Source organism: Culex quinquefasciatus, chromosome 1 (genome assembly GCF_015732765.1).
Source record: "Culex quinquefasciatus strain JHB chromosome 1, VPISU_Cqui_1.0_pri_paternal, whole genome shotgun sequence".
Lineage (NCBI taxonomy): Eukaryota > Metazoa > Arthropoda > Insecta > Diptera > Culicidae > Culex > Culex quinquefasciatus.
Genome location: NC_051861.1, coordinates 29,712,975 through 29,852,122, shown reverse-complemented (window position 1 = coordinate 29,852,122; position 139,148 = coordinate 29,712,975). Strand labels below are relative to the sequence as shown.

General features: G+C 40.3%; 18 protein-coding genes and 2 long non-coding RNA genes across 28 annotated transcripts; 12 read left to right on the top strand and 8 right to left on the bottom strand.

The window, feature by feature from the left end:
- The first annotated feature begins 22,610 nt into the window (after nt 1-22,610).
- LOC119771258 lies at nt 22,611-25,129 on the top strand. Of its 2 annotated transcripts, none has more exons than XM_038267094.1 (4): nt 22,611-22,893; nt 23,396-23,506; nt 23,738-23,809; nt 24,819-25,129. In XM_038267094.1, exons 1-4 carry the CDS (start codon nt 22,698-22,700, stop codon nt 24,992-24,994), a joined length of 555 nt encoding a protein of 184 aa, XP_038123022.1. In that variant the 5' UTR covers nt 22,611-22,697; the 3' UTR covers nt 24,995-25,129. The 2 variants fall into 2 exon arrangements, with proteins under 2 accessions (XP_038123022.1, XP_038123017.1); XM_038267089.1 differs by having other exon boundaries at nt 23,735-23,809.
- Nucleotides 25,130-31,267: 6,138 nt separating this feature from the next.
- LOC6038033 (N(G),N(G)-dimethylarginine dimethylaminohydrolase 1) lies at nt 31,268-35,363 on the bottom strand. Of its 2 annotated transcripts, XM_038267076.1 has the most exons (7): nt 35,082-35,363; nt 33,796-33,870; nt 33,565-33,709; nt 33,307-33,507; nt 32,859-32,921; nt 31,788-32,012; nt 31,268-31,727 (listed from the first exon to the last, which is right to left on the bottom strand). In XM_038267076.1, the coding sequence occupies exons 1-7, from the start codon at nt 35,123-35,125 to the stop codon at nt 31,602-31,604; spliced, it is 879 nt and encodes a 292-aa protein (XP_038123004.1). In that variant the 5' UTR covers nt 35,126-35,363; the 3' UTR covers nt 31,268-31,601. The 2 variants fall into 2 exon arrangements, with proteins under 2 accessions (XP_038123004.1, XP_001847877.1); XM_001847825.2 differs by lacking the exon at nt 32,859-32,921 and having other exon boundaries at nt 35,082-35,359.
- Nucleotides 35,364-37,718: 2,355 nt separating this feature from the next.
- Nucleotides 37,719-47,897, top strand: LOC6038035 (RNA-binding protein cabeza). The gene is given in 9 exon segments (XM_038258566.1): nt 37,719-37,885; nt 38,034-38,225; nt 41,264-41,375; nt 42,077-42,114; nt 46,534-46,643; nt 46,714-46,935; nt 46,938-46,971; nt 47,042-47,396; nt 47,465-47,897. Coding segments are annotated over 9 exon segments (1,110 nt in total). The 5' UTR covers nt 37,719-37,875; the 3' UTR covers nt 47,502-47,897.
- A 3,656-nt stretch (nt 47,898-51,553) lies between these two features.
- LOC6038036 (broad-complex core protein) lies at nt 51,554-55,010 on the bottom strand. The gene is given in 6 exon segments (XM_038248299.1): nt 51,554-53,116; nt 53,118-53,652; nt 53,708-53,860; nt 53,920-54,175; nt 54,231-54,404; nt 54,470-55,010. Coding segments are annotated over 6 exon segments (1,530 nt in total). The 5' UTR covers nt 54,692-55,010; the 3' UTR covers nt 51,554-52,926.
- Nucleotides 55,011-61,353: 6,343 nt separating this feature from the next.
- LOC6038037 lies at nt 61,354-63,501 on the top strand. The gene is made up of 3 exons (XM_001847829.2): nt 61,354-61,488; nt 61,890-61,952; nt 62,008-63,501. Exons 2-3 carry the CDS (start codon nt 61,937-61,939, stop codon nt 63,417-63,419), a joined length of 1,428 nt encoding a protein of 475 aa, XP_001847881.1. The 5' UTR covers nt 61,354-61,488; nt 61,890-61,936; the 3' UTR covers nt 63,420-63,501.
- Nucleotides 63,502-71,109: 7,608 nt separating this feature from the next.
- LOC6038038 lies at nt 71,110-74,963 on the bottom strand. Its single transcript, XM_001847831.2, has 3 exons — nt 74,647-74,963; nt 71,643-72,197; nt 71,110-71,579 (listed from the first exon to the last, which is right to left on the bottom strand). Exons 1-3 carry the CDS (start codon nt 74,758-74,760, stop codon nt 71,346-71,348), a joined length of 903 nt encoding a protein of 300 aa, XP_001847883.1. The 5' UTR covers nt 74,761-74,963; the 3' UTR covers nt 71,110-71,345.
- On the top strand, nt 72,097-74,035 carry LOC6038040. The gene is made up of 2 exons (XM_001847830.2): nt 72,097-72,239; nt 72,297-74,035. Exons 1-2 carry the CDS (start codon nt 72,219-72,221, stop codon nt 74,031-74,033), a joined length of 1,758 nt encoding a protein of 585 aa, XP_001847882.2. The 5' UTR covers nt 72,097-72,218; the 3' UTR covers nt 74,034-74,035.
- Nucleotides 74,964-76,240: 1,277 nt separating the features above from the next.
- On the bottom strand, nt 76,241-77,272 carry LOC6038039 (ER membrane protein complex subunit 7 homolog). Its single transcript, XM_001847832.2, has 2 exons — nt 76,614-77,272; nt 76,241-76,548 (listed from the first exon to the last, which is right to left on the bottom strand). Exons 1-2 carry the CDS (start codon nt 77,190-77,192, stop codon nt 76,414-76,416), a joined length of 714 nt encoding a protein of 237 aa, XP_001847884.1. The 5' UTR covers nt 77,193-77,272; the 3' UTR covers nt 76,241-76,413.
- Nucleotides 77,273-77,334: 62 nt separating this feature from the next.
- LOC6038041 lies at nt 77,335-78,431 on the top strand. The gene is made up of 2 exons (XM_001847833.2): nt 77,335-77,605; nt 78,179-78,431. Exons 1-2 carry the CDS (start codon nt 77,380-77,382, stop codon nt 78,328-78,330), a joined length of 378 nt encoding a protein of 125 aa, XP_001847885.1. The 5' UTR covers nt 77,335-77,379; the 3' UTR covers nt 78,331-78,431.
- On the bottom strand, nt 78,421-91,723 carry LOC6038043 (src substrate cortactin). 5 transcript variants are annotated; one of them, XM_038249916.1, is made up of 6 exons: nt 90,808-91,722; nt 84,448-84,558; nt 84,032-84,289; nt 83,413-83,973; nt 83,268-83,353; nt 81,197-81,317 (listed from the first exon to the last, which is right to left on the bottom strand). In XM_038249916.1, exons 1-5 carry the CDS (start codon nt 91,378-91,380, stop codon nt 83,273-83,275), a joined length of 1,584 nt encoding a protein of 527 aa, XP_038105844.1. In that variant the 5' UTR covers nt 91,381-91,722; the 3' UTR covers nt 81,197-81,317; nt 83,268-83,272. The 5 variants fall into 5 exon arrangements, with proteins under 5 accessions (XP_038105842.1, XP_038105844.1, XP_038105845.1 ...); XM_038249917.1 differs by lacking the exon at nt 81,197-81,317 and adding an exon at nt 81,708-82,387 and having other exon boundaries at nt 90,808-91,723; XM_001847835.2 differs by lacking the exon at nt 81,197-81,317 and adding an exon at nt 82,707-83,012.
- A 42-nt stretch (nt 91,724-91,765) lies between these two features.
- Nucleotides 91,766-94,598, top strand: LOC6038045 (zinc finger protein 211). Its single transcript, XM_001847837.2, has 3 exons — nt 91,766-91,987; nt 93,337-94,077; nt 94,140-94,598. The coding sequence occupies exons 1-3, from the start codon at nt 91,778-91,780 to the stop codon at nt 94,545-94,547; spliced, it is 1,359 nt and encodes a 452-aa protein (XP_001847889.2). The 5' UTR covers nt 91,766-91,777; the 3' UTR covers nt 94,548-94,598.
- Nucleotides 94,599-97,659: 3,061 nt separating this feature from the next.
- Nucleotides 97,660-99,388, top strand: LOC6038046 (zinc finger protein 628). The gene is made up of 3 exons (XM_038249249.1): nt 97,660-97,880; nt 97,981-98,760; nt 98,825-99,388. Exons 1-3 carry the CDS (start codon nt 97,725-97,727, stop codon nt 99,113-99,115), a joined length of 1,227 nt encoding a protein of 408 aa, XP_038105177.1. The 5' UTR covers nt 97,660-97,724; the 3' UTR covers nt 99,116-99,388.
- Nucleotides 99,389-99,496: 108 nt separating this feature from the next.
- On the top strand, nt 99,497-104,851 carry LOC119765262 (uncharacterized zinc finger protein CG2678-like). Its single transcript, XM_038248782.1, has 3 exons — nt 99,497-99,779; nt 103,898-104,407; nt 104,466-104,851. Exons 1-3 carry the CDS (start codon nt 99,627-99,629, stop codon nt 104,784-104,786), a joined length of 984 nt encoding a protein of 327 aa, XP_038104710.1. The 5' UTR covers nt 99,497-99,626; the 3' UTR covers nt 104,787-104,851.
- Nucleotides 104,852-105,218: 367 nt separating this feature from the next.
- On the top strand, nt 105,219-109,060 carry LOC119765263 (zinc finger and BTB domain-containing protein 14-like). Of its 3 annotated transcripts, none has more exons than XM_038248784.1 (4): nt 105,219-105,438; nt 108,068-108,196; nt 108,242-108,576; nt 108,637-108,779. In XM_038248784.1, the coding sequence occupies exons 1-3, from the start codon at nt 105,283-105,285 to the stop codon at nt 108,407-108,409; spliced, it is 453 nt and encodes a 150-aa protein (XP_038104712.1). In that variant the 5' UTR covers nt 105,219-105,282; the 3' UTR covers nt 108,410-108,576; nt 108,637-108,779. The 3 variants fall into 3 exon arrangements, with proteins under 3 accessions (XP_038104712.1, XP_038104713.1, XP_038104711.1); XM_038248785.1 differs by having other exon boundaries at nt 105,220-105,438; nt 108,248-108,576; XM_038248783.1 differs by having other exon boundaries at nt 105,221-105,438; nt 108,068-108,576; nt 108,637-109,060.
- Nucleotides 109,061-110,230: 1,170 nt separating this feature from the next.
- On the bottom strand, nt 110,231-110,612 carry LOC119765264. Its single transcript, XR_005276605.1, has 3 exons — nt 110,567-110,612; nt 110,377-110,507; nt 110,231-110,310 (listed from the first exon to the last, which is right to left on the bottom strand). It is a non-coding gene; the product is annotated as an uncharacterized LOC119765264 (long non-coding RNA).
- A 3,088-nt stretch (nt 110,613-113,700) lies between these two features.
- Nucleotides 113,701-115,651, top strand: LOC6038048 (G patch domain-containing protein 4). Its single transcript, XM_038261126.1, has 2 exons — nt 113,701-113,935; nt 114,022-115,651. Exons 1-2 carry the CDS (start codon nt 113,890-113,892, stop codon nt 115,437-115,439), a joined length of 1,464 nt encoding a protein of 487 aa, XP_038117054.1. The 5' UTR covers nt 113,701-113,889; the 3' UTR covers nt 115,440-115,651.
- Nucleotides 115,652-115,895: 244 nt separating this feature from the next.
- On the bottom strand, nt 115,896-118,038 carry LOC6038049 (transmembrane and ubiquitin-like domain-containing protein 2). The gene is given in 5 exon segments (XM_038261135.1): nt 115,896-116,602; nt 116,605-116,630; nt 116,691-117,195; nt 117,258-117,595; nt 117,819-118,038. Coding segments are annotated over 4 exon segments (1,188 nt in total). The 5' UTR covers nt 117,469-117,595; nt 117,819-118,038; the 3' UTR covers nt 115,896-116,156.
- Nucleotides 118,039-120,951: 2,913 nt separating this feature from the next.
- LOC6038050 (zinc finger protein 79) lies at nt 120,952-122,904 on the top strand. The gene is made up of 2 exons (XM_038261714.1): nt 120,952-121,042; nt 121,104-122,904. The coding sequence occupies exons 1-2, from the start codon at nt 121,025-121,027 to the stop codon at nt 122,877-122,879; spliced, it is 1,794 nt and encodes a 597-aa protein (XP_038117642.1). The 5' UTR covers nt 120,952-121,024; the 3' UTR covers nt 122,880-122,904.
- Nucleotides 122,905-122,906: 2 nt separating this feature from the next.
- On the bottom strand, nt 122,907-130,845 carry LOC6038051. The gene is given in 4 exon segments (XM_038261699.1): nt 122,907-124,169; nt 129,417-129,616; nt 129,619-130,646; nt 130,714-130,845. Coding segments are annotated over 4 exon segments (2,454 nt in total). The 5' UTR covers nt 130,728-130,845; the 3' UTR covers nt 122,907-122,957.
- Nucleotides 124,957-125,595, top strand: LOC119769412. The gene is made up of 2 exons (XR_005278330.1): nt 124,957-125,292; nt 125,353-125,595. It is a non-coding gene; the product is annotated as an uncharacterized LOC119769412 (long non-coding RNA).
- Nucleotides 130,846-139,148: the final 8,303 nt, after the last annotated feature.

The following is a 139,148-nucleotide window of genomic DNA, read 5'->3' as shown; positions in this document are numbered from 1 at the left end:
TTGGTAACGATTATCCCATTCCTTGTTAAGTTATGGAAATCGTCATTAATCAATGATTGCCAACTAGGACGTCAATGACTGTGCCACAAAAGTATATAAATTTTGAAGCACAATTGATTTAGATCAAAAATTCCTTCAGTGGCTTCAAGAAGGCAACAACCGGCACATGCTGATTCCTTTTGGTGCTAAAATTCGTTAAATTGAATTTAATACACAATTTTTTATAGTGATGATTAATTTTCTTTGAAAATGATCAACGGCTTCACCTTAAGTGAGCAATGCAAAATGAATAATAACATTTGTTAGGTTCCATACCTACACAAGTGGTTTGCCTCATGATTCGCTAATATTCCAAGAAATATTGAAGTTATTAAGGACGGTCAGAAGGATATACTACTATAAGCGTTACAAATGTTGAATACATCGCTAGCAAAACATGTTTCCAATTGACCATTTGCTGTACAAAAATCCCATAATAATCGTCGTTCAAGTGAGAATGTTGGCCAAAACTTTTCAGCACTTGTGCTATTTCAATGAATTCATCCCTTTTCGGTGTATATGAGTTTCCTCTCACTCCGTCTTCCCGCCAACACGAAGCGCTCCGTATAGAGTCGTGGAAAATTTAATTTCGAGCATAAAACAAATTCAATAAACAAAACACCTGCGGGAGTCCTTTGGAGTCGACTCCCAGTGTGGTACGTACTTCTGGGGAACCACGTCGCACCGCTCCAACCTCCGACAATCCCTCCTGGCGTGCGGCGGCGCTTGACTTGACGTCTGTAAGTGACATGTTTTCCGCCCAGGCAGTGCGAAATTAACGGAACTGGGAGAAGGTGGAGGGTTTCGTGACGACAGCACAGGTTGATTTCCAACTTGTCGTTATTGGAGACATGCTGTGTGCTGCAAATATCACTCGGAGTTGTCTCTGTGCGGGAATGGTTGCAATGCAGTCATAATTTAATAACCTAGGAATTCAATATCTTGCTGCAAGACGCCCTCTGAGTTGAAATTTGATTTGATTTTGGCCAAACGATGTCCTAAGTCCTAAAAACGGTGACTTCTCCAACGGTCCTGCAACTTTTCGACCTGCCACGACCGTCCGTACATCACGTCAACCCCTAACAAGAGGTAAACCGAACGGCAACGATAAACGAGCCAGCTCTGGCCAAACGAACGAATGGACGACCGACCGTCCAACCGACCGGAAACCGGAAATATATTTGCTTGCATTCATAAGCGGAAATCAACAGTATAAATTTTACTTCATCCTTGTATTTATATTGCCTCCTCCCCAGCCAGTGTTCCCTTCGACCGAGCGAGTGTCCGTCGGTCATGGGGAACCGGCACTGATTCTTGCCTGTGGGACCATCGGACCAGAAAGGACACCGCACACATCCCTCTTCAACTCCCACCGGGAGTTACCTTTTCCGCCTTTCCCCGACTGTTAGAGAGGTGAAAATATGCTATTCTATCTTAAAGTTTGCACATTCCGGGGGGGGGAGGTAGCCATATTTGACCATTCTTCTTGTCCCACTGACACACCTCTCCGTTGCCGGGAAGAGAAATCCATTCCGGGAAAATGGACCAGCCGAACCGGACAGGCGGGGCACTCGTCGTCGTCGTCATTAGGCACCTCCATAAGCCGTGAATGGATGTGAGTATGTATAACAGAGAAAAAAAAATCTTTCTGAAAAGTGCTCTCTAGCCGATTGCGACAGGAAAAAAGATCCCCGGAAGAAAAAAAAACTCCCGGACCGGAAATTCTCCCCGTGGGAAAAGGGATGGTCTGCTGCATCATAAAAATAAATTGCATTCATAAATATCGCTTTTTGCAATAGTGCCGGACGGGCAGTGTGTATGTCTTGCCTCTTGAGCCGGCTGCACCGGATCAAGGGTGCTGCCGGATATCGTCTCGTCCAGTACAGGAGGAGGGGATGGAGCGCCTTTATTTCAGTTTGAATATGTTTTAAATGGCACTTTCCATTAGCACTGTTCACTGTGTCTTCGGCTGGTGATGGCCAGGATGGAGATGTCCCGCAGATTGTGATCATATTTCTTGAAAGCTTGAAAACTTTACCGCAAACTTACCAAACTGCTGCAGCGCGTTGTTGTTGTTTATGCCACTGCCGGTTGATAACTGTCAAACTCGCGCGTGCCCTTCAGAATTTTTCAACAGCACGCTTAATGATAACTGATTACAATCGCAGTGCAACCTTGTTTATTGGTGTTTAACCAAATTTTTTATCATACAAATTTGAACAGTATCTACTTGAAATAAGGTGCATCCTGCTCATCCCAAGTGTGACGAGGGTTCCCAATCGAACACCCGGATGCGCGTCCCCTCCCCTCCTTAGCGCCGTTTTAAGGGGTGCAAAACATATGCTCGATCCTCGCTCCCGGAAGAGGCGACCTAGCTCGAGAAAAAAAAGATGGCGGAACAATAGACAAAAGAAGGCAACGGTTAATCGCTTCGTGAGCACGGGGCGTGTGCGATTTATTGCCCATTTTTTTGCAGGGATTCCCAGCTGGAGGAGGGGCTCACGCTTTCGATGGGGGGCGCATTAAATCCAGGGACCAGATTTCGCTGGGCAAACTATAACGTGTCGAACGTATTATCTCCGTACCGGGAAAAAATAAGGACGCAGAGACACATGCAGGGCAATAAATGGGGATTTTGCCTGGGTGCGGGGACGGGTTGGTGAAAGTAAATTTCCTGCGAGATTTTTTTCCTTGCCGCGAAGCAATCCAGTTCCTTTAGCCGGCTGAGGGTGAGAGGGTAATAAAAAGAACCGCATTATTTTCAGCTTCGGATGGGGAAGAAATACGCGCCCCAAATGGAATGGACGGACCAAATGACCCTCTGCGATGCCTTTTTTTTTGGGTGCAATTTTAAAGCTCACATGCTGCGGTTATTGCGACCGCAAATGTCTTCACAGTTTGTTTCAAAACTTCCTTCTAATCAGAGGCCCGACCTCGTTAGGTCGTTAGGTCATTCCATATTTAGCAGTCGTCTCCCTGGTATAGTTACAAACAAGACTGTTTCGGTAAATTCACTGATCGGCGGTTGGACTAATAATCCGAAGGTCGCCAGTTTGAATTCCGAGGTGGAAGGTTACTAAGAGTAAAAAGAGTTTTGGGTGCTACCCCCATTTAAGCCTTTGGGCGCTTAACTTATTTCATAAAATTATGAAAATGCTTGAAAATACTCTCCAAACATTGTGTCGCGATGTCTGGTCCTCGATAATTGATTAAAAATCCAATTCCGTTGCCAAACCTCTCGTTAGTCTCAAATTACGGTTCTCCAATTTGCGTACAATTCCGCACACACAAAAAAATAACCGGAATAAATTTATCAGTGCTTTGGCCAATGTAAACACACCTTTCCGTTGTAAACAATTAACAATGTTAACATTATTCATCGCCGGGTTTCCGAACGCGCAGACAAAAATCGCCATTTGATTGCATCCACTCGAGGGGGTCATTACACCTCCTCCACGTGGAGAGGACGCGTCCTCCGTGGAGTAATCAAATGTACATAAATTTAAACTATTTAAATGAGATTGTAATCCCGGACATGCCTACGTGAGGGCGCCCCTGGGTGCCCGGCATCCCCCCACTGTTTTCGCTCCGCACCATCGACAACAATTTGTTCGGCTAAAATTTTAATTAAATAAATTACTCCTCTCGCCGGCGCGATACGATCTCTGGGTAATGCACAAAAAAGTGTGTGGTGCAACCGGTTGGAGGGTGCATTCAGAGGGGAGTTTGGACCCGCAAAGTTCAAAATCCCACCCCACGAAGGTGGAAAGCAATTTTCATTTATCCAACGATGCAATCGCGCTATCGGCTCGTTGAACCAATTTTTCTACCGATGACCGATTCGCAAATGGTAAGGTTAAAGGTCTACGAGTGGAACCTCCGGATTGATAAAATTATTGAATATATTTGACTATCTTTAAATTTCTGACAATATTTTTGAAAAGGTGCCTTACGAATAGTGACGGCGTTACGCCCGCTAGAAATGTCAAAATCGCGCAGAATACGTACGTACTGAATACGTACACACTACGAAAAAACCCGATTTAATCCCACCTGGGGTGAGATAGAGCCTTTCTTACTAAAGAATATAACAATGATAGAACTTTTTTCAATTCATAACATCGACTTTGTTTATTTATAACGTCAGCACAAAAGAATATGACGAAAGCAAAGTATTATAAATGATATGTTTTCCAAAAGAAATAAAAAACGCAATTTTCACCAAAAGAATATGTTTAACCGTACATATAAAGAATGTGACATTTTCAGAAAACGTTATTTGAGTTGTCTCCTACAAAACCCTTCAAACAGGATCAAGTTTCATTGAAAAGACTGAGAAATTGCAAAGTCCATGAAAAATCAATTTTGACCTAATTCCACCCCTACTGCAGGTTTATTTTTTGATGATTTGGCAATAAATAGACATTCCAGCCGCAATAAATTTAATTATCGCAGCGAACAAAAATTATTTACCTCTAACTCAGACCGGACCCTGATATACCATTACACCGGTCATTGTATGCTAGGGATGCATAAAACGAACAGCGACCCAGAAACGTAGCAACATCTAGAAAGAGGAAAGAATCATCAAAACGGAACAAGTTATAGAGCAATGCAATGTTTCTCTTGGGCCCTGCTGAGGGCGCCAAAATGCACCCTGTTCAATTAACTTAGGAAATCACGAAAAAATGGAATCTACTTTAAGGCGATTTTAGGAGCAAACGAGTCCCGCCCGTGTGGATCAATCGGACCGCGCACTGGACTCACAACCCAGAGGTCGCCGGTTCGAATCCCGCGGCGGGCGCTCTAAAATTCTTTGTGTAAATATGGGTATTCGGCGCCGTCGCTCCGTGCCATACTTTCATACACTTAGAAGCCCAGGGCGGCGAAGTCCTTGTAGATAAAAGGAAGACACTAGTGGTTGGTACTAGCAATGGTGGCCGACAGCTATAAAGTCAACTTCGTTTTAGGAGCAAACGGGAAACAACAAGGGGCTGGAAACTCTAATATTACTTAAAAATACTGAGTATACTAACGATATTCCAGTATACTTGTTAGTATACTTACCGAACAGCAATAAACTGTTAGTATATTAAGATACTCTCAGTATATTGGTAAGTATACTTGCGATTGGTAAAGGAAATAATAAGTATACTAACATATATTTTGATATACTGGTTAACATAATAATTATAGATCTAAGAGTTTCCAACCCCTTGGGAAACAAATTGATTGTAGCAGGATGAATGTCCTATGTCACAAAAGTTTTAGCATAAACATTGGACAGATATGCAAAACGGACAGGACAAAAAAACGAGAAGCTACGATATCTTTCATGTTGAAGGAAACATCGGTAGACAAGCTACTACAAACGAGTATAAGTCGAGCAAAACATATATGCGCCAGCATTCTCGCGCCAGTATTCGAAGCTCAACTTGACGACTTGGCGACGTAGCGTCGAAGCGTCGAAAATCTATGCAGTGTGATTTTTTGGCGATTTTTCCGATTAAAATTCATGCTGAATCGACATATTTACGAAGATGGAAATGACGTCCTGGCTTAAAGTAAAACCTATACCTTTCTTTAGTAAGAAAGGCAAAAACGTGTAATTTTGGGTCAAATTAGATGCACATAACTGGAGCATCAAATTAGACGTAAAGCTGGGTAAAATTAAACGTAATGTTACACGACTCAATCAATATCGATGGTCGTGTAAAATTACATTAATCGTAATTTTGGTGGCAAAATATTCTAATCGGAATCATACCATTCTTATTGGACGACATAAAACATGTTAATATTTTTTGTTAAATCAATACCTTTTTATTCCATCACTTCATAATTAATCACTAAATTTTCACTCATGGTCCAAAATTGTCTTCCTTGTATAGCTTTTCTACGATTTTCACCGAAATTGCTCCACTATCCTCACAGCCTTTGTTGTTCCACGAGCAATCTTTCGGCATTCAAATTGTTCCGTGTTTGCCATCCCGCTGAAAATGGCCGGTTCGGTTCATTCCGGGAACAACTCACCTCAACATTTTCACATTTTTACATCGAAGCGGCTTGAACCGCATTTTGCCTCACGTTCCATGATGTCCGCTATCTAAACAAAAACAAAACGGAATATGACAAACAATATTTGCGATCAGCTTCACATCACCTTAAGAAAGATTAAACTTACCTCTATCGGAAATGTGATTGCTTTTATCCAAAACTGTAGCAGATTTCGATAAGTAAGGAGGAAAAATAGAACAAAATCTGGACAGACATTATTTTCTCAGTGACCTTAAACCTGGCTGACGTTTTGACGTTTCCTCATTCTGACAAACGTGTAGCGGCTAAGGTGCGTGAAATCGGGTGTTATTTGATGTAACATTACATTAAATTTGACTTTCCAATTATGTGCATCAGATAAGGCGTAAAATTAGACTATATTTGATGTAATGTTGGGTTTCGCGCGATGAAATAGAATGCCAATGGGAATTTCATCGATTTACGTCAAAATAAACCCAATTTTACATTGAAAATACGTTTACATGATTTAATAATAGGTTTTATCAAAGATTACGTCAAATGTAATATTCCAAATTTTTTAGTGTGTACTGAAACAAAAAATATAGATCCAAATTCCTTTATTCTAGGAAAGGAGCCAAAATTTCTAGAATTTAGGAATTTGGTACTTACTTATATTTTATTTATTTTTTCAGTGTTATGCCGTTCCACCCTTAAAAATCTGGTTAGTTTTGTTTGCATGACCGTTCGGAACATTGTACCAAAATTGTGTTGTATGTTGTTAAAAGAATTGAATATCAATGAAAATGGAAACATCAAATGGGCAAATTAGCACGTGCGAAAAAAGGTTTAAAAGTGGCAACACGAATCTTTGCAGATTCAACTTTTCCGAACAAAATATCGTGTGACGTAAAACAACAATATCCTCATTTTTAAAGGTAAAAATTGTTTTTTTTAAACTAAGCAAAATTTACATATTACAGTTCTTACTCTGTTCAGTTTTGCCCATCAGCTGAGGAAGCCAAATGTCTACACGAAGGCAAACTTGCATTTTTTAAGGCTGGTTAAACGTCAATAACACAGCTCTATTCAATTGAAAAATTCCTAGTAATAGGATTATAATTTTGTTTCCACAGAAACATCAGAGCCATTGTGAAAAAGCAACAACTTCATTAGTACCTGATCCTTTTCGTTTCCCGGCGAACGCTTTTGTGTTCATATTTCTCGAAAGACTAAAAATAGAATGCACTTTTTAAACCGCTAATGGACAAGAATTTTGCTCTACAGACGCCTAGGGGGTGTACAGAGTCAAAGTTTTTACCGTTCGTTAACATATTGACGCCGATATCAATATATTGGTCAATACTTTAACGAAAATTTGAGTAGTCATTCCCACCGTTTACTTTTCAACCTTGAGTTGACAGATGGTAAACAATAACAGTATGATTTTGGCGGATAAAAGTAAATTGAAACCCCAAGGTGTAGGCGATCGGAACATAGATTTTATAACGGTTCCGGCATGTTCCGGCTTCAGTTCGACCATCCCTCAATCACGGATGAGCGAACTCTTTCTCTTGCAGCGCTGAAAATCAGGAATGCTCTGTTTTGACCGGTGTGTCCAGTACTGCCGAACGAGAGGTCGAGTTTAGGTTTAGATTTCTCCATCTTCGTAGATGACTGAGCGACCGGGAAGAAATGCTTTCCGGAGGACTTGACAGTCCGATGAGATGGTGGACTATGAGCCGACATGGCAACGGCGTCTGAAAGCACAAGAGGAAGAGATTTCTGAAAGAAACCGGTTCCGAAGCATCCCTCTTCAAATCCCACAGACCAGCTGACGGCGGATGCTAACGAAGATACTGCAAGCGGTCACCAGATAAAGAACCGCGATCATATCCGAAGTATGGTTCTTCTCTTTGCGTATCTTCCCGCAGGAGAGATGACATCAGAGACGGGGTGTGGAAAGAAACGGGGGCCAAAGTAGGCGAACAAGGTGGAGATCGGTCCTAGGATGAACGGAGCTTCCGCTAGCCATCGCTCGGCCAAGCTTTGCGATGTTGATGCAAGAAGTCATTTTTTCGGGACATAAGCGGGGTGGCGATCGGTTCAATAAGTATTCTGGATTAGTCACCAGATGGCAGACTAAAGATTGCAATCGCCTCCTCCGGGAAAATCGTTCCTCCGAGGGGATTGACTAATAGAAGAATATTGTTGATTAAGCCATAAGAATTTTCTTTAACAAACGGAAGAGGAAGATCTGATAAGTGCCGTCATGACGAGCCATCGCGTCATTACAACCGCCAGAACTATTTCCGTGCAGGTACCGAGGCCGGCTATCAAGGTGGCGATTGGTCTTACAGTGGTCCCCTTCCGGCCTAGATGACCGCGGTGGCTTGGAATACGGAGGTCTTCAGAACTTCCCGAAGAGTAGAGCAGTGGTTTCGACCAGGCAATGTACAATTGCCAAAGCCAACTGGATGCAGTTGAAACCTGGCAATGCGTTGTGAGCTCAGCAAGTGCATCGGAGTGCAATTAAAATGAGATCCGTGTGAGTGTGTGTGTGTGTGTGTGTGTGTGTGTGTGTAAATATCGCATTCAATTTATTTTTCAACACTCAACCATCATCATTAACATTATCGAGTCACTAGTCGGTTTATCTACCGATTTCTCTTCCGACACCGTAGATTAACTCTCGGAATTCTTCAGCGATTCAGGCCATCTCGAATAATTCAACCTAAAAATACAAGAAACTTTGAAAACTCATCCAAAAATTAATTTCAAACAACTCACCTCCGGATAGCACAATAACGTAGATGTCGTTTTTTCATCGCCTTTTTCTCGCTAGCGGAACTAACGATGATGGCGAGGATGATGGTGAAACTCAAAACGGTAGTTGCGGCCGCAGGACCGTTATCAGCCGTAATCGCTGCCAACACCCGGCTTGAAGGTTGCCGATTCCGAGGAGTTTTGGTACCCTTGCACGACGTCGCGAATTTCAGATTTTTTGTTTTGGTTTGATTTCATCTGACATTTCAACATATCAAGGTTCCTAGATTATGATGGGATTTCGTCAATATATTAACGAAACGTCGATGCGTTGACCAAGTATCATAATCTATTTTAATTTGTTTATAGTATACTAACCTATCTGACCAGCCCCTAGACAGACGCTCTCAAAACGAACCTGCTAAGGGATGAGTATGAGATGAGATGGTCCGATTTCGGATTTGAATGAATTATGAAACTCAGTTTCAGTTTCCATCGAAAATTACGAGATATTCACACAATTCAATTTTTCAACTTAGTTTCAGTTTTGACAAAACTGAGTGATTTGAAAATTAGGACGTAACTTTATCTTTTGAAATTTCAACAGCGCTGATTTTTAAACTTTACACCCTCGGGAAACATTAAATTAACGAAATGTGGCTTCAATATGATATCCATGAGTAATCAGTTACGTTTTTTCAGTTACCAAAATTTCAAGCATCACGCGGATAATCGCGCCACTATTTTTGGGCATGCTTCCAAAAGATGCCCCCGTTTGACACCCACTTGATGTCCCGATTCCCCCCGCCTGCGAACGATATACGCGCCTCGAGAATGTGGGTGACAGCCCCTCCAGACAGATCCCGGCGGCGGCAGCGCCGTACAGCTTTTTATTGTTCCTCCTTTATTCTTGTCTGTGCGAAATTTAGTACATCGGATGTGATTTAAAGCCTTTCTTCACAGTGCAATTTCTTGCCGGAGGACAATCCCGAGGAAAGTTTGGAGTGGGCACAATGAAATAAATTGCAATGTACGGTGGCCGCCCCCTCTGTCGGGAACCGACGACAACGGAACGTTTGCCAGCGTTGCTTCCTCCTGCAGGGTGAAATATTTTATGAAGAGATTTTACAATAACAATAAAGTGTTTACGATTTTCACGCTTCTGTTGGCTACAGATGGAAGAGTTGTTTCTGTGAGGGGAACATCCACGTACACAGGATAGTACAGCAGCTCCGGCAAGATTCTTGAGGCTCTGATTGATATGCCGTACGGTAGGGGAGATGGGGGTAAGACGGCCACCCTAAGGGAGAAGTCTAATAAAATTTACACAACAGATTATTTTGATCTCAAATTACGTACATATTGTTCTACTACTAGTCCATTATAGAAATGACATAAATTAGTTAGTCTAAAAACCAATTTTCAATACTTTTCAGGAATTTTAAAAATATAATTGAAATCGTATATATATGAAATACGCGGGTAAGACGGCCACCCATGTGGGGTAAGACGGCCAGTGCTATAAATTAACTTAATAACTTTGCTAAATCCACCCAAATTCCTACAAGGTTGGTTGAACAGACTTCTCTGAACATCATAACTATTTTGGTTGAAAAAATCAGGTTTCAAATGTGAAGAAAAATGCTGTTTAAAAATTTTCATATTTTGGCTCAGTGAATTTCATATTATTGCGACCACATTATATGAAAAACTGTGAATTTTACTACAAAACAAACACAATTTGATGCAAAATAATTAGTTTGTGTATTTTGATTAGAATAAGTAAATCAAAATTATGTAAACAATATTAAATTAGCGATTTTTATGAAAAGTTTGATAGGATTTCATACTATTCAATGAGTTTTGCTATATCACAGTAAAGAATGTTGTCGAAACGGTAGTTAACAGCATTTTGATTAAAAATGGATAGTTTTATTGAAAATGCGTTTCCTTATCTACAAATATGTCATAATAGTCAAAAACCGTCAAAAATATAACCTATATCAATTAAAATCTACAAATTACGGGTGGCCGTCTTACCCCCGGAGGAGGTGGCCGTCTTGCCCCCAAATAAATTTTTTTTTTAAACAATTTTTGTAAATAGCTCATCGCATTTTCTAAACTTTTTCGAGGGACATAATCTAGGGAAAACTTCAATTTAACATGAAAAAATATTTGAAGACAGGAAAACATATTGTTATCTAACAAAAATGCCTAAGTTGTTATTCATGAAAATTACATCCAGTTTCAAGTTCAAAAATTATTTGTTTATTTTGATCTATTTTTATACTATTTCAAACAATATTTTTGGCAAAGGTGACTCCATATGCATTATTTAGCATGAGGAACAGTATTGCTAAACATTTTAGTAATATTCATTAGTATACTTAGTAAAACAGTGGAGTGGCCGTCTTACCCCGCCTGGCCGTCTTACCCCCAGCTCCCCTATGACGTTTCCTGAGGGGGAGGGGCGCACCGAATGTCAACAAAGAATCAAAATTGACGCACGTTCGCTGCAGACAGCTAGGCACGCTTTGCCATAATGGCGAAGCCATAAAAATGGTGAACCTCTCCCCCTTCAGAATCCCATTCTTAGACCCCTCGGAAACGTTGTTCAACCAGTTTGTTTAGCTCAAAAACTGAACTTTCTTCGCCTGGAGGCACAACAACAACCCTGTGGCAGCGTTCTATTTGCATCACAATATCAAACTCGCGGAGCGAGAGTTTGGCGCAGCCCCACGTTTTGGAAATAAAAATATTACGATTTGCGACAGGTTAAGGGGCGCCCCTTCAGAAAAGCTCACATTCTCTGTCAAGTGGGTGGCAAGAATACGCGGGCGGAAATGCAATTTACAAATTCAAATAGAAGGCGCTGCACTTGAGCCCGGCCGGAAACGTTCCCAAAGGGATGCAAAGGGAAGCCTTGTTGGCATTTTCACAAAAAGGCATTTGCAAAATGCCGGAGGGAAAAAATCTTTCGGAATGTGTATACCAGACAAACCTTTACTGCATAACAATAGATAAACAGATACCGAGCCGGGGGGGAGTTTGTTACTTTGGGAGCTTGTCGCCAGAGGCAGTTTACGGAACTTCTTCCGGGAAATGGAGGAGGCGGGAGGCGGGGTTCTAACCATCAGACCAGGAAGCATGCGTCTTGTTGGTGAATAATTCAAATGTATTCAGCAAAGATAAATACAGAACATTTTCTGGCATACATACGTACAGAAATTCACGTCCGTACTCCCAACTGTGTGGTGCGGGTTGGAAATGTTCAGATGTTTGTGGTTTTTTCTGTGAACACAGCTAGAACACCGAGTAGCAATAGTAGCGTCAGTGAGAAGTTTTGAGGTTAGATCTGGCTGACTGCCATTGTTTTCCTTGGTGTTCAGTTGTCACGCGTTTCACATGAATAAATCTGTTTTGTCACGTTCAGTTTTCTTAAATTACAAGTTGGTTACCTTTATTGAATTATATCCATGAGATTTATAGGAAATTTTGAGAAAATCTCATGGAATTGGGGCATACGTTGGTCAAAACCAAACGATGTCTTCGGTTGAACGATCCATACAGTATGATGTACTCATGCCCGTACAACAAGTACCACATCGATGTCTCAATCCCCTTAAGCATATCCCACATCTCCAATATCCTTTTAGTTGCCATAAAATTTAAATAGCGACTTGAGCACACAGGGCTCAATCTGTCACTACGCCATCATTCATCAAATGACCCCCGGTAACCCTACAACACCCGGACCACATTTCTTCAGGGTAAGCTCAAGATCTGCACCGCTCTATACTCCGGACAACCTCATCAACACAATTGAAAATCTCGATAGCGTCTGTGGGTAGCCACTGCCGGTTTGGTTTGTGTTTGGTGCGAAATTTGGACAGTAAAGCTGAGTCGTAAATATAAATTAATTACACCGTCGTAAAAGACGGTGGGGTTTGTTGTCATTTCTCGGGGTTTGGGATGTACAAAGCGGGCAATCCGGGAAGTGGCCATAAAACTAAACGCTGTACAGACGTCAAGAGTCGGGAGTCGATTGCGGAACAATCGGAAGGTGGTTGCGGAAAGAGCGACAATACTCAGAACTGAACAGCATCCAGATCTTGCCCAGCTTTGTGGTGAACTAGGGTGGGAAGACAATTTGCACGGAGACGGAGACTTCGCACTTTTTTTTCGGTAAAGTGTAAGCTATTCCTCGAGGCTCAGACTATTTCAAAATGTTGAACAACCATGCGTCTCCATTGAAAAGCTCTGATCAACATAACTTCAATGGAGGTGCATGGCTGCTTGAAAATTAGTTTCACTCTGGATTTCTGTAACTTGAATACATGTTATTTTACCAATATTGTTGAAACATTCGAACCACCCTCAAAATAATTTTACTTCTTCACTCCAGTGAAAGCCCACTTTTTTGCTCGCTGTTATAGCTTTCGTCCATCCCATCATGGACGGTGTTTATTTTTATTGGTCGTACGCGTCGGAAAAGCTTAAAAAATACATCTCCCATCCCTACGCGTTGATTTTGGGGGAAAATCTGAACTGGGCTCTTTTTGGTGGTAGGAAGCGAAACGAAACAGGTCCTTATTTGTGTTTAATGATGGGCTCTCTCTCCGTCCAGTCATTGGCCGCACGGTGTACGTGTGAAAGTGTGACAGATAGTGTTACCCATTTTAAGCTTTTTTTATGAATTTCAAAAATATCTAGAAATCACTTTGATTTTTTTTTTTAATTTTATAAAAATAACTTAAAATAAAAATTAATACTAGGAGATAATAGGTTCTCGCTAGTCACCCTAAAGGACTCGTATTATAATAATGGAATGGACCGGGCTGATGATTTAAAATATACGCGCGTGAAAAAGAAAAAGCAGCGTGGCGAGAGGAGGTGCGCACAAAAAAAACAGTAAATTTTATTTAACGCTCCACTGATCGTCGTAATTGGGTTGATGATTTTATTGAATTTATCTCGTTTTATTTATCGTGGCGGTCGGTGCTCGCTGCATGAAAGTTTTTTTTCGGCTTTTTACACTGCATTACGGTTGTTTGGATTTTTTTTATACTTGGATAGAGTTCAATTTTATCTTGAACAAACAAACGAGTGCGGTAATTGATTAGTTCTGTAATGTATTTGCATGATGTTATTTCAATATTTGATAGGGGAAGTTTCACGGTTGCCTGTGATCCTAAATTTTGAACCAATAAAAATTGCAAAACACAAATCACGTTTGATTTCTACAAAGCATTTATAAAATAATTAGCCACAGTAATTACACATTTTCAAGGGAGCTTAAAGATCCTAAATAGTGAGACTGGTCGAAGTGAATTTGACGTACCCAAACAGACACGAGTTTGACGTATCCAAACAAGCATTTGCCTTTACGCCCAGCAAAACTTATCACTGTTGCCAAGCTCAAAACATACGTTGCCAGATCGATTTAGCAAACATAGATCAGTCTCCCTCTTTAGGGTCTCTTGTCCAGCTTTAAGGTTATTTCAAAGAATGCTAGATATCTGGTAAATTTGGTACGGAAACTTTTTATTTGAGGTCAAATATGTGAATTAGAGACTCTCAAGTAGAGCGTCAAATTTCCCGTCCCGGCAAAAAAATCCCGGGAATTCCCGGGATTCCCGGAAAAAAATATTTCCCGTTTCCCAGGAAATTTGTAAATTTCCCGGGAATTCCCGAAATACAAGCGGAAGTATGTACATTTTCCTACCTTTTTGGCATTAATGTTTTGAAATTATAAAAAAAAAATTATGAGAGAATTTAATTCATTTCAACCTTCATATTCATATTGAACTCATTAGCTTTACTGTAAATTTTTTGTCAAGGTTTAATTCAGATTTTTGTTTATTGGTTGAAAATTGAATTGATATAATAAAATCATTCAAAAAGATTTGTTCGATAAGAATTTGTTTTAAAGTATTCGAGAAATTACTGTTTGTTATAAATTTATAAAGCACGTGAGCTACCAAGGGCATTAGAGGGTTAAATATATATGAAATATCGTTTAATTTCAACCACTTTTACACAATGAAAATTATTTTAATCTAATTAATTAATTAGGCCATATTACCATATAACTTAAACTATACCATAATTGAAACCATGAAAAAAATTAAAAACAACTTCGTATCATATGAAATCCCCAAAGAATGCAACCATATTTTAAAAACATGCTCCAAATATTTTAAAACTTTGAATTGTGATTTCATGAAATAGTGTTTCAAGTTGAATAGCGTTAGAAATTACATTTTAAAGGCAAATTTTATGATAATCTATTGATTCACAAGTTGAAAATTCTTGTTCTGGAATATAAGTTATTTGCCATGAAAAACAATATTTTTGCATGATTATTTCACTTTCAACTTTATGGTCACTGAGGCAAATTTAAAAACAATTTTATTGGTGTTGAGCATAGATTTCCACTGTCCAAACACTTTGAATAAAAAAATGCTGCTCAGCAAAAAATACTAATTTTTTTTTTTTTGATTTGGTACGATTTGAAAGATAGCATTAAACATTAGAAAATCTATATATTTTCTCAAAGTTGCATGATTTTTCTACAAGCAGTCAAACCATTGAATGATCCTCAGACTCATTTTGACCATTGAAGTTGCTGTTCTATACAATTCTGTTGCAAAATATCAATCAGAAACAGGATCAGCATAAATTTCGTTAAATTTCAAATTTCCCGGGATTTCCAAGGAAATTTGTTGAAAATTTCCCGTTTCCCGGGAATTTTGTAACCCCGGAAAATTGGACGCTCTACTCTCAAGGCATATTGATAAGACATTTGATACACAATATCCTCTGTAATTACTCTTAGCTTTAAAAAAAATTAATTAGGGTAGAGTAGTCATCAATGAGACACGGGGAACAATGATAAAATGGCTCTCACAAGTCGTAGTTTCAACCAATCAGGCTCATATTTTGGGGAAAGGTGTGTCTACTGGATACACGTCTGCCATATTAGTGGCTTTGGTTATGGACGCTCCCTTGAAAAGTAATTCATCAATGTTTGATTATGGGGTGTAATAGTAAATTATGGACAAACAATACTTTTTCGCTCGTAGGCTGCCATTTACACCAAAACTAATATTTCTTCAAATTTCTTTCGACGTTTCATAGGGATTAAGTTGGGCTACAATGTCCTTTCATTAGATTAGGCCAAAATTTAGAATATACCCAGAATCCAGGGCTGTCTCATTGTTCCCCACTCATTTTAGCCCATGGGTAACAATGAGACTCTTTGATTTTTCTTCAATAAACTTTTCAAAATCGATGGAAATCTTCCAAAACATGAATTAAAAGTGATTTTTGGCATATTTATAGAGTTTAAACTTCATTGACCCAAAAATACTAAGTTATTTGGTATTAATATATGGATTTTACAAAATTTCAATACTTTTTAGTGTAACTTTTGTTATTAAAAGTTTCATGTTGGCAAAATTGCTCTAAAATGTTCAAGGCAAGTCACCTGCAGTGGAACAATACAAAAACATGATGTTTTGCTAGAAAAATTTTGATTTTCGTAAAGTGTCTCATTGTTCCCCAGTTATCTCATTGTTCCTGTCAAGTGCGTCTACAATGAGACAGTTTAATAACTCTGGCTGTAGATGTCGGATCGATCTCATATTTTGGTCAATGTTAGAACACATTAAAAGAAAGATAATGCAACTAAAAGCTCATAAAAACATGCTAATGAAAAAATTAGAAAAATCGTTGAAAGTTGAAAACCAAAAGTGTCTCATTGATGACTACCCTACCCTATAATATTATAATATTCCAAAGCCGACTCGGTCCTTACTTGGTCCCAGCACCGATAAGGACCTAATAAAAATAATTTTACTGAAAAAATAATTCTGGATATGTACTAGGGTGGTCCAAATCCGGACTTCCTCGGGGCTACCCCCTGAAATCAAAGATTGACCCATCACTAGGTTGAATTCAAATTTTGAACTCATTCTGACCACGGAAAACCCTCCCTCTAATCGCTTGAATTTTTTATGGGAAAAATCGTAAAAAAATATGGAGATAAGCAACTTTTTTTACGTTCATTAAGTTTAGAACAACTTTCCCAAGGACACCGTATTTTCAGGATTTTTTCCTGCGAAATTATTGGTGCCCAAAACTAACCGTGGAATTTCAGGGGAAGACAGACTTGGACCACCCTAATATGTAATGAATCCATCGATATTCAACGACCTTTCTAAAGAAAGAAGGGCCTCGTGGCGCGGTGGTTAGCGGCTTCGGCTGCCTATCCCTAAGATGCTATGGGGCGCGGGTTCGATTCCCACCTTATCCTCCTAGCCTTCTATCGGATGGGGAAGTAAAACGTCGGTTCATTTACGTAAAAGAGGTTTTGGGTGTCTCACCACACATAACCTTCGGACACCAAGAAATGAGCAGAAACTTGCAACAGAGACCACAAAAGACTCGGGGGTCGTTAAAGTGCTTTGCTTTTTTTCTAAAGAATAATCCTATCCAGGTTTTTAAGCGAAGATGGCGCTCGAATGGTGAACGCCCGAAATGTCAATATCGCGCAGTAGCACCAACATTAGAAAAAAAAAATATGGCTATCATGCCATGGCATACTTGTTCCGTAATGTTGGTACCACTGCGTGATTTTGACATTTCGGGCGTTCACCATTCGAACGCCATCTTCGCTTAAAAACCTCGATAGAATCTTCAAAAAAAAGTTGTCGTCAAAACATTTCAATTGCCTCGCAAAATGTCGGGAAAAAGTCTTTATGGTGCCAAATATCAGACCTGCCGAAACACACCGTGTTTGTAGTCATAAAAAGGGTACACTCAACCGGTGGTTGGTCACTTTTTCGTACTTTTTTAGTTTGTACCCCGTTGGTTGGTAAAAGTCAAACTAAAAAGTGAGGAACTGCCACCACTGCCATTTTTTACACGGGACTCACACTTACTATCAAACCAAACGTTTGGTAGTGAGTGTGAGCTCTGTGTAAAGAGGGTATGAAACTAAAAAGTTCGTTTGACAACAATTGTTATCAAATCATCGTGGTTTCAGTGTACTTAGAAAAGTAAGCATAATCGTTGCATGTAATTGAATTAGCAATCTAAACTCAATTGTAGGACCCAGTTAGCGAATTCTGATTCGTTCAATCCAATGCAGTTCCACTCTGTAGTCACTGAAATACGGTATTTAAATATGCAAAAGTCGTTGTCGAAACTGTTTTTAACACGCCCTATTGTCACGACTGACAGCTGTCAAAAACGTGAAACCACGTTTTCGGAAATCATCGAACAGTGAGTTGAAATGTCAACATCAGTTTGACAACTGGGTTTGTCGTTTGAATGCTTTTTAATTCTTATTCTTTCAAAGTAGCGGACATGCGAAGTAGCGAATTCGAATTAACAAATCCTCTGTTTACACATATTTTTGTAATAAATTTGCAACTTTTTTAACCGGACATTTTATTTTTGGTGTTTTCCTTTGATGAGTTTTGCTTGAAAATAAAATCACAAGTCGATTCTAGCCCACCGAAAATTGGAAGAACACTTCTGACGGTAAGCAAGAAAAAAACGACAAAGTTTAACCGAGAAACGTATTTGGAAAGGAAAAGTTAGAACCGATTCTGTACGCTGGTGACCTTGGGGATATTCCTTTTGATGGCCACATCATCCTAGTATACTCTCGGTTTTCTCTCTGCACTGATTAAAAATTCTACTCGTGCAACACGACACGTCTGCCAGTGCTGCTCTGGCTGGCTGTGGGGAATCCACTTCAACCAGAGGACATCCAGATTTGGGCCAGTTTTTCAATGAAGGAAGGGGGGGGGGGATTGTGTGAGAAGTTTGACACCGGAGTGCTGCTTCCGAAGGAGCTTAGGTCGGAATTGATTAAATCCTAACCATGTCGTACCGATTGGGGCTTTTTGTCGGTTTCGCTTTTAAGCTCCAGGGGAGTTGAGGTTATGTTTTGCTAAGCGCAAATATGTCGGGTGCGTTTTCCGTGCGAAGACGACCCGTGTTGGGTTCTTTGTCTCAGCCTGACATCCTGACATTCCAAAAGATCCATCATCAGACTACAATGACAGCTGATCCCTCATGAATTGGAAGCCTAATTTTGTCCATTTAGAGCGACTGGAATGCGGAATGGTTTTGGAAGATTTGGGGAAAGATTTATTTTTCCATTGCATCTAAATATACAATTTGAAGTGCCGGAATCTCGAAAAAAACTGTATTAAATTAAAATTAGAGACGTTTGGTAAAAAGTGTGTCAATTTGAAAAAGTATAATTTTCAAACATAGTAAAATGTTCCAACCGGAATCACTGCCTCCATATTTTTCTTGACACTAGCATTTTGGAAATGTTGAAGCGCGAGCATTAATTCTATCAATTTATCCATGCTTCAATAACCAATCAAAACGAACGAACCATCCGTCATCGCGAAGTTCTAAATAAAACAAGTCACAGTCCAAACAACACCACACGAAAAAAAAAGAGAAAAGCTCATCACTCGCCGTCCGACGTCACTCTATATAGCAAGAAAAACAAAGCTCTTTAAATGAAAGCATCGTTAAGCACAGCTGCTGCAGCGGGAGCTGGTGATGTTCTTCATATTTTATGTTATGGACTCTCCACAACACTCGCGCTTCAGCTTTATGCTCTTCCATGATTTCCCCCACTCCCAACGAACCCTTATAAGATATCGAGATCATCGACTTTCCCAGGGTGCGATTGGTTATCCACGAATACGGCTCACTCAACCGTTTAGAAAGCGCTTTTTTGTGAGAATATCTCTGCAAGCAACCATTATGGAGATCGTTACCATAAAGGCCATAATCGTTTGACAGTTGAACGATTGATTTTATGGTAACACACCCTGGAACCGCTTTAACTGTAACTGAAATTGAGTTGTGCTTTGACTGCTTTCTGATTTTGTTTGGTTCAGTCTTTGTTCTTCAGTAATCAGTCTTTAGTCTTCCATATTTTGGGTTTTATGATAGTTTTACATAGAAACCGTTTTTTCGTTTTTTTTTTTTCTGACACTTTGGTTAATTTCTGAGGGCAGATTCCGATTCAGCGGGCAAAATTACATGGAAAAACATATAGTCGGGCAATTTTCGAATTTCGTTATTTAGTAAAAGTAAAAGTAAATCTTTCCCAGTTCCTGAGGGGAACACCCTTGAAGAGTATCGGGGCCGGCATTTACAATCCGGATTCAGTGATAGTTTATCAATCAACTTAATGTTAACATGTTAAGATTAATGTTAACATTCCATAGGTTGTCTTCCTAAGGTGTCTTGTTAAGGTCCAGTTTGTGACGATACACTACCTTCCCTTTACTAAGCAATCCGCTTGGGAGTCGGAAGCGTTACCACTGGGCTCGGTCATTTGTTAGGGTGGTCCCATACACTTTTCCTTAAAAATTAGACATTGTCAAATGCAAAATCTCGTGTTTAAAGAAAAATACATCTGGGATTTTTTCAGCGTTTAAAGTGCTAGATCTCCTCTTTCGAATGCAACCTGGCACTTAAAATTTGTCCTGCGCCTTTTCGAGATATTTGAGTTTTAAATTTGCATCTTTTTTACCTTAAAATGGCTGTAGCTTTTGACCCGTAAGTCCAAAAAGACTTGTCAGAAAATAAAAATGTTCGTTTTTCAGAGCTCTGAAAGTGCTCCCAACAACCCATTCCTCTAAAACTTAACCCTGAATTGCTATGTCCAAAAAACGGATTTTTGAAGGTTTGCTCGGATGCTTTCTCTAAATTTGGTCGTAGAAGGCGTAGATTACGAGATAAAATTTTGGTGCCTTGGACACAGTTGCTTGGGTTGGCAAGCCCAACAACTTTCTAGAAGACGAAAAAAATCCGGAAAAGATAGATTTTCAAAACCACCCTAATCGTGAAGCACCCCAATATTGAACCAAACCAAAAGCTGCCATTTTCCATTTGCAGAAACTCTTTTGAATACACCAAAGCTCCAAAACGCAAGGGGTTGGAAACTCTTAGAGCTATAATTATTATGTTACCCAGTATATTAAAATATATGTTAGTATACTTATTATTTCCTTTACATATTTCCAGTATACTTACCAATATACTGAAAGTACCTTAATATACTAACCGTTTATTGCTTTTCGGTTAGTATCCCGCATAAAAATGTATGATGATTTGCACTGTTAAAACCATCCAATTACAATACATATTACAATATTTATGGTAAGTTTATTGTTGACTTTTTCGAACTTTACTGGAATGGCGATGAAGCTACTATACAATTCATGGTTACAGCTAATTGTAAGGTTTTGTTATTGGAAATGTTATAAATGGAAACAATAAAACTATCGTAAAATGCATGAATATAGCAAATCTTATGGTTTTTGTATTGGAAATCTCATAATGCATTTTTTCCAATTTTTTTGTTACATTACGTTCATTGTTATGTTATAGTTGCGTAGTGTGAACTTTTTTGAACGATTTTTTTAAAATAATTTGAATCATGTAATAAAAGTATTAAAAACGAGTTATATTTTAAAAACAAAACATCACAAACGATTTTGTGAAAAGCTCAAATCAAATCAAACAATTTTAAAAACTTAAGCATTAAAACATTAATTATTTTACTGTTCCTCACAAAAAAATATTAAAATATTAATTTATTAATATATTGATATATTAATATATTAAAATATTCAAATAATAAAATATTGAATTATTAAAATATTAATTTATTAATATATTGATATATTAATCTATAATTTATTAATATATTAAAATATTAAAATATTAATACATTTAAACATTTAAACATTTAAACATTTAAACATTTCAACATTTAAACATTTAAACATTTAAACATTTTAACATTTTAACATTTTAACATTTTAACATTTTAACATTTTAACATTTTAACATTTTAACATTTTAACATTTTAATATTTTAACATTTTAACATTTTAACATTTTAACATTTTAACATTTTAACATTTTAACATTTTAACATTTTAACATTTTAACATTTTAACATTTGAACATTTTAACATTTCAACATTTTAACATTTTAACATTTTAACATTTTAACATTTTAACATTTTAACATTTTAACATTTTAACATTTTAACATTTTAACATTTTAACATTTTAACATTTTAACATTTTAACATTTTAACATTTTAACATTTTAACATTTTAACATTTTAACATTTTAACATTTTAACATTTTAACATTTTAACATTTTAACATTTTAACATTTTAACATTTCAACATTTTAACATTTTAACATTTTAACATTTTAACATTTTAACATTTTAACATTTTAACATTTTAACATTTTAACATTTTAACATTTTAACATTTTAACATTTTAACATTTTAACATTTTAACATTTTAACATTTTAACATTTTAACATTTTAACATTTTAACATTTTAACATTTTAACATTTTAACATTTTAACATTTTAACATTTTAAAATTTTTAACAATTTAACATTTTAACATTTTAACATTTTAACATTTTAACATTTTAACATTTTAACATTTTAACATTTTAACATTTTCACATTTTAACATTTTAACATTTTAACATTTTAACATTTTAACATTTTAAAATTTTAAAATTTTAACATTTTAACATTTTAACATTTTAACATTTTAACATTTTAACATTTTAACATTTTAACATTTTAACATTTGAACATTTTAACATTTGAACATTTTAACATTTTAACATTTTAACATTTTAATATTTTAACATTTTAACATTTTAATATTTTAACATTTTTACTCAAAAAAAGAAAAGGCATAAAATAATAAGGATCCCAAAACGAACACACCATGACACCTGACGTCGTCGCCTGAACCGTACGACGCTCCCAAACGAACGCACCATGGTTGAGCGGGTTGAGCAAGCTGTCAAATTTTTTCACTCGCGATGCGTGTTCGATCCTGTTTTGTTTGGCCGCAGTTTCAAAAGTTTTAATCGAAATGAAATCGCGTGTGCTTGTGAAAAACCAAACTCCCGGCGTCAAATCTGCCGGGTGACTGATCCGGGAGGGAGAAGAAGATTAGTGTCAGCAACTTTTGGTGAGTATTTGGACCGGTGAAGAACATTAATGCGTCCGCAATTTGGGGCAGATTCCGTCGCCATCGTCGTCGTTTGAAGTAGGTACGTGTGTTTTGGTACTTCTTCCGGACCGGTTTGGAAGAAGTTACCAGATGCGTCCGGGATTTGTGCCAGATTCTGTTGTCGTCGTCCTTCCGGACCGGTTTGGATAAAAGTTGCCAGATACGTCCAGGATGTGTGCCAGATTCCGTCGTCGGTCATGTGTGGGTGCGTGTGTTTTGAACTTCTTCCGGTTCCAAAGAAGTTGGCAATCGCGTCCAAGATTTGTGCATCGTCATCGCCGACGTTTGTAGTGTTTGTGTGTGGTTATGTTTTGGAATTTCTTCCGAAACGGTTTGAAAGAAGTTGCCAGTCGCGTCCGATTGTTTATGCCGCTCACACGTTCCGTCGTCGTCGTTTGAAGTGTATCCAGCCCCATTTTTATAGCCCTCTTAGGAAATACCTTTTTTTTCTATTTTACAGGATCCTCAATCGTCAACGAATCAGAAGAGCTCCGGGATGTAAATATCAGGCGTTTCATGAAATTTGGAGATGGCGGAACCCCTCCTGCAGCAGCAGCAGATGTTTGTCATGGTCTGATGCATTAAGTGATTTGTTTAAATTTTCAAGATTCTTTCCGCAAACGTCAAACCATAAAAATTATTGCCGGATCTTTTCTGGAAGAGATTCGGCACCAGTTTGTACTGATTTGACGTTTGCTGAGGGTGTCGAAAAGTTTGACTAAGTCAACTGCTTGCAAAAAACAATGGTCTGCTTGGGTAACTTTCTTAAGTTTATTTTGTTATTTTTTTTCTTTTACAGGAGGCATTTGCAACGGTGCGGAGCTATTTGATTACGGGACACGGAAGCTTGATCAACGAAATGAAGAATTCAAAAGTTAAGATATCTTAGATTTTGAAATTTAGCAATTTAAACATTTGAAAATTATACATTTAAATATTTTTTTTCAAAACTTGAAAAAAGAAAATTTAAAAATTTAAAGCAAATTGAAATTCTACAATTTCAAAACTCCCAAATCCTGAAAATACAAAATTAAAAAACGACGGTATAAAAATTAAATTAGAAACTGTGGGTTCAAAATTCAAATACAGTCTGCATTTGATTTGATAATTTGAGAAATTTAAAATAAAGGGCTTAAATAAATTTTAAATTTAATAACCAAAGTTTTTGTTTAAATATCTTGAATAAAAGCATTTAAGAATCTCAGAATAAAATCTGAGAATTTTGATCTGGGGGGGTGAATAGAGCGGTTCAAAAGCGGAACCGTTTTGAACTGCAAAGCGGAGCCATTTTACTGTTCGCCAGAAGCAGCAAGTATTGTAATCATTCATTAGGGAAATTATTGTAAAACCAAATATGGTTTGTTGATTTTCTTTTTCTTTTGATATAGCGAACCTTTTGTAATTATTCTCCGAATCACCATAACCATTACCAGTAAAGTCGTCGTAGAGCCATTCTTTCTCCAATGAACCCACTTCCTACTGGCTATTTCTCCTTTTCAGTGCTCATCCGGAGGTCGTCTCCAACAATTGATTCCGCCCGAATTGTGGGCACGATTCGCTTTTTCTAGTACAAAACGTTATTTATTAAGACTTGTACTTTGTCTCAAAATGGGCACTGTACTTCTTAGAGCTCTTGCTTACATTTTGTTCCAAACCGACTTCGCAAAACTTCACCCACTTCTGACGCAGTTATTTGTCTTCCGAAAACTTGGAAAAAAATGCGCACAGAAGATTTCAAAACAAATTATTCAAGTGCAAAGAAAAGTCACGCTTGTGCTCATTCGAAAATCACGTTACGCATTCTCTCGTCTCATCCCCCAGATTTTGATTATTTAAATTAAGATTTTTCTTAACTTAATTGTCTTCTCATTTATTAATACCAGCAAATCAATCCGGAGTCTCCAGTCGACAAAAGGTACCGGCGGACAGACTGAACACACCACGGCATCACCCACCCGAGGGGGAACAGGAACCGGTCTCGATCGAGGGTTTCAAACGGAATCGAAAGCGAAAGAAAACGTCGTGGAAGGATTCCTTTTGGCGATTTGCAAAAAGCTGAAGAAGGCGTTAACAATTCATGAACAAATAAACAAAGTGGTTCAATGTTGAATATAAATAACATACTATGAATAACAATAAAACTACTGTAAAATTTACTTTATTTACTATTTATTTTAATGTCCGAAAATAGTTTTCACAGTAGTATTTAGTGGGAATAAACCATAAAGAATTATAATTTTACTGTGTAATTCATTGTAATGCTTATTAGTTTTATTGTCCGCATATAGTTTTACCGCATCATTTACTAGATAAAAAACCATGAAGAACTGTAAATTGACTGTGCAATGCATTGTAATGCTTGCTGTTTTTATTATTAATGTATGATGATTTCTATAGTCAGGACGAGTTTTTGGATGAAAAATGCAACATTAGATTAACAGTAAAATGCGTCGTATTTGGTAAAAAAATGTATGGAAAAATTTCGAAATTTTTATGGTACCGGTGCATAACAAACGAAACTATTGGCACTACGCCCCCCGGGGCATGGCCTTCCTCTAACGTGGGATTTCTGCTCCAGCGCCTCTGACGAGACAGGAGAAACCGGGACCGACGTTTTACTTCACCATCCGATAGAAGCTCAGTGGATAAGGCGGGAATCGAACCCGCGTCTCATAGCATCATCGGGATCGGCAGCCGAAGCCGCTACCCCTGCGCCACGAGACCCAGCGGTGCATAACAACCCCCCTTTTTTATGGTAAAATCCCAAAATACGACGCAAATTATCTTAAAAAACGATGCTGTCTACTGTTAAAACACTGTCAAAATGACAATATATTTTATCGTTTTGTAACGTTAAAATTTACTGTAAGTTCATCAGAAATCTTTATGCGGGATACTAACAAGAATACTGGAATATCGTTAGTATACTCAGTATTCCTAAGTAATATTAGAGTTTCCAGCCCCTTGCCAAAACGTCACCATTTTACGGAAAATCAATTTTTCACTTAATTTTGCGTTCTGGACCACTGTGGATTGTTAGGGAGCATTCTTTCATGATGTAACGCAGGGCGTAATGGGAAGGGGGGGGGGAGAAGGCAGTGTTACGCTCCATACCATTTTTTTTCAAATTTATATTATTTTTTTACGAGGGGGATCAAAAATTCATTTTTTCGTTACGTAATCAAAAACGATATCCTGTTTTTGGTAATTCAATGACAGTTTTCAAACAAAAGGATTAATTTATTCCGTGGTTATTTGTGTCACTTTAATTTAAAAAAAATGAGATTTAAAATTCAAAAGGTAGCGTGAATTTTAGAAATCTGACTTTTGATACTTTTGATTAAGAAAGGGCAAGGGTCCTGATTGCTCCAAAACGACTCATTCACTCGCTACCACCAATCGAAAGCGACAAAAGCCTGCTCTGACCGTTTCTTACTGTTTGTCGCTTCCGAACCAATCACTACAGAATACTCTCTTTTTGCTCTCCCTCTCACTTCAATCGAGTAGTACAGCGAATGGTTCAGAGAGACCGATTGCGTTATGTCGCTCAGTCACTGAGTCGAAATCTTTTGCGATCGGCTTTGTTTTACTCATTTATAAAACTGGTTAAAATCTATGTTATCAAAAGTGTTTTGTAAATTTGTTGATAACACGACATCAAAGACACATTTACAAGCAATTTCCATCATGCCAAATACAAATTTACGGCAAACTGTAGTAGTGCAGGCCAAAAGAGCGCCGAGCTGGTGTGTTGTTAGATTCTCTCCTCTCTGAATGTATTCGGATGAACAGACGGAGTGGGCAAAGAAATTCACGAAGTATTTGTGTCGCTGGGAGAAGCGATTGAGCAAATCGCAGGCAGCTTGAGCGTAGTGTTCACTTGCGAATGGTTGCGAGCTCCAGTCGGCAAAGATTCGCTCGGCGATGAGTGAGTGATTTCTGATCTTTGAACCGAAAATCAGGACCCTTGAATGTAGGAGAAAAGCATTGATCATAACTTCTACTGGCAGAAAAGAAGATAAAGAACTATCAGATAGAAAATGTTGCATGATATCTTTTAAATATACATTTTTACAGCATTTTTGTATTAACAACTGCCAAATTGACGTGTAGTTAACAAACGATACGAATTAAAATAAGAAAGGATCCCAGTCCCAACACAAACTAATGATGCAAAATCAAATGAAACAAAATTTCTCCATTTAAAAAACACAAAATCAAATAAATTGCTAATTCATGGACGAATTGCTCTTCTTGAATTTAAACGAGATTTTTTGCCATCCTAACCTCAATGAGGAAAGGCTATAAAATCACACGAAAAGTGAACTTCTTTATTCGACCTCGTAGACCCACCTTCACGTATACCTATCGACTCAGAATCAAATTCTGAACAAATGTCTGTGCGTGTGTATGGCTGTAAGTCCGTCCACTGAAAAATATGCACACGATTACCTCTGAACTGGCTGAGCCGATTTGGACCGTTTTGGTCTCATTTGATCCGTCTTGGGGCCCCACAAGACCATAGTTAACTCTCTAACGCCCAGAGCTGTTTGCTTATCGCAAAAATAGTAAATGGCTAAATTTTGGTACAATACTGCAGGAAATACTTTACTTTGACCCACAAACAACGAATTGGTGCAAAAAAGATGAATTTGAAGTGGTGCACCAGAGCACCATCAGGAAGATGAGCAACTTTTTTGTAAATCACAAAATCTTGTTTTCTTCAAATCTATTGGTTCAGTTGTTTGAAAATGCTTTGAAATGTGTTAAAATTTACTTATTCTTTGCTGTAAGACCATATTTCTGAAGTATGAATTACAAATTAAAAAAATCTCTGCAATTTCAGATTTCTTTGATTGGCTCATTTAAAACTCACAAACAACCATTTTCATGAAAAATAAGGAAAATAATAAAATCATCGGTCTAATAACAATGTTTTGTCTTGTTTATGAATAGTCAAAACGTTTATAAACTTTTGTTTTGATAAAAATAAGCTTTTTCTGTAATTTAGAAAAAAGTGCTCCTAAATATTTAGTTGCTCATATGCCTAGGTGGTGCTCTGGTGCACCAAATGAAAAAGGTTGAAAAACACTCAAAATCGGTCCAAACTCACAATGTTATTCACAGGGGTTCTTGTCCAAGGTTTAAATGATAGCAAAACATTTTTTATTTCATAAAATTTTGTGTTCGGTAATTTTTATGGGCTTTCGAAAACAGGTCTTATTTATTTCCCTAAAATTTGCCCATTTTTGTTTACATTTCGTACTGTAATTTTGCTTGTGCTTGACCAAATTTGATAAAATTTAGGGAGATGTTAGTATACATTCTACATGAACACCTGCAACTTAAAGCACAATGAAAAGTTGTGTCTGTTCCGAGATATTTGAGTTCAAAGTTTTGGTGCTCTGGAGTAACCATGGGCGGGAGAGGATTAATATTATGCAGTTTAGAAAAGTACTTCATAAGTTATGTTAAAAAACGATTTTAGACAAACTTCCGAAGATTTAAAAAGGGTGGTTTTTGTGCTATATATTGTTGAAAGGTATTTGAAAGATCTTTCCAACGCGATCAAAAGATTGAAGATTTGACAACCCAATCAAAAGTTATTAGAACTTAAGTGATGTTCATATATTTTTTTTTAGGCCGGATCTCAGATATTTTGATAAAAATTCATTTATTCACTTTATGAATGCGAGGAAGGCACCAACCACCTAAATAAAGGTGGAGTAACGTTTCTTATTTTTTCAAAGAAATTGGCACAAACTTAAGGAGTATTTGCATTACTGTTTTAAAGTATGTATTTTTAAAATCTTCTCAATCCATATTTGAAATTTAAACTAAAATGATTTAAAAAAAACGTGGTGAAATCCATTTTCTGCTTTCCTGTAAAGATTTATGTAATTCTCTAAAACAATACGAAGTTTTATTGATGGTGAGTTTATATACATTTAAGGGCATGGAGATGAAAAATTCCATGCTTTAGGGCAGGGGTGACCAAAGTATGGCCCGCGGGCCAAACGTGGCCCTCGAGGTGATTTTTTGTGGCCCGCGGACCCTTTTTGAATAATCATGTATAGTGGCCCGATGATCACTTGTAAAGTGATTTTTTACTTTTTCAAAAGTAAGGTTTATTCTAAACATTTTTATGCTAATTTTTTTTTTGCTGGTAAAAATACTAATGATTTATTAATGTCCCTATTTTAGGACACAGTTTTACAAGTTTCAATGTGAGTGAAACTAGTAAATATTCATCGAACATTTTTTGAAAATTCAGGCTTTCAGGATTAAGGCAGATTAAATGTTGAAATCGGAGGAGTAAGGCTGTTGCAAGTATTTTACATAGTTTTTTCGAGAACCCTCCCCTCCTCCCATTATTACAAATTGGCTCATGGGCAAATTTAATTCAATAAAAAACTTCAAAATATCGATAGAAATTTAAGTGCAATTAGCTGAAATCAATTAAAAATGCAATTCTTTGAAATTAAAATCATTTTGAGCATGTTCTGGATCATAAAAAAATTAGATGAATAATTTTTTTTTGCTAAAATGTTTACATTTACAATGCATCTTTACGGGTGCTTAAAACATTTTCTAAAAATTGTTTCATGGAATTGTTAAATTTCTTGCTCTCAAAGATTTCTTATTAGTCACTCGTAATTCAACGATAAAATTACGATATTTAATTAGTCACACTTGATTTTAAGATAAAATTACGCCGATACTAAATTAGGCAGATTACATGTCACCGTTTTCAAAATATAAAAAAAAAAACTGTAAAATTTCACGGAGAGCACAAGTACATTCAGCTAAAAGTTTTTGTGTCTTTCATTATTTTTAATTAAAAAAATGTTGAAAAATGATAGAAATTAAAAAAAAACTTCTGCTGATAGATTTTTTTTGTAGTCTTATAAATTAAAATAAAGTATTTTTTATAAATATCTTATTTGGCCCGCAAGCTCATTTGAGCTTCAAATTTGGCCCGGCCTCCAGAAACTTTGAGCACCCCTGCTTTAGGGAGATAGACTTTTTAAAACTATCTTAGAAAAAAATCTACTAGGCAAAATATTTGTACCAGATGTGCATTTTAAAAGATCTTTGATGATCTGGTCAGATTAACAGTCTGGGTGCCTTAACAGTCTGAGTGCCTACAATTTCCTTTACAGTTAAAATGGAATCTCAATAATAATTTTACATTAAAATCAGGCATGGAGTCAACACTGTTAAAAACCATTATCAAATAGATTTAAGAACTTTCAGGAGAAAATCATGTTGGTCTCGGGAGAAAACCGGAAAAACATAAATTTGGAAAACGATATATGAGGGTCACACTGATCGATGCTTCTAGAATGATGCTTTAAAGAATTTCAGCCAGAATTTCAGTTTAAAAAGAGGAATGCATTAACAAGGGATAACATAATGAATAAAGTAATGTCAAAGAAAAACAAGCCAAAAAATCTAGAGTTTTTTTTAATAGGTCCTATAAACTTATGAAAGACAACAGCTTATAGGTCCTTTAAAAAAAACTCTAGAAATGAAAGAACGATGGACCCAGGCAAGAAGTGATAGGAGAAGCAAATATAAGATATGGACTTATTAGTGCTTATGATGGGAAATAATTATTATCTTCTTTTTTCTTTCAGTTCCATTCAAAGCAAGCACGTGACACATATTTTAATGACTTCTCTTTATTTTCGCCTCCATCATTGTTTGGTTCTGATCTATTACTTTACAGTTGGGTTGTCCTACTAGTGGAATTGCTTTGTTTTGTTCTTCCCTACAGTAAAATTCGAATGCATAAATCTGTTGTAAATAAGACTATTTCGTCGTTTGAGAGACTTACTGCTTGTTGCGATGCTTATATTTTGTTGATGCCATTCTTTCTTACGGTTTATTTCTTATATTAGCTACAGCTTTTTGTTTTTCTTAACGCCACTATTAGACAGTGAAACAAAACGGTTAAACTAGAAGAGTCGGTTTTGGTCGACTTTGTTATATTTTATTTATTCAAAGAAACTTTACACTAGAGTTAGATTAAAAAGTATAGCATTACACGAAGCTTGGCGTTAGATTCGACAGCGAAAGATAAAACAATGGAAGTTTTCGAATGTTTATTTCGTAGTTTACGTAACTCTTTGTGTGGAAGAGATAGAGAATGTTTGTTGTGCGCTTCCCGCTGAAGCACTGAGATTCGATTTGTATTTTATATTATATTCTAAACTATCCTCACAACCTACTGTTGGTGTGTAACATTTATTAAACTTGGATAGCTAAGTAGTTTACACGACAAATGTAGCTAAATGATTGCGCTAGCGATTTTTAGATAACCAAAACAAACTAGGTGGAAAGCAATTTCAAAGTTGGAGTTTATAGTTTCAGTCGTCAATTGGTGTTGAAGCTCTAACAGCAAATAACGAGTGGGGTAAGATTGTTTCAAATAAAAACAATAGAAAAAAGAAAAGTTTAACAATTTTTCACTAACCGCTTCAACCAAAGTATCCTACAATCAAAGTTTGACTACACTCTTAATAAAGCACAGAATTTAGCACAAGACTGACGAAAAAAGGCAATAAATAGTTAAATAAGACGTTACAACTTAGTGGTAAACAGACACAATTAGCGTAATACGATGGTGATGGTGGTGACTAACTAACAAAGCACGGGCCCTTCTACAGACTTTTGATGTGCCGGGATCGTTTGACCAAGATGCAACAGGCCGTAAGGCCGTTGGAGAACTTTCCCAGCTCGGTCATCGGAACGATCTGCCGGGGAATGTCAAGTTTCTGGGAAAGAATCTGAAAAGAAATAAATGTCGTGAATTCGTTTAGTTCTAACACCTAAGAGATGTAACATACCGCTGCCGACTCGGGAATCTCCTCGACGGACCGGTGGATGAGCGTCCCGTTCGCGTACAGCACGTTCGCGGCCTGTTCCTCCTGCAGCGTGAGCGTGCTGTACGTGTAGGTGGCCTCGCGCTCGATACGCTTCAGAATCTCCTGCGATTCCTTGCCCCGGCTGACACACAGCACGTCCGCCCCCGCCATCGAGACGTAGTACTTGAGGTGGTGATGTTCGACCACCTGCGGATGCCACGAGACGGATGATTTGGTTTAAATTTTATCGACAAAAGGCTACAAAATTAGGCTTAGAACGACAACAACTAGAACTACATGCGACAAACAAGAAAAATTATAAATTTTCAAAATTCGTCCCAGATGCTATTGATAATACGATATAATGAAAACAATTAAACAATCATCGTGTGACAGACAAAGTGATAAAAATAAATAGCTTTCGAAATAAGAATATAGAGAAAATTCATATAACACAAAAAAGCATAACTATTTGCATTACAGAAGACCATCTTACACAAATAGAATTCAATTCCAGGTTTGTTTTTTTATGATTTTCAGTTGGTTATAAGCTAGGGTTCTGATTTTCGGTTCGCGAATGAAAGTATCGGTTCTGAGCAAACATGACCTTTGGTTTCAAGTTTTCTTTCCTGCACGATTCGATGCACTGATAGTGGATACGTTGATCAGGATTACGGTTATTTGCACGAGCTCTTATAACCGTATTCCTACACCAATAATTGAAAATGTTTTGGTCATAGGGAAAGTATTAAAAAAGTTTAAACCAACCTTGCTCAAGACAATGCATTAAACATACAACTTTAACAATTAGCATAAGGGCACTACAAAATATTCGTTTAAATCAGCTAACTAACCTATTGGCAAGCACAAATCAAACATCACACCAAAAAAAAAAAAAGAAAACACGATGCACAGCACACACTCAAACGCCATTCCAATCGTTCAGCCAACAACCGCAATGCATGTTCATGCACCGCGTGTGCAAGCTTTGGTCAACTGTTTAAAATGCGCGCAAAAACAGTTCTCGCTTAGTTAGCCAGAGAGAGCCTCAACCTGAATCACTCCATTGACTAATTCCAAAGTGATCGGACTTGCAGTGATATTTACGTCTTCTACCTAGGGAAGTTTTTGGGGAAGTTACGAGGAAGTCGAGTGTTTTTTCAAAATAAAGAAAAAATGCAAAGGTGGATTGAGAGGAAAGAAATGTGGATTTTTTGTGGGATACAAAGTGGGACAAAGAAAAAGAATAAAAATTGCATTACGACACACCGCTACTATTTCATTAGTTTTTGGTAGTTAGTTGGAAAGAAAGGACACGAAAAGTGTTAGACATGTGATCAGTCGGTTTCTAGATATTCTTTGACAAAATAATCTAACGACAAAGTCTAAGTACAGATTAATCTAGTCTAGAGCGAATGAAGATTGATATACATCCGAACCATTCAACATATTTACACGGAGAGCAAACAAAAAAACAACCAAACAAAGCTAGCGGGCCTACCTTAATCGGAACGCACGGATATTCGGGAAAGGCGGACGCCACAGCTCGCGCTCCCGCCTCGTTGGTCCACTTGCTGAGTCCAACAAAAAATTCCCGCCCGGTAAAAAGCACATCGCCACCGTCTAACCGCGCATTCGGATCGGCGATTTCCGCCAGCGGCAAATCGAGCTCCTTCCGCAGCACGGACCGGATGGCATCAACCTAAAACAAATTGTTCCGCTTTTAAGAAATAAACAAATTCCGATTGATTTCCCAAACCTCCTTCACCCTGTTGGGATCGCCCGGTCGGCAAATCAGCGCGATTCCGTTGCACACGACGGCACAGTCCTCGACGAAGGGACACTCGGGCAGATTCTCATCTGGTGGCAGCTCGAGCACGTCCAATCCCAAATCGCGCAACAATCTGAAAGAAGTTCTCGTTTATTGTACGCGTGATGCATTAAAACACGCACGTCGCAATCGTAAAAAAAAATGCCTGGCGTTCCTTACCGTACGTAGGCCTCATGTTGCAGTTTGGCCTCCTCCAGATCGATTTCGCCCCGGGTGCGCAATGAGAGCGGAATTCTGTAAAATTGAGATATGAAACTCAGTGGTCAGTGAGGAATGCGTAATGTGACAAAGTGAGTCACGTGGCAATGCACAGTACTGATAGGAAGTTTGGATACTAAGGTCGACTTATATTGATTGATTTTATGTTGGAAAAAATATTTTCCCAACACGGACGTAACAGTCAAGTACCTCGTGGACACTTCAGAAAATTATTCTTCTAGAACATGAGACTTGACATCACCAACATCATGATTATTCTTCTTGCATAAGTTTTTGTTTAAGCAAAATCTCCTCTCTGAATCCTCTTCTTTTGACATGGTTTTAAAGCAGCTTGAGCTTTTTCACGAAACATTTCATTTTATCAAATTTTCCAGGATTTTTTTGTTAAGGATATCAAGACGCCTTTTCATTAAGGATTTCGATCGCTGTTTCTGAGTTACACAGTTCCCCAGGTTTATGTTGACAGTCCATTGGTATCAAAGTTGCTTCGTAGGAAAACCTAAATGTTAAAAGAAGGTTACTTCCAAAGACTTTTTTATAATAATTCCAGCTTACATGATAAACCTGACGAGTCCTTCTGTGTCCCTTTGCCCGTGGTAGGGGATTGATGCCGAAATCTGCGAATAAAAATAAGAATTCTTCAAAACCAGATGGCACATGAAAATTGAACTTATGTACTTATTTAACATCAAGCCCCTCTACAAAATATTACTTTTGGAACATTCGATCACAAGTTATTCACAACCAGATGTGCAACGGTCGAATCCAGTTAATAACGGTAAAGTTACGCGTTACGACAACCAGCCACACAGTATGTAGTTACTGCTTGCAAATGCTAATTTCAGTCTAACAACCCATGCTTGCGCCTTCCCATTTATAATGACCGCAATTGCTCGCGCCATAAACGCAAATAGGGCGTTAACTTTGGCCAGTCGATTATTAGACCAAGGCCAATTTACTCTGCTCCAGAGAGCATGTGTGTGATGTGTCGGCATTGATTTTCTTCTAGGTCAGGCTCCTGCATTCTAGCCAGGGCACAGCAGGGCAGGGCGTAGTCCAAAAATGGGTTCAACCAGGCCGTGTGACATCATTCGCTCAGATGGCCCCACCGATCGAACTATCGCCAAAAAATTAGCATAATCGGTCAATAGGAAAATGCCAACATCGCGACAAACGGTCGTAAATAAATGAAAATCTAGATTTTTTGTAGTGAATGAAACACCAACCTGCAGGTGATTGCGTGCGTGTAGCGGAAAGGTGACGACGACATTCTACAGCCTGAAGTTTCCTTACGTCGATTACTCAAGCCGGAAACCCGTTACGAAACAATTCACACTACGGAAGGAAGCACTTGACGCGGCACATAAAATGGGTGCAGTTTGCAAAATTAATTCAAAATAAATACACACACGGGACCCGACCACTCGAAAGAACTGCTTCTGTTTTCGCGACTTGCATCAGCGCTGGGCAGCGGGATGCTGGGGGTGTATTTCGAGAGTGATGCGGTGTATAGCTGTCACAACAACGAATCGGTGGAACTTACGCATAAGGTCAACGCTGACATTGCACCGAAAACGGTGCGGGTATCGAAGCTGAAGTACTAGATTGCAAATTATTGCACAAAACTCTAAAGCACGCAATGTTATTTTTTAAAAATTATTTCTTCTTCATTTTGATCCTTTAGTGGTCGTTACAATCTGTGCACTTTTGTAAAAAGCTTTTCACAAGTTGCACGATTGTCTAAAAATCGCTGCAATCTGAAATATTCTGCTGATAAACATACCCAGACACGAGAATTTCTTACAGAATTGGTTCTGCAAGAATCCTGCTAAAATGATTCTTGCAGGCTTGTCAGAATTGTGCTAGAATTTTGCCAGTATGTTCTAGCAGAACAAAATCTGTCGAAAATTTGCCATTTTGACAGAATCGCATTGTGGCGAATGTGTTTGCCACCAAAACCATCTCATCGGCGAACTTGTTCGATCAAGTTTGTAGAAGAATTATACCCGAGACACGTGCGTACTCTCACAAGATCTTTATGACGTTTCGCGTACACACACAAAAATATTTCTGTAATGGCAAAAGTAACTTACTGTTGAAATTTGCTACATTAAAAGTTTTTTTCTTGTTTTTAATATGAAAACTTTTACTGCTACAGTTTTTGAAAAACTCATTGCTAACTGATTTAAAAGTTTTAACTTTTAATTCGACTGTACAATTTCTTTCATTTTGTCGGTCTCGTGTAACCATGTACGCCAAAGTCCAAAATGTAAACAAACATTTTGGTAGTGCCGCTGGTGAGTGAGTTGTCCACGTCCAGCGGAAGGTGGGTGGTGCCGGTGCCGGACGAAGTCGGGGGGTTGGTTTTCGAAAAGGACAAGGTCAGCTTCCTGCAGAACCTGCAGCTGTTTCACGACCGAAATGGGTAAGAATGAAGCTTGGTTGTTTGGTGGCATTTGTGATTGATTTTGTTTGTTTTTTTGTAGGACGCCGTTTATGCGGTTGCCGAAGATCGTAGGTCGGGATGTGTATTTGCACCGGTTGTATTCGGTGGTGGTGGCCCGGGGTGGGTAAACCAGATTGAAGTTGAAGCAGATTTGCATCCGCTTTTTGAACAAGTACGATAAAGTTTATTTTAACGTTGAGGAGAGGAATCCGACGGAAGAGGAAAACGACGAGAAGCGGCATAATCGGAGGTGGTCAGCGCGGTGCCGGAGGTTTACGAGCATCAGCAGTATTATGTGCCGGAAGTGATGACGGGACAGTGTGGGATGTCTCGAGGGTCCGCAGTCCATTTCTCATTGTGGGACATCCCAGTCACGACGTTCTAGCAGGATTCTAGCTGAGTTCTTCAGAGCTGGATATTCTTACAGCATTCTAGCAGAAATGTTCCACCGTTCTAGCAGGATTCTGACAGAACCAGATCTGCTAGAATATTTCGTGACTGGGATGTTTGACGAGTATTACCTAAACATCCGGAAGAACAGTTTGCACCAGTTCTGGAAGGACCGTCTGTACGAAAGCCGCAGGTCGTACTTAGATTACTTCAAGAAGTTGGAGCGAGATCCGACGAACCTAATCAAGAACGTCTACCTGGAATACAGAAGAACTCGCCGGTAAGTATTGAGAATGTGTTCAGTGTCTAGCCAATTTCGTTTACTTTCAAACTCTTATAGCAATTCCCGCCCGCAAACGCTCATCTCGCGACGGCGCAGCTTCAGACGGATAAACGTTGGCGACGAGTTGACAACACCTGTGTCACTCTCGAAGGAGGACGAAGTGATCGGAAACTTCAAGTTCAGGCGCTTCACTTCCCAGCCGGAAAACGTCGACTTCCCTTCCCGAATCAACAACCCATGGCCAACTCCTCCAAGCTTGTCCTAATGATGGCCGGCAACTAGACAACCCTGTTCTCTACATCGCGGTCGCGCTCCAACATGAAGGCCGCGATGTTGCTGCCCAACGAAACGTCCATCCGTAACCTGCTCAGTCTGGGGTCTTCAGACGGGACCGGTGGCGTACCGTAAAAATCGGTACAGCTTGGACGCGCAAGTTGGCCAATGATAAGCAGATGCGTTAAATACAAAAAAAAAGATTGACATACTGTTTTATTATCAAAATATTGAAATGAAATCAATCAAATTTTTCGGGAATCATCACTGTAATGTTAAATGTTATTTAAACCTTTTTAAATTTACAGTATTTTTTCTTTGTGTGCATGTTTCTGTAATTTTTTGGGCCCTTTTTCCCACTGTGCAATAGTTGCAACCCGCGGGGTTGAGTGTAATCTAGTACCTCACATATTCTGTCAGTTGACCTAACGGGCAGTTGATGTCCCGTCAAATGCCTTTTTCATTTCTCTTCATGCTTTGTCGGCATCATTCGTCTTTTTTCTTCTCCGCTGCCAGGACGCGTTGCTGGTAGAGAAAAAGTGAAAAATCTGTGAAACTAAACCTTTCCGGACCCGGAAATCCAGTTCAACTTGTGCATTTAATCCTTCGCAGCAGTTTGAACTCGAAGATGGCCGATCGTAAGTGTTATTTCGTGTTGAAATTATAATTTTCGCCATCAGCCATCTCCCGCGGTGCGTGATCGGCGAGATCAGCCATCTTGGAAAGTGGCGCTTGCTTGGATGAAAATTGATTTTCTTCCCGTTTTTTTTTTTTCACTCCGCGCAGAATACTCCGGCTACGGGGGGCAGGATTACGGTGGCAACGGTGCCGGCATGCACTTTTCGGTTCCCCCGCCACCGATCTCGAGTGCCAACTTTAGTCAGCCTCCGCCGTTAGGAGGGGGAGGCGGCGGCGGCGGAGCAGGAGGTGGCTATGGCGCCCAAAGTGCGACTGGAGGAGGCTACGGGGCGCAAAATGGTGGGCTTCTTAGTTTTTTTTTTTTAAATAATTTTGCGTCTTCTTTTTTGTTGTTCATCATTGTCGCATGCAGTGCCATAAACATAACCAAACTTTTTGGCCCTCTCGACAAACGTCAAATCAGTACAAACTTGCAGAACTAATCGACCATAACCTAACCGAGCAATTTGTTAAAACAGTTTACATAGGCTTAGACGGAATCCAAGCAACCCAACGTGACCCAGAGAAAGAACTGCTTGCATTCGGGACGTGGAGCCAGGAACTGTCACCTCTAATAAGTGCATTTTTAATGCTACAACGATAACCATCATGACGAAATACTTTAGATACTTGAATAGCACGTCTCGAGATTGGAAATAGCCTCGTATAGCGGCATAATACAAAGTTCTTTGTAAAAACAGGTGAAACAACGAGGAAACGCAGCTGTTTGAAACGCGCCAAGTTCATTCGGTCTTGCTCCTCCAACGATAAGAGCTAGTCATTCGACCTGGAAAAAAGGACAACTGGAAGGTCTAACCATTTTATCTAATATAAAAGCAGACTACACTCAACCCCCGGTGGTTGGTCACTTTTTCGTTTGACACTTTTTTAGTTTGTACCCCGTTGGTTGGTCAAAGTCAAACCAAAAAGTGACGAACAGTCACTTTTTACACGGCACTCACGCACACTATCAAAACAAATATTAGGTAATGTGTGTGAACTCCGTGTAAAAAGGATGTCAAACTAAAAAGTGACCCCGTTCGTTTGACAACAGTTGGTGTCAAACCATCGGGGTTTGAGTGTACCCGATGATCGTGAACGGAGCCGGCTATACATGCGCTTTTATAAAGAAAGGAGAAAAAGTTCCTTAAAGTTTTGCTGCTTAGTTTCTGTTTGAAATAAAGATAAACCTTTCTTAACATGCGAAGTTTGTTGGTCAGTTGATTTGCTGATGCATACTAATCCTCGTCGGGTATTTGGATTACGAATAAGTCTATGTAAACAGTTCTAGCAAGCAGTCATAGAGGTACGGAATGATTAGTCCAGGGTGGCCACCTCGGGAAAAAACCGGGAAAAACCCGGGAATTTATTCCATCGGGAGAAAACCGGGAAAAACTCGGGAATTTGACTGACAAACCGGGAAAATATTTTAAGTTTAGTTAAAATTCGACAAATTCCTCTTAAATGAATTCAATGTATACTTTTCTCTATTAGAATATTATACTATTTTGTGTAATAGACTCAAGCTACTAGGCTTTGGTTTTATTTTCTTCTGTTGAGTATTCCATGATATTTTTCTTCGGTGAACTTGCTTTTTTAAATAAAATAAATTGTTCAAGGTCATGCTGTAGACTTGGCGCTATGGCTATGGCAAAACAAGATGTCTGAAGGCTTAAAACAGTGAGGTAATCCAAACCTCTTTTTCCACCTAAGCTCCCATCCTCCCCGGGATTCGAACTGACGACCTTTGGCAGTGAGTTGGTTAAGCCTGGGCCATTTACTTCCTCATTCCGACAAATCTCGTCTCGTAAAATGCCATCGGGGCCAACTGGGGAAATGCAACCACGATTTAAAAACCACCGGACCCGATTTAAAAACAAATGTTTGATAAGCTGCAATATTCCGATCAATTTCGCGTGTCAATAGAAAATTTACTCAGCCGTATGATTTTGAAATCTTATTTCAATAAGTATTGAATTCCATAAGCACAATAAACAATTGACTAAATTCATCCGTTTAATTTTATTATATATTTCAATATCAACTTAAGGTTGCACAGCAGCCAAGGAAGTTGTTGCCTTCTTATTTCAAAATTGTCAAACTTACGGATTTAACCCTTCAACAATATGATTGTAAAAATTGTAAAAATCTGCTTTATTTGTTTTGTAGACAGTACTTCAGGGATGAATAAAAATCATATCGATAGTTCCCATAATTTTTAAGATACTTAAATCCGAAAAGCGTGGTGCAAAAAGCTCTACTTGATGTGCGCCGTAAAATAATAATATAGTCCAGACTCGATAATATTTCGGATAATCGAAACTTCGGATAATCGAGTCTGGACTGTACACAATTTTACTGTAAAACATTTGGTGGAATTTCAAAAATCTGTTTTTAGTAGTATTTTATAAGATGATTTTTGGCTTTGTCAGTCTAACAAATTATTAAGGACAAATTGCTATGAAACTTTGTCTTTGTGTTATTAAAACAGATTTGAGTACTTTTGTATAATTTTAAAATGTCGGAAATATTTGGTATTTAAGATATTTTTATATAGTTATTTGGGAATCTTTTAACAGATAAATGCCTATCAATTTGTGTTCAAATTCAAAACACTTGAAATATCTTTCTTGCAAAATTTGTTTTAAAACTGTAATTTAAATTTTAAATAAAATTTTCAGATATTTTAAAATTACAATATTTTCAGAGTTCTACTGCAAAATAGTCATTTCAATACAAACAGTCACTTTTATGTGGATAGGTACTACATCAACATAAAAGTTGAGTTTTTGTTGGGTTTTATTTAATTCTCATCTGAAAATTTATTAAAAAAATATTAACTCAATTTTGACTGTTTCGGTTGTGTAGTTCAGAAAATCGCAGCACAGTCAATTGATTTCTTACCATTTTGTGTTGCTCAAACTTTTTAAAACATCAAAACATGTTTATTTTTTTCTTTTTTCTATGTCCGTGCATAACTTATTTGCAATAAATGTGGCAAATCTTTTTACCTATTTGATACATTGTAAATCCTATTTCCTGCTTTCCAGTAATAATTTATGTAATTCTCAAAACGAAAGGTATACGTTGTGTATACGTTCAAAAGTATTTTGATACTAACGTCAGTCTATAAAAACATAGTAATTTGATTTAAAACTATATGGAAAAATTCCTTCTGGCCTCGGGAGAAAACCGGGAAAAAACCGGGAAATTGAAAATCCAAATCTGGTGGCCACCCTGGATTAGTCCGTGATCTGTTCTGTTCAGATTTGAAACCAATAAATAAACTTAAAGAGGGATGATTTCTTCAAAATACCTATTTTCTTTCCTCTACTCAGATTACAAAACCGGGGGTCGCGATGGCGGCGGCTATGGCCAGCAGCGCGGAGGCTACGGCAACGGTGCCGGCGCTGGAGGCGCACGAGGTGGTAACCCAAGCGGTGGCTACAGGTGAGAGACCAATTCCTCGCAGCGAAAGTCCTACCCGAAAAGAAAAAAACAGTTCAGAACCGCCAGAATCGTAATTCTAGCCTTCAGATTTAATTTTGCAAACACACGGTTTTTTGAACACACATTCCCTTTGAAATGTTTCTCCCATCCTGTCCTTGTATTGTTCCTTATTTCACTATCATACGTTTAGAGTTCTAAACACTGACACATAAAAAAAAGGTTGATCTCGAAACTGCAACTGGTTAATCGTCAAAAGTGTCTTTAAATTGAGGTCATGTTAACGTTCAACGGTGGTTTCGTAACCGGAAGCGATGGTAAACTTGCAACCTTTAATACACTTTGTTTGCTAGGAACAGGTAAATCACTCTTCATATAACCGTTTCCTGCAAGTTTATCATATCTTTAGGTTTTTAAACCCAGCTTTTCCTTAACTTTTTCCTTCCCCCTTATCTCCCTAACTAATTTGGCAACAGAGCAATCAAACTGTTTCTGTTGCATTCTCTCAAACGTTTTAAATTACTCGTTTATTCCAAAAATATTTACCAAAAAAAGCAATTCTCCCTCTATATAATAATATTTTTAATCTCTGAACGGTTTTCCATCATCCAACAAAAAACACCTAAATATTTTATCTCTTACAAAATCAATGAACAAAACAAATGCAAATGTGTAACGAAATGGTTTGGTTTCATGTGTTATAGCAGTGGCGCCGGCAACAAGGGTGGTTTTAATAGCAAAGGTAAACACCGATCGACTGTTCGGTGAAAGAACACTTTTTTCACTGTACTATTTTTTATTATTATTATTATTACTATTCCTATATCTTTACGAACATTGCGCAACTATCGTTAGAGAGTATTTTCACTTGTCGCGAATAAGAGAGGTTAACAGTTTGCGTAAAATAGAGAGTGTAATTGACGACACTAAACGAGAGTCGGAACGGATAAACGGAAAGGTTTTCCACGTGTGCTCGGTTTCGTCGGGTTGGAACCCCTCTGGTTTTATATCGGTTGAAAGCCGTTTGAAGCTTCTGTTGCCACAGCAAATTTTGAACTAGTTTAGATTTGTTGTTTTTAGTCGTAGCTTCCGCCTGCAAAGGCGCATCAAAATTTTAAGCAGGTAATGGAAGTTTCAAACTGCTTGTAAGAATCATTCTTTTATCACGTAAATGAAGTTAAAGTATCATTATTCTTTACAACTTAGATACCCACGTGTTTGTTCTGCATTGCGTTATAAAAGAATGGTTCTCCGCTGAATTTCCTAGTGGTAGTGTGTTGCAATAATCATGGAAATATGTGTCGATGAGTAAAAAGGTTATGTTACAGGTGGTTTTCGTTACATCAAGACAGGTGGTTAAGTGTAATTTTGTACAAATACAATATAGAATTCCCAAAAAAGTTTCATTGTTTGAGGTTTGTTCTTGAAATCAACGCTGATCCAAATTTAATATTTGGGATCTAAATTTACCTAATCCAGAACATCTGAGTAATGCGAAATTGGGTACAACAACGCTAGTTTTCCTCTAAAATGTTAGGCATTTTAATTACACAAGCCTCACATCCGTGTTAGAAAGGCGCTTTTTCAATGACCAATTTTATGCATCCTAGGCACTTGAAGCATACGTCGGCGTTTGGGAAGCGCACACATTGTTCGAAAGTTCTAAGCGCCTTCTCTTTATAAATACGGGCAATGCTGAAGGCTTGCTTCAGTCGGTGGCCTACCGCCGAATCGGAAGGAGCTATTGTCAAAAATAAATAAAATGTTTACCTCACCTCACATTTCGACGTCGTTGTGCTACCATGTCGCACCCGCCATTTCGACGTTCCGAGACGCGTTTCAATGTTTGACCTTGGATAAACAAAAACGAAAGCACGCAATGTAAACAATAACAAACACGTTTTGTTCGGCTGACCATTATGTTCATTGTCCCGAAGTTTGGTTGAAGTTGGTTGCTGGAGTCCCGAGTTATAATAACAAATGTTTACAGAAGTTTAACTTGTACGTGCGTCAAACGCGTTCTGAAATCCCTTTGGCCAGTTGTCGCACTTACATCAATTTTCAGGGAGTGACAAGATAGCACGACAAGATATACACTTCTTTCATATGTAAAGTGACAAAAATGCACGGAGTTTTTCGGATTTAGTTGAATGTCTCAGGATTGAAAGGATTTAAAATGAAATTTTAATTCAATTTTTGAAAAGCTTAGCGGCCCTTCTTGGCAGCTCGTTCCAAGAGGATCATAGTTGATCAATCGAGAAAATGTTGTCTTGTCAATACTTTTTGCATTAAATAAAAAAAATAGTGGTCAGAAACGGTTTTTACTTGTGTTTTTTACCGCTGTACTTAAATTTTGATATAGGGCTTAGGGACCATCCATAAACCACGTGGACACTTTAGGGGGTATGGCGATTGTCCACGGTCCATACAAATAAGTTTTTTTGTATGGGCAATTGTCCACGAAGGGGGGGGGGGGGTTGAGATTTCCAAAAAAGTGTCCACGTGGTTTATGGATAGTCCCTTAAGGGGTTACATACATGTAAATCGACAAAAACAATCTGAAGATGGTGCGAGCACACACTTAATTTTAATTAAAATCTACATTTTCATCTATTATCAAAACAAATTTCAAGACATTTGGTTGTATCATTGCCGTGATATAGTAATTTGAAGTTAGCAGTTTCAAAAAATGGGTGCCACGATATCTCAACACTGCTTTGATCAAATCGGCTCAACATTTTGGTGAATACTCGTTAAACCGGTCCTGTTTGCGTGACGAAGGCCGATTTTCAAAAAACTTATTTATAAAAAGGTAAAAATATTTTTGTGCTTTTCATATAAAAAAACGTTTCTTAATCCACCATCAGGTGGGTAGTGCATTCCTCACATTTACAAAGTAATAATGAAAATAAGTTTATGAAAAAAATATATACCTGATACAGACTTTTCCAGAAAACATGCAGACTCTCATTTGAAGCAATGTGGCAACCGGGCGTTTCGCATCTGGCGCGACTCTCGCACGTAAACAAAAATACCCTTTTGAGGTTAGGCAAAAAATCACCCTTTTTGTATCTACAAAAATCTTTTTCTTGGCATAACTTTTTAAATACTTAACTAAACAGAATAAAATTTAATAGGGCCTTAGGGGACCCCAAAACGAACAGAATAAGGTGGATCCGGCCAAAATCGGTTCAGCCAGTTCTGAGATAATCGTGTGGAAAAAAAATCATGTCTACACACATCCCCACAGACTGTTCAGAATTTGATTCTGAGTCGATAGGTATACGTAAAGGTATTTCTAGGAGTCGTATTCAAGAAGTTCATTTTTCGAGTGATTTTATAGCCTTGCCTCAGTGAGGTGAGGAAGGCAAAAACAGTTTTTGATTTTTGTATTTTTTAAATAACTTTAAAATCGGACTTTGTCATGTACACGGGATATGTCTTGAGAGTCTTTACCCCGAATTTCATCCAATTTGGTTCATCCCATCCAATGCTTGAAAAGGGATCTATCACTGAACGTGACTACTCGATATTCGATAGAACTTTCTGTCAGCGATCATTTCCCAAAACGATATTTGATCGCTGACACACAACGCCTATCATGACCGCCATTGCTTGGCGGCGGTCGATGAACGTAAACACGAAGACGAAACGAACGAAAAATGAGCACCACTCAAGCAGCCGCCCGAACGAGACAACGTGCTCTTTCTCTTTCTCTCGTTTTTGTCTCTCTCTTCCTAGTGTATGCTGCGTGGTGACAAAAATCATATGATTGCTATCATTGGAGAGATGATCGGAATCTCGGTAGAATGTCAAACGACCGCTCTCTAGGCGATTTTTCTCCTGGAGGGAAGTCAATGATTGTATGAGTGACTTTGCATAGCACTCATTTCTTTGTGTGTGAAACGAACGAAAGCAGAATGTAAAAATCAGGTTGTCGTGGTGAAGACGATTGGAGTGCTCTGTCAGCTATCACAAACAAAGTCGAAATTTCGCAAGCCCTGATCCCATCTCAAGATTTCGTGGCACCCAATAATCAACTTGGTGTTACAAAGTTTGACAGTTCGCTTTACGAATGGCAAAATTTTGGGCTTAAACCGTCTCTCACTCAGTTCAGTGACGAAATATCTTCATGAAACATTCAGGAATGATTGAAAATCATCTTTCTAGTGAATTTAGTGAAGTATAAAATTTTGTGATTTTGTACATGTATGTAGCTCCTTAAAGACCCAATTTAAAGGAAAATATGGGACTCGGTAAATCTAGGTACTTGAAGTTCACACCCGTGTTAGGGGAGCGCATTTTCGGATTGCTCTGAATTTTGGAGCATTTTGACATTATTTCAAAACGTTGTATTTTTTTAAATTGTTAACTTGTTGACAAAAGTTTGATTGGAAATTAAAAATTAAGAACTTAATGGTTTTATGTTATGTCTGGACGGTTATTCAACGTTTTAAAAAGCCAAACATGATTATCAATAGAACAATTCCCTAAGGTCACTGGTGTGAAGTGAAGAACAAAGTAAACAGTATAATTCGTGAGTTACCGAAGGTGGAATTTTATTTTATTTTGGTCGGTTGGTTAAGATGAATAGATTGTCGTGTTTGGTATCATTACTGACCAACCTGATTCTGAAAGGAGTAAACAAAGGTTATTACGTGTAGAATGAGTGTGTAAAACATGTTTAATTTAATGGTTCAACTGGTTTGATGGTTACAACCGTAAAGGGTGTTGATTAAAGAGTGGTTTATGAAAATAACATGGTTAAAAAGTAAACAAATGGGTTTTATTTCCAAAATTAATCAGTATTGCAACACACTACAATCACAACAGAACTAAAGCGTACGGTATTCGTGAGTCGAAAGAGTTTAAATGAGTAATGCAAAAACAAGGTCAAATGAGTGTAAAGCGTCAAGTTGAGTAGTTGAGTGTTTTGCTTTTAAAATTAAAGAGTATCAACGTTGAAAAGAGTTCAAATTCGGTCAAAATAGAGTAACTACAGAGTTTAGATTAAGTGAAATCAACCCCATCTTTGTAGTTCCAGCTTCGTAAGTCGTACTAACGCTTTGTTTTATCTTTTCTCTGTTCGATTTTCTCTCGTTCTTAACAATTCCCAAACCCCACAACAACAACCAACATCAACTCCGATTGGTGACATCAGGTGACGGAGAAATGGTCACGCAGGAAGACACGATCTTCGTGCAGGGCATGAACCCGGAAACGTCCGAGACGGAAATTGCCGACTACTTTGGCGCCATCGGCATCATTAAGGTTCGGTTCGAACGTTCATTCCAACACTTACCAAATTTTAACTCGATCATTCTAACCTAAAAACTCACAGAAAGACAAGCGCACCATGAAGCCCAAGATCTGGATCTACAAGGACAAGGAGTCGGGCCGTCCGAAGGGCGAGGCCACCGTTACGTACGAGGACGCCAACGCGGCCCAGTCTGCGATCGGTTGGTTCGACAACAAGGACTTTAACGGTTCGATGATCAAGGTTTCGCTGGCCCAGCGGTACAACACCTGGCAGAACAAGGGTGGCCAGCGGGGCGGATTTAGCCGGGAGGCGGCGGCGGCGGTGGTGGCTTCGGAAGTCGTTAGTATTGTTGCGTGTTTCGTCGGGTTCAGAGTTCTAAAGATCTGCGATTTATCTTCTCATCTGTCAGGTGGTGGTGGTGGTGGAGATCGCGGTGGATTTGGCGATCGGGACGGCGGAGATCGCGGATCGGGCCGAGGAGGCCAGCAAGGAGGTCGCTTCGGAGGTGGTGGTGGTGGAGGCGGCGGCGGCGGTGGTGGCCAAGAGCGCGAAGGCGACTGGATCTGCTCGGATTGTAGCAACAAAAACTTTGCCTGGCGAAACGAGTGCAATCGGTGCAAGTCGGCCAAACCGGAAGGAGCTGGAGGTGGTTCCGGTGGCGGTGGAGGTGGATACGGAGGACGAGGTGGTGGCCGGGGAGGTTTTGGTGGAGGTCGAGGAGGTGGATTTGGGGGACGAGGGGGTGGCGGAGCCATGCGGGGAGGGTAAGTTGCTTGTAACGAATCAATTTCGGATCTTTGTTTGCAACATTTTTTTTCCATTCTTCTTTCAGTGATAGAAACCGAGATCAACGCCAGAGACCCTACTAAGCAAACCTGTGCGACTGTGTTTTACATTACAAACTTTATCTTTAAGTTGAGCTGTAGTCACTAAGAATCACCCCACTCACATCATCAACCCGAATCAACTTTCCAAACTTGAGTTTTTCGATGTCGTACAGTGTAAGCGATGGAATGTGTCCACGACCCAAAACCAATTGACGAAGAGATGATTTGATTACAATTGAATCAAACAACAAACCTCCCAAAACAACTCACACACACTTGGTATTTGAACGCTGACGTAAGCATTCGTAAGTATTCGTCTTCAGCCGGCGCTCGAGGCCTGGATGAAAACTGTATGTATCGTATGGAGAAATGTAAAAACAAGAGACAAACCTACAATGGTCAGCGAAAAATAAATACAATTCATGTACCGTATCGGTAGCAGCTGTCTTCATCTTCAATTGAGAACTATCCAGTTAAAAATTCAACAGTCTGTTTTCCTATATGCACCAACGGAAGCCCACAGCAAGCCTACTTACTGACACCGTGGAGGAAAATAAAGAGGTAATGCAAGTGTTAAACAGTAGTTCGGAGTTCTCTGTCATGGTATCCAAAACAAAAAAATCGACCACTACTTGAAATTCAACTCAGAAAGTCCACACGTGCACAAATAGAACACAAACAACTGCAGAGCGAGCGCGGTACAACTCGCTGAATCACGTGGCGAGAGGATTAGAACCACGAGAGAGGTTCGCGTCTCTACCGTACATCCCGGACCTGAACGAAAAGATCGGCAAAGTGCTGAAGAAGCATGGGACCGTCACCAAATTCAAAAAATGCGACAACAATACGTGGCGTAAAGCGTTCCCTGCGTCCGATACTTCCAGAGTCCTGAATATCAATCTAAACCCGTGAACATTAAAATAACGGTGATAGAAAATCGTAAAAAAAAACCTTCAGGGAATCACAGAAGAGTTTGGATTCCTGTTTCAGCTATTTTTACCCAGTAGCAATCCGGTCTGTCAGCAAGTATTGAAAAGGTTGTAGCAAAAAGTCAGAAACATGTCGTTTGGTAAACACTCGCCTTCCCTTAAATTTTTATGCTGTGCATTCTAGGTAATTGAGTTCACATCCGTGAAAGGGAAGCGTTTTCTTCTGTGGACAATTGGGTCCTAAAATGAAGCGTTTTTTTCTGTGGACCATTGGGTCCTAAAATGAAGCTTAGATTGGTGATATTATTGTTTACAGCGATAATGCTTATTTTTCTGAGTACAATAACCCTTTGTACGACCGCAAAGAGTTTAAAATGGTTTTTTAAATCAATTTTGAAAAATTAACCTCGCGGTCCTTCTTGACAGAAAAGGTCCTACTTGACAGCTCGTTCCAAGGGGACCATAGTTGATCCATCGAAAAAATGTTGTCTTGTCAAAAAAAAAAATTTGCATTAAAATGAAAAAAAGTGATCAGAAATGGTTTTTAATCGTGTTTTTTACCGTTGTACATAAAAATTGACATAGGGCTTTAGTACCCAATTTTATCAAATCTATATACCTATGGGTACACTCAGTCGCCAGCCAGCGACAAGTTAAGACGTATCTTGCTCGTGCTACATATCTTGCTCGAGCTACTCAAGAAGAAGAAAGTGGAATTTTACACCCACGATCGGCGGAGCGAACGAAATCATCGGGTGGTTCTTCGTGGTTTTCCGGATGAACTGAAACCGGAAGAGGTCAAGTACCTTCTGAAGAGGGATCTCAAGCTGGACGCGCTGGAGGTGCATTTCATCAAGCGGAAGAAAAGTCCACCGTGGACGAAACCAATCTAAAGAAGCTCTCTGCAATGAAAGTTGTGGCAAGCACTATCATCCGGTGGGAGGCCTACCGGAACAAGCGTCCGAACGTGACCCAGTGCAGGAACTGCTTGGAACCAGGAACTGTCATCTGAAAGGGAGGTGCAACAACTGTGGGGGTCCCCACAAGACGGACGAGTGCAAAGTCCAAGAAGCCGAGCCGAAGCGGTGTGCCAACTGCTCTGGAGCCCACGAAGCCACGGACCGCAGCTGCCCTAAGCGTGCGGACTTCATCCGGAGGCGCCAGCAGGCGTCGAAACCGAAGCCGCCGGCAAGGAAGGCGGAGAAGCAGAGTCCAGCAGTTCCGACGTTCACGCCGGCGGAGTTCCCTCCATTGCCGGGTGCAGTCCCGGACGGAAAATCGAAGGATCGCCCTCGCCCCGCAGGAAGAAGCCAAGGAAGCAGTGGCTCCCGAGACGGTGGAGCCACGAAAGAGGAAGCTGGGAGGTGCTCTACAGTTCTGCTGAGCTGTGGGGCATTTTCTCCGAGTACATCGGCAGATTCAAAACCTGCAAGACCCGCTTGGACCAAGTAACCCTCGTCAGTTACATGATCTCCAAGTATGGAGTGTGATGAGCTTTTTTTATTTTTATTTTATATTTTGATTGTAAACTGATCCTCGGTCCTAACCTGGTCGTAGCACTTTAAAGGACCTAATAAAAATAAGTTAAAAATAATACCTATGGGTACTTGACCTGGCAATCTGCAATGTAATCTACATAATGCAAGGTTTGATAAAGTGTAAGAATAACATCGAAGATCCCTTTTGTAACTGGTCTTTACGTACGTGTCACTACATTGGCTACATTGGTGACGAGGACTTCAAGCCAGCACCGGCACCAGGCAACAAGGAACAAATCCTGGAAAAGCTGTCAGCAAACATCGTAGAGTTGAAGATTTTTTTTTATCAAGACTAACATTTCAAAAGGGCCAAACATTCAATATTACGCAATTTTGGAATGTTAGTCTTGATAAAAAAAAATTGAAAATATAACTGTGGCTATTTGCTGAAAAGCCAAAAGTAGCTATAACTTGAAAACAATTCACTTTCTCAAAATTTCACTATAGGGACCATCCATAAACCACGTGGACCTCGACGTGGACAGTGTGTTAAGTAAATTCACCGTTCAAAACAAAAAAAAATATTGAAAAATTTTACTTTTCGATACAAGTGTTGAAAATTTCAACTTTTCAGCACCAATTTCAGTGCTGAAAAGTAGCCATTTCAGCAATGGTAATGAAATGTATAAATTTTCCATTCTGCTTTTATTGGTAGGGAAATGTAGGCCGTTTCGTTTCTCCAGAAGAACAGAAAAAATCGACAGTTTCACAGCGGAATTGCAAAAAAAAGGCTTTTGATTGCTAATTCGATTTTACATCGAAATATCAGGTTAATTTTTTTTGCGACCGATATTTTGATTGTTTTGAAAAAAAAACAGTATTGATTCAAAAGTTTATAACTCAACCAAAAACTTTTTGAACATTCTGGAAATTTCTGAAAAGTTTGCATTTAATGTCTCCTAAAACATATCAGATTTTTTTTTGCAAATCAAGTTCTAGTGCCAAAAAGAAAAATATAAAATCTCCAAAACAATTTGACCATGTATCTGTTTTTAAAGTGTGGTTCTTATCCATACCTACAACCTCCTACAACATGGTCGAAAACATCAAATCGATCAAAAAAATCTTTGAAAAGATACTGATTTTTGTACTATCAGATATCATTTTCGTATGGACAGCTGTCAAGTTTGCATGGAAAATTATATGGACAAACCAAATGGTCACTAAAGCCCTATGTCAATTTTTATGTACAACGGTAAAAAAAACACGATTAAAAACAATTTCTGATCATTTTTTTTTCATTTTAATGCCAAAAAAGGCAACATTTTTTCGATGGATCAACTATGGTCCCCTTGTAACGAGCTGTCAAGTAAGAGCTTGGTCCTGTCAAGAAGGACCGCGAGGTTAATTTTTCAAAAATCCATTTTAAACTCTTTGTGGTCGTCAGAAAAATAAGCTTTATCGCTGTAAACAATGATATCAGCAATCTAAGCTGAATTTTAGGACCCAATTATGCAAAATGGCTTCTTTGGGCATACCGAAGACACCAAAAAAGTTTCAGCCGGATTAAAAAATAAAAATTGAAAAAGGCCGATTTCGTAGAGAATTGCTCAATGGTTCAAATACAGCTTATTGTTCTAAGCTTACTGTGTAAACATAAAAATTATAACCTAAAACAAATCCACTGTTTAAGGTGATATCAATTTATTTACTTCTCCAATAGTTGTTTAACTTAGCATTATGTACACATTTAACCGTTATTCTGCACTCCTTGCTTCACAAGGCTACATTATCTAATAGATATTTTTTGTAATTCTTACTTGCTAAAATTCTTATTATCTGCCTCCAAATCTAATGTTTATACTTTTAGTTTTTGCCTTCAATAGCCACACCGAGCTTGTGATCATCTGTATGTGTGTAGGTTCTTTCAAAGGTGTGTTAATATTCTCTTTTCAGTGTTAAAAAATAGTGCAAACATAAAATAAACCTAAATTTCTCTAAGCCTAGTTTGTAAAATCTAAACAATAACTTTCCGAGAGCGATACTTTACTTTTCCGTGCAAGAAAGCAACTAAAACCTACTTCAAACTTAAGGAGCTATTACACTACGGCAAACAAACAAACTCGCACTTTTTGACAGTTTACCTGCTTTGTTTGTTTGCCTGGGTTTGTTTGTACAAACGTCATCCTGCATACATTTTGCCTTGTTTGCAAGTCAAACACGAAAAAGTTCGAGTTTGTTTGTTTGTTTGCGGTAGTGTAATAGCTTCTTTCCCCAAACTGTCTTATTAAACTACCTACGCGCCTAAATAGTATACAAACAAAGTGGTAGAGGTGTAATGCAACTCCTCTTCTCAATAAAACATTAAATAAACCAATTTAAAATCCTTTGCCCGGGAAAGGAGTCGTTATGTTTACTATTGTGGTACATATTTCGACATTGGTTTGGTTGATTTTTTTACCTTGTAAACACTCACAGTTCCCCGGAAATGCCTTATCATTGTTGGTAGCAAAATGCCCTTTTCGCTTTGTACAGTTTAACACCCTTTTCGCGCGCTTGCTAAGTACAGATACATAACAGCTTTTCAACTTGTTTTAACTGTTTTTTTCTTTTTGCTGGGATTTACTTAGGACTCTACGCTACATGTTACTTTATGTTAGTTCTTTTTTCATGTGTGTTTTCAATTTTGCTTTGTACAGAAAATGTGTGTTTATGCGTGTTTTATAATTGAGGAGCTTCAAGATTGTTATGCATTACTTGCATAAATCTTGCAGATTTGTGAGATAACTCAAACTGGGTCGTTGAGGAGCATGAAGTAAATTTCACTTAAAACTGTTTTTTTTTTTGCAGTCAAACGGAAAACGCTGCCTGTAAAATATTGAAAACTAATCATCAATTTTATTTGTTTTTAAAAAGCTTTCTTCAACTCGAAGAAACAATAAAAGACAACTTAAAAAGAAATCAGATTTCGCAATCTGTCCCTAGATGGGAGGTTCCACCAACGAGCTGACCCAGCGAACAAATCGCGACCAAGCGCTCCCCTTGCAAACCAACCTGTAATTATTTGATGAACGGATTCACCAGCTGCGTGTCACCGACGGTGTGATGATGGTACGGATTCCACGTGTTTGTGCTGGCCGACGTCGGTGCCTGTTGCTGCTGCTGCTGTTGGGAGGTCGCTTGTTGTTGTTGCTGCTGCTGCTGCTGTTGACCTTGCTGTTGTTGCTGCTGCTGCTGCTGCTGTTGGGGGGGCTTGTCCTTGGGTGGCCAGCTGCGCTGGCGGCTTCTGATCTACGAGTTCGCCCGGTTCGTTGGTTCCCGTGCCGCCGCCGGCGTTGATCGAGTGGATCGACGAGTAGTGCCGCTTTAGGTAGAGCTCGGAGTTGAAGTGCTTTTGGCAGATTGGACAGCAGACGGCCGTTGGGTTGTGGATGAGGCGCATGTGCTGGCGGAGGTTCGATACGTTCGAGTAGAGTCGTGAGCAAACAGGACAGCAGCGTGGCGTTAGGCAGTTGGTTTTGTCCTCGTTGGAGCGCTGCGATCGGCTGCTGCTTCCTCCGCCGCCGCCACTACTCGACTTGCCCTTGTACTTGACGGTTTGCTGTCCTGACTGCTGTTGGTGTTCCGAATTGACCGATATGTTGTCCAGAGATTTATCCATCCAGCTGCTGTCCTCTTCGGATTTGTACTCGTGCTGGACGTGCTGCTGCTGCTGTTGTTGTTGCTGTTGCTGCTGCTGCTGGTGGCCAGAGCTGCTTGGTTGCGCCGGAGTTTGCGTGAAGGTGGCTACAAAAGGAGGCAGTGGATTAAACAGTTACATTTCAAACAACCCGTAACTTACCCGCGTTGATCTGTCCCATGTGGGTCATGTTGTTGCGCGAGTTGCTCTTCTCCGTGAAGTTGTCCATGCTGCAGTACTGCGGCGACTGGTGGTTAGTTGCTTCCGCGTCCAGATACTCGACCATCTCCACCTTGGGCTCTACGTTGGAGGAACCTGCGCGTTGAGGAACGAATTATCCAACGCAAAGATAAGGGCCCCGCACTACTACTCACCGCTGCCATCGGACTGGATCTGCGTCTCGACCACGGTCGCAGTTTTGATACGCTTGATGTTGAGGCCGACCACCTGGCCGCCGCCGAGATCGCCGGTATCAACGGGACGCTTGCGGCACAGCTCGTCCAGCAGCTGTACATTCTCCGCGGTGATGATCGTCTCCTTGTCGTCGATGATGACCTTGCGCCCGATCGGAGCCATGTGGCTCACCGCAGGTTGGGGGGTTGGTACGGTCGGAGGCATCGCCAGGTCAGTCTGCGGATTGAAAAGTTTCAAACTCTTCCTTTTAGAAGCAATACTCTAAACTTACATTATTCTCCTTGCTGAGACCCCGAATCTGCAGCCCTTCGGCCGTTTTAATGAAATCCTTCAAGTTCTCGTTCGTTATGTGGACCTCCCCCAGATACATGTACTCCAGAATCGCCTTCAGCACATCGAACTTGACGTCGTTCATGAAGAACACCGGATGAGGGGAAGGATTTTTCTGCAAAAAAAAAATCAAACATCTCAAAATTCCGATCATTCAACCTACTCAACCCAAACACCCACCTTCAGCAGCTCCTTGAAAAACGGACTGCACGCAAACAGCACCAGCTTGTGCGCCGTCAGCTTCCGGCCCTCGCACGCAAACGTTATGTCCACCAGGTCGTCATCCTCCCGCAGCTTCTCAAACTGGGTGCTCACATTCTTCTGGAAGTTGTTCCACTTCAGGTAGAACAGCTCGTCGTTGCTGTTCACGAACGACTTGTCCACCAGTCCCGTCGACGCCATCGTCCCGAGAAATCCGTCCGGACGACGTTCCGAGACTTTTCACCTCCCAAAACAAAGTTTTTATAACAAATCGTCCCCCTTGCAAATCACACACTCGCGAGTTTCCAATCGATACGCGGCCACCACCGAATTATGCTGCTGCAGTCGTTGTCGTCGTCGAGCGGGCCAACATTTTTCCACCAGAATTGCAAACCATTAAAATTGTAATTATATTTTTCAGGAGCCCAGGAAAAAAATGACAATAACTATTATGATGGCTGGTGGGATGGATGCAGCGCGAACGAAAACGGAGCCGAGGAGAAGAGGACAAAAACGGCACTGAACGCACTGCTAATGACAGCTGTCATTAGGGGTGCGGTCAATGGCGGGCGATGGCTCCGGAACGAGAAATGTGCGCGGTTGGTGCTGTCCGGGGACAGGGAGGTTGCTGGATTTAAATATTGGGATCCTAAAATTTGGGTACTATTATTGTTAAATTGGATACTAAAGCCCTACACTGAAAAAATCTGACATAGCAAACTCAAGTGTTTTTTCACGTGAGCTGCTCCAAAAATCATCACGATAATTTCACATGCTTATCCAATGACTTCGATAGTTTTTTCTGGTTCCATTGATGTGAAAATCATTTGAAATCAGCTGATCCCAACCGAAAACCGCTTCACTCAGGGGGTTAGACTCTCTACACGGTTTTCTGAACAAGCGTTTGTGTTCATGGTGCGATTGGGTGCGCGATGGTGCTGGCGGTGTGCGCGCACTCAGTTGACGCGCGGAACTGTCATAGAATTTCTCTGCCAAACTGGCACCACTTCATTTTGAAATGTCAAAATCGAAGAATGTTGACCGTGTTTACGAAGCTTTCTCGAACGGAAAAAGCCAGGAGGGACTCAAAACATGGTCCGGTTTTACGATGGGGCCCTGAAAGCGGTGCAGCGGTATGTCTTCCGGAACGGCCATCTGCAGCGGTTCGAGCACCTGCTGGCCGATTAGTTGGAGGACGGTAAATTTCAGCAAGGAAAATGAACTAATCGCGAGCAGCTGATTTGACCGGTTTCGAAGACCGTCGGAGAAGACTCAACCTGATCATCGCGAGCAAGTCGCTTACTTCTTCGTCCGTTCTGCGCCAACTCCATCCACATGCTGTCCTCTAGTCGCATGCTGTCTTCTTCAGTGGTAACCGGGACGGGTTCATCATCCGAGCGTTTTGATTCAGGCACCCTGCAAAACTTCCATACCTCTTCCTGTGTCGGTCGGACTCCGAGAATGTGGTAACTCCCTCAATTGAGTGCGTTTCACCAAGCCGGAGATGCTCGACTAGATGCAGAAAATCCTGCGGCGCTGGTCAAGCTGGTAGGTTGGCAGGTTAATTCTTGAAGATTTTAGGATTTTGACTTAATTTTCATTGTAGTGTTCTGAGGCGGGACGCCGGTCGCAAATCTCAAAGCCGGCTAATCCGCAACCAGCAGCATAAAGGTTTGACGACCTGCGAGCGGAGATTCCTGATAGGAAAATCGTCGAATCGGATCGTCATAAATTATGGTTTGTTTCGACGTCGTACTTGATGCCGCCGACGTCGATTCTGCTGTGCATACACAAGTTGCAGACGTCGACGAAGCACAAGCTTAAATCAAGCGAGTTGTTTAAAAGTAGTTAGAATTTCAGGAAACAGGAAATGAACAAATAAATTATTAAATAAAAAAATATTTCATACATGAATTACAAAAAACTCCCTTCCTTTTCCAAACCGAAAAGTTTTATTTGAAATCTGCCGTGAGCAATGTTTTACTATGAAGATTTTCGAGATTTTGCGAGCTGTTTTCGGCTTTGTGTCAAAAAAAAAAAAAAACATTTTTAAGCTCAATAAGCACCTGAAAGGTAGCCGGGTCAATATATGGACGAAACAGGCTTTCATTTAAACCTTGGCCTTTTCGTGATCCCGGGTAAACAACAAAGTCCTCGCCCTTGCGGTGGGCCATGTGCTTCGGGTCGAGATGGACCAGAGCGAGGACCAGAGCTTTCGGGACATCATGACGTGCGTCTCGTCGCAGAACGTTGTTGCCAGAGTTTGGTGGGATTCGGGGAAGTCGGCGATGGCTAGGGTTTCTTGGGCGTATTCAAGGGCCAGCGCTTTGTCCCAGGGACCTTTTTGGCCGGTTCGGCAGATTGGAAATCGACGAAGGTGCCCTCGAGGGTGACGGCGTTTCGCAGACAGAGCAAAACAAACTCCAATGTGGTGTCGGGATGGTCGCTGATTGAACTTCGGTACGAAAGGCTGCTTCCGGCGCTGGGTACAATCTGCGTCATGTTCCAAGCAAATCGCGAAATCAACATCCCCTGGACACCGTTTGCCTTCTTGGGCAGCCCCGGCAGCAGATGAACAGTGAATATCCCTGCCTCTGCATAAAATCGTTCAGCTGGTGCTATGCTACTACGTCGGACGCCTGGTCCACGTAGGCCGCCGCCAGCTCCGGATGCTTCAACGTGTTAATCTCCCCTACCAGTTCTGTGATATGGAACTTCGTCCTGCGGAAGTGGTCGCAAGGCCAAGGCACGATTGTGCCTGCGTCTTTAGCAGCTTCTGCGACGTCTGCAGACTGAAAAAAAAAACCGGAATGCCGGACCATTCCGTTCCGCAAGGACCTCCACAAACGCCGGGTGTTCGTTACTTTAAAAAAAAAAACCAAAGTTTGTTTGTAAACATAAATCATTATGACGTTTCTAGAAGTGTTGCCATGATTTTAGGATTTTTTTCTCCAAATGGGTGCGTGATGGTGCGCGAGGGTGCTGGAGGTGTGCGCGACTGTTTTCACTCAGTGCACGCACCGCGTGCTGAGTGTCCAACTCCTGGCTTCACTCTTTTATCACATGGTGTTCACTGCGGATTCAAGTGAATTCCACTTCGATTTGCCCCATTTGACTTTTCCTTTGATAGTGAAGGGAAATTCACGTTAAAACCAGATGTTTTGAATTTGAATGTCGAGTGTTGTAAATTAGTTCAGCAAATCAATAAGCAAGATGGCGAGAAGGAAAAATTCACGATTTGAGCTCGTCTTTTGAACTCGTTTTTTATTTCAATTATTCAAGGTATTCGTCTGAATTTTCACAAAGAATCGTTATTTTGACGATGGTAAGTAATGATGCAATTATAAAGTAATGCTTTGCTAAGAAGTTTCATAATACTTTTTGTTTCCAGGAAACCAAGTTCGTGAGTCTTTTTTCAAGTACAAAACATCCTGCGGATTACTGTGAACCGAATTGGGATGCAGCTTTAGGAGCATTCAGTGCTGGTGTTCGAGGACTCCGAAAGTGCAAAATTGTCCACGAAAGAGTATTTGCGGACAGTACGATGTGTACTTAAGTGACCAGTGAATGAGGATGACCAAGAGTTATGTGTTGTTGATAATTAAATATATGCGTGAAATAAAATGTGAAAAAAAAAAAACAATTTTTGGATTTTTTTACCGATTCTTCCCATTTCACATTCACAAGGATTTCACGTGACAATCATGTGCGATGACACTTGAAGGTAACGTGTTTTTCATTTAATTATGATGAAAATTTCACTTGAATTTACCGCATCGCATTTTGAACCATTTTGATATGATTTTCACATGACATTCACATGCTTAGTGGTATGGGGCAGATTCATGTGTAAAACATGTGACATTACTATGTGCCTTTCTTTCAGTGTATGTCCATTTTTATGTACAACGGTAAAAAACACGATTAAAAACCATTTCTGATCACTTTTTTTCATTTTAATGCAAAAAATTTGTTTGACTAGCAACATTTTATCGATGGATCAACTATGGTCCCCTTGGAACGAGCTGTCAAGTAGGAGCATTTCTGTCAAAAAGGACCGAAAGGTTAATTTTTCAAAATTGATTTAAAAATCCATTTTAAACTCTTTGTGGTCGTACCAAGTGTTATTGTACTCAGAAAAATAAACTTTATCGCTGTTAACAATAATATCAGCAATCTAAGCTTCATTTTAGGACCCAATTATTGTTTACAACGATAAAGCTTATTTTATTTAGTACAATGGCCTTTTGTACGACCGCAAATGATTTAAAACGGATTTTCAAATCGATTTTGGAAAATTAACTTCACCGCCCTTCTTGACAGAAATGGTCCTACTTGACAGCTCGTTTCAAGGGGATCATAGTTGATCCATCGAAAAAAATTTTGTATTATCAATATGGCCCTAAAGCCCTAAGTCAATTTTTGTGTACAACGGTTAAAAACACGATCAAAAATAATTTCTGATCCCTTTTTTCATTTAATGCAAGAAAATAAATTGACAAGACAACATTTTTTCGATGGATCAACTATGGTCCACTTGTAACGTGCTGTCAAGTTTGACCTTCTGTCAAGAAGGGTCGCAAAGTAGGGTAGAGGACCCAGAAATCGCCCACTTTATAGTGGCAATCTAGGAAAATTGATGAGAATTTAATGAAAATTTATGGTTTTGGTTCTATTTATTGTAGAACGATGATAAACTTTTTGATTTTAAGTTTCCACAAGGTTTTTATAATTTACATGTTCATTTTTGATAAACTTTTGCGTTTAATAAAGTGCTCTGAAGAGCCTATTTTCGCCCCCCTAAATCCAATTTTCGCCCACCCTTGGAACCAGTTTTCGCCCACGACAAAAATCAAGAAATTCAATGAAATTATGACACAAAGCTAAGCAAATATGGTCTCCTATTGATACACAACATGTTCCCGAAGCTCAATTTCATTGATGTGCACTTCTTTTGTCGTAAAAAAAATTGAAGTTCAAAAAACCCTAGGAGTTTTCATTACAGATGTCTTACTAATGTTGAGGTTCTTTGTATATACTAACTAAAACCAAAACATGTTCTCACTCTCACTAAAAAAATATGACTAAATCAAAATTTGTGATAGAACTCATGTGTCCCGATTCACCCAATATAAGGGCACACAGTTACAATTAGCTCCATGTTGTTGTTGATTTTGTTAGAAGAGCTTTAACCCTATAGGTCATTCGCTCCCGAATTGACTCAATATAAAACTTTGAGTACCTCTTAAAGCAAAGTAGTTACACACTTCTCCATCCTCTGCTTAATTTCTCCTCTGTACCAGTAAACTTTTACTACATTTGAACTAGGTGTCCCATATCTTAGCTTAGGTTAATTTTTAAACTGATGTTTATACCAAAACCCCCTTATGAGTGAAAGGAATAAAAATGATTATTTATCCTTAAAAAATAATCTAGAATGTTCCAAATATATTTTCAAGCTTATTTCGCTGCGATTAGATAAATTTTTATGGTAAACGAAAACTGGTTCTAGATAAAATCTTAAAACACAATACTAGATTTCGCCCTGGACGAAAATTGGATCGCATGTTTTTTCATGACCCCAGAAATCGCCCACTTTATTTTATTGAAATAACCTTTGGTAAACGTTTAAAACAGGTAAATCACTAGATTTTCATGAAATTCAGACATACAGTGAACTAATGAATTTTTCATTTACATTATTTTTTGCAAAATGAGTTGTTTTCCTTCATAAACATTATTACCCGCTGTAGGCTAAATTGATAAAAAATATGGCGGCTGCAGTAAGGTATTTTTTGAAAAGCTTATAAAAACTATATAAACTATAGAAATTCATCAGGAAAGTTTCAATATGTACTAGAAATGAATGAATATGTGAACCTGCATAATAAATTCAACCAAAAAATTGTATAAGTTTGCTAAATACAGATTGAATCCAGTAGTTGGGCGAAAACTGGAGCAGGGCGAAAACTGGGTCCTCTACCCTATTTTTTTTTTCAAATTGATTTTAAATCCATTTTAAATCCTTTGCGGTCGTACAAAGGGTCATTGTGATCAGAAAAATAAGCTTTATCATTGTGAACAATGATATCACAAATCTAAGCTTAATTTTAGGCTCCAATCAAGGAACCAATTTATCTTTTTATTTATATTAAAATGAAAAAAAAATTATCAGAAATGATTTTTATCGAGTTTTTTTACTGTTGTACATAAAAATTTACATAGGACTTTACTGCCCCTGTTCGCATAAATGTCCCATATGCATTTTCTGCAAGTTGTGAAAAAGAGCTTCAAAGTAAAAAAAATACCATAAATTTTTGACAAACAATCGATGATCATTTTACTGGGAACTTACTTTTGAAAAGTTTTTATTGATAATTGCCTATATTTTGATGAAATGATGAAATTTATCGTCGATCTAGCCCTGCTGTACAGAGCACTCAAATATCAATCACAAAACACTTGAAATTTCGGTGATTGACAATGAAATAATTTCAATATCCAAACACTTGAATTTTAAATGGTGTTGAAAAATAAAACGTTCAAGCCCTTGCTTGCATTTGATAGTGCTTTGGATTGACGTTGAAACACAAACCAATTAAATCTATGATGTCTGGAGTTTTTTTTTTTAAAAAAAGGTCCAATAAACCAAAGTTTATTGGACCATTTAAAAATAAAAACAAAAAAACTCCAAATGTGACTTATTCAATCATTCAAGTGTTAGGGCACTTGAGTAAAACGTGTGGCGTATTTTCAGTGCATGTTGCACTTTTAATTTCTCGATTGGTGGACCCCCTTTGCGCGTCCAGTGAAGAACATTGAACGAACTTTTTTTTCTGTCAAGTTTCGTTGTCTTTTGTTTACACAAAAACTTAGCCGTATGCGTAGCCGGAGCCGTTTTGCGCGCTTCGTCGTCGTAGTTTTTTGATAATATTGTGCAACTTAATTGTTTCCAATAGTTTTTCGTTATTAAATGTGTCTATAATCTATCTAAAAAGGTAAGTATGTTTGTAAAATGTTGAATTATTTTCCTCATTTTTTGTTGCATTAAAATTATACTCATTATACATTGTATTGTTCAAATATTGAGATCATCGATGAATGGCAACATTTGTTTCAACAGCCGTACAAATTACTCTAGGATTGTTTAAATTTCCTGAATTTTACGGTATCAAAAAATAAGTAACTCTAATTTTGGTTTTGGTTCACAGAAAGACTGATATTTCATTTTCAAGACGTAGTAACTACAGTCGACTCTCTGGCTGTCGATCTTCTCGATATCAATAATTCTCCATTCTCCATCGTACCTCTAAATAGTACGAATCAGCTTGAAAGCAATGCAAACATGATAAAGCTCAGATAATAATTGAAAAATACTGTTTCGCTGTTTCATTTCCAGTTTCAATGTAATCATCAAAAGTGCCAGACTGTTCACATCTTCAAAAAATGACTAGAATAAAAGGTAGGTTTAATTGAATATTGTTTCCTTCCATTTTAATAATCTCGTACTCCACCAGTTGACTCCAGATCACTGATCCCGGCGGTGCTTGTCATCGCACTATGTTCCCTCTCACTTCCGGTGACCGCCGCCGACGATAGCGACATAATTAATCCCAACTGGAAACGACCCAGCATTTGGAATCGAGGCCACACTGCGGAACAATGTGCCGAATGTCCGCCGGTGGAACCGTGTCCGCCGTGTGAGGCGCCGTCGGCACCACCGACTGCATGCCGGCATAAGCACTGCGAGCAGGACTTTGTGCTGTTTAAAAAGTTCCTTCGACGGCTGTTTGACGATAAGCGACTGCACAAGGACTTTGAGTCGGATTTCCTGCTTGGGCACATTCAGCTAAAGATAACGCAGCACCAGCTGGACATGCTGAGACAGGCCAAAACTACACGCGAACTGGACGGGATCGTGTCAAGTGTTGTGGAGCAGTCCGAGGGTGGAGGGGTTGGTTATTTCGCGTTGGCTACGGAGAGCTTTTGCTGGAGCATCGGAGAGCTGGCAAGGATGGTTGGCGCCAACGGGTACTTTTTGTATGTGTTCGTTCCGACGCTGGGTCTACTGGGAGTTTACTGGCTGGTCAAGGTGAACGCACGGATTATGGGTATCCATCCGCTGGTGGCGCTGATATTGATGGCCTTGCTGATGACCTACGCAATCACCTACCGGGACTGTAACCGTCGGATGGAGGCCGACGCGCTGGCCAAGATGAGCTTCAGGGACGAAAGAAATCCTTGTCAGCAACGTGCGCTGCGTAACACAGGTTTCTCCGGTTGGGTTATGGATCTTGTGGGCGGAAGCAGCGAGGCACGCTGTCGGGAGTACATCCAACAACAATCCAACGAAGACGCGGTCAATCTCTGCGACCCGTCGACGGTGGCCATCGAGATGATGGCAAAACTGCAGATGCACTACTTTGAGACGTTCGTTCAGAAAATGGTAGCCATCTTTAAAACTTCTACAGCGGGTTCCGGATTGGTCGGGTCCATCCTGATTGGGCTGTTTATTTGCGGGCTTCTCTACATCCTGGTGACCACGGGGGTCAAATACGGCATATACGGAGGTTTCAACTTCTTAGGAGCCTGCCTCACCGGAGGGACACGCCCAGCCCATCCTACAAACGCCCTGTCGGCTGGCCAACAACAGCAACTGCCGATAACCCTCAACATCAACCTGACCCATCCGGCCGGTAGCATCAGCTCGCGCATCGACACCAATCGCATCGAGGAAATTGCCGAACCTAGGGCTGCGTTGGCACTCGAATCGACGCCGTTGCTTGACGAGGAGGGGTCCGGGGATGCACCAAAAATTTTGCCAGAGAAGCAGGAGAGGGGGAAAGATAACGAGGATAGAACTAATAAGAGTGACGCACCCGCGACAGAAGCTAGTGATGACCAAAGAGAAGAAACGGTGGGGCCCTAAATTGATGATATTTTTTTTTTGTAATCTTAAGCATTTCGTACACACGTGTCCTTACGCTTGAATAAAATTCTAATATACATAACTACATTTTTAAACAGATTGCTTTGATCCTCTTTGAAACACCCTTGAGCCCGGGAGCTTCCCATGCAGAGAGATTCGTTGCTTCACTGACTCCGTCGTGGCGTCCGTCGGTAACCCTTCAGTCCCAGACGGCTTCAGTACTAGCCGCATTATTTTACTCTGTAGCACATGCATTCTTTTCGCTCTTCGTTCGTGCACTCTGCACTCTACTTCTGACGACACCGCACTGTTGTACCTCGTTACTTGCGTCCGGTTTCCCAGGTAACAGCTGAACCATTTTAGTACCGTGCCTCGTATTCCGCTTCCGGTTCAAACTCGGCGGCGGCGTTGGTACTCTGTACAAAAAAGTCGTTCAGAAGCTTTGCCGTCTCAGCATCGAATCGTGGTCTGGTTATGTCATTGCTTGCAAAAAGAATGCGTTGCCTTGTGCGAGGTTGACCGTCTCTATGTGAATCGTGCGTAATTGGTGTAGCTACCAGCACTCTCAGTACAGTTCGTTTCCGGTTACCCGTGCGGTCGGACGCAATAAATTCAAGGACAAAGGCTGGAAACTCGCGGTGTCCCAGGGTTGCTGGTAACCGATTCAACATTGTCAGCTTTGAGAATTTCTCTGGAGATCTGATCGTGCATCTATTAATGGCGTTTTCCAGACTTCTTAATTTTTTTATGAACTGGCAGGGGTGTTACGGACGGCGCGGATAGCGCGGATCTGGCGCGGATTTGCTGGCTAATTTTGCTCAGGCGCGGATTTCGCGCGGATGGCAATTTTGAAAATATTTGTTTGTATTTTCTTAGAACGAAACGTCGAAAAATGAAGATAAACATTATGTAGAAATTATTTTTAATATGTTTCTTGTCATTTCTTAACATCTCCGGCTCTGAATATTTTATTTATTTTGAGTTTTGAGTAATGATTTTTAACCTTATTTATTTTTAATTTTATACTGGATTTATTCAATTTTTAATTTTGTAAATCAAATATTACAAACTTTTCCCGAAGATATAGACATAAGAATGTGTAACAAAAACTATTATTGGGGCTTGTTCTGGTGGGCGCCAAATATGAGCTTGATTGGACGTAACAGAAGCTGACCTCCACTCTCGAATTTTTGAATGGATTTTAATCGGTAGAAATATTTTTTTTCAAAATTTAAACATTCTTGGCGAAATTGAAAAGATCAGAACATTCCAAATTCAAAGCTTCAGCAATTCAAAAAATCGAAAAAAAAATAATTCTTTTAATAGTTTTTACAATAACAAAAAAAAAACAAAAAAAAAACAAAATACGGGGAGAGAGAGTGTTCTCTAAAGTGTCAGACGAGTTGTCGCTGCGATCGGCTTGAATTATGTTTTTTCGTGTGAAAACTTTGGGATTTCGGATTGAAATTCGTATTAATCGTTTCGCGTTGGTGTGCTCCATTCAAAGATTATGAAGTTACGCAATAATTTTGAGGTTTTTTGCGAGTTTTCGAGTGTTTTATCCGTGATTCCTCCTCCGAAAATGCGTAAACACAAAAGTGAGCATCGAAAAGAGCGAAGTGTCATTTTATACGAAAGAGAAAGTGGAAAAAATGAGAACAAGAGAAGAGAATTTTTCGAGTGTTAAGAGCGGCTCTTTCGATAGAGAGGGGAGGAAGGAAGAAGTGAAATGTAGTTTTGAGCCTGCTGTTGCTGCTGCTGCTGTTGCCCTGAACGAGAGCGGTGACGGTGACCTTTCTCATGTGCTGTGGTTCGGGCTGTCGTGCCGATCACGAAGAAACTGGTCGGCGTAGAAGCAAGAGAGAGTGCATCGGCAATCAACCACTAGCACTGCAACAGACTGGTTGTTCTCGAATAAGAGAGTATAAAATCGATGATTCAAGTCGTCGAATATGCCGAAGGGAGGGATGCTCATGCAGTCAAATATCCTTTTCCAAAACTAAATGATTGATCAATTTTTTTACAGCATGGTTTCAAGGTAATTTTACATAGCAAAAATATAATTATTATTTTCATTTATAACAAAATGCATATACAACTACAAACAGGAGCGTTTGGTACGGTATGTCCACGCATCCTTCCTCCCCTGTAGATTCTGTGAAATGTGATCCGTTCTCAGAATCCTCTCTGCGGTAAACACAACGCAGTAGGGCTGGCCGCTTTAATTTTTGTAATACATTTTCGGGTGTTATCGGATGTACTGCAATTATTAATAATGACAAGAAAAGTGCTTGGGGCGTGATCTTATCACAAGACTTTCCAGCATGCTTTCATCGGACTGGCTGCGTTTGTGTTAGATTAGATTAGATTAGATTAGAAAAAAAAAAAACAAAATACATATTAATTTTTTTTTCGAAATTTCTAAAATCCTAACATAAAAATATCTTAAATTTCGAAATTCAAAATTTTAGCAACCTGAAATTCAAAATACCAAAAATTAGGGTAATCAAAAATTTGAAGATTTAAAAAAGATCAAAATAAAAAAGTCAAAATTTAAAAACAATATAGAAAAAAATAATTCTCAAATCCTAAATTCTAAAATTCTATAATCCTAAAATTCTTGAATTCTAAAATTCTAAAATCCTAAAATTCTAAAATTCTAAAATTCTAAAATTCCAAAATTCTAAAATTCTTAAGTTCTAAAAATCTAAAATTCTAAAATTATAAAATTTTAAAATTTTAAAATTTTAAAATTCTAAAATTTAAAAATTTTAAAATTTTACAATTCTGAAATTCTGAGATTCTAAATTTCTAAAATTCTTAAATTCTAAAATTCCACAATTCTAAAATTCCAAATTTCTAAAATTCTAAATTTCTAAAATTCTAAAATCCTAAAATTCTAAAATTCTATAATTCTAAAATTCTAAAATCCTAAAATTTTAAAATTCTAAAATTTTAAAATTCTAAAATTCTAAAATTTTAAAATTCTAAATTTCTAAAATTCTAAAATTATAAAATTCTAAAATTCCAAAATTCTAAAATTCTAAAACTCTAAAATTCTGAAATTCTGAAATTCTTAAATTCTAAAATTCTTAAATGTTTTTATTTCTAAATTCTTAGTTCTTAAATTCTTGAATTCTACAATTTTTGAAACCCTATTTTATGCAAGAGATTTAGAAATTATGAGAAGACATTATTTTAAATATCGGAAGTTAAATTTCTTTCGGAGTGAAATTTTAGCGAGGATTTTGGATTACAAACTGTATAAAAATACTTAGATTTTGAATATTTAGACTTTCGAAATTTAAAATTTTATCATATTATAATTTTAGATTTTGATTTAATTTTGAGGTTATATTTTTGAAGTTAAATTTTTAGGTTTTTAAATATTGTATTTTCTATTTTGAAGATTGTTTTTTCATGACCCTTGCCATGACCGTCTCTTGAGGATTTTTTTTTTTAAATAGATTTATTGCTTTCATTCTTTTGCAGCCTTTAAACATGAAACGAGTTTTTTTTAATCAAATACTTTCTGAGTTAGTTTTTCTTCATTAAAAAATAAAATTTCTTAAAATGTTGGTCGCGATATTCTTTTATATGGCGTGGATTTTGCGCGGTTTCGGATTTTAGGTCGGCGCCGAGGTCGACGCGGATTTTTTTTTCGACTCTCCCGTAACAACCCTGGACTGGTTATACGAGTCTTTTCAATCTCCATTAGGTTGACTACGGGTAATCCGTTTGCTGAAAATGCTTGATCTCCGAAATGCGTGTATTCCTGTTAACCGATAGTCTACTTAACCCACTAGCGTGCCCAGGGTGGGGCAACATGGGGCAGTTGCCCCACCATCCTCGGAAATTTGTTCTAAAATTGGGCAGGGGGTGTCCATAAACGACGAAATTTTCAAAACTCTAATATTTTTGCCCCACCTTCCTTGAGGACCTGGGCACGCTAGTGACTTAACCCCTTCCCGCCCAGAGCAAAGTCGAGATTTTTTACGTTTTTTACCATTACTCGTAACTGGATTGACCAAATTGGATGAAATTTTAATGGTTAACAGTTAACATTCGCTTTGCTAGGAGACGGTGATTTTAGCGGATTGCAGACTGGATTTCGCCATGTGATGTGATGATTGTCTAAGCCCAAGTTGCCTAGGAATTGATAATTGGGAATAGAACCAACTCCACCTGAACCAGACTCTCACCACCATGACAGCCGTCCATTGCCGGCCGCTCCCATCTCCACCGCGCACCAGGGACAAGGACAGTTAACATTCTATATAAACTAATGCAGGTTGGACCCGATTGAAAAAAAAGGGTTGGTTGCAGAGAAATTTAGTTTGATTTTGATTTGATGTGATAACCAACAGGGCCACAAGGATGATCTATGTAGCGGTTGCCTAGAATTACAGTGACTCAGACTTAAAAGGAGCATCTTTAAATACTGCCGTATGAAGGGTCAAAAGGGGATGGTTGGACGCGAACAAGCAAAATCACTCACGGTGTCCTCAGGGGAAAAGAATCTCCTTCCGATAGTAACCACATCCTGCTCCCTCCCAATCCCTGGCTTTGATTCTAACTATTCATAAAAAGGAAAATCATAGTTGAGAAAAGGTCAATGCGGATGGAGAGCAAATCAAGCTCAGTATCCCCTCACCGAAAAAGGGGGGATCAAGCTCAGTATCCCCCTTTTTTCGCCTCATAAGCGGAAAGTCATGGGTTCTTCTCAGGGTGGCAGCCTTAGGTTTAAGTTTAGAGGTAGCAGCAACCGCATGAGTATAAAACGGTTGCTTCACGTGCTCTTCAAGCATGTGATCGATCTTGGGATATTCCTTTGAGCCTCTTCCTAAAATACTTTCCTCGTGTCTTCGCATGTAAATAATGCCCAGCCGATCGGTATTGCACTGCGGTCCAGTCGCATTGTCCAGATCAGAGCAAAGGGAACACCGCAAGAGTAGCGCCGCAAAAAGACAATTGTCTTTACAAGACCCCGCACGGCAAATAATAGCTGCTGGGAAGAGCTTGAAAAATGACACGAAAAAAATGTCACCGCGGTTCTAGCGATACATAGCGCACAAGGCACAAGGAATGGAGTTTACAGCATCTGGATGGAACAGCACTTTTCCTCTCAATAGGAACTGTGTTATAGATCTGGAAATGCTTAATAACAGTAAAAATGGGTAACACGATACAATAGTCCTTGTAATCAGGATTCCGTGTCTTAATACTCAAACAGAAAAAAACCCCTCACAAAGACTGGTAGTAAGTGTAAAAAAAGCAATGAAAAATACAAAAAAAGCCAAGTAGAAAATTGAAAAGATAGTATGTCTATGCGGATGGATCGATGATCCCCTCACAAGGACATATAAGGGACAGATAATAGGGAGAGCAAAAGAAGAACAGAAAATTAGGAATAGGAAACAGTCAATTCGGATGGAGAGCAAATTGAGCTCTGTATCCCTAAACAAATTGAATACTTTAATTAATGTATTTAAAGTATTTAATTTGTTTGGGGATACTGAGCTAAATTAAATACTTTAAAAAAAGTAAATCTTTCCCAGTTCCTGAAGGAAACACCCTTGAAGAGTATCGGGGCCGGCATTTACAAAGCGGATTCAGTGGCAGTTTCATTCTCAACTTAATGTTAACATGTTAAGGTTAAAGTTAACATTCCATAGGTCGCCTCCATAAGGTGTCGTGATTTGAGCCGGGATTTGAACCCCGATCTACCACTTACGAGGCGGAAGCGTTACCACTGGGATTCGTGGCTCGGTCAATTAAATACTTTAAATAATTTAAATACTTTAAAAACTTTACATAATTTAAGTACTTTAAATACCTTAAATACTTTAAATAATTTAAAAACTTTAAAAACTTAAAATACTTGAAATCCTTTAAAAACGTTAAATACTTTAAATACATTTAATACTTTAAATACTTTAAATAATTTAAATACTTCAAATACATCAAATTCTTTAAATTGGGTCCTAAAATGAAGCTTAGATTGCTGATATTATTGTTAACAGCGATAAAGTTTATTTTTCTGAGTACAATGACACTTTGTACGACCACAAAGAGTTTGAAATGGATTTTTAAATCAATTTTGAAAAATTAACCTTGCGGTCCTTTTTGGCAGAAATGCTCCTACTTGACAGCTCGTTCCAAGGGGACCATAGTTGATCCATCGATAAAATGTTGTCTAGTCAAATTTTTTTTTTTGCATTAAAATGAAAAAAAGTGATCAGAAATGGGTTTTAATCGTGTTTTTTATCGTTGTACATAAAAATGGACATAGGGCTTTAGTACTTTAAATACTTCCAATAGTGGTGCTGTAGAGTCAAGCCCTGACGAAAATTTTGAATTATTTGATATTTTCTAGTTCAATCTAAAATATCACAACCAGATGGCAGAGTCATCAGAGATGCAGCTGTTTGTTTACGCATCTGCTCGACGAAAAAAAAAAAACAGAAAACTTCAAGGTCAAGCTTTTTTTTTGTCTAAGTGAGCAAGAGTGTTTAACAACAATCTGTAGAAATCGATGTTCCCGGCAGTGAAGATCTAATTTTGCAATCGTATTCAGATCTTCAGAAGGTATGACGGACATCTCTGCCAATTGTATGAACGCTCGTAACATCAGTGATAAAGGCAAAACCACCTGAAGTAAGCTCAAGATGTTGGTGACCTCGAGTAACGCATGGCTAGAGGTCTGGGAGCTTCGTGCCACTCGTGTCAATACCTACTCTTTAAAGTACTAAGTTAAACCATGCCAGGTTAGAGTTTGACGTTGACGCTGAGTGATTTGCTCGGATGGTGCCGAGGGTGGCGATAGTCGGGTCTTCAAGATACGCGTGCAGTTTATGGCTCAGGCGTCTTCGTCACACTATAGATCGTTCGTAGCACCTTCCGTTCGGAGACTCTGAGGGCACGTATCGTCGAGGTTTCCTGGCCATAGAGGACTGCCGGTCTAATTAGTGGTTTTGTGCATTCTATGTTTCGTGCAGCGTTGTACTCGATCCGATGTGAAGGTCTTCCGTAATCCGAAGTACGCACAATTTCCAGCGAAAATACGAGTACGGATCTCTTTGCTGGTGTCGTTCACGGCGATTACCAGCTCAATTTTGTAGGCCGCATGTAGGGCCCTCGCCAGTTTCGCTCCAAATTTGAAGATCTCACCCGGTAGCAGATCCAGTAGCTCTGTTGTTCTTTAGCTTCGTGATCTCTCTCTTCTTCGTTTCAAGTTTCAAGGCGTAGGGAATCGTTCATCAGCTGCGGGCGCTCCAAGGTTGACTCCTTCGCTTCATCGCCGTTGAGGTGCTCGTTGAGGTGCTCGTTGAAGCACTGCTGCCACTTATCCAACAGCTCGCTTTTGTTCACGATCATGTTTCCCGCGTTTTCTCTACACCGATCCACCTTCTCGTAACTTTTTCCCGTATCGTTAGCTCGGAATAGCTGCTTCATTTCTGCGCAATCTAGGTCTGCGATCTGCCGATTCCGAGCCTGTCTGTATCGGACAACGTTCCCTCTCTCGTCGCTTTGTGTAGCTTTTTGTCGTAAGCTGGTTACTTCTCGGCGGTAATCCGTTCGCACTCGTCGTCGTAGGTAGCAATTGTTCCCACTGACTCGGATCGCTCTACCCAGTGTGACAGGACTGGTTAAATCAGGGCCATTTCTCAAAGAGTAAACCGACGTTTTCTTTGATTTCGAGATGTTTATTACCGATGGTAGCTCACCTCCGAGTGCTTTGGTTTGTTAGATTCTCTCTGGTTGGTACTGTATAATAGTAAGGAACCTAGCGTTCACTTACCTTCTTCAAAAAGAAAAACAAAAATTTGTTTAATATAAGCAGTAAAAAATCACTCCCTCCGTTTTTTTGGTTGATGGCACTTTGCAGCATTTGTCGACTCTCTTCCCTCTCGCCCCGTATTACGATTAGGAGAACTGCACCGCCCGCAGCAGTCCGTCGCTGCCGCCGACGTAAACGGTGGACCGATCCGTGCCCAGGCAGAGCGCATTCAGGCACCCTCCGCCGATGTTCACCTCGGACACGAGCTTGGGATCCTTGTCGAGGCCGTTCCACTGCTTCACGATACCGTCGTAGCCGGCCGTGTACAGCAGGTCCTCTCCCGCTCCCAGGATGCAGTTGATGATCATGTCGTGGGCTTTCTACAGAAAAAAAGAGGAAGGATTTATTGGACGCGTAAAGACATCGATGCAAGCTGGCGTTACCTCTTTGGTCCACAGCACGGGGAAGTGTTCCTTGCTGTTGTTCTTGATGCAGACAACTCCGAGGCCGTCGCGTGTCACGATCGTCACGTGGCTGTTGGTTGTGTTGGCGTATGATCCACTCAACGTCACCGGGCACTTGCCGGGGATGCTCGCCTTGGTAATGTAACGTCCGGTGGAGGAACCTTCCAGGACCTCCGTAATCGTGAGGTCGTTGTCCCGAATCGAGTAGATAAAGTTGTTTTGTACGGCGATTGATCGCATCTGTTCGACTAGGTTGAATTTGAACTTGATCTTTCTATCTACCCACATCGTTATGATTCCCTTGTCATCGCCACTGTAAAGGTTGTCCTTACTATCTACAAACAGGGACTCAATATCGTCGCTGCACTTGAGCAGTTCCTCGACCTTGTCCGACTGCAGCGGATCAGCTAGAGAACGTATCGTTCCGTCGGCACTGCTGCTGTATATCCGGCCTTGCGAATCGACGGCCATCGCGTAGATCCATGCCTCGTGAACGGCTACTTCTTTTTTGAGGACTAGATCTTTGGTCCATACCTGGCAATAGACAATAAAGAAATGGAAACATTACCCGTTGAGGTGAGCTTTCTACCAGTAAAAAACACAAACATCAAAGACAATCCTCCTCTCTTTCAGATAATCGAGAAAATCTTCAAGAACCTCCGCTACAGCGATCTCAAGCAAGCATCGGCGGTATGTCGCCTCTGGTACGGCGTCTACCAGCGGTCGGCATTCATGTCAAAGATGGTGGTCCACTTCAAAAAGGAGCTCACCGTGTCCACAATGGCTCTGTTTTTAGCCAGTGACTGTCGCTACCAGAACATCCGCTTCACGTCCATTCCGTTCTACGATCTGGCCAAATCGAAGCGCAGTCTCTGCCGACGAGATGTCATATACGAGGACGAAGACTTTATCACGGGTCTGCGCAAACTACTGGACAAGTTCAGCGATTCCCTTCAGTTGATCTCATTTTGCAAGTGTAATCTGGAGCGAACCCGCTTTCACGAATTTCTTCAAGCACTGCCAGAACTCAAAGTGTTGGAAGTTGAAGAGTGCGTGCTTGCCGGTGAAGACCCCGATGAAACGTTGAACTTGCCAAAGCTGAAACAGTTCAACTTTAAATTTCCCGAAGACGAAGTGCAACGCTTCGAATCTGGACACATCTACGGTTGGCTTGTGGGAAACTCGTGCAGTCTGACCAAATTGAAGCTTCAGCTGTGCGTGAACGAAATGTTTGGCGATCTGGACAGCGACCTGTGGTACCAGGTGAAAGCCGTGGCCAAGCTTGTGCGACAGCACAAAAAGACCATGAAGTCCTTCAAGGTGGACAGTTTTAATGATCCGTGTCTGAAGAAGCTAGTGTTCGAGGACGACGAACTTCAGCTGGAAAAGGTCGTTCTTGGTGAGCTGAAGCTGCGTACTGACGACCAGGTGTTTTACGACTTTGTAGCGAAACATAAAAAGATTAAAAAGCTGGAAATTGCCATCGAGTCGCAACTTGACCCAAACAACGATCTGTACCTGAAGGCGATCTGCGAAAATCTACCACTGCTTGAGCAGTTCTACTTCGACATGTCTCGATCATCGGACAGCGGCTTGGAACATCTGCAGATGCTTCACCGGCTGAAGAATCTAGTCCTCACCAAGAACCGCAATACGATAGCCCTGACCGAGCACTGCTTCGACCACATCTTCATGCCCAACCTAAAATCGTTGGGCATCTACTACAAAGATCTCCAGCTGCCAGCCGTCCAGCAGATCCCGGTCAGCTTTCCCAACCTGATGGCACTGAATCTGAGTGAGTGCGAAAAGGCGGTAACCGACGAAACGGTACAGCTGCTCTTCCAATCCCTACCCACCCTAGAAAGTCTAGACCTGAGCAAGTGCAAACAGGTCACCGAAGCGGCATTCCTCGGGCCAACCCGAATCAGTGCTCTTCGCAAGCTCAAAGATCTCGTGCTGGAGAAATGCCCAGGCGTTACGGACGTATCGCTGCAAACGTTCGACAACCGTGCCCTGCGCAGCATCAGCGTCGCCATGTGCACCCGGATAACGAACGTCGGCTGGGAGGCGCTGTGTCGCGGCTGTCCGAACCTCACGTGGCTCAACGCGTCGCACTGCACGCGAAACTTTGACAACGAGTCGGCACGGATCGTGGCCACGATGCTACCCGAGCTGGAGATACTGAATCTGTTCAAGAACGCCGCACTCACGAATGAAGCGGTGTATTGTATTGCGGAGACCTGTCGCTACCTGGAGGATCTATGCCTGACCAAGTGTCGCGGGGTCAAGATGAAGAAGGTGGAATACTTTGACGACAAAATGAACCGGGTCAACAAGGAGTGCTTGAAGGGCAGGAAGGTGGTGCCATAAGGGGACATTTAGAGTTTTATTGGAAACATGAGAAATCCTTGCTGTTTTGCTTCCTTTGTAGAATTGACCAAAACGTTATTTTAGCCTAGCTTGGTTGATCGTGCAAACACTAGCCGAGCATAAATAGCCAGGTTGGCGCCGATAAGGAAAATAAATGCGTCAGGAATGCGACGAATGACACTTCACCTTTTATTTCATTACGGCTCCCTCCAGTTAAGTTAGGTCCTCAGGGTAGCGCCGTTGTATTTTTTGCCAATTGACCATTGGTGATTTCTGTAGCCCTTCAGCCTACTAGGATATAACAAGTCCTGATACCTGATTAAAAACATTATGTGATAGGAAAAACAGTTAGAGCAAGCAAGCTGTACAATGTATCTCAAGAATCTGATCAAGATTCCGAGTCCTTTCGTCTTACTTGATGAATAATCGCGGCTGTTGCTTCTGTTGGTGGTTGCCCCACCGTCAAAATAAACTTCTATTTTTAGCGCCGCGACTCAATGACCATTTTTTCTTCTTTCAACCAAATTACGAAGAGGAAGGAAACAGTCACGTCACAGCTTAGGAACATTCGGAGAAACCCCTAGAAGGTTCCCTCCCGTGCGGCGCTCCCTACCTTGATCTTTCCGTCGCCACCGGAAGTGAAGACGTGGTCCTTGCAGAACAGGATCGCCGTAATGTCGCTCAGATGTTTGTCCCCGTCGGCGGACACTTTCACGGCTGGGGGCATCGCTGCTGCGTCGTGTGTTGTTCCTGGATTTCGGCACCAATGACCACAAACGGGCTTGCTAGCTGACGGGACACTGGAAGCTGGTTTGTGGAAGAGTGGGACCGCTGGCTGATTAGAGCAAAAGGAGCAAAATCGTTCCGAAGACTGTGACAGCCAACTCAACTTTGTGGCTGATTCCAAAGAGGAAAAAGCTCGTCAGCGAAATCAACACCGGCGCCGAGAGGGCGTTAGTGTTGGTGAGATGCATGTACGAATACATTGAAAGGTTTGTTTACAAAAGTTTACTGGTGAGTTGCTGCTGCAGTGGCATTAACGGTGAACCACGATAGATTGATTTATTTTAGTTATTGTTGCATCCAGGTAGGCCGCTCTTCAGATTGTCATTCTAGCGGTATACGCACTTCGGAAGGAACCGGTCAAGAAAAAAATCAAATGGACAGCAGCGGCAGCGAAAGCAAGCCAGAGAGGGTGAAGAAAAGCCCCAAGAAAACGCTCCTTCTCCTTTGTTCTGCTGTTCGTAAAGCCGTTTCTTGACCCCTTTTCTTCCGATCTGCATACTAGCCTTCTATTGTTAGTTAAAGGCTAGTACGCTCATCGGAAGGAAAGGGGTCAAGAAATGGCTTTACGAACAGCAGAACAAAGGAGAGGGAGTGATTTCTTGGGGCTTTTCTTCACCCTCTCTGGCTTGCTTTAGCTGCCGCTGCTGCCCATTTGATTTTTTTTCTTGACCGGTTTCTTCCGAAGTGCGTATACCGCTTTAGCAAAGTAGAGAAAACACGTCTTGTCTTGTAGACTGTTCGCAGTAGAATGATTTTATTTTTGCTCAGCTTACAGACGTCGACTTCCAGAGCCAAATCCTCCATGACCGGATTACTTCGATCTACCAATAGCAAAAAGTTATTGCAAGTCCAGTTTCTAGAAATGCGAATGCCGTAGTCTTCCCATAAAAGAAGAATCGCCAGTCCTGACAAAATCATTCCATTGCTGAACGCCGAAGAGTAAACACTCGAGACAAGCAAGCGAGCAACTCAATTTCCTTCAGATTATTCTCCCGTTTGATAGGATCCTCCGGAGGAAAAGCAGGAGAAATTTGGCTTTTGATTGGCATTAGTGCCGAACTCTTCAGTCATTCAATGTTTCCCCGCAAGGGTCCTGATTTTCAATTCATAGATCAGAAATCACTCACTCATCACCGAACGAATCTTTGCCGACGGGAGCGTCCAACAAATTACCGTCAGTTAGAATTTGTTATGGTGGAATTTGCTGCCAAATGTGTCTTTGGTGTTGTGTAAACAACAAAATTGCAAAATATTATTGATTTAAAGCAATTTCTAAAATGATCAAAGCCGGGAGGAAACGGTCAGAGCAGCTTTCGTCGCGCTAGATGTGTGCTCGCGAGTGAATTAGTCTTTGGATCAATCAGGACCCTTGTTTCCCCGTAAGAAGTTTCCATCGCAGTGCGTATAACAAAACAACAGGATACCACGCCACTCTCGGTTTCTTTATTAGCCAATCAAAATTATTTGTTGTGTGTCATATAAATACATTGCAGGTTGAACTCAACCTTGTTCATTCATGATACATTTTATAGTCACAATCCTATCAGATTAAAATTGATTCCTGAACTAGTACTAAATTAAACTAACTATTCGTTTAGTTCTTCTTTTTGCTCTGCTTGCCCGAAGCGGACTTGGCCTTATCCTTGTCCTTGGATCCGCCCGCCTGTGGGGCGCCACCGGTGAAGAAGGACGTAATCATTTCGCTTATTTCCGGCATGTCGTTCGTCATCTGTAATGGAGCAAACATTCTAAAGTGATCTAGTTTTGAAGAAAAAAAAAAAGGCCAGAGTTTACCTTCGAAAGGTTGAGATTTTCCATCTCTTTCTTCGTTTCCGGATCGCTCATCATCTTGGGCAGGATGAGCATCACGAACAGGGGGAGGATCATCATCAGCACCATCGGATTGAACAGGAAGTCGGTGATCTTCCACTGTTCGCGCTGCTGGAAGTACCGGAAGCGGGTGAGGGCCTTCAGCTTCAGCGGGTACGGCACTTGCACGACCTGCGACGGCTGGACGTAGTTGAGCTTGCGTGCCCGGAATTTGCCCTTGGGGTTGATTTCGACGCGAACCGACTCGTAGTAGTAGTCCGGGTTGATGATTTCCACCACGTAGCTCCCGGACGGTACCGAGCTGATCACGAACGACCCATCGTCCCGCAGAAAGCCCTTGTACTCGCCTCCATTAATTGAGATCTGGGTATCGATCTGCCATGACAGGTCGGATCCGCCAAACAGCTCCGGAGGGTACACCTTGCCCTCGATGGTGTATCGGCCAGTCTCGTCGAACTCGTCGATGGCGGACTCGGCCCGGACGACGGTTCCTAGCGCGCAAAGCGCTGCCAACAGGGGCAGAATTAGAATTTTCCGGGCCATTTTCACGAGGCAATCACAGCGCGAGCAAAATAAATCAGGCGATACCCGATGATGAGAAAAGAAAATAGTCTGACAAGTGACAGCTCTGCAGTTGACAGTTCGCTGACGTTTCGGCATGCCGTCTTACATCTTCGATTATGCAAGTTTGTTATGTTTTTAGTTCAGCGAATCGGCCGAAAGTCCGAACATGTCCCTGTTTCCGCAACCACGATGGCTTCGGCGGTGGATCCGACGGCGGATGAATCCACTCCCGGTGGATAAGGCCGCACTGTGGAAGGGCCGCATCAGTATCTTCTACAGTATCGTGGCCTGGAACGCGCTCGGCTGGGTTGGATACATGGTGTACACCGGCCGTAACGATTGGGCCAAATACTACGGATACAAGACGGACGAGGAAGCCCAGCTGCCCCAAGGTATCGATCTGTGGAACCGGTTTTTTTATATTTTTTTCTTTTTATTTACAGCTTCGAAACATTTTGGCCAGAAGAATCCGATCAAAGTGCGACCGACACAGTAATGCCTGAGTTGATCAACTTAATGTTTTGCTTGTACAAGAAGGATTGACATGGGACGCTAGAGAAGCTGACGATCTCAGATTGCAGATGTACAGGGAAGCGTGTACGCCGAATTCACTGTTTTACAAAAGATGCAACCTGTTCAATCAGTTTTATGTTGGTTTTCTGGCACACAACGTTCTGGCATTTTTTTTTTCAATTTTTGCCGACCCTAACAATTTTAGCTAACAAAAAATCAAATGGCTACCGGCAGATTTTGCAGTCATCACAGCCACTTATTTCTAGACAGGGCTACCTGCTCTGCCAGGTAGACTGAGTCCGGTACAGTCTGTACCAATACCAAGGAGACGACATTGGTTTCCAACTTCGACGGAGGCTGTGATCATACATTTCTCCTCTCTAAAATGCCTAGAGCCAATACATGCCAAATGGAAAAAAGACCTCCCGCTAACATTCCCCCTTCCATTCCAGCGGTCCGCTTCGCCAAGCAGCTCAACATGCCCAACGCGCACGTGATGAAGTTCTCCGGCCTGAAGAAAACGGACGAGTACGAGCTAAAGGACATGGAAGTCATTCGGTCCGCAACGGGCGCAACCACCGAAAAGGACGTTTCGGATCACTGACAACAGTCGGCGTTGTGAACTTTTGTAGATATACTTTACTGTACCTTTTGTCTCTAGATATCGTTGCAATAAAATAACAATAAAAGTGAGTAAATTTTCAAGACTGTTCTTTTTTCCTTTCTCAGCGAAGGCACTTGTTCCCCCTCGGAAGGGGGGCCGGTTCTGTAGCGATTGATGAAGCGGTGCCGTGTGAGCGTATTGTGCCACTCTTTGTGTAACATTCCGAAATATGTTCTGTAACCGTTTTGTGTTTGCTTATGTTAGTAGCATACTTTCCTAGTGTGTTACCAAGGAACTGTTGGATATCACAATTTTTCGAAACTAATAAACCTTTGAATGAATTGGTTAGATTAAAATAAGATGAGTAAAATGCTGGATGTGAAGGCACTTTTTCTGCCAAATTAAAATGCGACTCGCAGTAAAAGTAGCACATGTGATTTGTATGGGAGTGTGATTGTGCATGGTTAAATAATCTCGTTATCGTACGAAAGACTGATATACTAAGCTAGTAACGAGCAGTAAACATAAATATGGAGGGTCGACTTCCACGGCGATACTGTTGCAGGGAGAGCATAAGGTCGAGTTCAGGCATTTGAATCGCTGGTGGTTCTGTAGGCAAGTCGTTTCTTTTCTTCCATCATTGAGCGGATCGCTATCCTGAATTGTACAAACAGTATGAAATATTGAATTATTAAACAAGAATGAACCTCAAACATTTGATGAGTTCCGATAGAAGAATAAAAAACCTTGCAAAAAAAATCTCTTTCAACTTACCGCAACGTCTCGTACTTGAACACGATCATCTGGCACTCCTGGCGAAACAGCTTGGTCAGCATGCCGGCGATGCCCTCGAGCTGCTGCAGCTGGAACATGTCCCACTTGAGCTTGTGATCGTTCTCCGGCGATGCTGCAACGATACCGAACAAAAAAAAAAAAAACACCGTTTAGTACAACGTCCCAATCCCACTTCAACCCGTTCAATACTAACATTTCGCGTAAAACTCCAACCACTCGGGGACGGCCTCGAGCAGGTACGGATTGGCCGGAACCAGTGCACTGTGGGGCGTAAAGTGGGTGTGCGAGGCGATCAGCGGGCGTGGAATCTCCACCGGGGTTGCATGATGTAGATAGCACGACGTCAGATAGGGGTGGCTGTCCTGAGCCTGACCGGTGATGCAACTGTCGAAGGTAGAGAGAATTAATGTTGTCCACCGTTTTTGTGCGACAAACGAAAACCGGAACCAAAACTTAGTTGCCCTAGATTTATTTCTGAACCTTCTTCCACCAGGTTTCCCTTGTAATCTAATATCAGTAGACTGGTACACCAGTTCAGAAACTGATCAATTGACAGATCTGCTGAATGTCTCCTACACTACCATACTAAAAAACTAAAAAATAATTATTATGATCGGATTAATTAACTTGTCGAATGCTAGCTTTAAGGAGCTGGAAAGATTGGCTCATGTCACGAACACAGGTTGTCCTAGTAAATACCATGTTCCGTAAAGCTTGAGTTGAAATCTGCCACTGAAGACCCACTTACTTGTAGTAGAACGTTCCATGCTGGGCGGACTCGTGCCGCTCCCAGCCGGTCGGCAAACCCTCCCGTTCCAGCGGATGTGACCAATGGGTGGTCTTGGTGTTGTGGTCAATGTAGTACTTGCGACCACGCAGCGTGTAGTCGACAGACCATCCGGGAGGCAACGGAAGTTCCTCTTCGGCGGACGGATTGCCAGTGTCCGACTGTTGTTGTTGTTGCTGCTGCTGCTGCTGTTGTTGTTGTTGTTGCTGTTGCTGCTGTTGGGAGGCCACACTGGATGACCCATGACGGGCATTGTGCAGGAGAGCCTCGCCGTAGGTCATACCGCTAACATCTACGTTGGAGTACAGGGGTTGAGGCTGCGGCGGCTGCTGAGACTGACTACGCGTCGCCAGGAAGTTGATCGACGAAGACACACTGGCCACGTTGCTAGCCGTGCTGCTACTGGAGAACAGCGACTGATGCGAGGATTGATTACTTCCGGCGGCGGCGTTGTAGCTTTGCTGCTGATGATAGATGGTGGCTGAGTTGGTGTTACTGTAGATGGGTGATTCGGAGCGCTGCTGCGCGATCTGGGTCGGATTTTCATAGATGTGGTAGTGATCCTTGACGGCAGTGGGTTGAAGCTGTTGTTGCTGCTGCTGCTGTTGTCGCGCCGAATACTGCCGTACAAATGGCGATTGTTGTTGTTCCGTGACGGCCAGGTTTACGCTGGAAGCAGCAGCCATCCCTGTTGGACTATTGTTTCGCAAAAGATTTCCGTAGTTCTCGAACCCATTCCGGAAATTACTAGCGACACTGCTGTTACTGTTGTGGTGATGGTGATGCTGGTGCAGCTGATTGTATGAATATTTGCGCTCAAAGTTCGACAGATACTGCTGGTGTAAATGTTGTTGCTGAGCTTGTTGCATTTGCTGCTGAATACGATACTGGTTGGCCGCTTCGCTTTGTTGCATCAAAATCTGATCTATAGTCTCGATGTCGACATAGTTTCCATGACTATTGTTGTTCGGGCTAATGTGCTGATTTACGGTCATGTTGTTTGCCAAACTCAAATTCGATGGCTTCGAAGGCATTATCATCGGCTGCTGAAGCTGCTGCTGGGATATCTGATTTTTGTTATTTGCCATCATCAGCACGCTGTTTGTCGGGTTCAGAATGTTCGGTTGATCGCTCTGCAGCGATAGATTGACAAACTTCTGAGCTAGATTCGGTATCTTGCTACTTGGAGTGTACTTGCCCTCGTGGCCAAGTCCACCCATCGATACCTTAACATTGCCAAACTTTTGAACGTTATTGATATTATTGTTGGGCATGAGCGGCCCTGGTACATATATATTATTGTTCTGTCCGCCATTGTTGACACCAAACGCCTGCTGGGAACTTCTCCTACCTTTGCTAAGCTTATTCCTAGCCTGCGTGTCGCTATTCGTCAGTACGTTTATGACTGGAAAGAGAAAACAAAATCACCTTTAAACCTCGAAAAAAATCCAGATGCTGACCCACTTCATCACCACTTGCACTATGCACCCTTCAACTCGCTACACTAATTTAATAAGCAAACGCCCTCGCAATTTGCCATTTCCCCATACTTTTACTGCAAGCAGCGTTTGCGCTGCCTCAGCCGCTAGCTGGTACTCACTTGGAATTTCCGGTGGAGTGTCGCGCTTCACGTACTTTCCCACGACCCCATCCTTGTGGATGGATTTGTCCTTACTTTTGCGCGAAAGCATCTTCCTTTCTCCCGCGCCGAAGCTGACGACCAGCGAGCTTTACGACAAAAGTATGATTAACTATGGCAGCGCGAACTCCCAGCTCACACCAATGGCTTTTGCTCTTTTATTTTATGTTCCTCGTTCTTCTCTCGTTGAGATGCTGCGCTGCGCAAAGTGATGAACGCTGCGCTGCTCCAAAAGGTATACCATTTGCTCCCGTGTATGTCTGACTGTTTTTTTGTTACGTTCAAAAACCAAGTTCTTCTTCCCTGGCCGTGGCCCTGGGTTTATTATTACTTTCCCCCACAAACACACACACACACACACTCCTGCTGGATGCTGCTGACCTGACCGATGGTTCTCCCCCCAATATCTTTGCCCGTTTCGTTTTGGGGTTTCTTTTCGTTCACCTCCGAATGTTCTTTTGTTTTCGCTTGGCTACTTCTTCTTCTTCCTTCTCTTTCGATGGTCCGAGCAGAGTTATGTTGAGTTCAGCAAGAAGAGGAGCTCCAGCATCCACCAGCATTCTTCTTCTTGTTACACGGGAGCAGGACTCGCTGAATCGCACTTGGGACGGCGCATTCCATCCTAATTTATGTTATCTCGTTACTGTCGCAGCTGTTTGACAATGTACTAGATTTGGTGTTTCGCTTCGCGAAAATGAACTTTCGATTCAAGCGCAGTTGCACAACCTGCACATTGTACCTTTAAAGGCCACTTACACCCATTTTCGGGTGTGCGCTTATCTACGCGACAGGTTCGCCAATGACCTGTACGATTGGGAGACGGTTTCGCCCGTTTGCTAAATGAACAAATCAAAATAAATTAGCTCGAAAATTGCTCCACAAATTTGCGGAAGGGTGAACACAAAAAAAAACTCGACTGAATGCAAGCTCTCGTGGAACCAAAATACGCGAAGCATCGTTTGACGTTTGCAGCTCGCATGACGGCGCGCGTTGGTCGACTTCTACTTCAATGACAGATAAACAGTCGATGAAAGGGAGCATCGATGAAAGCGAACACGGGCAGTGGTCGTCAAACGCTCGGAGTAGAAAAAAATAACTTTTAGAAAAGGGAAATTTTCGGTACGTTTTAGCGAAATAATGAAATCCACAAACCCGTTAAGTTAGTACAATTATTCAATGTCGAACAATCTACACTACTCGAGAGGGGTATAAATGCTTGACTTTATGACTTGTTCGAACTTTCTGCGGTCTAGCTAGTGCCTTCATGGAACTTTTTAGTTTAAATATATATATTTTTTTTACTTCCACTAAACATGCTAGAGCTTCCTTACGGAGTAGAGGAAGATAATAGAGAATTTTCTTAACTAGAGATATACTTCGAGTTGTACTAACTCGTGGGAGTTGAGCTAAAGAGTGCAAATCTGGGATGTTTTTAGCAAGTAGTCGGCAGTAAATAAAATTCTTTTGAAAAATAGTCATTTGAATAAAAAGAAGAAGAAGAAGAATGCCACAAAATATCAGTAAGGAATGTTAGTACTCCTCCTGTTGCGTTCAAATTATGAGTAATGCTACTTAATCTTCAACTGTATGATGTTTAAATTAAATATGTCGATTGAATATTTTGGAACAAAAAGCAAAAGTCGTAAACAAGCGCTACCGAATGCTTTGAGCTTTTTTTTTGCGTACTTCCGGATAGCACCAGTGTATGCCGCTTACCTCGTCTACTGGATCAACTGCACGTAATTGGCTGGAAACAAACCGTACTGGTTGTTGCACAGACCTCTCCACCAACCTTCGTCGATCTGGAGGAAAGGGAGGGAATGTTAGTTTTAAGAATTTTAAGACTTTGGTAGTTTCTTACCATTTCGATGTGCGTAATTCGATCGTCCGGATCGAACGAAATTTCATCATCCGCGGCAGCCTGATAGTCGTACAGCGCAATCGCCTGAACGCCCGGATTGTCCGCCGACAGGATAAACTCTTCCGGTTCTTCGGGTTCTGCTGCGGCAGGTGCGGCGACCACAGCTGGTTCCGGTTCCGGTTCGACAACCGGTTCTGGCTCCACGAATGCTTGCTTCTGCTGTACTACTTCTTCCACAACTGCTTCCGGTTCCGGAACAGGTTGACTTCTAGCCGTTGGAACTTGAATTGGTTCTGGCTCTGGTTCCGGTTCCGGTTCTTTCGGTTGCTCCGCAACAACCACGTTCGTTGGAATGACATCCGGTTGGGGCGCCACGACGGGGGCTCGTGGAACCGTTTCCTTGGGCAGCAGAATTGGCTCCTTGCGAGGTGCTTCCGTTGGCGACTGGGGCTGCTTGTTGAAGTTGCTGATGGTGCTGCCGACGCCCAGTTCGCGACCCGTGTTGATTGGCCCTTTCCGTTCCGGCTTTTTGGGCTCTGTTGTTGCTTCGTTGGTAGCGTTCTGAAAACAACCGTTGTTCAAAATAATCCTATTCAACCAACTAGTTCCCCAAACTTACCACCCGCTTGGCCGCCTCCTCCCGGTCCTTCTTGTCCTTCTCCTCGCGCAGTCGCTTCTGCTCGTCGGCCCGCTTGCGCGTTTCCTCCTCGGCCGCCACGGCAAAGTTTTCGAACCGGGCCCGAATGTTGGACGGCTTGGCCGTCCCGATGTCGGGCTTCACCTTCGTGTAGTTGGTGCCAATTTTGTCCTGCTCCTGGAAGCCGACGGCAGACTTGTCCATGCGGTCACTCTGGACGCCAAACTTGCCGCCGAAGCCCTACAGGACATTTAGAATGATCATTAAAACTTAGTCAAGCCCAAGTTTTCTACAAATTTCGAAAAATAACCAAGCACCAAGGACAAGGACGACCACCACCACATCAAAAACCCTCTACAAAGATCTCAACCTGTTCCTGCTGGGGAGAGATTACTCACAATCTTGTGGTCGAGCTGGCTCTCGTGCATCTGCGCCTTCTCGTGGTAGTCCCAGCCGAGGGCGGACTTGTCCTTGCGATCGGTTTGCACGCCAAACTTGCCACCGAAGCCCTTGTGGTACGGGAGAATTTTCATAGTTTATTGGATTTTATTACCCAGTATGGCAAGACGGTGTTGGAATAGTAGTTTATTTATTTAATGAGGTTTACCGCAGCAGCGAGTTCAATACAGCTTCATTTTGCACTTCTGGAAACAGCATTTAAGAGGCAGTATTTGTAGATTCTGCTCGGTTTGTTCTAGAGGTCGTATCGAGGTGCTCCGATTTGGATGAAACTTTCAGGGTTTGTTTGTCTATACATGAGATGAACTCATGCCAAATATGAGCCCTCTACGACAAAGGGAAGTGGGGTAAAACGGGCATTGAAGTTTGAGGTCCAAAACACATGAAAAATCTTAAAATTGCTCGCATTTCCGTAAAACTTTATCAATTCCAACTCTCGTAGATGCATTCGAATGGTCTTTTGAAGCCCTCCAAAATGTGCTATAGACATCCAGGATTGGTTTGACTTTTTCTCATAGCTTTTGCAAATTACTGTTAAAAATTGATTTTTTTAAAACCTTAATAACTTTTGGCAACAGCCTCCAACACCCATACTCCCATAGGTCAAAAGTTAGGGAATTTCATGGACTATAAACCTACGATATTAACTTTTTGGCCAATTGCAGTTTTTCTCATAGTTTTACTATTTTTCTAGAACAAACATTTTACAACGTTAGTTTTTGCCCTGTAGGCCTCCATAGCGGCACTTTTTGGTCTCAATTTTGTCATATTCGGATTCCTCGGACAATTTCACGTAAGTTAGAAGTATTGGAGTTGTAATTTTGATTTAAAAAATAATTAAATAAAACATTTTTGAAAAAAGAAATAGATCTTATTTACCCTATGATCAATACGTCAAATGCTGTATCAAGTAGGCGAAAACTTGTTTTACCCCTAATCCGAAAAAATGCTAAATAATATTTTAATTAATTCTAAATGGCATTTTTTCCAATCAAATTCAAAATTCCAACACCTCAATCTAATGTAAAATTTTCTGAGGATTCCGAATATGTCAAAATTGAGACCAAAAAGTGCCGCTATGGAGGCCTACAGGACAAAAACTAACGTTGTAAAATGTTTGTTCTAGAAAAATAGTAAAACTATGAGAAAAACTGCGATTGGCCAAAAAGTTAATACCGTAGGCTTATAGTCCATGAAATTCCCTAACTTTTGACCTATGGGAGTATGGGTGTTGGAGGCTGTTGCCAAAAGTTATTAAGGTTTTAAAAAAATCAATTTTTAACAGTAATTTGCAAAAGCTATGAGAAAAAATCAAACCAATCCTGGATGTCTATAGCACATTTTGAAGGGCTTCAAAAGACCATTCGAATGCATCTACGAGAGTTGGAATTGATAAAGTTTTACGGAAATGCGAGCAATTTTAAGATTTTTCATGTGTTTTGGACCTCAAACTTCAATGCCCGTTTTACCCCACTTCCCTTTGTCGTAGAGGGCTCATATTTGGCATGAGTTCATCTCATGTATAGACAAACAAACCCTGAAAGTTTCATCCAAATCGGAGTACCTCAATACGACCTGTTTCACATCGGTGAAAAACTCGCTCTTAAGTGTCATTCTTGAACGACGAAATAGCCTACTTTTCTGTACCAAAAATTACAGAATCGAATAGTAACACTTTTCAAAATAAATGCTGAAAAGTTCTACTTTTCAGCACTGACAGTTTTTCTCGGGCTCCAATAATTTTTCATGCAAGATTGTGAAAATTACTTGGAAAGTTAACTTTTTCAAACGAGTGTTCGGCGGAAAAATGGGATAATTTGGATGGATCGCGGTGGTGGTGCTAGTGCTGGAGGAGGACGGTTCAATGGAGAACGTGGCCTGTTCCGGATTGGTTGCGGAACTGGCATGGAACTCGGTAGCTGTCGTACCTTTCCCGAAGACCAGAATGGTGCTCGGTCCTCGTCAAGGTCAACATCCCGCTAACGAAAGCGTGAAAAATCCTATAAAAGGTGGACGGAGCGGATTACGAGTGGGCGGTGGCAAGCGGGAACAGGCCTCCTTGAGCGGGTACCCGCCCTCGTTTGACGAAGACGAAGACGATTGAAGAGAAGCTGGTTTTGAACAATTTGTTCACTGGTGAGCTCGTTCTTTTTATAAAACAACCATTCTTTCATTTATTCTGACATACACACACATCATTCAAGATTACGCCGGTAGGGCGTTCCCAAGGAGCAGCCGTAGCTGACTGGTTACGGGGTTCGTTATGCGAATGGTCCTGGGTTCGATTCCCATCTGCTTCAAACGAGAAAGTATAGGAAATATAAATCTTGAAACCCTGAACATGAACGAAACATCAGAGTCGCTCGAGTTTGGGTTCGATTCCCCGTCCTTTGGATTGGTAAGCAAAAATGCTAACCACTCGGCCATCGCGACTGGAATTAGGAATACTGTTACTATCAACTATATACGCGCTGGGTCCTTGTCCATTTGACAAGGGTTCGGAAGTTCTAAATAACGTTTGAATCCGATTGATGCAAACGTTCTTCAGGGCGGGGCTTGTCGATTCAAGCTGAGGTACCTCGCGCTCGGCTAGCCAGCGTAGAAATGGGTCACCGAAGCTCGGTAGAGCTAACACCTTCCTAATGCCTATGCGAGTTATTTGCATGTATAGAATGTAGATCTAAAAATACATGGAAACAACTCAATTTGTAAGAAGCGACCGCGTGGTCCCGTTTGGTTGGTTGCACACACACACACACACACACACACAAAAGTTCTACTTTTCAGCACTCAAATGGGTGCTGAAAAGTTGAACTTTTCAGCACTTTTTTGATTTAAACGATTTATTGACAAAATACATGAAAATTTGACATAAAATTTCACTCAGTGTGTGTTTTTTGGAATTGCAAAAAATGTTGTATGGAACTCGGTGAACCTCGTTGGATAAATGTATTTTAAATTCTTAAATTCTTAAATTCCTAAAATCTTAAATTCTTAAATTCTTAAATTCTTAAATTCTTAGATTCTTAGATTCTTAAATTCTTCAATTCTTGAAATCTTGATAAAAGAAAAAAAAAGGCCTTATTTATTGATTTATTGATTTGATTATCCGGGGTAAAATGATGAGTACAAACTGTGTTGAATATTTCAAAATCCTGGATATCCGTTTTGAATTTTAATTCTGATATTTATTAATATTTATATGAAAAAAAAAAACAAATATTTTTTTTCTATTTTAATGTTTATAATCCTTTCATTTTTTTTAATTTTGTAAATTGAAAAATTAAAAAAAAATGAAATCTAAAATTTACAAATTATAGTTTCTTTGAATTTTTGAAATTTCAGAAATTTTGCTTAATTGAAATACGCAACTTTTGGTACTTTAACATGTATACTGCCGTTCTACGCATAATTGTCCCATGTTCAAAAAGGGCAACTGAGAAAAACGCGATTGAAATTTTTCGATCGATTTCTGTGTTTCTACGCATAATTGTCCCGTGAGTCCCTATTCGCCCTATATGTCCCTTATCACCCCGGTTAACATTTTATCGCCCTTATTTATAATCCTCTTGCAGATAAACAGGTAAACAAGATAAAATGCTTCGTAAAACTTATGATTTCGTGAAAGAAAATACTTGGTGGGACAATTATGCGTAGAAGTTCAACGATGGGACAAACAGACTTGGTGTTGTTTTCAATGATTTTCTGAACAAAGTACTAGATTTTATGTGTTTTTCTGAAAGTATACGCAAAACTAAACTTAAAAATGATAAAAAGTCAGAATCGTCCAAAAATGACATGGGACAATTATGCGTAGAACGGCAGTATACACTGAGCAAAACTTACACAGCTCAACGAAGTGTTCTACACATGATCTGGCCCTGCTGTACAGAGCACTCAAATATCAATCGCAAAACTCTTGAAATTTCAGTGATTGGCCATGAAATAATGTCAATAACCAAACACTTGAATTTTAAATGGTGTTGAAAAATAAAAGTACGTACAAGCGATTTACAGGTTCTCGCTTGCTAGTCGTGCACGCTACCACTGCGCCGGCCAGCCAGTTGAAGACGGGAGAGTTTTTTGTGCTATTGGTTCTTGCCTCGCTTCTAGCCTTCGATGAAAGTCGCGCAAAAATCAATCAGTGAAACACATTAAATTCATGTGGATAATCACGTTGACTTTGAATAGTGCCTGTTTTGGGTAGATCTTAAGATCATTTTCAAGTGTTTTGATCATCACTTTGAATAGTTCAAGACGGTGGGACAAATTCATGAGCAAAAAAATTGAAAAGCTTGAGCCACCCGAATGAAAATAACATGTTAAAAAATACCAAAAAGTCAACCGCCCAAACACTTGCATTTGATAGTGGTTTGGATTGATGTTGAAACACAAACCAATTAGATCTACGATGTGACTTTATTCAATCATTCAAGTGTTTGGGCACTTGAATAAAAAGTATGGCATATTTTCAGTGTAGGCCATCGCTGAAATTTTCAAGTTATCGCAGTTTTAATGAAAAAAGTCGTTTTTTTTGCCGTTTTCGTCATTTTTCATTTTTGCGCGTTGCGCGTCGGAAAACTCAGTTTTTTTAATCTGGATACGCACTGATCCCTGTTTTGCTTGATGGGATTGGAAGTTTAAAGATAGGTACATATTTTTAGTACATAACCGGGACTGAGATTTGTTGTATCAGCATAACCCACAGGTCTGATACAAATTATACTTTCCCATAATTTCGCTGTCGGTCAGATGATATTGGATTGGACCACCAAAAATCAGTAAAAATTAGGAGATGAGATTTGGGGATTTACCTACACTGAAAGAAACCAACATAGCAAACTCAAGTGTTTTTTCACGTGAGAGTCTCCAAAAATTCACACCATAAGATCACGTGCTTTTCCTTTGACATGCACATGCTTTCCATGCCATATGGATGTGAAAATCATTTTAAACCAGATGATCGTTAGCAAAAAGCCTTTCATTCTTATTTCGTATGCTTTTCACTTCAGATACAAATGAATTTCACATCGGTTTGCCCCATTCGACATTTCCTTTGATTTTGAAAGGAAAAACACGTTAGGTTCAAATGTTCTGGTTTTTAAATGCGAGTGGCAAAACACTCTCCATAAGTAAGATGGCCATCACGAGGATGGTGAAGAATTTGCTTTTCGGATAGAAATTACTTCTATAGCCGAGCTTTTAGCCAACTAGTTTCCTTAGATTACATTAATATTTGGGCACAATGGTAGGTAAAATCAAGATAAATAGTTAAGTTGTTTTAAAATAATACAAATATATTTACATTTTTTTTTTTTAGAAGATCAGAATCCAGCCAGAGGTAGTCTTCGGAATCTGGTTCTGATCCGAAACTGTTAGTCCGGATAAAAATTTACAAGCGGTGCCGGTGCTTCTCAAGATTCATCATAGATATCACGGGAGAGCTACGGATCGGCCAGCTGTTGGATCGTGAAGTGTTTGATCGTCTTGCTGCACTTTTTTCGACCAGCTTGAACCCATTCCCGAATGATCTGACATTGTCGATTCGCTGTTCCGGCAGGCCGAATTCTTGAGTGTCTCGATGCACGAACTTCACAACGCCGATTTATGTAATTTAAGTATTCTTAAAAATGTTTTTATTTAGAAAAAAAAATCTTATTTATCATTGATACCGTGTAAATAACTGGAAACCCATTCAATTTAGACTACACAATCATTTAACATTCATGAGAAAAGCATTGCAAATTCAAAAGCGTTGTCACATGAAGTAAGTGTGTTTTGCTTTTGAGTTTACCGCGTCGCGCGATGAGAATTTTCGAAGTGATTTACACATGACATTCACATGCCAAGTCGCATGGGGCAGATTCACGTGTTAAACATGTGATATTGCTGTGTGCCTTTCTTTCAGTGTAGCTGCTGAAAACTGAAAACAATATAACACTGTTACCAGCCCTAAGGAATCAAGCCAGGGATGTAACCTAGAGTTTTTTTTTCAATTGATGATTCAATGAACAACATTTCGCCAATAAATAATGTTTAACCTGGTGTTTAACATATTTCTATTCTGGTGTAGTTACAAACAAGTCCAGAGAATATGTCAATGTGCTTCTTAAAAACACATAGAAAATTGGTCGACCGAGATTGATAACTTTTACAGCCTTAAGGATATTTTAATGAGGCATTAAGTTAGATATTGTGAAATATCTGTTCGATATTTACAAATTAAAAGACTCAAAATAATGAGCTGAAAAATAACGTTTGTTGAAAAAAAAAAAGTTCAATAACAAACCAACACTTACAACTTTGTGATCCAGCTGACTCTCGTGCTTCTGGGGCGCCTCCAGGTGATCCCACCCAACCGCAGACTTATCTACGCGATCACTCTGCACTCCAAACTTCCCTCCGAACCCGGCCGAATAATCCTTTTGCGACTCGTGCTTGTCCACCTTCTCGACGTGATCCCATCCGACCGCAGACTTATCCACCCGATCGCTCTGCACACCAAACTTGCCCCCAAATCCGGTCGAGTAATCCTTCTGCGAGGCGTGCTTCTCGAGCTTCTCCTTGTGCTCCCAGGTGGCGGCACATTTGTCAATGCGGTCCTTCTCGACCCCAAACTTGCCCCCGTACCCGTGGGACGATTTAGGACCATCCTTTTGCTTCTTCTCCGCGTCGGCCCGCTCCGTTTCCTCCCGCAGCTGCTGCATATCGATGGAGGCTGCACTCCGGCCCGATCCGGCCACCGTTTTCGAGCCCCATCGCTGCTCCTGCTCGTTGACGTCGTTCACAAAGTCCGGATCGGTCTCCCAATCGTCATCGCCTTCCGGCGCGATGCCCGCGTCGATGTCGCGACCGGCCGTCGATTTCCACATCTTATCAGTGTTTTGTTTAATCCGGACCTGTGGTCACCTCCGAAGGGAGTGGTTCTTCTGTTATCTATGACTGCTGCTGACTCACCAAAAATGTTACGACGAAACAGTTACGACTGTGCACAGACTTTACACAGAACACAAATTTCTGCACGAATACGCAGCGCACTTTACAATCAACATAAAATAACACTAAAACATTCAACTAGCGACGCTATTTCACACTTTTCTAGTCAAAACATTCCCAAATCGGACGAAATTTCTTCGCGCAGTTTACATAAAAAAAAACTTTCGGCGTTCACGACTCGATGACGTATGCGAGCTGTCACTTGCAACCATCAGAGAGGCAGAGATGTGAGCAGTGTGACGTTTGTTTGTGTTGCGCGCGGGTGTTTTGTTTATGTGTTTACAGCCAATCCAGGTCCGCGTCCGTCGTAGCCGCTTGCAAGCGAAAATGTTTGGTCCAGGGGAAATCGGTTCTCCGGCCGGTGAAAATCCGGAAAAGCAGTGTCGTTTGTGTTTGAAATCCGCCCGGGAGTACTACAGCTTGACGAAACGGTTCGAGGACACTCCGCCGGTTCACGCCGTCATCCGAACGCTGCTTTCTTATGTGAGTAAAACATTTTTTGGGCTTTGTTTCGTGCCCGATACAAGCGAGGTGTGTGGGCTGAAAACGGCTGGATGTCGATTTAGTCGACATATTTTCTTGGATGTGCAAATGGGGTCCTAAAGCCCATGTTATATTTGTTATCGTCAAAGGTTAACCGTCGAATTTTTACTTTCGAGAAATCTCGATTGTGGTTAAAAAAATATGATTTGTGATAGATTTTTTTCATAGCGCTATGTCTATTTTATGTACAATTGTAAAAACACGATTAAATCCATTTCTGATCATTTTTTTTTTTCATTTTAATCTATTTTAATGCAAAAAAATGGTCCCTTTGGAACGAGATGTCAAGTAGGATGCTTTCTGTCAATTGCCGTTCAAGAGCCAAACGACATGCGACACCTAGTGTTGAGTAACAGAACAGAGCGAAGAATGTCCATTGAAATTTCCGCCCTTTGAGGTTATGTATGCGAATTCTGTTTTGTTAAATTCCAGCGTTCAAAACAACTTTTGAGCAAAAATTCGAGCTGATACTTTGTTAACTTTTGATGCCCTATCATTTTAAACAATATTATTTTTTCTAAAAAAAATTTTTGATTTTTTTATTGCGTTAATTTATAGAGGGCGAAAAGTTTACACTCGTACTACTTGAATTTTTTTCTCAAAAGTTGTTCTAACGGCTGTAAATTCAATTTTTAATTTGCATTCCTATGTAACCGAACAGCGAAAATTTGAATCGTCATTCTTCGATGCTTTGCGCCATCTGTCGGAATTTTTGAGCTTTTAATCGCGAATCAGAACTGCGAAATTAATTTAAAAAAAAATAAAATCGACTTAAAATTCTTTTGCTGACGTACAAAGGGTCAGTTTCCTTAGAGAAATAATCTTTAGCGTTGTGAAAAACAATATCTCCAATTTAAGTTGTCGAAAAACAATATCTCCAAGCGTTGTGAAAAACAATATCTCCAATTTAAGTTTAATATCAGGACCGAGATTATTTTAAATTAAAATATTCTAAATTTGTAAATTGGGAAAAAAATCGTAACGATTGATTGATTTACGCCCGGGAACCAGCGAGTTGAAATTACCGTTACACCCTTTTTTATGGGTTATTTTGCAGATTTTTTTTAAAGAGAGAATCCTGGTTACGTTTTAGTCTGCTATGTAAATTGTTTTGAAAAAAAAAAAGTTGTCAGAACAGCTATTCTACAACACAAAATATACCTTTGACACCTCTACTAATTTTATTTTATAAGACTTCTCAGACAATATAAGGTTACGGTTACAAATAAACAAACACATTAAAAATAACAAAATAATTTAAACCTGCAAAAAATCTCTCCAAACAACAGATTGAGGATAACTATGATCTGCCACAGCAAGTTTGCACCACGTGCACCAAGGAATTGCTGCACTTTACACGTGTAAAAGAGGGCTGGGTCGCCAATCAGTTTGCACTGGCGCGACAATACTCGAAAGCCCCCAAATCGACAAGTCCTGTCGAGCCCCTCGTAGACAGTGCCACTTCCCAATTACCGCCAGAAATGCCTGAGGTATGCGTTGAAATCAACGAAGATGTTGGCGATTTCTCGAATCAAAATGAATTTGAAGCAGAATACTCAAAGCAAACGTCAGATGGTGAAGCGCCAGAGGTCGCTTCCGTTGCTCAAACCCCTAGCACGAGCAAACAACCTCAGAACCAAGGCGAAATAACGAGTGCCATGCGTAGGTTTTCGAAAACCCGTCTCGAGTATCGCTGCTTCGTGTGCACCACGGGCTACAACTCGATGAAATCGCTGCTCTTGCATCTCAATGACCACGCCGAAATGATTCCACACCGGTGTACGCAGTGCGTGGGCAAGATGCAGATCTTCCACTCGGTTTTCGCTCTAAACCGCCACCTGCGGTCACATCACGGATCCGAGGGTAGGAAGAAGGAGGTGAAAGCCAAACCGAAACCGACCAGCTGCAACGACTGCGGACTCGTGTTCAAGAGTGCCGATGAGAAAAAGGCCCACGACAAGCGGAGCCACTTCCGGTGCGAGACGTGCGATCAAGGATTCACGACGCAGTCCTCGTTGAACGCGCACATGGTGAGGGTTTTTGTTAAAAAGGTGTTTCAAGATTTAGAAGCGTAATTGTGATCTTTTTTCAGAAAATTCACACCGGAGTGCGTCCACATGCGTGCGTTTACTGTGGGAAAACGTTCAGTCGGCTGTTCAACATGAAGGATCACATGCGCCGGCATCTGGACGATCGCTCGCACGCGTGCCCGATTTGTCCGAAAATGTTTTTCAACAGCCGCCAGGTAAACAATCATATCGAAAGTGCCCACGGCGGCGGGCCGACGAAGCGGTCGCTTCTGGTCGGCTCCTTATCGGGGGCGCTTGCTCAGCTGGGCGACATGGCCGTTGAGCAGCCGCCGATGGTTGTGATCAACGAAAATGGGTTGGTCGACTTCGCACCGGACGGGGATGACGATGCGGACGACGATTTTATGCCGGACGGGGATGAGAATGTTGGTTTTAAACAGGAGCGCGATGCAAGTGCGACCAATATGTAACAGAGTTTTTTTTTCTTGAGGAATAAATAATAATTATTAAGCATGCTAAAGTAATGTTGAGTTTTGTCTTCTTCGAAAAAATGTTGATATTTACATCGGACTTTAAGATTAACTCCACCATTGTCCAATCCATGGTCTAATCAGTCAAATTTAGAATAGTTCTGACATTCCTGTCAAAATTCTGTTAGACTTTCTAGCTTTATTAAAAATCTGAAAGAAAATGACGCCCAGACCACACTCGAGATTTTAACATTTTTTTCCTGTCCAGTACAACTTGTTCAAAATGAACTGGAACAGTGAACGTTTTATCACAGACAAACAGACGGGACACTCGAGTGCCGAACCATCGTCCTCCAAAAACGGTTATTTCAAATACAATTTTGTTTCGGCATCCACTCACCCGGCGCTGATGGCGCTACTGTCGTGACAGCTCGCCCGTCTATTCTCAGTGTGTGTGAAGCGTGTTTTGTTTTCAAATTGAGCGTGAGCACGTGCGAAGCAGCAAATGAGAGCATAAATATTTATGGAATTCTGGAATTCTAACCGTGAATCACAATCCAGGCTTTCCAAGACAAAATTGGGGCAGTCTTGGCCATAGCCTCTTGCCCCACTATTAACCCGGTAGGCCTGCTCAACTGCCGATGTCGAGGTTGCTGCTGCGACGCCGGTTACTACGGAGGAAGCCGGAGGCATCTCCTTCGGAGCAACCTGCTTACCCTTCGTGGACTGCTGCTCAGATTGCTGCTGCTGGTCGTCCTTATGGCCTTTTGGCGATGTTGCGCCACTCAATCTTTTTCCAGTTCAGTTTCTGTGGTTCTGTTTCGAAATAAATTTTGCGGCAGCATTTTATGGAATCTTTGCCACTTTTTGCTTTTGTTGTTTGACGCAACTTAACTGCGCCGTGGACACGTTCCCCGTGGAAATTTCCAAAACGCCCATCGTGGGGATCAATTCCGGTAGGTTTGAATTGGATTTATCTATTTCTGGTGTTTTCGTATCTTGTTGATGATGGTGTCAGGTCAAATGAGTAGAGATTTCAGTGGAGGCGAAATCTTCGACAGAACTTGATAGCAACTGGGATGACCAGTGATTTGGTCTCTGTCGTTGCGGTTGTGGTGCGTCGTTGCTGATGCAGCCGCATGATTTGGCTCATGAGGTTCTACTAATGGAAACGGAACCGACCCACCGTCATCTTCGGCCTTCGCTGTTGATTTTTATTCTTTTCATCGAGTAGCAACAACAACATTATTTCGATCAGCTGTTGATGTTTACAATCGTTTAGGCTTGATTGTCTCACGTATACACTGACGTGGCACATGGCAGTAATGGGTTTGTATTGGTATGTTTGGGCTGTGCTTCGACATCAGCTCACCAGACAGCGCTGGCGTCGCCGTGATTTGGTGATTTGATGAAGGACGATGGATTTTAAAAATAATTTGTATGGAGAGTCACGTCTGTTTGTCTGTGGTTTTATTCTAGCGGCCAGGCGTACTGCGTGAAGTTTATCGCAGAGATGATTCGTTGAAGTGGGTTGAGTTTAAGCACGGAGTGTTAAAACTACAACACAATTCGGAATCCATAATGGAGGAAGAAGCGTGGAGAATACCAACATACGCTCCGAGTGTTTTTTTTAGAAAATTATGTGTGAGTTGGTTGGGCGTTTCAGCAGAATGCATTACGTTGAATGCAAAGAGACGAGTTGTTCCTTTTAATTCCGCTATATATTTTTAATGTCTTGACAGTTAAATATTTTGTCTAATACTTGCCGACTTCATCAGTGTTGTGTGAGATCACTCGTTCCTGTTCCATATAGGACTGTTAAAAAAATAATAATATTTTTTATTGAATTTACATTTCTAGAGTTCTTTTAAAGGTCCTAAAAGATATCATGTCTATTCACGTACCCGCAGAAATGCACAATTTCTGCTGCTTCTGCAGAATTCTGTTGATAACTTTTTTGCAGTGCATTTCCGTACAACTCTTTTTTTTTTTTGCAGCAGTTCTGCAAGAGACCAAGAAAAGGGGGATGCGATATTCATGAATGATATTCATGTGCACATAAGAAGGTAACCAACAGAAGAGAGATGAAACTACCTGCAGAAAAGTACGGGAACGGTCTGCTGCCGTTTTTGCAGAATTGCAAAATTCCGCGGTATAAAAGGACCTTTTTGCCTTCCTCACCTTACTCAGGAAAGGCTATAAAATCACTCGAAAACTGAACTTCTCAATTAGACCCCCTAAACGCACCTTCATGTATACCTATCGACTCAGAATCGAATTCTGAGCAAATGTCTGTGTGTGTGTGTGTGTGTGTGTGTGTGTGTGTGTGTGTGTGTGTGTGTGTGTGCTTAACCGATTTGGCCCGTTTTGGTCTGATTTGATTCGTCTTGGGGTCCCATAAGTCCCTATTGAAAATTGTGAAGTTTAGTAAAGTACTTCAAAAGTTATGCTAAAAAACGATTTTGACCAAAGTCCGGAAGATTGTAAAAAGGGTGGTTTTTGTAAGAAACCCCAGCATGTTATACATTTTTAGAAAGGTATTTATTTCCAACGCGACCAATACATTGAAGATCTGACAACCCTATCAAAAGTTATTAGCAATTAAGTGTTATTTATGCACTTTTTAGAAGCCGGATCTCAGATATCACGATGAAAACGTTGTCCGGATCTATCATGCAACCCGTCGTTGAACAGGCAATCAAAAGACCTTTCCAACGCGTCCAAAACATTGAAGATCTGACAACCCTATCAAAAGTTATAAGCACTTAAGAGTTATTTATACACTTTTTGGAGGCTAGTTCTCAGATATTTAGATGAAAACGTATTCCAAATATATCATGCGACCTATCTTTGGATAGGTAATTTAAAGACCTTCCCACGAGCGTGTATATTTTGGATAGCATTACCCTTTGAATGAGAGGAACCTAAGGGTGGATTAAGTAACGTTTTAAAAAATAACTCTGGATTTAACTATGGCCAGTTGAGGGTTTATTTGTGTTTGTGTTTACCGACTGACTTCCAAATTTGACGACATTAAAATTTTCAACGGGGAAGCTAAACGTCTCTCAAACCTGTCAAGCTGTCACATTACGCGAGGGATGCGAGGCGTCATTTTAGTGTGTTTTGGTTGAATGAAAAGAGTCACAGCAGCATCAGGCAGGGAGGCAGGGAGTGAAAATGTACAGCGTCAAGCAAAACGGTCCCGCTGGGACGGAAAACGCGGAAAAACAGTGTCGATTGTGCCTCAAACAGTCCCGGGAGTACTACAGCTTGAAGAAACGGTTCGAGGACACTCCGCCCGTGCACGAAGTCATCAAAACGCTGCTTTCTTTCGTAAGTACGGCCTGCTGGCGTTTTTTTTTTCTTGCGTGGGTGGTGCGGGGTCAAATGGGCTCTTAAGGGTTTTTAATTAAAATTATCGACCTATTTCTAGATCGAAGATGAACCAGAACTGCCCCAGCAAATCTGCGTCAGCTGCAGCAAGGAGCTGCTATACTTCAGTCAGGTTAAGGACCGTTGGGTGGCCAATCAGTTCGCTTTGGCACGGCAATTCGCCCGTGGTCTCCCACCGAGGCGAAAGTCTCGCGAGTCGCAATCCTCCAGTATCACGATCCGCCCATGCGTGGTCGTCCTGGACAAAGACATGCCGTCGGGAGCGGACGAGGAAAGTGAAAAAAATGAGTCGTTTGACGTTTCGCATGAAGTGGTCAACGAAGCAGAACCGGATCGTGATTCGGGAGATGATGACCTGATTGAAATTCCGGATGATCCCGAGCCAGAGAAAGAGCGTCAACCAGCGCAAAAAACGCAGCAACCTCCGAAGCCGGTGGACTCCGGCGCGTACAGACGATTCATTCGCTCATGCGTGGACCTGAGATGTTTTGTTTGCACGAGAGGATTCGGGTCGTCCCAGTCTTTCCAGAGACACATGCATCTAGAACACTCTAAAATGTTGCCATATCGATGCACGCAGTGTAAAGGAAAGCAACCGGTGTTCTACACGGTGAACAGTATGAACCAACACTTTGGCGTTCACCACGTCAGTTTCACCAACCGGCGAAATAAGGCCGGCGTTCGGAACTTCTTCACGTGCGGAAAGTGTGGCCAAACGTTCCAAAGCTTGGCGGACAGTAAAAATCACGCCAAAATACACAACCGGTGCAAAATTTGCGGTCTCGGCTTCACGCAGCGATTTTCACTGAAGCGCCATTTGGTAAGAAAACTCTAAAGGAAAAACATTCTAAATTGTGTTCTTATTAACCTTCCTTTCGATACAGCAAAGTCACATTCGCCAGCGCTCCAGTATCGTCTCGACCGTGCCGAGGTATCGGGCATCAAAGGGTCCAGCGGATTCGGCGGAGGGGCAAACGTCGCCGGATGAAATAACGCCAGTGTCGATGGTCACGATGCCCCTCATAATGCCGGATGAATCGATGGACGTGGCCAATCTTTATCCCAGCGTGGACCTCACCGAGCAGCAGCAGCAGTCGGACAATATTAAGATGGAGCCGGCGTTCGATCCGGCAGGGCAACAGCACGACGCACCGGAAACTGAGGACTATTTCTAATTTCTTTTTTTTTTTATCTTTCATCCATCTTTCTTGAAAAGCACACAAAACAATTTGATTTACAAAGTTTTAGGTATAGTTTACGAGAATATTTGTAAGTACTGTTTAAACTGTTTCGAAAGAAAGCATGTTTATATAGCATTTAACTTAAATATTAGATCACACATACCTTACGACTTGATTCATTTTACTTTTTAACCAGCCGCAGCAAAAAAAAAAATGTACAATTTTTAGAAACTTAAAAAAAAACATAAATAAATAAAATCCAATAAATTAAAAATTATTTGTTGATGACCAGCTCACCTCACCTTCCCCCATTATTAAGTACATGTTTCTGGCTGTCATGTCAGAGCTCGACGTTGAATGCCAAACTCCTTGCCCCAGTGTAAAGTCAACGCCCTAGTCGAGTCGATATCGGCCTGACATAGCTTGTTTACCAATCGGGATCGATTGACAGGGCAGAGAATCAAAACAAACCAAGAAAAACGAAAGTTAACCATCACAATCGATTATGGCCCAGCTGCAGCAAAGTGCACTGAAAAGTGAATTAAAAGCCCACAGCCAGTGCCGATTGTGCATGAATTTGGCCGTCGAGTTTTGCAGCTTTACGAACTTCATCGAGGACACGCGAACCGTGCAGGATGTTATCAAAATGCTGCTGGCGGTGAGTAGAATATCTTGCTGTGTTTGGGTTCGTTGTTTACGATTGGATAAGAGGGAGGAACATTTCGAAAAGTTATAATGTTGTTTGTGTTGCAATAAAAAAAAGCAAATTCAATTAATGCAAATTAAATTAATGAAAGCCAAAATTGAAAATTTGGTTTATTGAACCTTTTTGCCTTCCTCACCTTACTGAGGAAAGGCTATAAAGACACTCGAAAAACAAAATTCTTAATTTGACTTCCTAGACCCACCTTCATGTATACCTATCGACTCAGAATCAAATTCTGAGCAAATGTCTGTGTGTGTGGTGGGATGTTGATCAAACAAATTTGCACTGGATTATCTCGGCTTTGGCTTGACCGATTTGGACCGTTTTGGTCTCATTCGATCCGTCTTGGGGTCCCATAAATCGCTATTGAAAATTATAAAGTTTAGTTAAGTACTTCAAAAGCTAAGTTAAAAAAAACGATTAAAACAAAAGTCCGAAAGATTGTAAAAAGGGTGGTTTTTGTAAGAAATCCTGTCATGATATACATTTTTAGAAAGGTATTCGAAAGACCTTTCCAACGAGTTCAAGAGATTGCAGATCTGGCAACCCTATCAAAAGTTATAAGCACTTAAGTGTTATTGATGAACCTTTCATAGGCCGGATCTCAGATATTTTGACAAAAACGTTGTCCGGATCTATCATGCGACCTGTCGTTGCATAGGTAATTAAAAGACCTTTCCAATGAGTTCAAAAGATTGAAGATCTGACAACCCAATCAAAAGTTATAAGCACATAAAAGCCCTGAATTATGAAGATCTGATTACCCAATCTGATGGTATGAATAATGAATCATAGAACACTGAAAAGTCCGCCCTTTTGTATCTATTTTGAATAGCTTTTTGCTCTGAATGAGAGGAAGGCACCAACCACCTAAAGGTGGATTAAGTTACGTTTTTTTAAAAAATCTTGATATGTACTTTGCTAAAAATAATCAAATTGTGAAGGATTTTGTGAAGGTATTACTTACCGATTTTATTATTTATCTAAAACTTTTTTTTCTATATTGAGTTAATGTACAACAGAGTGACAAAAAAACGACATTAGGGATACCCTTCGACTCGATACCTTAGGTAATGTGCCAATTGTGAGTCGCTTAAGTTTATATGGAGAAAAACGTAAAAATGTATGGGGAAAACATCGCTTCAGGATTTTTCTGACAAGTGGCGCAGGACTCGCCCAAAATTATCCAAGTGTAAGATTCTTGTGGGAAATGTAACTCCCTACAACTTTGTCGATTCTGTTTTATTTTTAGTGAAAAGTATTTTCTTATATACTCCCCATAATCCCTTTATAATCTTTCAAGTATTTAACCTTTCTGGGATGCTAAGAAAAACTTACGTCAAAGGTGTTAAGGGGTCTATACTGCCGGTCTACGCATAATTGTCCCATGTTCAAAAAAGGGCAACTGAGAAAAACGCGATTGCAATTTTTCGATCGATTTCTGTGTTTCTACGCATAATTGTCCCGTGGGTCCCTATTCACCCTGGTTATCATTTTATCACCCTTATTTGTAATCCTCTTGCTATACAACATTAAAACAGATAAGATGCTTCGTAAAACTTATGATTTCGTGAAAGAAAATACTTGGTGGGACAATTATGCGTAGAAGTTCAACGATGGGACAAACAGACTTGGTGTTGTTTTCAATGATTTTCCGAACAAAGTACTAGATATTATGTGTTTTTCTGAAAGTATACGTCGAACCAAACTTAAAAATGATAAAAAGTCAGAATCGTCCAAAAATGACATCGGACAATTATGCGTAGAACGGCAGTATATGATCCCGGCCGATTTCTTTTCATCGCTTTGCTAATAACTCATCAGGATCAACTTGGATCTTCTTGCACCCTTGGACAGAGTTGTAGGGAATTGAATTCCCTATAAAAATCTCACAGTTCGACGGTAACATTTCAAAAGACATCTTGTACATTTTGACACTTTCTGGGTTATTGCATATTCTGAAAGTACTCCTAATAAGCTACCTCTCCACCAAAAATGAGCAAAAGTTACTTCAGTAAAGTCTGTTTAATCATGATTTTAAATAAAGTAACATAAACAAAATCTCTGCCATCAGCAGTCTCTGTTTATATAGCCAGAGTTGTTACGAACGGCGCGGATCGCGCGGATGGCGCGTTTCGCGCGGATTTGCTGGCTAATTTTGCTCAGGCGCGGATATCGCGCGGATGGCAATTTTGAAAATGTTTGTTTGTATTTTCTTAGTACGAAACGTCAAAAAATGAAGATAAAGATTATGTAGAATTTTTTTTATATGTTTCTTGTAATTTCTTAACATCTCCGGCTCTGAATATTTAATTTCTTTTGAGTTTTGAGTAATGATTTTTAACCTTATTTATTTTTAATTTTATACTGGATTTATTCAATTTTTAATTTTGTAAATCAAATATAACAAAATTTTCCCGAAGATATAGACATTAGACTGTGCAACAAAAACTATTATTGGGGCTTGTTCTGGTTAAACATTCTTGGCGAAAATAAAAAGATCAGAACATTCCAAATTCAAAGCTTCAGAAATTCAAAAATTCGAAAAAAATTTGTTTTAATAGTTTTTATAATAACAAAAAAAATCAAAATACATATCAATTTTTTTCGAAATTTCTAAAATCGTAATTTAAAAAATTCTTGAATTCCACAATTTTTGAAGTCCTATTTTATTAAGAGATTTTGAAATTATGAGCAGACATTATTTTAAATATCAGAAATTAAATTTCTTTCGGAGTGAAATTTTAGCGAGGATTTTGGATTACAAACTGTATAAAAATTCTTAGATTTTGAATATTTAGACTTTCAAAATTTGAAATTTTATCATATCTGGAGTTTTTTTTAAAAGGTCCAATAAACCAAATTTTCAGTTTTTGCTTTTTGGGTGTTTTTTATTACCCCTGACTCAAGGCGGTTTCAAAAACACCCAAAAAACAAAAACTGGAAATTTGGTTTATTGGACCTTTTCAAAAAAACTCCAGATATTATAATTTTAGATTTTGATTTAATTTCTAGGTTATATTTTTGAAGTTAAATTTTTATGTTTTTAAATATTGTATTTTCTATTTTGAAGATTTTTTTTCATGACCTTTGCCTTGACCGTCTCTTAAGGGTTTTTTTAAATGGATTTATTGCTTTCATTCTTTTGGAGCCGAGTATTTTTTTATCAAATACTTTCTGAATTAGTTTTTCTTCATTAAAAAATAAAATTTCTTAAATGTTGCTCGCGATATTTTTTTATATGGAATGGATTTTGCGCGGTTTCGGGTTTTAGGTCGGCGCGGATTTGGCGCGGATTTTTTTTTTGGACTCTCCCGTAACAACCCTGTATAGCCCTTTCAACCTGTCAAACAAAAGACTACATGAACCTCGTGACGGAAAAAAGCAACATGAACAAAGCGCCATGTACATTCGGCGAAGAAAACCGAATCATAACAAAGCGTCCCCCTCAATGCCAGCAGGGTGATATAAACGTTGGTGATTTCAAAAGAAGTTATGTTTGTTTTTCTCAAATAAAATTACGGAAATAATGTTTTATTGAATTTGGATAATCAAGTATCAATGAAAGCAACGTTTTTCTTCGTTTGTTATCATTAGAACATCTTATTTTGCTTTTATATTGAAATGGGAATTGAAAATGGATGCTCAACATTCAAATGCGTTTTTCTCAAAACGCATGGTTTGTACATGATGCTTTTTGAAATGTTGGCGTCGAGTTGAACAAATTTGGTCGGGAACTGCGCCACCTGCTGCCAAAATCCGCGATTTTCCTCATATAAACTTCAACGATAAAAAAGCGACCCCTTTATCTTATACGATTTGGCTTAAAATTAGCACAAGATACTAATTTTTGCCTAAGAATCCATTTTTTCCAAAATTTTATTTTTTTCTTATCAACCAAATGTACACATATATTCGAATTGTGGGGATCTGTAAAGATCAAATCTGTACAAAATTGCATTCTTGACTCAACTTGGCACAACATGCACGTGTGACAAGATAGCACGACAACGACGAAGTCAAAGTTATTTAATTATGTGAAATGAAAACACACAAAACCATATTTTTAGCTTGAGGACGACCCTTTCCTGCCGCAGCAAATATGCATCGAGTGCAGCAAGGAACTGCTCCACGTGGCGCGAATCAAAGAACTGTGGGCGACCAATCAGTTTGCGCTGGCCCGACAAGCCGCCAGCTTGGCAGCGACTAGTATTGAAAAGTGGCCCGAGGCGGTCAAATTTCCCGATCCGGTCGGGGACCACCAAATGTTTGTTCAAGTTGATGAAAATGTGAGCGAATCTGAACTGTTCGTGGACCGCGCCGACCTGGAGGAAACGCAACTGGGGGACGGTGAAGAGTTGGACCGATCAGCTGAACAGGAAGCCGAGGAAAAGGCTCCTCGAAAGAAAAAGAAAAAGCGGCGGCCGACTTGCAAGAAGGAAATTGGCAAGTTTAGATGCTTCAAATGTAACATCACTTTTGATACCATAGAGCAAAAGAACGAACACGCCAGACAGCATTTCAAGTGTAAATTTTGCGTTGCAAACTTCCTACAGATGAATGATCTACGGAGACATCTGGTGAGTATTTCACGTAACAATGGAATTCTAAATGCTGACTTTTACTTACAATACACAGAGAAAACATACGAATGAAAGACCGTACACGTGTCCGCACTGCACCCAAGCGTTCCAACGTTTGGAGCATGTGAATTCACACGTCAAACAGATACACTCTGGTCCTGGATGCCACTCGTGTACCATGTGTGCGCAGCAGTACTCAACGGAAGAGGACCTGATGGAGCATAGAAATAGCTCCCATCCACTGCCTATTCGACCTAGTGTAAAACAGGAAAAAAGATCAACCAAACCGGGTGCACCCAGCGAGCCACCAATTCGTGCATCATTTATAAAGGAGGAACCAATGGTGGATTTCTCTGCAAATCAAGATAATTACTAAATTATTTAGATGTGTTTTTGTGAGTTTCATAATATCTTTTGAAAATGTGTCATGATTCAAAACTATAAAAAATTGTGTTTTTTTCATCCGATAATCCAACTTTAAAATAAGTAAAAATTGTAATTGGGTCCTAAAATGAAGCTTAGATTGCTGATATTATTGTTTACAGCGGTAAAGCTTTTTTTCTGATTCGATGACCCTTTGTACGACCACAAAGAGTTTAAAATGGATTTTTAAATTAATTTTGAAAAAATTACCTCGCGGTCCTTCTTCCATTTCTGAGCTTTTAATCGTGTTTTTTACCGTTGTGCATAAAAATAGACATAGGGCTTTAGTACCCAATTAAAAAAAAACTACATTTTATATGTCATTATCATTTGACCCTTTTAAAATGTTTGAGTTGAGTTAATTTTCATATCGCCCAGCTCACCCCACACTGCCCCCCACATTGTTTACAAACAAATCAGGTTAGTTTTTGGTCGCGCGCCGTTTCACGATGCTTCGTCGGAAGGAAACTATGCGTCCCCCAACGGAAAACCCCGTCCAGAACCAGTGCCGTTTGTGTTTAAACAACGCCAGTGAGTACTGCAGCCTTGCGAATCGCCTCGAGGACATGCGAACCGTGCAGGAAGTCATCAAAATGTTGCTTTCGGTGAGTGGTTTTTGTTGAATTTTTTGATCTATTTTGGTTTCCCGGTGAAAAAATTGACGGAGACGATGTCGGCTCACAAGGTCGATCAAACTCTTACATGGAATGTCGACCAAATCAACGGTGTGTTTCAATCCACTAGAATTTCAACTCTTTTTAAGTTGGAATTTGCGGTGTTTTAAACAATATTGGTGGTTTCAAATACTATTTGTTACTAATTACACAAGTTCAGCTAAATAAACAATGTTCAGAAAACTGGGACTTATTGGGGCTACATTCTACAGAGCATTTTCAGCTACAGTCATCTCACATGTTTAGAACAGTTTACAGGATCAGCCAATGTTCAAAAAATCATAGAAAATCGATAATTCTGGAGTTTTTTGAAAGGTCAATAAACCAAATTTCCAGTTTTTGCTTTTTGGGTGTTTTTGAAACCGCCTTGAGTCAGGGATATTAAAAAACACCCAAAAAGCAAAAACTGAAAATTTGGTTTATTGGACCTTTTCAAAAAAAAAACTCCAGAATTGAACATAATGATTTGCTTTTTTTCATGTGGAAGCTTTTCTTGCATTTTTCGATTGATGTATAGACCAACTGTATATTTCGACGGTAACATTTCAAAGGGCATCATGTACATTTTGACACTTTCTGGGCTATTGCATATTCTGAAAGTACTCCTAATAAGCTACCTCTACACCAAAAATGAGGAAAAGTTACTTCAGTAAAGTCTGTTTAATCATGATTTAAATAAAGAAACATAAACAAAATCTCTGCCATAAGCAGTCCCTGTTTATATAGCCCTGTCAACCTGACGAAAAAAAAGCATTATGAAAAAAGTGCCATGTACACTCGGTGAAGAAAACGAATCATAACAAAGCGCCCCCTTCAATGACAGCAGGGTGATATAGACGTTGGTGATTTCATAAGCAGTTATGTTTGTTTTTCTCAAATAAAATTACGGAAATAATGTTTCATTGAATTTGGATGATCAAGTATCAATAAAAGCAACGTTTTTCAACATTTGTTATCATTAGAACATCTTATTTTGCTTTTATATTAAAATGTGAATTGAAAATGGATGCTCAACATTCAAATGCGATTTTCTCAAAAAGGATGGTGTGTACATGGTGCTTTTGAAATGTTAGCATCGATTTTTCGTTTTATATGGCAAACTTTGCACCAAATTCTCCACCCTTGCAAATCATAAAAATTAAAATCAAATTATTCGCTCTACAGCATTGCCTTGGCGTTCTCGATTACGAGATTCCTACTCGAAACTAGGTGTCCGAAGGCTTGACGGCTTTCTAAAATATTTCTATGACCGGCCCTTAAGGCTGTTCATGAAGTATTAAATAAATTGAATTATTGTCTGAATTTAAAAAAAATAAGCCTGAGATCAAATTTAAACATACTGCAAGAAATTGTTCATGTTTAAATTTAATTCTTATAATTTTTATATTGATATTATTAAACTGAAAAAATTGTGCAGGAAAACAAAAATATCTATTTCGTAAAATTGTTAAATTTATGAAAAAACTTCGATTGTTATCTGAAAATTTACAAAAAAAAGATTAAATGTTATTTTTTTCAGTTTTGACTGTTTTTAACATAAATTTGAAGTTTTTTTTCTATTTTCTTTTTTTTTAAGAAATTAATAAGCAAAACTAATGTATTTTTCCAGAAGAACTTTTTAGTGATAATGTTTTTTTTAAAAAAAAGCTTAAAAATCAAATTATTCATGCCGAAAATAGATCACTGGAAATATTTTTAAAATATTGAAAAATGTATCAAAAACTTGCAACGATTATTGAAATTTGAATGTTTTTTTTTTTTTTATAAAAAATATATCAAGGTATTTAATTGCAATCGTCAAAAACAATATCTATACAGTTTTAAACAAGCAAAAGTTAAAATAAGTCAAACAAACATTTTTTTTAAATAGCTTAAAAATCGAATTATTCATACTGAAAATAGATCGCTGGAAATATTTTTAAAATAATGAAAAATGCATCAAAAACTTGCAATGACCATTGAAATTTTAATGTTTTTTTTATAAAAAAAAATATATCAAGGCATTTAATTGCAATCGTCAAAACAATATTTTTACAATTTTAAACAAGCAAAAATCAAAATAAGTAAAATAAACTAAATTTTGAATGTTTTTCATTTTTTAAATCAAGATATATGAATCATATTTGCAACACTAGTTCTTTTATGTATTTGCTTTAAAAAAAAACTCGATCATAAGAAAATTGAAAAATTGTTTACTTTTTCAACTTTTATCAAATATTAATTCCGGCCCGCCACTGCTTCAGAAAAATCAGATTTGGCCCGCAGGGCCAAAAGGTTGGGCACCCCTGCTTTAGAACAGTTTCAAATAGGGGAGTGTGTCTTAAATAGTTTTTTTTCCGCTGTAGTTTGAGGTGTGCAATTTTGTATCCAGCTTTTTAAGCAAAAATGGCGTTCGAATGGTGGAAACGTTGACCTTAGATGTGGGTGTTCCGAATATGTGGGATGACTGTACCTATATTTGGTAATCCGTCTTACTGAGTTGACCAAAATATTGATCAAAAAGCCAATATCGCTGTCCTGAATTTGCCCCAGTGTACGGTATATCAAAACATTGTTCTAGATCGAGGACGACCCCGGCCTGCCGCAGCAGATTTGTGCGAGTTGTAGCAAGGAGCTACTACACATGGCACGGCTCAAGGACTGCTGGGTGGCCAATCAATTCACCCTTGCTCGGCAAGCTTCCAAGATGGTATCCGAAGAAAGTAAAGATAGTGAAGGGACTAATATGGTCCAGTTCCAGGCGGACGAACAAGCCGAAGAGGAAATGTATCTTGAGGTTGATGAAAACGTGAGCGATTCGGAGCTGTTCTTCGCCAAGGCTGAGTTTGGAGAATTTTCAGTTGAAGAACCTGGTGATAGGACTGATAAAACAGAGACAAATAACGACACCAAGAAAAAATGAAAGAAACAAGTATGTCAAAAAAATGTGGAGAGTTCAAGTTCAGATGTCACAAGTGCCGTCTCAGCTTTCCGACTCTCAAATTGAAAAACGAACACCTTAAACTGCATAACAAGTGTGAAGTTTGCGGGGCCACTTTCATGGCAAAAAACGATCTTCGAAGGCACATGGTTTGTTGCAATCGTTCTTACATTACGCTTAAAAAATTAACAAAATATTTAAATTTTTAGAGAATACACAACGGCGAGCGGCCGCACGGATGTCCGCACTGTTACCAGCGCTTTTCCCGGATGAGTCACCTCAAAGACCACATAAAAAAGCACGACAACCTGCAGTCCCATGCTTGCCTGCTTTGTACGAAAAATTTCCCCGCACTCCAGGAGCTGCTACAGCACAAGCTGGAAGCGCACTCGAACATGCGGCGAACACAGCGCCAGAAAGCCACCAAAGTGGAACGATTGCCATTCGAGGGGGCCAGCAGCGGCGGGACCTTTATTCGACAGCCGACAGGGAGTGATGTGCGACGATCGGTTGTTGTGAAGGAAGAGCAGGTGGATGAGGATTACGAGTTAATTATAGATTGAACATGACATGAGTGAATTCTGTGCGTCGTAGTGATGAATAAAAGCTGTAAATTTATATTGCATTGAAAAATCTAAAATCAAATTATTCGCTCTACAGCATTGCCTTGGCGTTCTCGATTGCGAGATTTCTACTCGAAACTAGGTGTTCGAAGGCTTGATTGTTAAGGCAATTGCAAACCTCTTTTACACCTTAGCTTCCATCCATTCGAACTGACGACCTTTGGATTGTTAGTCCAACTGCCTACCAGCGACTCCACCGAGGCAGGACCCAGGGATTTGACTCCTACACCTGGACTGAGCTAACAACTTAACCCTTTAGGTTAGACCGGGACCAACATTTACTTCCCCGTCCGACGGAAGGCGTGGTCAGACAAATCTCGTCTCGAAAAATGCCACCGGGACCGTTCCCGGTAATATTATTGCATTGCTATATCATAATTTGAAAACTAGTTAATTATAAAAAAACAGAGCAAGAAATGTAAAAAATAACAAACACGTTTTGTTTGGCTGACCGGCTGAGGATTGTCCTGAAGATTGGTTGAATTTGGTTGCCGAAGTCCCGAGTTATAATTACAAATGTTTACGGTAGTCGGACTTGTACGTATGTCAAACGCGTTCTGACATGAAATCCCTTTGGCCAGTTGTCGTACTTACAGCAATTTCCAGGGTGTGTCAAATAGCACGAGAAGATTGAAGATTTTTATATGAAAAGTGACATTAATGCACGGAGTTTTTTCGGTTTTGTTGAATATTTCAGGATTTCAATCGAAATTTGGATGGTCAAAAATTGAAGCAAGGCTGCACAAAAAAGCGTTTTTAACTCAATTAGCACAACCCCAGTCACGGCGTTCTAGCAAAATTCTTACAGAATTCTAGCAAAGCGAAATTATTCTTCCTAGAAAGCTGTCATCATCCTGCCAGTTCTTTGCCAGAATTCTCAAAGAATTCTAGCTCAAATGCAATAACCGGTTCTAGCAGAGGTCGGCGAAATCAATCGGTTCTGTAAGAATCGTGCTAGAATGCTGCTAGAACGAACTGACAGCCAATTCTGTTAGAATTCTGTTAGAATCTTGATAGAATTAACTGGCAGGAAATTTCTGCTAGAATCCTGCTAGAATTTGGATAGAAGCTGTTAGTAAGATATTTCTATTTATTTTCAAATTAAAAACGCGTTTCAAAATTTATTCAATCTATTTTTTTAATCACAACAAATGCACTATAACTGACTTTTCAATTCTACACTTCACTTAATGGTCACTTCAATCGTTGAGAAACGGATGGCCCTGGAACATTGCGTTGCGTGGATGATCTCGGGACCACCTGCAAATAAAAAATGCTTGTAAACAATACGACTTTGATGTTTCTAGCTTCTGCTCCAGTGCTTACCTTTTTTTTCTGGAATGTTTCCGCGTAGCATACGGCCAATGGCCGTTCATGTTGACTCTGGTGCTACACCACCGAGCTGGCATCGTGTTTTTAACTGTTTTGGTTTTCTCGGAACCATCTTAATCTGGTGCCTGTTAAAAAGGATGAGTATGTTATCGTGGCACACTATCATTTTGTTTGAATAACTTACCAAATAGCCGACAAAAATGAGGTGATGTGGCATCTTCTTAAAAAAACGAACAAAGTGCACTTGTGTAAACAAGTGAGATGACCAGACTATTTTGGCGGAAGTAAAGTTCGCTACGAAGCGGTTTAGCGGAAATGAAGTAATTTTTGACAGATTTCGCTCTGTCAGATTTTTCTAGTAAAATTCTCACAGAAATCTAGCAGATTTCGCTCTGTTAGAATATTCTAGCAAAAATCTTACAGAATCCTGACAGGCCTGCTAGAATCATTCTAGCAGGATCCTAGCAGAACCAACTCTGCTAGAATTTCTCGTGACCGGGACATTGTGTTAGCCCCCTTTCAAAATCCGCTGCTTTATTTAGTTTGCCTGACGACCAACTTGACTAAAGTCGTTAGAGTGCACGTTTCTCGGTTTAGCGACATTTTCTACGGGGTTCGCATCGCAATCAAATCAAGCAAAACATTGTAAAACGGCCGTTGTCATTTTTCAAAACATTGAGAAAAACGAGGATGAAGTCTGCGGTTAGTTTTTCAATTCCTATTTTGAACATATGTGGCTGACTATGGATATTATTCATATAAAAAACGCAAAACTAGTATTGTTATGTTCCCCCGTATTAAATTTTCTGAAAACATTTCATTATTGCTGTAAAATTGATGATAAAATTACATAGGCCTCTTAAAAAAGTTAACAACATGCGGGATCGATTAAGCCCTTTGCGTTTTATCGCCTTGGTAAACATTGGCGTGTTTCATTTTCCATTTGGGCCCTATGTCAAACGACCAAACACGACGTCCGGATTTGTTTTTGTTGTTCTTTTGTTTTTTGGCCTCGCAGGCCAAACCAAAACAAATTATGATTTCGTGTTAGGTCTTTTGCACCAAAGAAATTTTTTCTCGTTTTATACGTATTTTTTTAAAAAATATTTACAAACCGGTAGTGTGGCAGGCTTACAATGTGGAAAGAAGGCTCTGGCGATGCGGTTCGGGCAAAACAAGGCGGACAAGATTCAGTTTGTGTCCGTTGATAAGCTGTTCTTCGGGAAGCAGATTCCGGTCAAGGAGTGCATGGAGAACAATTTCTTCGAGGAGATTGACACCGGCCAGGACGAAGTGTCCCGCGTGTCGATGTTCGTGTTCCTACCCACTACCGAATCCAACGCACTGGACAAACTCCTTGCCCGCCTCATCTCGTCGCCGGACATCCTCTGCGAGGTCGTCAACGAGGGCATTTCCGCGCCCCGTCGTCATGAAGACCGTACTGGGCCGACTAGGCATGGGCAAGCTGTTCGAAAATTCGGCCAACTTCTCTGGCTTCTCGAATAAAGCCCAGATCGGCGAAGTGCTGCTAAAGTCAAAGATCACCGTCAACGAGGAGGGACTGACGATCCGGCCATGTTTCACTGTAACCATCCGTGCATCTTCGTCATCTAGGACTACGCTACGCAGGCTGAGCTGTTCAATGGAGTTTACCACCAGCCAGAGTGATTTTTGATTTTTGAAGCCGGAACGACCCCAGAAGATGACTCAGCTGGAAACCAAGGATGAAAGCTCCGAGGGAAGTACCGCGTTCTATGAGTTTTTGGTCATGATTAATGAAAATGCTTGACCGTCTTGGTGCACACATAGAGTGAGGACAACCCGCCCAGAATGACTACTTGGAGGAAACGCATCAAGGCTTCTGTGAACGGCTTGGCCGAGAATCGGGGGAAATGATAATGATTATTGTTCTTCCAATGCGGACATTATTATTCAATGGGTGTTTTCGTCGGAAAGAGATAGCGACACGGAATAGAAAACTGGAGAAAATTTAAAGAATCATCCATAATATCTAAAGGTTTTAAGTGATAATTTTGTCTAATAAATCTTTGTACACTTTTGGTGATGTGTTTTGTTTTTGTATGTTTTAAAAACTAGAAAATTAATAGAATCATAATGAAGCATGTCTTGAGTGAGTCAGCCAGAATCGACCAGAATTAACGGGGAATTTTTATTTTGAATAATTTTTTGTTAGTGTTAGTTAGGAACGGTTTGTCAGTCGTCTGGATCGGTGTGGTGGCGGTGATTGCCGGTGCTGACTTGTACTGGCCGCCGCTGCTTCCGGTAGCAGATACTCTTTGGAAGGTGCCTTTATTGGTTCACAATCAACAGCCTCTTCCTGCTCGTAGGCGAAGCTGTCGTCTGAGGCCAGCATGTTCTTGTTTTGAACACTGACCGTCCGCTGCTCCAGATCGATGCTCCGTGCGGCGCTCACGTCGTCAACCCGCTCGTTTGGCCACTTCCGCAGTCGTCATCAACACTTGATACTTTTACCGGTTTGTTCTGGACGTCATCGGTTGGGTTGATCCCTGGGGTAGTCGTTTGCGGAAGACGGTTCACCTGGTACACGTCTTTGCTGCCGAAGCGATCTGTGTGCTGTCGCAAATTATTTCGTGAAAAAGTTAAAGAAGCGGGAACAGCTGATGGGGGTTGAGATCTGAAAGCAGGATCCAAAAACAAATACTAACGTAATGGAAAATGCATCGTCCACTCACCCAATATTCAGCTTTTCCGAAATGCTGGCGAATGTGCATAATATGGTCGAAGGTAGCTAAGCCTAGTTATCGGCAATGGCCGAGTACAACTGCCCGAACCGATATGAGGTTATCCTTGTCGACGTAGATGTGTTCCATGGCCTCCCACGGTATCGCTGCACCGTTCCGTCTCGGCCGCTGGTTGTTTCGCACCAATTTAAAACAAAGGGCCATACTTTGTTCTGGTGTTTGTTATGAAAGACATTGTTTTTGTCCCTGGGTCTAACACGAATCCAAAACAAAACAACCCAGTTTCCACATTGACCCTTAGAGGCAAAGGGTCTATGAGGATTTTGAATATAAACAAAATATCATTGGCTTTGGCCTTTTGTAAAATAGCTTTTTTTTCACATAAAAATCACTTTTTCATGCTTTTCTCGATATGACGTGATAGTTTAAGACTGTTAGCGTTGTTTGCAGCGATAATCTTGTTTGTTTACATTTTTGACTTAGGACCTTTTACATTGTTTTGCTTGAAATGTCAACTCACATCTCCAATTTTGTACCGTCATGTTGTCTTTCGAGCTTTCGAGTCACCCTGTGCTTTTTTTGACAGATCTGTTCAAATCACAACAATCACTTCGACTGCCATCAGACTCGCTCACCACGCGTTTCCCTCGTTCCTTTCAAAGTATTTTTTTATTTCATTTTTGAAAATGGTGTTCCACTATTGAAAATTGTAAAAATATTACGAGTGTTACCGTAAAATTGTGCAGAAAATAATCCGACCAACTGTTGTTCACCGCCAGCAAACATGGATTTCGCAAAAAATATCCTCCACAAGTACGGTTGGAGAGAAGGTAAGTTTGTCCTCTTTGTCTGGAAGTTTTTTTCAAAAGAAAATTCCTTCATTTTGCTTTTTCTAATAAATGGCCGATTCTTCCAGGTGATGGCCTGGGTAAGAACTCGGACGGCATCGTGAAGCCCATCAAGGCCAACTTCAAGTTCAACAATTCTGGCCTCGGCACGGATCAGGCCAAGGATCACACGAACCGCTGGTGGGAGCGGGTGTTCGACGAAGCGGCCAACAATCTGGACGTCGGTCCGGCGGGCAAGATTCGCCAGAAGGAGCACGATGCGGTTGAGATTTCCGCCAACAGTTACTCGGTGAAGAAGCTCAAGCAGAAGACGGCCGACGGAAAGGCAAACTATGGCGGATTTTTGAAGGCTTCGAGGCTGCTGACGGCCGTCGGGCGGGAAGAGGAGCTGGAGGGACACGTCAAGACCGAGGACATCGAGTTCAGGCCGACGAAGGTGCTAACGGACGAGGAACTGTTTGCGGCCTGTGGAGGTCGGACGGCGCACAAGGGTGCTCGTCACGGGTTGAAACTGTCGGGGAAGTTGGCCCGGATTGAGGCGCAAAACAGCAAACTGCTCCAGGAGCTGGAATCCAAATCGTTCGAAAAGGTCATCCAGAGCAACGAGTGGCAGCAGGTGCAGAAGAAGAAAAAGTCGAAGAAAAAGAAACACGACCAGGAGAAGTGGAACGAGCGGCATGGCGCTGAAGAGGAGGACGAATGCAAGGACATGGTCCACCACGCGGATTACGTCGTGAAGAAAAATAAGAAAAAAGCAAAGGCTGATCGACGGCTGGAAGCTGACCTGGCGGACGAGCTGGACACGTCCATGGGATTCTTCGAGAAGCTGGAGGAAGACGACGGAACCGTGCCCGACCCGGGCCCAAGCATCGAAGAGGAAGTCGACGTGCTGAACGAAAAAATCATGCAACTGGATTACAAACTGTTCAGCAAGCAGGACGAAAAGGACGCCAAACTGAAACGGCTCGACTTCAACTCGGTGCGGATCAAAAGAAAAGCAAAAGAACCGAAAGCAAAAGCAGCCCCAACCCTCCGCGCCAGCGCTCGAAGACGACGACGCGATGGACCCGCAGGCGCCGCACCGCAAAGACTACAAACCGGAGCAGAAGCGCAACAACAAGCTGCTCCGCGAAACGGTCGAGCACGAGTTCAAAACGGTCAAGCTGGTGAAGCCCAAAAGCTGCTCAAATCCGACAGCGAGGCGTCGGACAGTGCCGACGAGCAGGACGTCGTCGAGCGCATCAACAAGGAACGGCTCAAGCTACAGTCGAAACTGCCCAAAATCAAGGTCACCGAGGTGGTCGAGGACGGGGACGAGCCGGACCAGCAGCAGGATCAGGTGGAGCGCGCGCTCGCGGAATCGTTCAAGGAGAAGCACCGGTACCAGGCGAAACGCATCGGCAAGCACAGCGTCAAGCGCAAGAAGAGCAAAAAGGAGAAACGTGCTTACAGTCAGTTGACCAAAAAGTTGGAGCAAACTTTGTGAAGTTGGAGCTGAAACGGTGGCTCGGAAATGAAAGCAATCTTGGAGTAAAGCCTTCAGTTTTTTGTTCCCTTTGCGTGCAGAGGGAAACTGCACTGTTCATGCGTCTTTATAATGGAATTATAAAATTATATCTTTGCATTAGTTGTGCTATATTGCCGTTTAGGTTTTTAATCTGTTTAATAAAATAATGAATTGTAAACATAAAGTGAAAATCTCGCTTTAATTCCAAAGAACTTTGAACGAAGTCCTTATGCGCGATTTTGACGTTTCGGGCGTGCAACATTCGTAACGACATCTTCGCGTAAAAATTTGGACAAACTTTAAATTATTGGTCAGGCTGACGTTTGTACAAACAAACCCAGGCAAACTGTCAAAAAGTGCGAGTTTGTTTGTGTGTAATAGCTCCTTTAGCGAACGTAAAAGCTTTCGGCCATCCTAACAATAAAACACCCACAATTTAGCCATAACAGAGGGGAGCATTCCATGTTTCTCTTCGATATAATATTTAATGCATCAAATAGTTTAAATTGGGTTTTTACAAAACATCACGTCGGGAATTTATGTACAATTTTACCAGTGTTTTTGCGAAAGAGCTTGTTTTCGCACTCTCACTACATCTACGCGCAGCATCAGCGCAAAGCGTGGGGATACTTTTAAGAGAATAATTAAATTTTCCTACCACTGGAATAATCTTTCAAGCAGACAAGCCAACCGAACCTAGTTTGCACTGTTGCTGTCGGTGAGGATGATGGTGGGCATCATGATCAGAAAAATGGTCGTCGTGACGATGAGTCCAATCGTGGAGTTGAGGTTGAACAGATGACCGTAATGAAACCGGCAGTACCAGCAGTACGTGATGGTCGCCGACAGGATGAACGTTCCGATGTAGATGAAGTAGGTGCCGTAGCGGGTTCCATTCTCACGAACTCCAGCTCCTCCGCCATCCAGTCCCTGGGCCATGTTTCCTCCGTAGCCGCCGCCACCACCTCCGGCTTCCGACGGAGTCCCGTCGAGCGATCCCGCTCCGTCACCGGCAGGGCCAGCCGGCTTGGGCGTGTGAATCAGACAGTGAACGACACAGTTGTCGAAGAGGCCGCAAGCCGCCAACGTTTTGTCGTCCGGCTGAAGCACGTGACCGTTGAACACCAAACGAACGAGCTTTTGGCCGCTATCTCGAGGGTGAAGTTGCGTCTGAAAGGATACACATCATTAGGGATTCTACTACGCGGTTTAACGTGCATCGAAACTCACTTTTTAAACTCTCCAACGCCCTCGTTCAGGTTGCCCTCGACCAGCTTGGAGTCGTCGTTCAAGTACTTGAGCTTTATCCGAATCTGCTTGGACTGTGGCGTCTCTTTCGGCTTGCCGACGTCACTGCCCGTTTGATTGGCGCCCGCCGTTGCCGCATCACTGGCCGGTTTAACCCGCTGACGCACTCCGTCTCCGGCTGACGGTCCCGGACCGCTCTGCTGCTGGTCCATGTCTTGATCCATCTGGCGGATAATTTCCTCCGGGCCGCGATCAACCTCGTCCAGTGACCTGCGTCCGACGCTGCCGGCGACCGCCGTTACCGAAGACGTGCTCGGGTAAGTCGTTTCCGAGTCGCTAATGTCCAGCCCGGTGGCCGATTCGGACGCTTCCGTGAGGATCGACTGCGTGATGTTGTCGATGGACGACGCAATGCTGTCGTTCTCCAGGTCCAGCTCCTCCGTCTCCGTCACGTTCGAAATGTTGGACTGTTGTGATGAGCTGCGTACTACAAAGGGGAAAAAAACCTTAAGATTTCGCAACACCTCACCACTTTCGGATCATCCTCACAGATGTGAATGTTGACCGGCTGCTGGATCCGTCGCCGCAGGTTGTCCTCGATGACTAGGACCGCGCCCTGCGAGTTGGGACGGTCTTCGCGGACGTACGTCGAGCGCCAGGCAAAGTACACCACGATTAGGGCCAAAATTCCGAACGTCCAGGTGCTGGTAAACTCGTCCGATTCCTCGAAGAAGGGCAACATGTTAATCATTTCTCCCATTCGGGCCAACAACGCTTTTCCAGGCAGGGGTGAATTCCGGTTGTGGAGTGTTTGGCTGCCTTCTCTTTTTTTATTTGGGGACTAATCCACTTTTTCAAGGTGGGACTGGCACCATTCTGGTTGCTTGCTTGCGTGGTTGAAAGGTCAAGAGAGAGGATAGAAAACAAAAGTGACGTCTTGAATATTCTTCCAGAATGATTACGGAATTAATCGTCAACAAGTAAAACTACAATAAAAACTAAGAAGAACGTCTGAATTAATCAAAATGATAAAACTACCAAACTCAAACACTACCAAAAGTTGTAAACAATAATAAACTTACATAATTAGTAACTACTCGTCCATCTTACCTGATGCCAGAAATTTCACCTGAAGAATAAACTAGTTCCACCCCGTTGAAAACGCACGACGCGATTTCAATCGTTCAAAGGAAATCTTTTTCGATCGCAAATGGAAAATATTTCAACTTCTTGCACTTCCTCTCCTCTCGCATCGGGGGTATTTTAGCACCAACACGCAATCTCACTTCTTTTCTGGCACGTACAAAACATTCTGCTTCTTGTTTTTGTGTTCTTCTTTAGCATTATTTGACAGTGACAGGTTGGAACGTCAAAAATTGATTACAATTTAATCAAAACGTGGTCGAACTGCAACCCAAGTTTGGATAATAACTCAGATACACACTTATGCAAATTACCCATTACCCAATTTCATTGGTTATTAAATATTAGGATGTAACAAAAATTACTTTTTGGTGAGCATTCATGGACTTGTTCCGATAGGCGTATCCAGAATTTGAAGCGTTACAACTGGCGCACGCCCGAAATGTCAAAATCACGGAGTAGTAAATACTAACATTACAAAAAAAAGTGTGCCATGGCATGACAGCCACACTTTTTGACAAAGAACTTTGTCCTAAGGTTTCTATACGTGGTGTCAATCCAAAATTTTCGCGAAGCGAAAACGTTACGTGACGAATTCCCCTCTCGGCAAATTTCCCCTCTTTTTGGTGCACGCTGGTTGGATGAACGAACGTTTCCCAATCAGTCAATCGAGAGACGTGAGATTGATGTATCTAAATTCACCCCCACTCCACCTCATAATTTTCGGATCGTCGACGAGCCAACAAAACGAGGCTCGGTCGGTCCCGAAAATTCATTCTATTGCACACATCAGAAGCAGATGGCCTGGTGGCCCGGTAGCAGACGGCCTGGAGGTCCGAGAGCAGATGGCTTGGAGGCAAGGACCAGCTAAGACATGCCAGTCGCGGGAGTCGATCATTGGAACTGGCCACCACCTGGACTGGAGTGGCCGGAGGCCCCGCGGATGTTCCGACGGGGGGACATTTGCCGGACCGTAAGAGTTGGGGCAATATGGGTATCAAACTTTATGGTTTTTGATACTGGATATGAAATTTGATATTTTGACAGGAGTGGCCGAAGGCCCCGCGGATGTTCCGATGGGGGGACATTTGCCGGACCGTAAGAGTTGGGGCAATATGAGTATCAAACTTTATGGTTTTTGATACTGGACATGAAATTTGACATTTCGACAGTAGTGGCCACAATCCGGAGTGGCCGGAGGCCCCGCGGATGTTCCGATGGGGGGACATTTGCCGGACCGTAAGAGTTGGGGCAATATGGGTATCAAACTTTATGGTTTTTTATACTGGATATGAAATTTGATATTTTGGCAGTAGTGGCCACAATCCGGAGTGGCCGGAGGTCCCGCGGATGTTCCGATGGGGGGAAATTTGCCGAACCGTAAGAGTTGGGGCAATATGGGTATCAAACTTTATGATTTTTGATACTGGACATAAAAAGTTGCATTTGGCCAATATCTAAAACTAAGCAGTTAAAATATATTGCTTATTAGGCAGGAAGTAATAAATAGATTACTGCGATGCACATTTTTTTGTGCCACTGCGAAAATCTGTTTCTGGAAATTTAAAATAACTTTCTCGTAATCATTAAGAGCCCTGTAAGGGTAGTTTTTAATGTCTGCTGTTCAAATTTCCTTTACTGCCACCGATTGCTTGCAACAGCCTTGCAAAAACATTCCCGCATCTTGGTGGTAACAGCTCCACTTGCAATTTCCGTCCCCTTAGTTCGATAGGACGGTTATTATAAGGGGGGAATTTGGACCGGACATTCTAATCGAAAATTTCAACAATCATCTTGCAAAGTTCTTTGTCATACTGGTCATGTGTAACATAACCACCTGCACCTTTTTTTTCTAATTTTGGGGAGCGTTCTTTTATAACGTAACGCAAAAAATCGAATCATGCATGGCATGGTAATCTTCACAGCAACTTCACAGCAAGTTTAACTACATGTTGCACACGCTTTTAATTTCTCGTTTTTTGACTGACCGCCCGACATGTCAGCCAACATACTTCGCAGGGCTGTGACAGCTCGAGCTCAATTATAGAGATATCCAGGCGCGAAAGTGTGTTAGTTTGTAACAAAATTTACCCCCAGATATGGTCAAATCGAGTAGAATGATTAATCACGAATTCGTCTGTCAAAATCAGCTGTGTCATTTGTTATACCACGAGCACGTGGTAAACAGCTGGTTTTTACAGGCGAATTTGTCTACTCGATTTGCCCATGTCTGCGTAAAAATAGTGTAAACAAAATCAGCTGCTTGGAATTCAGCCAATCACAATCGTTCAAAACCAAAACAATACTTCAAATACAAATACTAACGTGAGAGAAACCGTGGAGATCTCTATAGAGTTATCTACGTGCGCATGTATTGCGTGTACGTACACGAAATTGATTGAGGTTTAATTTTGTACCCGCCAGCAAAATAAATGGGGTGCTAGTCTGCCCACCATTGAAAAAACGGCTAATATCCACTTTTGACAAAAACGAGTTATTAGCACCAGGTAATCAATGTTGAGGATGTTCCAACGCATCTTCTGAAACTTGAATTTCACTAAAATAGTGTTTAGATTTGGCTGCCGATGCGAAAAACCAAACGGCTAATATGCCACTCTTATGGGAAATTGCCTTGATAGAGATTTGGTGGCAAACACTAAAACGCGTTTATCTCGGAATACTTGATTTGGTATAATAGCCGAATTTTCAATTATGGGCAGACTAGCAAATTACGAATTTCTCGTCACAGTGTCCTGATGCAAACAATAGAGTTATCTACGTACACGAAAAAGATTGAGGTTAAATTTTGTACCGGCCAGCAAAACAAATGGTGTGCTAGTGTGCGTGAGAGCGGGCTTAGTTAACTCTCTGGGACTGGAAAGCATTATACAGCTGCAAATCGGCTGTAAAAGCGCTTTTGGTGCGATTTTGAAAACTGAAACATTGAATGCGCTTACAGTGCGTAACTAGGTGCAGAATAATGTCTTGTTTTAGTGCTTTTTTTAACTTGGGTATTTCAAAAAGTGTTAAAACTAAATGATGGATTTAAGTTATTACAGGTGAGTGTGTAATGCAACTTTCAGAGAAGTTTGAGTGGATTTTTCTAAACGTGTATTAGATAAAAATAATCAGCTGTTGAGATATTTGAAAACAAAAACACATCTTTATCAACCATGGACAGTCTTCATCAGGTAAAGTAACAATTAAATAATACATTTTGTCCCCAAATTACGCAAATCTATTTTCCTACAGCCACTGAACATAACCGAATACAACAACCTCATCACCAACATCATCGAATCGGCCGTCGATGAGCTGATCTTGAAGCGTGAAAGCGCGGGATGTTCCTTGACGGCCGCGGAACCATTCCTGCTTCACATCTGTCGACTGTGCGCCCGCGAGCAGCCCCAGCTGCTGGACCTGTCCGAGCTGCACCTGGTACTGCTCGGAGAGCTGGCCATCGCGGGGATCGACGTGAGCGCCGGATGTACGAAGATCTGCGCTGCGTGTGCGGAGTTCCTGGGCCGCATCCGGGAGTTTCGCTGCCGGTGCGAGGAGGCCCAGAAACGGATCGGTGCGTTGCTGGCCGAGCGAAGCGTGCTTTCGGAGTTTTTGAACTTGGACTTTGGCAAGCCGGATGATGGTGGTGGGTATGATGCGGGAGGGTTCAGTCCTCCGCCGGATGTGGCGGATGAGATAGGGGGTGATGTTGTGCCGGAGTTGCCACCGGTGCAAGATTTTGGGATGAGTGCTGATTCTTCGTCTTCGAGCGGGGAGGAGGAACGGGTTGAGCCGCAGCCTGTTGTTGCTCGAGAGGAGCAGGTGAAGAAGGTTTCTGTGGAGCAGAAAGTGCCTGCGGAACGAAAAAAGTCGCGGGCAGTGAGCGATTCTCGCCGCCAGGTAGTCAACGGGAAGCTGCAGTGGGTGTGTCTGGACTGCGAGCGAACGTTCGAGAGTTGTACGAAGCTGAAGAAGCATCGGCAGACGTGCGAGCTGGTGGGAACTGAAAACTCCAAACGGATGGGACCTTTCACGTGCGAAATCTGCGGACAGACGTTACCGACGTTGATGGGACTGCGAGTTCACGTGCACAAGCATAGTAAAGCTGGCGAGAAAGAGGGGAAGAAGGACCTGGAGAAGGCAGGTGCAGCAGGTCCGAAGACTACGGTTTGTCACATTTGTGGAAAGTCGTTTAGCGGGACGGGATCGTTGCGCGATTTGCGTTCGCATTTGGTGTTCCACGGACAGGAGAAACGGATTGAGTGTCAGATTTGTAACAAAAAGTTTCACAAGCTGTTTCGTTTGAAAGACCACATGAACTGCCACAGTAACGAGCGGAGATATAGCTGCCAAGTGTGTGGGAAGGCCTTCTTTACCAAAGCGATCCTGTACAAGCACACCCGCACCCATGACCAGAGCTTCCGGAAGCATCATTGTACAATGTGCTCGATGCGTTTTGAGCACCCTTATCAACTCCGAGCCCACGTTATGATCCACACCTCGGAATATCCGTACGGTTGCAAACTCTGCCAGAGTAAGTTTCGTTTTTCGTGGGACCTGAAGAAACACTACGCCAAAGTGCATCCTCCAGCAGCCCCAGAAGAACAACCACCTTCACCGCTACTCCCCACGCCCATTCCACACATCCCAGAGGACACCCACCATCCACTTCCACCGCTCGTCGAAGAAGTCTTCTCCCAACCCATGCTCCACCATCCGCTGGATCCGGTGGCGGTCGGACTGCTGGACGAAGATCACCATCAACACCACCACAGCCACCTGCACGACCACGATCATGACCTGTCGGTGATGCTGGCGGACATTCCGCCGCACACCCAGCCCGAACTGATCGGACCGTCGGTGGCGGCCATCCAGCCTGTCGTGACCGAGCATCCGTTCGACACGGAAACGCTGCTGCTGGAGGAGGCCTCGCGGGAGTTTACCGCCGATTGCTTCCCGAATCCGGACGCACTCGACGGCAGCCACACGGCGCCGGACGATGATTTTTATACGTTTATGGAGTGTTGAATAAATTAAGTTTTCTAGAAAATTAGCTATTTGTTTTTAATCAACTTTATTGGTTCCCCTCAACGTACAGCTTTCAATCTAAAACCAATCGGCACTTTCCCGACTGTCGGAATCGCTGTAGCTGCGCTTCTCCTCCTTCACCGCCGATGCCGTCCCCCCGTCGCCATCCACATCGACGAACCGCCTTGGTCCGTCGTGTCTGTGCTCGAACCGGTCCGCATCAAAGACCCTCCCGTCTGCCCGGTTCTGGTACAGCGTGGCCCGACACCGCGCGGACTGGAAGCAGCGCCAAACGCGCCACCCGTACTTGTGGTTGTAAAAGTGACAATAGCGGGAACCTTTATACTTGAGCACTTCGCTGCCGTCGCCGTTCAGGTCCATCTTGAAGTCGGTCGTTCCGTCGTCTTCCAGCATCACTTGGTGGCGTTCTTTTTCCGGCTTCACCGGACCATGGTTGTGCTGTTCCGGGTTCACCCGCACGGAACTAAAGTCCGCATTTGCCGTTAACGTACCCATGCAGCCGTTTGAGTTCTCAACGCAGCGATAGTAAATCGTCTGGTTGTCCCGCCGGGACTGCCGTTTGTACTCGTAGTTTTGGTACCACTTGAAGATGGACGCGTGCCGCTCGACAACCTTCGTCTGAATCACGTAATCAAAGTCCTCCAGCGGTCTCGCCTTGTCCGGCAGCAGGTGAGTGTGCTCGTTGACGCTAGTAAACTTGACCAGCATCCCACCGGGTGTCAAATACACATAAGCTCCACAATGCTCCTCCAAACACCGACAGGCCTTCGTTCCGTCCACTTTGGTGTTCATCACCGTGTACCGCAACCCCTCAAACAGGATAAAGTCCGTCCCCAGCGCATTCCTTCCAATGTCGTACTCAAACGACTCCACCGGCAACGTGCCCTTTCTTCCCTCGACGATCGTCAGCCCTTCCTCCAGCTTGTACTCCCCAACTCCGTGGCTGTGGGCAAACTTAACCTGCTGCCGGTTCGCCACCACCAAATCACCGTCCGCCACGTAAATCAACGTGGGACAGTTATGCTGCTTGCGCAAATAGCAGTGCCACAGCAGACACTTGCCGTCAATCTTCCTGCCGCTGTACACGTAATAGTGGCCCTCGTAGTGAATCACCTGCTGCGTTTTGCGGTACGAAATGTCGAACGATTCCTCCGGCGAAATGGTGCTGCCGCTATACAGCCGGATCTTTTGGCCCGATTCCGGCGGTGGGTAGAAGACGATCGCGCGGCACGTCGTCACGATGCAGCCAAATACGCGCGTTCCGTCGGCCTGAAAGTTTCAATAACATTTTAGTAAAGCTTTTCCGGTCCAATACATTTCGAAAATATTAACATCTCTTTTCAATCTAGGCATCAATGATAATCGGGGGGATGGCAACCCTATTCCGACCAAAGCAAACTGACGACAGTCGACATTAGCACGGTTGTCAAATGAGAGCCCACAACAAAAGCACTAGCTGTCAAATGGTAGCCCATAACAAATCATTGTTTGGGTTTTTGATTTTCAAATTTCCCGCAATTCAAACGATAAATACCTGAAAAAACCGGTGAATTGTGTTGCTGATGCCAAATTCTATCATATCCTTATAGATTCCTTCCCAATATTGGCTGAAATTTTTTTTGGTCTCAATTTTGTCATATTCGGAATCCTCGGTCAATTTCACGTAAGTTAGAAGTATTGGAGTTGTAATTTTGATTTAAAAAATAATTAAATAAAACATTTTTGAAAAAAGAAATAGATCTTATTTACCCTATGATCAATACGTCAAATGCTGTATCAAGTAGGCGAAAACTTGTTTACCCCTAATCCGACAAAATTCTAAATAATATTTTAATTAATTCTAAATGGCATTTTTTCCAATCAAATTCAAAATTCCAACACCTCAATCTAATGTAAAATTTTCTGAGGATTCCGAATATGTCAAAATTGAGACCAAAAAGTGCCGCTATGGAGGCCTACAGAGTAAAAACTAACGTTGTAAAATGTTTGTTCTAGAAAAATCGTAAAACTATGAGAAAAACTGCGATTGGCCAAAAAGTTAATACCGTACCCAAGTAACCATCCAGCACGAATAAAAATCATTAATCAGTTGCTTAACAGCATCTACCAGCTAATTAGTCAGTAATCAGCTAAGATAAAAACAAATCTGCACTAAATCAACTGCTCTAGTAAAAGCCGAAATAATGCTGATTACCAGCGTTCACTAGCAACACTGTCCTGATTTTTTTTTCGAAAATTGGCAACGCTGCTACCATCGCAGCGAGAGTGAAAGAGAGCGAGCGAGGACAAAACAAAACTTTCGCTCACTCCAAGAGAAAACAAATTAAAGTCATGGCGGTTGAAATCAGATTGAAAAAAATGCAACTGGAGTGTGTTTTTATATTCTGTTTTTGTAAGTATTCCACATAACTACGAGTTTTTAACACATAGTCAATATATTTTTATGTTTCAGGAAGCATAAAATCATGTTTATGGTGTTCAACGTGGGAGCTTTGTTAAGAAAATAATGGTCGTTTTGAGGACCTCCAGCATCGGGCTTTGGCAGGTACAAATTTACAACAAATGGATATTCCGGAACGGATCAAGTGATTGGACGCCAGGACGCCGCGGACATTGCAGGCTGGTTTTCCCCCTCAATTTGTGTGTGGTGTTGAAATAAGATCAATTAATAAATGTATTTGAGCATTATTTTTGTTTTCATGTGTTTTTTCTCTTAAATATAATGATAGACGTATCCGATAACTTCGAGCGGACGAAATTCACCGAAAGGTTACATTTAGACTTTATCTCATACGCAACAGAACTAGGAGATGTTCAATCACTTGAACGAAACATTTCCCAATTAGGCGTGAAGACAAAGGCTCAGGAACCACAACAAATCATCGTCGACAACCACTTCAACATCTGGCATCGCATCCTGAACTCCGCAAATTCAATCAAAAATCAACTTCCCAACCAATCAGCTGAGTCGGTAACGAAGTGTGTAAACAAACTGAAAATAGAACTGAGAGAGGGAGAGTGAGCAACATTTTTGCTTCTCCCATGTTTTTGACGTTTTGTGCAGGGTTGGATCAACAACAGTCGAGGCCAGCTGGAAATCAGAAATATAAAGTCCAAACCCGGTTGCTTATCAGCTGTAAAAGCGCATTTAGTGCAGATGTTAAAACAACTTAGCTGTAACCAACAGCTGGTAATGCGCTTGCAGTGCTGCAATCTGACTTGTTTTAGTGCTATTTGGTTACTTGGGTAGGCTTATAGTCCATGAAATTCCCTAACTTTTGACCTATGGGAGTATGGGTGTTGGAGGCTGTTGCCAAAAGTTATTAAGGTTTAAAAAAAATCAATTTTTAACAGTAATTTGCAAAAGCTATGAGAAAAAGTCAACCCAATCCTGGATGTCTATAGCACATTTTGAAGGGCATCAAAAGACCTTTCGAATGCATCTAAGAGAGTTGGAATTGATGAAGTTTTACGGAAATGGGAGTAAATTTAAGAATTTTCATGTGTTTTGGACCTCAAACTTCAATGCCCGTTTTACCCCACTTCCCTTTGTCGTAGAGGGCTCATATTTGGCATGAGTTCATCTCATGCATAGACAAACAAACGCTGAAAGTTTCATCCAAATCGGAGCAACTCGATACGACCTCTAGAACAAACCGAGCAGAATCTACAAATACTGCCTCTTAAACTTTTTGAATTTATCGTTTTTTTTATTTGTTATTTTTGATTGTGAATTTGAAATTTTAAGATTTTTTAATTTTTCAAAAAACTTTTCAATTGGGTACTAAAGCCCTATGTCAATTTGTATGTACAACGATAAAAAACACGATTGAAAACCATTTCTGATCACTTTTTTTCATTTTAATGCAAAATTTTTTTTTGGCAAGACAACATTTTTTCGATGGATCAACTATGGTCCCCTTGGAACGAGCTGTCAAGTAGGAGCTTTTCTGTCAAGAAGGACCGCGAGGTTAATTTTTCAAAATTGATTGAAAAATCCATTTTAAACTCTTTGTAGTCGTACAAAGGGTCATTGTACTCAGAAAAATAAGCTTTATCGCTGTAAACAATAATATCAGCAATCTAAGCTTCATTTTAGAACCCAATTATATAATTCCTAAATTTGTAAGCTTCTTAAATTCTTAAATTTTTAAATTCTAAATTCTTGAATTTTTAAATTCTTAAATTCTTCAATTCTTAAATTCTTCAATTCTCAAATTCTTCAATTCTAAAATTTTAAAATTCTAAAATTCTAAAATTCTAACATTCTAAAATACTTAAATTCTTAAATACTTAAATTCTTAAATTCTTAAAATTCTAAAATTCTAAAATTCTAAAATTCTAAAATTCTAAAATTCTAAAATTCAAAAATTCAAAAATTCAAAAATTCAAAAATTCAAAAATTCAAAAATTCTTAAATTCTTAAATTCTTAAATTCTTAAATTCTAAAATTCTAAAATTCTAAAATTCTAAAATTCTAAAATTCTAAAATTCTTAAATTCTTAAATTCTTAATTTCTTAATTTCTTGATTTCTTGATTTCTTAAATTCTTAAATTCTTAAATTCTTAAATTCTTAAATTCTTAAATTCTTAAATTCTTAAATTCTTAAATTCTTAAATTCTTAAATTCTTAAATTCTTAAATTATTAAATTTCTTATTTCGTAAAGCCTTAAATTTTTAAATTAAAAAAATGAAATTATTAAATTTTTAAATTGTAGAACTCTCAAAATCATTAATTTTGAATTTCTTAATTTCGTAAAATTCTGAAATTTTTAAATTCGTAAAATTCTTTAATTCCTAATTTCTTAAAGCCTTAAATTATTTTATTTTGAAAATTTAAAATTCTGGAATTCTCAAAATCTTTAATTTTAAAATTCTTAAACTATTAAATTCTTAAATTATAAAATTCTTAAATTATGAAATTCTTTAATTTTTAAATTCTCAATTTCCTAATTTCTTAAAGCCTTAAAATTTTTAATTTTAAAATTATAAAATTTTGAAAATTTGAAATTCTTAAATTTTTTAATTCTTGAATTTTTAAAATCTTTAATTTTAAGTTCTTAAATTCGTAAAATTCAAAAATTCGTAAAATTCTTATATTCTTAAATTCCTGCCTTAGGTCAGATGACGCCTAGCACTCTTCTTGTCATTTAAGGACAGAATGGCCCATGGGCCACCCTTGGTTTTGGGTTTAAGAATGGATTTAGTCCAACTGTAAGGAAATGGTCTTATAAACCACACAAATGTTGTTTATTTCGAGGCTCTTAAATAAGCTTTCTCAAAAGTTACATTGTTTGAAAAAGTTTGTTCAATGTTTAGAATGTTACCAGGAGCTATTAAGCTATTATTATAGCCTATTACGAAGGTAATCAAACAACAACGGAAACTAAAATCAATTTAGAGGCTTGGTGGTGAAAGTGTTAAATTAAGATCCACTTGGGGGCAGAATGGACCACCCTTTTCCTGCCTAATAAAAACAATCAAAAGTTATGAAATTTTGGTTAAATTGATTATGTCGCTCCTGGTAGGTTCACAAATCACGATTAATGCAACATAAGTTGAATTTTTAGTTGTGTTGATGCTTATTTATAAAAATAGTGTCTTATTTCAACATATTTAAACTATTTTCAAAAATGTTTGGTTTGGAGCAATTCCAGCTCAAATCAGATTCAGCCATTTTTGTGTATATGGAGCCAACTGTACTCGAAAATAACATTTGAGAAGGGCGTAAGTTATTTAAATATTTTTGTATTTTGCAAATTAAGAATTACTGTATCTCGAAGCCGTTGCATCGTATCAAAAAGTGGTCAAAGACAAACTTGTAGGAAATTGGACGGGCTTTCTGAAAAAATACACTGAAACAAAAATACACGCCACCTCTATGAGATTTTTTGATTTTTAAGTTTAAAAGTTAAATTTTTGGGTGATGTCACGATTTTTTTTCTTTCAATTTTTTTGAGGAAATAGTCTAAAATGTTACAAAAAGACTGACGAAAAATGCAGGATGGTATGTCTCTCCTAAAAAAAAAACAAAAATCAATTACTAAAACTGTTTTTTTTAAAGTGGTCTAAACGTTAAAATTTTTAAAAACCAATAGTGGGAATCGATTTCTCGGCCAATTTTACATAAAAGTGTCCATATTGACCATTGTCCTATGTTCAATCCTTGGGAAAATACAGCGGTTTTAAAAATAAAAATGTCGAAAAAATAGGGTTTTTGATGGTTTTTTGGCAATTTCTATATGACAGACTTGGTTTTTCAGTCTCGTAAATATTTTTACCGGAAAGCTCGTCCAATTTCCCATAAGCTTGTCTTTGTCCCCAAATACGATAACACTGACCATTAAAATTTCTGCGCAGGTCAATTTTTGTAGGTAGGTTAGTGTTTAATGAATGAAATTAGAACTGGTTATTGAAACCCATGCGCAAGAGAGGTGGGTGGTTGCAAATCTCTAAAAAATGTGGAAATGGATTGATCCTAAACTACAAAGCTACGAAAAAATGAGAAAGCTCACCTTCTCCACCAACTGATGGTGCTTGTGATCTCCGTACAGCAGGATCTCCTCTCCGGAAGGCAGCTTCTCCAAGCTGTAGCAGTGTCGGCGACGGCCCGCTTGCAGCACTTCCCGCTCGGGAAGATCCTCACTGTACAGGCGTTGCTCTTCCTCGGCAATACTTCCAATCTTCACCGCCACCAGCTTCTCATAGTTCTCTCCGGGTGGTTGTGTTTCATGAATCTGTTCTTCCAGAAGATGCTTCCCTTGATCACACTCCGAGTGTAAATCTGAGCGCTGCAATCATGCTCGATGCACTGCCAACCGTAATGAACTTCATCCGCACTGCGGCTGCGATAGTGGCGGAACTTGAAGTACCGAAAACCGCGGAACGATATGTTGACGGTGCCGTGACCGGCGTTGTACACCTGGAAGTCTGTGGCACTGTGGACGGTCAACGAACCGCGGTGCTCTAACGAATCGTCCTGATCTTTTTTTGTCTTACGTCGCTTCCCGGAAGTGGATCTGTTCAGCGCAGTCCCTGTAGGGTTGCTTCGTCTACGGTTCGGAGGTGACGGCTTAAAGCTCGCATCGGAATCGACAGCATCTTCTTCGAACTCGGGCTCCGACTCTGAAGGGATCACTTTAGTCGCCTTGCGACCCTTGTTAATCTTAACTGTTAATGGCGTTGCCACAATCATGGTTTTCTCTTCCTCCGATTCATCTTTTTCTTGTTTCGCCGCTTTGCGACCTTTCGTGCGCTTTTTCGGCGGCGATGCTCCCGAGGAAAACCTGGCCGGACGGACTGACCGTCGCTGTGGTCGCTTGCTGGTGTCCTGCTCACTTCCAGATTCACTTTCGATTGCTGCCAAAAACGGATCAACATCATCCTCACTTTCTTGCTTCTCCAGCTTCGGCTGATTCAACTCTATCAGCAGCTCAATGTCCTCCTTTTGAGGAGCCTTCGTTTTTCCGCCGCGGGCCTCAACCAGCAGCAGGTTGTACTCGACGGTTTGCAGTTGCCACTTGCTGAACTCATCCAGCAGTGCGACGCAGCGCGAACAAACGCAACAGTCCGGTTCCTCTGCGGGGTTCAACTTCACCAGGGCCAAGCTGGTGATCTGTCGAAACAGCTCACTGTTCGGGTCATCCCCGTAAGGGAACACGCTGCGCAGCTTGAACGCCTTCACGAAGCAAAGCCGGCAGAAGTTGTCCTCCTGATTGCCGGCGGCGTACTTGGCAATGTTTTCTCTGGAATGGCGGGAGGAACGACGCTAGTTTTAGTACGAGACATTTGGTTTTAATTTACGATACTTACTTCACCGAATTCATTGCGTTTACGTGGAGAACTTGTAATTTTACATCCACTTGATGCCAGATAAACAACGCAAACAAAATTTTTATTTGCTGGTTTTGTTTTGACAGTTCGCGATGCAATATAGTACACGTTGATATCGAACAAGTTAGAGAAGAAAAATATTTTTAAAAATTTTGCACACAAAGCTAAAACCAGTTTGCAAAAGTGTAAATATTACACGTACATATACACGCAAAACGGACATTAGGTATAAATTCCTAATTTTTAGGTATAATCGAACCTGACTGCAATAAGTTATTTTATTACTAATCGGCTATTAGTAATAAAATTACTAATAGCGTTTTAGTACGAGAATTCCTATATTTTAGGTATAATTGTAGAACCAATATACCTTAATTTTAGGTATTTTCTGGAAAAGTGAGGGGACCAAAATTACTTATATTTAGGTATAATCCAAGATGGCGGACCATGGTTATTCCTTATTTCTAGGTATAAATACCTAAATTTGAGGTATTTTCTGGAAAAGTGAGAGATCCAAAATTACTGATATTCAGGTATAATCCAAGATGGCGGACCATTATTATTCCTAATTTTTAGGAATAAATACCTAAATTTGAGGTATTTTCAGAAAAAGTGAGGGATCCAAAATTACTAATATTAAGGTATAATCCAAGATGGCGGACCATGATTATTCCTTATTTCTAGGTATATATACCTAAATTTGAGTTATTTTCTGGAAAAGTGAGGGATCCAAAATTACTGATATTTAGGTATAATCCAAGATGGCGGACCATGATTATTCCTTATTTCTAGGTATAAATACCTAAATTTGAGGTATTTTCTGGAAAAGTGCGAGATCCAAAATTACTGATATTCAGGTATAATCCAAGATGGCGGACCATTATTATTCCTAATTTTTAGGAATAAATACCTAAATTTGAGGTATTTTCAGAAAAAATTAGGGATCCAAAATTACTGATATTCAGGTATAATCAAAGATGGCGGACCATGATTATTCCAAATTTTTAGGTATAAAAATCTAAATTTGAGGTATTTTCTGGAAAAGTGAGGGATCCAAAATTACTGATAATCAGGTATAATCAAAGATGGCGGACCATTTATTCCTTATTTCTAGGCATAAATACCTAAATTTGAGGTATTTTCTATAAACGTGAGGGATCGAAAATTACTTATACTTAAGAATAATCAAAGATCAAATTAGGTATTATCCAAGAGATATGCAGGCAGAAGAAAACAATGGTTTATATGATATTAATATTTTTATTTATATCAAACACAACTATTTCATAAATGTTCTCACCTAAAAATGAATATTAAAATTTAAATTTTATTTTATTTTTTCAATGCATCTATATTTTTAATATAAAATTTATCTTTTTATAAATATTTTGGTTTTTTCATGTTTTAATTTTTTAATAGTTAAATATTTCAGTATTTTAATATTTCAATAGTTAAATATTTAAATATTTTAATATTTTAATATTTTAATATTTTAATATTTTAATATTTTAATATTTTAATATTTTAATATTTTAATATTTTAATATTTTAATATTTTAATATTTTAATATTTTAATATTTTAATATTTTAATATTTTAATATTTTAATATTTTAATATTTTAATATTTTAATATTTTAATATTTTAATATTTTAATATTTTAATATTTTAATATTTTAATATTTTAATATTTTAATATTTTTATATTTTAATATTTTAATATTTTTATATTTTAATATTTTAATATTTTAATATTTTAATATTTTAATATTTTAATATTTTAATATTTTAATATTTTAATATTTTAATATTTTAATATTTTAATATTTTAATATTTTAATATTTTAATATTTTAATATTTTAATATTTTAATATTTTAATATTTTAATATTTTAATATTTTAATATTTTAATATTTCAATATTTCAATATTTTAATATTTTAATATTTTAATATTTTAATATTTTAATATTTTAATATTTTAATATTTTAATATTTTAATATTTTAATATTTCAATATTTCAATATTTTAAGATTTTAATATTTTGATATTTCAATATTTTAATTTTTAAATTAGGTATTTTCCAAGAGTTATGCAGGCAGAAGAAAAACAAAATTTTAAATGATATTAATATTTTTATTTACATAAAACACAACTTTTGCATAAATGTACGTACCTAAAATAAATATTTAATGATTTGAATATATTAACATTATAATTTTGTATAATATTATATAATATATCTTTAATATTCCAATATTTATTTATTTTAAATATCTTTTATTATTTTAATATTTTAATATTTTTACAACTTCAACATTTTAATCTTTAAATATTTGGAATTGTAGAATATAAGATTTTTTGGAGTTTTAAAATGTTTGGAATTAGAGATTTTTAAAATTTTCTCTCTCTCCCCTCTCTTTCTATTTTATCGCTCTTCCTGTTCCCTGCTATCTCTCTCTTCCCTTCCTCTCAATTCAACTTTTTCTCTTTCTCTCCTACCCTCTCTCCCTTTCTTTCTCTCCCATATTTTCTCACCTCTCTCTTTCCCACCTTCTCTCTACCTCTCCTACTCTCTCGCCTTCTCCTACTATCTCTCTCCCTCTCCTACTATCTCTCCCTCTCCTACTATCTCTCCCTCTCCTACTATCTCTCCATCTCCTACTCTCTCTCCAACTATATCTCTTATCTCTCTCTTTCTTCATCTTTGCCCCTCTCACTCCCACTTTCTCTCTCTCTTACTTTCTATCTCTCTCTTCCTCTACCCTCACCCTATCTCTTTCCCACATTTTCTTTCGCTCTTCCCCTCCAGCTTTCTCTCACAAACTCCCCCTTTCTCTCCCTTTTCTACTTTCTCTCTCCCTTTCCCATTTTCGCTCTTCTCTCCCACTTTTCTCTCCCTCTTCTCTCTCCCTTTCCTCTTCTCTCCCCCACCCATTCACTTTCAGTCTCTCTCTACACACGAGCACACACGAGCACACACGAACACACACGAGCACACACGAACACACACGAGCACACACGAACACACACACACACACACACACACACACACACACACACACACACACACACACACACACACACACACACACACACACACACACACACACACACACACACACACACACACACACACACACACACACACACACACACACACACACACACACACACACACACACACACACACACACACACACACACACACACACACACACACACACACACACACACACACACACACACACACACACACACACACACACACACACACACACACACACACACACACACACACACACACACACACACACACACACACACACACACACACACACACACACACGAACACTTTCACAAACGCATACATCCAACGTCCAACCAAATCACAAAAAGATAAAAATTGGTTCGTCAAACTCAAACTCGATACAACTTTTCATCCACACAATCGCCACGGTCGCACAATCTCCACGGTTGGGGTCCGTTTATACTTCCCGTTTCCAGCTCTTCCGCAAATATCCGTCCCGAGATCCGTCCTCCAGAGCACGAGAGGGAAGAGGCGGCTTTTTTAATTCCGCTGGGAGTTGAAAGTTCCGTCCTCCTCCTCCTCCTCCTCTTTCACAAGCACGCGAGCCACACTTCCTCTAATAAGGATGCTCCGGGTTCCGTTCTCCGTGCAGAACCGGAGAGCCACTTTTCTTCCTGCACAAAACTTACCTTGCCAAAGTTCCTAAGTTTTCAGCAGCACTGCGGAACACCAACTCACAGCCACGAAATTATTTTGTTTTGACTTGTCAAAACGTGAATCGCAATTTTAGAACTAAAAAAAATACTAAAATTTAGGAATTTTTAAGAAGTACTTCAGTGTTCTAAAAAAATCCTAAATTTTAGGAAGAAAAAAATACTAATTTTTAGGTATAATTTGACAAGCTAGAACATAAGTTCAAAAAATACTAAAAATTAGGAATTTATACCTAATGTCCGTTTTGCGTGTACGAAAAAAAAATAATCTCAAAATCAAAATGTAAACAGAGCAAAAGGATGCAGGAATAAGTCCTCTGAGGCGTCTGAGGACAGCACTCAGCAGTCAAAAAACAGTGAAGATGAGTGCCACCGGGACATAAAAGACCTCATCTTTGTTCTCAAAGGTTGAAGAAATGCTGCCCCCTGAATGAAGAGGAATTGCAGAGTATTTACCATCGATGAAATTTTGCATTTCGTTTGCGTTTTTGCCTTCCTCACCTTACTTAGGAAAGACTATAGAATCACTCGAAAAATGAACTTCTTAATTCGACCTCGTAGACCTACCTTCACGTATACCTATCGACTCAGAATCAAATTCTGAGCAAATGTCTGAGCGTGTGTATGTCTGTAAGTCCGTGCACCGAAAAAAATGCACTCGATTATCTCCGGACTGGCTGAACCGATTTGGACCGTTCTGGTCTCATTCGATCCGTCTTAGGGTCCCACAAGACCTATATTAACTATTATGAAGTTTTGTTAAGTATTTCAAAAGTTATGCTAAAAAAACGATTCTGGCTAAAGTTTGAAATATTGTAAAAGGGTGGTTTTGTAAGAAAACCCGTCTGATCAAGCCCAACAAGCCCAAAAGATTGAAGATCTGATGACCCTATCAAAAGTTATGAGCACCTAAGTGTCATTTGTACACATCTCAGAGGGCGGATCTCAAATATTTTGATGAAAAAGTTGTTCGGATCTATCCGGAGATCTGGCTCCCGGGATTTTGTTGATTTGAAACTCCCGGGAAAAATGAACAGATATATTTTTTTACTGCCTTAAGGCTTAAAAAACTTTAAAGTGATATAAATATTGAAAGTGAACAATTTGCATGAAACAGCCCCGTAGGTGTTGTTCTACTATTACGTCCAATGATTTTTGGGATTCTAGACCCCATACTCCATGTAGATATGTTGTAAGAAGTAAAATTTAGATAAAATTTGTAGGTTTGACATTCTTACTACAGAAACAAATATGTACATCATTGTGAGGAAGGCACCAACCACCATCAGTGGATTAAGTAACGTTTTTTTTTAAATATAAAGCACCATTGGAGGGACTTAGAAGGAGGCGCATAGTGGCCCATGTAAATTTCCATAATTTATTATGGGCCAAAGTTTTTTTAGAAAGTTTCTAGGACCAATTAGAGCTGTTCGCTACTCCCACATATTGCATACAATTTTTGCTTGAATGCAACAGCAACGAACCGCCCTAATTATCCATACACAGTTTGGAGAAAAACCATTCTGCCCTGTCTAAATGTTTTTGAAAAATTCAAAGTGCTCGCGTTTCTGAGGACCCTAAACTTTATGTTTTCCCTCGAGTTGAGCATGCGTAGTCATTTTTGTCAATTTTTGTAGGTCAGTGTAATCATCCAAAAAACTGTTTTGTTTTTAGCAATTTTAGATTAAATTTTCAAAAGGTCCTATCTGCATAGGAAAACCATGACTCGTAGGTTATTTTGAAAATGTAATCTAGAATTAAAGTTTTTATTTTATACCAGGCGTTTTTTACAAATCACATATTTCAGAAAGAAGCGCAATGCTCACTGGTAAAATATTTTGAATCCTTCTTGATTAAGAAGGAATCAGGTAAGAGCGCAAGATTTTATTTTTTAAAGTCGCACATTAAATTCAAGTTGAAAATTATGTTGACTTTGAATAGTGCTTGTTTTGTGTAGATAAAGATCAATTTCAAGTGTTTTCATGAGCAAAACACTTGAAAAGCTTGAGCCAAAACAAAAAAAGCAAAGCAATCCATTTTAACGAGCCCCGGATCTTTTGTGGCCTCTGTTGCAAGTTTCTGCTCATTTCTAGGCGTCCGAAGGTTATGTGTGGTGAGTCACCCAAAACCTCTTTTACGCAAATGGACCGACGTTTTACTTCCCCATCCGATAGAAGCCAAGAGGATAAGGCGGGAATCGAACCCGCGCACCATAGCAACTTACCCAAGTAACATTTTAGGCTTTATCAAAGCTGTCACAACCGCTATAAAACCTATCAGCCAAAACCAGCATTAAAACCCCTTAGTCGAAACAAAGTCAGGAGTTATGGAAAAATGACATTTCATACGTCTTCAAACGTCTTATGCCAAATAGGTTTTATTTTGGCAAAAATAAGTCTTCGTCTTGCCAAATGAAATTATGGAGATGGTTTTCAAAAATGGCGATGATGAATAATAGATATTAGAGCTAATCCAAATAATTTGAAAGCTTATTTCTCACAATTGATGGCTCAAATTCAGCTGCGGTTGAAATTTTATTGATAAATGTAGGGGAGATAGAGCCAAAAAATTCAACTCGCTTCATCAAAAATCAATATTTTGTAATCATAGTGTTTAATGTTAAAAAATATTTTTTTGCAATTCTTTGAAAAAAATGTTCAAAATATTTTTAAACATCTATCGCTATATTAATCATACCAGAAATTCAGGATAAATGTGTGTTTATATCAATTTTAAACCACATTTTTCAGTTTTCTATTTTTTCAATCAAGATGGCGGTCAATCATATTCAATCAGAGCACGCGTTTAGCGCCATATTTATGCACTGCTATTTGGCCGCGATAAATGCTCTTTTAGGAGCTTATGGTTTTAAGTTAGCATTTTACATGCCTAATGGCACTTGACAGCTACAACACCCTAGGTTTTAACAAAGCATGCGATAAAAACGTTTGGCATGGCATTGCCATCTGGTTTTCAAGCCTCTATTAAAACATTCATAAAACCTTATTGAAAGCCAGTCGGCTTTTATTTCCACTCGGTTTTATGTCCGAGGCATAAAACCCTGTTAGAACCTATTAATTAGTTCTTGCTTGCTGATTGCGGTGAATGCCCAAATAAAACTATTAAGCAATCAAGATGCTACAATAAAACCTCAATAAAACTTCGTGGTGGCTAGTTGGTTTAAAAATGTTACTTGGGTAGGGATCGGCAGCCGAAGCCGCTAACCACACGGAGAAAAAAGAGTTCCCAAAATCGTGAACAACACAGCAAAAAATCCGATAGTAAAATCGCATGCAAAAGCATGCACATCACCTTCGTCAAAATAAACACTTAATATTATTGTCGCCGCGGCACTAAACCGAATTGAGCAGGTTTAACTCTCGCGACGATTTTCTGTCGCGAAATATCTGTCAAGCATGTTTAGGTGATTTTGAATCAGTGTGTTTGCTTTTTTTGTTTTGACGGCTTCGGATGTTGAGAAAAATGTGGCTGATTTTTTTCTGATTTGCCGAGGAAATGGAACGCTTTAGATTAAATTATTGTTTGAAATCTTGGTTTTAAGTTCTCCTACCACTAGAACTGTTTCAATTGGGGTAATTTTTGAAGTTCAGTCGGTTTTCAGCTTCAGAAAAAGACGCAGCATGGAAAAAGTCTTGGTTAAGTTGCTGATTGTGGATGAATTCCGTCTGAATAAAACAAAAACAAGTGGCCATCATTGTCGAGGGTCTCAATCCGGTCCGTTGTGTCCTACCACCGGGAGAGTTTTGCTGATGCGGGTTGTTGCGGGTGCCGATTGAGTAAGCTCTTGAATCTAAATGGGAAGACCTAGCCATCAATTTGAAAATCAAAAGCGCCGTAATTGTCTTCTCCAAGTTAGACCTCATAAAATGGTCCATCTGGTTGATCGAATCCACGCCCACAGAACGCTTTCCGGTAGATTTTCGTGATCGATTCCGTGTAAGTCGCGGCGCGAGTCTTTTCGCAGCTCAACTGGCGACATTTCAGTTTGGTGCCGCGGCGAAATTTTGTTTTGGTTTTGCGTGTGACATTTGAGATACACTCAGAAAAGATCAACAGAAAATTGCTTCGCGAGATGAAAAGCACTCGCGCTGTTATTTCGATTTATTTCAAAAACCACAATAAACACTGCATGTAAAATATTTGCAAACTCAAAAAAAAGTTGCATCCGACGGGATTCAAACCCAGCATCAACAGTAAGGACTGGCGCTTTAGCCCACTCGGCCATCAGACCGATGAAAAACTGTAAGGATAAACGCATATATCAGCTTGATATTTTGGTCAAGTAGGTTTCCCATACTGATGGGCTACATATTTCAGGGCGTAAAATTACATAAAAATGCCTAAAATAATGCAATATTTATTTTACACCCAGCACTTTTACACGCAGCTGGATTACTACTTTTTTAGCTGTGAAGCGTTCATGAAAATGGGAACCTCGAACAAAGTGTTCAAATCCCATGGTACGATTTTGAAAAACGTACCATGAAATTTGAACACTTTGTTCGTGGTTCCCATTTTCATGAACGCTTGTTCACGATTTTGGGAACTCTTTTTTCTCCGTGCACCACGCCACGAGGCCCTCCACTGGCCATTTTAATGACCAGTATATCAAAACCATGAATTTTGATATCCATATTGCCAAAAATGGT

Coding starts and splice junctions, on each gene's coding strand:
- LOC119771258 (XM_038267089.1), top strand. CDS start 22,698: ATGGTTGAGCGGGTTGAGCAAGCTGTCAAATTTTTTCACTCGCGATGC. Junction 23,507..23,734: donor AGCAGCAGATGTTTGTCATG/GTCTGATGCATT, acceptor TTTCTTTTACAG/GAGGCATTTGCAACGGTGCG. Junction 23,810..24,818: donor ACGAAATGAAGAATTCAAAA/GTTAAGATATCT, acceptor TATTAATACCAG/CAAATCAATCCGGAGTCTCC.
- LOC6038033 (XM_038267076.1), bottom strand. CDS start 35,125: ATGTCGTCGTCACCTTTCCGCTACACGCACGCAATCACCTGCAG. Junction 33,871..35,081: donor ACGCACGCAATCACCTGCAG/GTTGGTGTTTCA, acceptor TCAATTTTACAG/AATTCCGCTCTCATTGCGCA. Junction 33,710..33,795: donor CAACATGAGGCCTACGTACG/GTAAGGAACGCC, acceptor AACTTCTTTCAG/ATTGTTGCGCGATTTGGGAT.
- LOC6038040 (XM_001847830.2), top strand. CDS start 72,219: ATGGAAACATTACCCGTTGAG. Junction 72,240..72,296: donor TGGAAACATTACCCGTTGAG/GTGAGCTTTCTA, acceptor CCTCTCTTTCAG/ATAATCGAGAAAATCTTCAA.
- LOC6038038 (XM_001847831.2), bottom strand. CDS start 74,760: ATGCCCCCAGCCGTGAAAGTGTCCGCCGACGGGGACAAACATCTGAGC. Junction 72,198..74,646: donor GTGGCGACGGAAAGATCAAG/GTAGGGAGCGCC, acceptor GTCTATTGCCAG/GTATGGACCAAAGATCTAGT. Junction 71,580..71,642: donor CCGTGCTGTGGACCAAAGAG/GTAACGCCAGCT, acceptor TTTTTTCTGTAG/AAAGCCCACGACATGATCAT.
- LOC6038039 (XM_001847832.2), bottom strand. CDS start 77,192: ATGGCCCGGAAAATTCTAATTCTGCCCCTGTTGGCAGCGCTTTGCGCG. Junction 76,549..76,613: donor AAAATCTCAACCTTTCGAAG/GTAAACTCTGGC, acceptor GCTCCATTACAG/ATGACGAACGACATGCCGGA.
- LOC6038041 (XM_001847833.2), top strand. CDS start 77,380: ATGTCCCTGTTTCCGCAACCACGATGGCTTCGGCGGTGGATCCGACGG. Junction 77,606..78,178: donor GGAAGCCCAGCTGCCCCAAG/GTATCGATCTGT, acceptor CTTCCATTCCAG/CGGTCCGCTTCGCCAAGCAG.
- LOC6038043 (XM_038249914.1), bottom strand. CDS start 81,603: ATGCTTTCGCGCAAAAGTAAGGACAAATCCATCCACAAGGATGGGGTC. Junction 79,238..79,318: donor GTTGGAGTTTTACGCGAAAT/GTTAGTATTGAA, acceptor GTATCGTTGCAG/CATCGCCGGAGAACGATCAC. Junction 78,988..79,104: donor TTCAAGTACGAGACGTTGCG/GTAAGTTGAAAG, acceptor TGTACAATTCAG/GATAGCGATCCGCTCAATGA.
- LOC6038045 (XM_001847837.2), top strand. CDS start 91,778: ATGTGTTTACAGCCAATCCAGGTCCGCGTCCGTCGTAGCCGCTTGCAA. Junction 91,988..93,336: donor TCCGAACGCTGCTTTCTTAT/GTGAGTAAAACA, acceptor TCCAAACAACAG/ATTGAGGATAACTATGATCT. Junction 94,078..94,139: donor CCTCGTTGAACGCGCACATG/GTGAGGGTTTTT, acceptor ATCTTTTTTCAG/AAAATTCACACCGGAGTGCG.
- LOC6038046 (XM_038249249.1), top strand. CDS start 97,725: ATGTACAGCGTCAAGCAAAACGGTCCCGCTGGGACGGAAAACGCGGAA. Junction 97,881..97,980: donor TCAAAACGCTGCTTTCTTTC/GTAAGTACGGCC, acceptor ACCTATTTCTAG/ATCGAAGATGAACCAGAACT. Junction 98,761..98,824: donor TTTCACTGAAGCGCCATTTG/GTAAGAAAACTC, acceptor CTTTCGATACAG/CAAAGTCACATTCGCCAGCG.
- LOC119765262 (XM_038248782.1), top strand. CDS start 99,627: ATGGCCCAGCTGCAGCAAAGTGCACTGAAAAGTGAATTAAAAGCCCAC. Junction 99,780..103,897: donor TTATCAAAATGCTGCTGGCG/GTGAGTAGAATA, acceptor CCATATTTTTAG/CTTGAGGACGACCCTTTCCT. Junction 104,408..104,465: donor ATGATCTACGGAGACATCTG/GTGAGTATTTCA, acceptor TACAATACACAG/AGAAAACATACGAATGAAAG.
- LOC119765263 (XM_038248783.1), top strand. CDS start 108,406: ATGAAAGAAACAAGTATGTCAAAAAAATGTGGAGAGTTCAAGTTCAGA. Junction 108,577..108,636: donor ACGATCTTCGAAGGCACATG/GTTTGTTGCAAT, acceptor TTAAATTTTTAG/AGAATACACAACGGCGAGCG.
- LOC6038048 (XM_038261126.1), top strand. CDS start 113,890: ATGGATTTCGCAAAAAATATCCTCCACAAGTACGGTTGGAGAGAAG. Junction 113,936..114,021: donor CAAGTACGGTTGGAGAGAAG/GTAAGTTTGTCC, acceptor CGATTCTTCCAG/GTGATGGCCTGGGTAAGAAC.